This window comes from Camelus dromedarius, chromosome 16 (genome assembly GCF_036321535.1).
Source record: "Camelus dromedarius isolate mCamDro1 chromosome 16, mCamDro1.pat, whole genome shotgun sequence".
Classification (NCBI taxonomy): domain Eukaryota; kingdom Metazoa; phylum Chordata; class Mammalia; order Artiodactyla; family Camelidae; genus Camelus; species Camelus dromedarius.
In genome coordinates, this window is record NC_087451.1 from 26,342,311 (window position 1) to 26,464,206 (window position 121,896).

Genomic DNA, 121,896 nt, shown 5'->3' on the forward strand with positions numbered 1-121,896 from the left:
TTAGTAGATTTAAAAAATATATATATTGCTACAATTTACGTCAAAGAGTGTCCCCCCTGTTTTCTTCTACTAGTTTTATGATTTCTGGTCTTACAGTGGATCTTTAATCCCTTTTGAGTTTATTTCTGTACGTGGTATGAGAAAATGTTCTAATTTCATTCTTTTATATGTAGCTGTCCACTTTTCCCAGTACCTTGTCCCCATTTTTCAGTTTTACTAGGTAGAACTGTTAGTTTGACTGCACATATACAATGTCTTGCATGTAAACATATACACTGTATACTCCATGTATATTTTTAAATTTACATATATGCCCTGTTCATTGTTTCTAAGAACGTTTAGAGCTTTAGCTTTTTAAACTTACATAGTTATCAAAGGAATAAAGCCAACCACAAGACAAGAATTAATTCAAGAAGATGTGTACACCCTGTTAACAGCAACATTATTTATAACTGCCATGACGTGGAAGCTTCCTAAGTGCGCACCAATGGATGGATAAGGAAGATGCAGCATGTATGTGTAATAGAGCACAACTCACCCGTAAGAAAGAAGGGTATTTTGCCATTTGCGGCCCTTCATTCACTTTTCTCCCACTTCAAAACCCAGAATTTTATAACAGGCATAAACATTTCCATTGCATCAAAAACAACAGAATACCTAGAAATAAACTCAACCAAGGAGGTTGCCTGTACTCTGAAAACTGAAATGACACAAAGAAATGGAACGACAGCTTGTGCTCTCGGATTGGAAGAATCAACACTATCAAAATGGCCACACTGCCCAAAGCAGCCCACAGCGCCATCGCAGCCCCCGTCAAAATACTCACGACACTCCTCACAGAACTAGAACAAACAAGTCCAAAATTTACAAGGAACCACAAAAGACCCCGAGCAGCCAAAGCGATCTTTCGTAGGTCTTTCCCCCCTCCCCTCCTTTCTCCTCTTTTCTTACAGTTTGATGCCTAGAGAAGGTCCTGTAACATTTGTTGTAAAGCTGGCTTGGCGGTGCTGAAATCTTTTAGCTTTTGTTTATCTGTGAAGCTTTTGATTTCTCCATCAAGTCTGAGCGAGAGCCTTGCCGGACAGAGTGTTCTTGGCTGTAAGTCTTTTCCCCTTTATCACTTTAAGTATGTTGTGCTGCTCCCTTCTGGCCTGTAGAGTTTCTCCTGAAAAATCAGCCGATAGCCTTCTGGGAGCTCCCTTGTATGTTATTTGTTGCTTTTCTTCTGCTAGTTTTAATATTTCTCTTTATCCATAATGGCTGTCAGTTTGATGACTGTGTGCCTTGGTGTGCTCCCCTTTGGGCTGATTCTGTGTGGAACCCTGCACTTCCAGGACTTGGGTGACTGTTTCCTTTCCCACGTTGGGGAAGTGTTCGGTGATTCTCCAAAAATTTTCTCAGGTCCTCTCTCTCTCCTCTTTCTGGGACCCCTCTAATGCGAATATTAGAGCGCTTCATGTTGTCCCAAAGTGCTCGTAAACTATCCTCATTCCTTTTCATTCTTTTTTTTTCCGTTTTCTGTTCTGCAGTAGTGATTTCCACTAATCTGCCCTGTAGCTCACTGATCTATTCTTCTGCCTCATGTAGGCTATTCTTGGTTCCGTCTAGTGTGTTATTCATTTCAGTGATTTTATTCTTCAGCTCTGTTTGGGTGTTCTTTACATTTTCCAACTCTGCTAAAAACTTCTCTGTACTCCTCTTCACCATCATTACTTTAAACTCTTTCTCAGATAAACTGCCTGTCTCCTCGTCACTTCTCTCTTCTTCTGGGACTTTATCTTGTGCCTTGGCCTCATATTGCCTGTCTTTCTATTTGTACTTTTAGGTAGGTCAGTTACGTTTCTCGACCTTGGAGAGGTGGCCCTGTGTGGGAGACGTCCTGTGTGTCCCAGCAGTGCACTCCTCTCTTGTCACCCAAGGGCCAGGGTCCAGCAGGTCCTAATGTAGAGTCTGGCCTGCGTTTGTGGGTTGGTGTTTTCTTATTTCTGGTACCTGCCCCCTGGTGGGTGAGGCTGGACTAGAGGCTTATGCAGGTTTCCTGGCAGGAGGAGCCGGGGCCTGCCCACCCCTGGGTGAGGCTTGGCCCTGGACCTCTGGTGGGCAAGGCCGTGTCTAGAGGCCTTTGTGGCTCAGGAGGTCTGCTGACGGATGGGGCTGTGCTCCCACCCAGTATGTTTGGCCTGAAGCCTCCCTACAGGCTGATGGGTGGGGCTGGGTCTTGGTGCTGATGATCCAATCAATACGCCAGCCTCCAGGAAAGCTCATGAAGATGAACACCCCCAGAATGTCCACCACCAGCTTCTGTGTCCCCTGAGTGAGCCGCAGCCGTCCCCCAGTCCCCAGGAGACCCTCCAAATCCAGCAGGCAGGCCTGGCTCAGGTTCCTATGAAATCACTGCCTCTGCCCTTGGCCCTGGTGCACGCAAGAGTGTGTGTATGCTTCCCAAGTGAGTTAAGTTTCTGTCTCCTCCAGTCCTGTGGGGCTCCTGGAGCCAGGCCCCCCTGGCCTTCACAACCAGATGTCCTGGGGACTCCTCCTCCCCCCAGTGCCAGAACCCGGGCTGGGGAGCCTGACGTGGGGGGCCTCTGCGACTTAACTGTCTGTCAGCGTGTGGGTCGCCCACCCCGGGGGGTACGGGGCCCAACTACATCGCGAGCACGCCCCTCCTGCCGTCCTGCTGTGGTTCCCTTTGTGCTTCCGGTTGCAGAAGGTCGTCTTTGCTAGGTTCCAGTCTTTGTTCGGTGGTTGTCCAGCAGCCAGTTGTGGTTTTCTTGTGTCCGCGGGGAGGCGAGCTCGTGGGCCCACCGCTTGCCATCCTGACCCTCCCTCGGTGCCTGCCCGGCCGTAGTGCCGGCCAGCCTGCTGGGTGAGAGGTGCCACCTCGCTGCGGGCTTGTCTCGTGTCTTCCTGGTGACTAACGATACTGCCACTTTTTCACGTGCTCACTGGTTGTTTACATACTGTCTTTAGAGAAATGTCTGTTCTAACCTTTACCCGTCGTTTCGCTGGGTTGCCTTTTCACTGTTACGAGTGCTTTGTGTGTGTGGATGGAAGTTCCGTGTCAGAAACACGGTTTGCGAACATTTTCTCCAGTTCTCTGCGGAGTCTTCACTCTCTAGATGGTGCTGCTTGTAGCCTGTGTTACTAACTTCGATACAGTTCAGTTTACCTGCTTTCACTTCAGCTGTGTGAGCTTTGGTGTCTTAACTAGGCAACCTTTGTCCAGCCCAAGCTCACAAAGGCCTGCCCCAAAGTTTTTTCTAGGAGTCTTACATCCTTAGCTGTTGTGTTCAGGTCTGTGAGCCGTGTTAACTCTGGTACATGATGTAACGGCCCCCAGCCCTCACTTCATTCTTTTGTGCGTGGGTAGCTAGCGGTCCCAGCGCTGTTGAAGAGATTACTTTTCCCTGCCGACTGGCCCGACACCCTGGGCTCAGCACTGCCCCACTGCCCTCTGGGTCCCCAGCGGTGCCACAGTGGCTCGATGGCTGGAGCTCTGGTGTGTTCTGAAGCCCAGCAGCACGAGTCCTCTGTCTTTGCCTTTCTTTTCCAGCTTTGCTCTGGCTGCTCTGGGTTCCTGCACATTTCCATCTAAATCTTAGGATCAGCTGATGAACTTGTGCAAAAGCAGCTGGGATTTGGATAGAGACTATCTTGAATCTGTAGATCAAATTGGAAAATATTGCTGTTCTAACAGTGTTACATCTTCCAATCCGTAAATGGGCATTCCTTTCCATTTACTTAAATCTTCTTTCTTTAAATAATATTTGGTAGTTTTTCAGTGGGTGAGTCTTATTCTTTTAAAAAATGTATTTGTGTCAGATTGTTTGTTACTAGTGTAGAGGAGTTCAGTTACATGACTCTTGTACCCTGCAAGCCTGGCTTTAGCAGGTTTTAGGTAGTTGGCTGAGGTGGGTTCCTGGGTCTCCCGTGTGCCACAGCGTGCCTTCTGCACAAGAGGCGGTACTGCCTCTTCCCCCCGGGGGCCCCGCTCTTCCTCCCTAAGTCTCTGGTACAGTGTTGAATAGATTTGCTGAGATGTCCTTGTCGTGCTCCTGATCTTGGGGGCGGGGGGGAGCTTTCAGTCTCACACCGATGAGTGTGTTCACTGCGTTTGCTTTTAGATTCCACACACTGATTTCCAACAGGTAGAGTCAGTCAGACCTTAACTTCTTTGTGTTTATCGAAAAAGTTTGGACTCCCAGTCATTCTCACGGTATTTTATTCCAAAGGTTGTGACAACATTGAAAAAAAAAAATGCAGTTTATCATTTTACACTTACTCAGTGGGTCACAACCAGAACTTTAGAACAACGAATGGAGACATCAGAGTGTGTCCCAGTGAGCGTGCGCTGCTCTGGGAGAGCCTGGGTTGCGGCTGGAGCGTGTGCGCACCGGGTCGTGATGAAAGATGAATTGTCTTTTTAACAAACAGCAGAACTACTGTAAGTGTGTTAACAGAGGGGTAGGTCTGTGAGCATTATGACCCTCTTCTCCTGGGTGTTTCTTACTGTCACCTTGGCCTCTGAACGTCTCTGTAACTGAGCCAGTGTCCCTTGGTTAGACTCTGGATGTAGAAGTTTGTCTATTCTGTTGTGTGAACATGTGAAATCTCCTGATTTTAAAATGCTGACGACAAATCCAAAACTTAAAAAGCAGATTAGAAAAGTAAAAACAAACAAAAACCCAAGTATAAATCTCTAGGATCCCGACCAGTTTTCTGACTTTTGACCTAAATGCTTATTTTGCATGTCTTTCCATTAAACAGAACCTCATTCACAGCGAGTAGAGTGTGGTGCAAAAATAGTTTATTATGATGCTGCTTATGCGAAGTTAGGTAGTATTTACAAAACGGAAACAGTGAGCTACACCCGTGGGAATCCCGCGCGTCACACAGGGAATAAATATTTGACGAAGTAACACTTCACTTGTAGCAGACAGTCGATCAGAAGCTTTGTTGGAAAAAAATGCTTCAAACTAAACCACGGAAGTCGTGAACTGTCCAGAGCAGCCGCTGCCCAGGCTCTTCTTGGGGCCTCGCTGTGGCCTCGCCCCCAGGCAGCGGCGGCAGCGCCAGCTGGTGACAGACAGCTGCCTGTGCACCACCCTGCGCCCCTCAGCAGCTGGGCGTGGTCAGCTTTTGTCCTGACAGAGGAGTACACTTGTGAGAAGATCCACGAAGGAGTGTGACTGTGCAGGAGCCACTTAGAGACTTCACATTTTACAAACATCACTTAGGAAAACCACAGGAGTTAACTCGCATCACTTAACTGGTTTTGAATCCTAACAGTAAGTCAGGAGATAAGTTAATACTAAAGGTAAATCCTAAAATCCATTTTATTTGCTTTTGTGATATGAACATAACACGGTAAAGAATTTAGTGCCCTTTGTAGACTGTTCAGAGCTTTCTACAAAACGAAACAAGTAAGTGACAACTACTGTGTGGGGGTTCGGGGGGGCGGCGTGGAGACGCATGTCCGACGGCTGCTCGGTGTGAAGTCAGGGCCGGTGAGGCTGGACCTCCCTCCCCGGTCACCCACAGGACGGGCTGCTCAGGGCTCCAGTGTCTGAGCAGGCTGACAGACACATCGTAGAATCACAGCCTTACAAGTTCTGTGACCTCCGTGCCGTCACACAAAACAGCCCCACCGGCAAGTGCTCACCAGTGAGTGATTTAGACCCGATGCCCTGTCTCCCTGTGCGTCTTAAGTACTGAGCCAAGGGTCTGGGCAGGTGTCACTCCCACCTTCTCCTGACTCTCCTCCAGACTCTGCAAGGCTCTACCAGGAATGAGGCACAAGCACCACTAAGTTCTTTCGGGGAAAAACAAAACCACCTGTTCAATGACCAAAACTTTAAAATAAGATACAGCAGGCATTAAGAACATTTCCTCGTAACAGTGGGTGGCGCTCAGTGTTGTACCCAAAGCTGTTCTGTCTTAAAAAGAGAGGCTTTTGTAAGATTAAGAAGAAACACAACCATACAAACTGTCACAGAATCCCTGCAGTAACTTCCAAGGGACACTTGGGCCACCCACTCTGAGTGCCACGCGGCGGACTGTGGTGCTGAGGGGTCGGAGGGCGCGGGAGGGAAGAGACCGGAGCTGCAGCAGCTGGTTTCATGCACAGAGAAACTGTTCTCCAAGGAACAGAGTGGGGCCGGGACTCCACACAGGCTCCATCCTGTCTTCCCAGCAGCGAACCCCGAGCAAAGGGTTTCGTGAGCCCTCACTTCAAGCTGAGTCTCATTTGAGTTTTCAGCTCTGGAAAGTATGGCTTTGCCAAAAGTGTACATGTGTAAAAAGGTACAAAACTGCTCAGCGGTATGGCTGTGCCTCCTGAGAGCGAGTGGGCATCCCAGGCACCCTGCACTGGGCGATGGGAGAGGGGAAGGACTTAACCTTTGACCTGACCTCTGGCGAGTGAAGAGACCTTTCCTGGACGCCAGGGTCTGGCGCCTGCGCTCACGCCTTCACCTGCCGGGGATGGCTGGTCGGTGGGGTGGATGCCGGCTTCCCTGTTTTCTGAGTCTCAGTGTTTGCTGAGCTGCCCAGTGGTCCCCTCTCAGGGAGGGTGCAGAGAGAAGAAAGGTGGGACAGGTGGGGAACTGGTGCGCAAATAAATGCCTTAAGCCAGTTTCCGGCAGCAGTCTGCCAAGTCCCTTCCTGTAGGGCAGAGAAGCGCTCATCAGTCTCCATGGGTGGAGAAACCCGAGGGCAGCAGCTGGAATCCGCGTATGAAGCAGGTCCCAGCTCCGCTGTCCAGGGCTCCTTGGCGCAAGATGTCCTGAGTGGCTGAGGCTTCCAATCAGCCTGCCAAACTTTAGTACTTAATTCCTTTTAAGTATAATACGACACAGTTCCCTGTCCTTTGTATTTGGCAGTACTTAAATTTTCTCCCCTTTCTAGGTGATAAAGGGCTAGCGTCCTGTTTTTTGCTTTTTGAAGTTGCGTCTACAAAGGAAAGTTAACTCCCAAGCTTCCTCAGGACAATAAAGAGCCAACTCATGTTCAGGGAGTGGCATTCTTTTCACTCTGAGAACAGCTCTGAGCCCCAGCTAAGGGCTCAGACCTCATGCGTGAGCAGCAGGGAGAAATCTGGGGCGCGGTGAGCCGTGAAGACCACCCCCCCATGGCGCTGGGGAGGAGGGACCGCCCTGTGCGGATGTGGCCAGCGGGAGCTTAGGTGGGGGCGCCTGCCCACAGGGTTCCACTGGCCAGAGCTGGGGGGCCCCGCAGGGTGCGGCAGGTGGACAAGCCTAGAAGCCGGCCTGGACAGGGCCCTGCAGGCAGCAGGCCAGAAGGGGACTCACCTCCCTCTGACAGCACAAATGCGTTCAGTGGGCCCCTGTAAAGACACCTTACACCATCCACTGTGTCCCCTAGCCTCATCAGAGCCCCTTTCGGGCAGACCCTGAGGGTCACAGTTCTGCTTCTTTAAAAACCTCAATTCCCTTCTTCCCAAGCCTGGCGGTGTGAGGCCTCATGCCTAGCTACGGGGTCAGGGAGCCAGTGCTTGGGTCCCGACACCACGAGTGACAGATGCCACTGAACTGGCTGGAGGCAGGTCTGCCCGCAGTCTCCATTGCAACAGCTGGACTCGAGACAGGGAGCTGTGGGCCCTGACAGACCACCTGGTCCCCCAGCACAGCCCCCGCTTCACCCACAAAGTTTCACTCATCCTGCTGCCTCTGAGCACAAGCATCGACCTCCAGCAGCCAAGTCCCGTCTGCCACCTCTCTGCACGTCACCCCGCAGCTGGCACTGCCCAAGTGCCGGCTTCACACCTGCCCGGCGCCGGTGGCCACGTGCACAGTGAACCACGCAGGTGCTCACAAAGCTGTCAAATGACGTCACACTGTTCAGTTTTCCCATGGGCATGTGTGGCATGACTCACCTGCAGGTGCCAGCAGGTCACAAGGGCCATAGCAGACATTTACCACTGGGAAGAGCTGACCACATGAACACAGCCCTCCCTGGGGCACGCAGACCCTGCCCTTCTGGGAGGGCCCCCAGAGGCAGCCACAACAGAAACCTGGTGACGGGGCGCGTGCTCCAAAGGCGTGAGCCCCCCTCTGCCCCCGACCATCCTGGGGGCTGCGCTGACCCCAGGGGAACTCCCGTTCTGAGCAAGACACCAAAGGCCACAGTCCTCCCTCAACCGGAACGATGCCAGTCTCCAGCGCAGGCGCGGGCGTGTCTGACGAGAGCCGAGAGGCAGCGCCAACAGCCTCTTCCTTCTGAAAACATGGAAGAGCCGCAGAGGAGCCACGGCTGTGGTTTAAGACCCTTAAAAGCTCATGGACTGGAACGCTCAGTGCGAGCGGAGACGCAGGCTTCCCCAGAGGAAGGCGGTAGGAGGGGTCTTAACACATGCAGGGCCTCTGTCTTGCCCTCCAGGACTTTCCCCAAACGACCCTGTTCCTTAACTTAATCTAGAAACTGAGCAAATGATTTCTGCATGTTCACCCTCAAAGCATCCACGCACCAAGACCCTCGTGCTAACTCAGGCATTCATTCACCCAGAGTGAAGGCTCCCAGCAAAAACCAAGGAGCTGATCAGCAGGCGAGGCCAGAGTGACTTCCTCCGAGCGTCCCCCTGGCTTCAAAGCTGTAGATCAGGCCCCGCTTGGCCCGTGTGTTTAGACAACCCCCCCCCCAGACTAGCAGTTTTCGTGGGGTTATAACTGAAACCCCAGTTTAAGAGAGCTTCTCAAGAAGCACTTTGGGGTGTTAGGGGCAGTTAAAAAGGTGTTACTTGGACCATTAAGAAAGCAAGCCGACAGGCCTAGCCCCGGCTCTAAGCGCTGCAAGAGCCTCCAGAGCACAGGTGGACGGAGTCTGGGAGGACGAGTCACTGGCCAGTTTTCGTCTGCTTCTCGACATCCTCCAACCTTCTTGACCTAACGTGGGGTTTCCTGTCAACCTTCTCGGAAACAAATGGAGACCTCTTTTCAGAAAACTGAGGAGACAGACAGTCTTCCCCTTGGATGACTCTGGGGGACTCACCGCCACCTGTGATCACAGCCCGAAAGCCTGGCTGCAGGTCCACAGTCTCCAGCTGCGCCGAGACCGGGTCACAGGTGACCGAGACCGAAGCCAGTGTAGGAAGGCACGCGAGGGGCTGGGTTTTGTGCAAGATTTAATAAAAAACGAACAAAAGTAGGAATGGCTGCTTTCAACATTTTTCAGGTTGTGACGGGTTTACCACGATTATCTGGGGTGTGGTTCTAAGCTGCGTTAGTGGAACAAATACAAAATGCTGTCCTCCCGAGCCCAAAGGTGGTAAGTCCAGGCCATGAGCCATGGCTCTCGGCCAGCTCCCTCCTGCCCCTGCGGCCTAGTGAGCTCTCAGTGCCGGACCCGGCGGCTTGTCCTTGCCCCACGTGACCTGCCGGGCCCGGCCCCACGTGCACCCGGCGAGACAGAGCTAGCTTATCGACAGGCTGCTGGGCCTTAATACTGACAGTGAGGGCGGCGGCGGGGAGGGCGCTGACGGAGCGCGGGTAGCGGCGGACAGCCCAGCCAGTCTCTCTCTGCACCCGGACCCATGGTTCACGAGGACAACGACCACCACGAGGACGACAGTGAGCGAGACGGTGCAGGCGGGCAGCGGCCGGGTGCTGCCGCCGGCCAGGGTGGGTCAGGTCGAGTGGAATGGCTAGTCTTGCTCCAAGTCCCTGGACTCAAAGAGCTTCAGACGATCTTGCACCGTCAGGCCTTCTTTCAGACTCTGGTGGGGAAACAGACAGGCATTAGCCCGCAGCCCCGGTGGACAAGGGCGCTACTGGGGAGTCAGCGGGGCACGCTGAGAGGGGCGCCCTGAGAGGTGGCCATGTCATCCGGATGGGAAATAGGACGTGTGTGAGAAGCTGAGCTCTGAACGCAGGGCTCTCTAGACAAGCAGGGATCAGGCCGATTCAGCCAGGAGAGAAGACCCTGCCTGGGACAAGAAAACCGCCCCGTGTCCTTGTCCTCTGGTTCCGGGAGGCCCCAGCTCCCAGGATGTGGCGGACGGGACTGGTCTCCCTCCTGGCCTGGCTGTATCCTGGTTGGAAACTCTGCTGGGTGCACGGCAGCTGCAGTCTGGGGACACCCATGGAAACCAGCCCCTGTCTGCGTGGGGCCCAGCCAAGCTGAAGTCTGGGTGTCCTGAGGTGAACGGCACCTCCCTGACAGGGACACAGCACTTTCTGCTGCACTCCTGCGGGCTGTTTTGATGTCACCTCTGGCTGAGAAAAGGGGCATCAGCTCGGTGCACGGCCCCAGGGGCCCCACCACTCCCAGCTAAGAAGCGCAGTACAGCTAGACGAACGCAGGGCCCAGAGCGGCTCAGGCTTCCTTCCGTGCGGACGTCTGCGGCACCCGCATCCCCCGGTGCCCCTAGCCTCACCTGGAACAGCTCTGCCTGTGTTTTCTTAACGAGAGTCGCCACTGAGTGGGTTGGAGGATGGGGACAAATCTATGTCCCAGTCAGACCCCGAACTTTCATTAAGCACAGGGGGTGGGCCCATGTGCGGCTGTGGCCTGGAGGCCCTGCCACTTGTCACACCACTCTGCTCTAGCCGCAGTCTTCCCCTCATGATGGCAGCAAACCCAAAGCGCCACCCTGAGACCCAAGGGACAGAGGTCCTCCCACCGGCACCATCCTGCACCCTTGACGAGTCCCAGCTGTGCTCAGGCAGCCCTGGGCTGCACACCCCACACCCTGACCCACGCCCAGAGCAGGGCTCCCGGGAGCCACACTGCTTTCAGGCTGACCTGGTGGGGCTGAGCCCTCCGCCTTGTGAGGGTGGCGGCCCACCAGACACGACACACACGGAAGACAGAAACCACACACATCCGATCCCGTATCAAAAAGCACGGAAGGCTGTTTCTGAGCAGCTTCATTCCCGCCTCCCCATGAGGGAGAGGAGGGGGTTTCCAAATACGACCAGGAAAAAGGGTGGCAAAGACCCCTAGCGAGCGCTTACTGACAGCATGCTACAGGCCCGGCCAGCACTGTGGCCGTGGCCCTGGCGATGACCGTCCGGGCCCCACCTTTCTCCCCAGGCCAGCAGGGCTCACAGCCGAGACCCTCCTTACACTGGAAGCTTGCTAAGCCAAACGCAGGCTCAAACGCTGCTTTGTGAAGCCCTGCTCCTGGGCCTCGCCGAGAGCCCCTGGCGGACGTCTTCGGGGTGCCTGACGCTTTCACTGTCCATTTCCCGGCGACGTAAAAGGCCTTCCCAACCCCCCTCACTGCAAAAGTCCTCTCCCTGACTTTCTGGCCCTTTGTCCAGAGTCCAAAGGCCTTTCCTCTGATTCCCCTACACAGCTGTCCCCAGGGCGGGCGGGCTGGAGCAAGGCTTCCCTGCGAGGCCCCAGCAGAAGCGCTGGTGTCTCCCCTCTGCGGGCGCCGACAGCAGCCCAAGGCCCTCACAGGGCGCTTACAGCAGCTGCAGTTCAGCCCCAAACAGGAAGGAACTCTTCAGCAAGAAAACTGTAAGCCAGAGAACAGGTTTTCACTTTGCTAAACAGAACATTTTTCATGCTTAAAGAAAAAACCCAAACTAAGTTTTCAGCAAGCCTGAACCATGTTTGGTGATAAGTGACTCGGCAAAGTAAGAAAATAGGGCAATCAAGCTGTCCAAGTTAAAACTATCTGGGTTTTCTAGGCCATCCCTAAAGCAAGCCCTTCTGTGGGTGCGCACAGCCTGCCCCCGGTGCCCCTCCCGCTGCTCCGCCTGCTCTCTGGCGAGTTAGCGAGACCATGTGGGCCAAGCTGTGCACACACTCGAGGCAGTGACTGGGGCACCCAGAGCGTCCCGGTCCACCTTCACACAGGCTGGTGTCATGCAGCCAGCACTTGGGTCTCTGCCCCGTCAGTGGCACTGCCTTCAGCGGCCCCGGTGTCCCCGGGGCTGGTGAGGGCTCAGCCCTGTCACTCGCAGGCACTGGGCTCTGCTGAGCCTGGCCCCCAAGCCCTGTCCACAAGGGTGAGCTCCCTGAGTCCCTGGGCTCACCCTCCTTGGCCTGTTAACTGGGGGTGGGGTGGAGGGGGTTCCTTCAGTGGTGGGGGGGGCTCTGTCAAGTCCACCCCTCGATGGAGGGCAACGGTGTCCCTGAGAGCGTGAGCGCACCATTCGCCATGCAGGTGACGGGCTGAGAGCTGCTCACAGGCCACGCTCCCCCTGATGCCGGCTCCGTGGGCAGCCCACCAAGCTGGGAGGGGCGCTCCCCCCTGCAAGGGGTCAAGTCTGTTAAGAGGTTACAGTGCAGCTCACTCCCCAGAACGGGTTAAGGAACTTCACTTGGACTGTGATGTGCCGGCTGGAGCAGGAGGCATGAAGTAACCACATAACAGGGAGCTTGCTAGGAGGTGTGCGCTGTACATGCAGGTGGCTGCCCCCTTGAGGGCGGTGGGCGGGCGGGTGGGTGGTGAGAGGTGGTTTACCTACACGACAGGGGACCTGGCAGCGGGCGTTTCAGTTATCCCATGAGACCTGCTCAATAACGGACTGTCGGAGGAAAGGGCAGAAAAGAAGACACACACACATAAATGCTAAGTGCAACATGCTGGCCACCCCGCCCTCCGCCCATCCTTCCCTCGGAGGGCACGCGGGGTCACACGCTGTGGAGAGGACATGTGGTTGGGGGAGGGGTGCATGAGAAGCGGCACAGACAGCAGGGCGCCAGCCCCCACTGCCGCCAGGAGACGATCCCAGTGCGGCGCCAAGGACACACTCAACCTGATGCCACTGGAGCCAGCCCGGCAGCGTAAGCGCAGAGGGCCAGTTCTGGAACCCTGGGTCTCCCCACTGCAGCCCATGGTGGGCTCCACACATGCAGGGACCCCAGACTCACCTTGGACCTGATGCTTCTGAGTTGCCGGCTGACACAGGATCTGTCTTTCTTCAAGAAATCAGGGTTGCTTTTAGATTTCATTATATCTGAGGGAACAAGCAGACCCAGTGCTGTTCTATGTGCCCCGCGGAAGAGATTGGTATTTTTTCTGTGTGTGACGATGCCACAGACCAGACGACCCTCCCTGTGTCCTGTGCGAGGCACAGAATGTCACTGGGTGCGGGTTCTGCACACCGTCCGTTCAGAGGGAACCAGCAGGTCACAGAAAAGATGCCTCCCCCTGACCCCCAGGCTTCTCCTTGGAAGCAGCCCTGTTACCGTTCAGTTAACCTGACATTGAGTCTGCTCTGATTCTGACTCTTGCTGCTCGTCACCCAGCAGCTTCTGGGGAGACCTAACACGCCACCCTTTCTTTCTCCCCTCCGTCCATCAGGACTGCCATGACCAGGGATCCTTGCCAGTGGAGAGAGAGAAGCTGGGGTCTGTGGATACCTGTAACATCTTTTCAGTGGCAGCGGCCCCACTTCCCTGCTCCCACGGCCTTTTGCAGATTTGATGGTAAAACCCCAGGATCAAGCAACCAGTGAGAGCTGCTGCCAGAAAATGAGTGAGTTCTTCAAGAACTCGGGAAACATGCCTGGTGTCACCATGGACACACCATGGTGTGGCCTCCCCAGGCATCAGGGCCTGACCCGCCTCAGGTCTGGAAGGAGCAGGGGGAGGGGCCCCAAGCCGCCCTTGGTCGTCCCACAAGGTAGTGGGTGTGGACACACAGAAGGATCCCTCTGCTTGGCCCGACTGCCCGCAGCCCTCTGACCGGATGGGTGCAGGCCTGTGGACGCACCGTATCCCGACACGGGGGTGCTCTCCGGGGACCGGTCCCCTAGCGCTTCTGTGGCTGCTTTCAGCTGCTCCTTCAGCCTGCTGATGTCACAGTCGGCCTTCGCCCTCACAATGCTCAGCTCCGTGTAGATGTCTTTATACTTGTCGCTGGCGTACTTCTTGTCCTTGGGGAACAAGGACAGAGCAAAGCGCGGTTCCAGCCTGGCCTTGTGGCCCACTTCCTGGAGCCGGGGCGCTGCTGCGGGAAGACTGGGACCGCCTTAGAGCAGAGAAGGCAGGTCGGCCCTGAGCTTCCAGAGGTGAAACCGGACCCGAAGTAAAACAGGCAAAGCTGAGAGTCTCCGTCTGAACCAGGCACAGCAGGGCCCCGGCTGCCGGCCAGGCTGCGGCTGTCCTGACCCCCAAGCACCTCTCTGTGGCTTCAGCTGGGAAGACCTCTCTCTGTTCTGGGTCTCCCTAAGGCACCGAACGGCCTCCTGGGACTTCTCCCTGACTGTAAGAGCGCTTGCAGGAGACTGGCAGGCCTGACGGAATGTACTTCCCGGACAGCCTTCTTGGGTGTCACCGCCCCACCTTGGCACACGGGCCGCGAGGCAGTGGGCTCCTCATTCTCACTGCACCTGCCTGCAGGCTGGCGTCCTCTTAGAACTCGGTTTTGAAACCACCTTCTTGGGGAAAGCCCGCCAGCCCGCGCTAACAGGGACGCCGGGACCCACCCTCCAGCCCCCTACGGGGCTGTGCCGTTACCCGCAACGCCGTCTGCAGCTCATCCTTGAGGGAGCTGATCTCCTGTTTCAGGTACTGTATTTCTGACTCCTTGACCCGCAGTAATACCTAGAATGAGAGAAGCCAGGAACAGAGGGACTTCCAGAGCTGGGAGGCAAAGACAGGCACACAGAGAGCTCCCCTCCACGCCAGCGAGCTGGTAGCTTCCTTCCCAGCCTCACCAGCACACAGCCAGGAGGGCCGGCCACCCGACCGCCGCCGCCGCCCACAGTGCAGACCCCGCACAAAGAGGACAGGAGAGAAACCGCTGCGAGCCCTCCTGGACCCGAGACCCCGCCTCCTCAGGCTGGAGGTGTCTTGCTGAGGCCTCAGCTCAGCCTCTCCCACATCATTTAGGTGGGATGCGGTATTTTCATGACGGAATTTTAACTAAATGGGGAGAAATCTAAGTGCTTTTATAAAAGAACACTTTATGGACACAGAAAAACCAACCATCCTGACTTAAAACAGACCTCCCAGATCCTAAGTTAACAGGGCACCACGGGATTGCGAGCAGCTGCAGTGTTTGGATAGTTCCTGAATGTTTCATCTCAGGCAGTCAGTTTGTCGGCGGGGAGAAGTGGAAGAAAGGCAGGTGAGTAAGAACGGGGTTAAAGGGCCCCACACCGCTGTCCTGGTGTGATCTGGACTTTTCCGTTCCTCCCCTCCCACTGGCCGAGTCTTGTCCCTGCAGTGCTGTCCCCACGTGCGGTCTGAGTGGTACCTCTAACTCGTAGGCGTCCTTGCCCTGCGTGAGAGGCGAGCCAGCGGCCTCGCTACCGGCGTCCCCAGTCAGCAGCGTCCGTAACCGTGAGATCTCTGCAGCCAGACGGTTGTTCAGCTCCTGGGGGCAGCAACATAACCAAACAGGGATGGGGCCGGGGTTGTGCACCAGCACAGGAAGCACAGTGGCAGCTTGGATTTAAATGCCAGGCTGTGCGTCTTTGCAAAAGCCATTTACATAGGCTCCAAGTTTTTACAGACTTGTATATGTGGGCTTCCACGATCCTTAATACTTTCTTTGACCATAACGGTTGGTCTGTCCACTTTGAGCAGGACAGGGCCCTCCTGCCACAATCACCACTCACTTCTTGGACCTTCTTTCCAACTGACAGTGGTCAACTCAGGCCACTGCAGTGACCAAGGGGAGCCAGTCCTGCTGGAGGCCCCCACACGGGCAGCTGTGAGCCCAGAGGCCTGCAGCCAGGCCAGGCCAACACGCCTGGCTCCTTGAGGCCCGGGGAGGATGAGTGGGTGGGTTGTGTGGACAGTGGTCCCATCTTGTGCCCAAGGAGCAGCTTCTCTCAAACTGAACCTGCCTCTAGCTGTTCCATTCGCCAGGATTTAAAATGTTACCCCAGTTTTCTAAGGAGCAGGTAAATTTTAAGAGAATAATCGGATAAAAACTAATGTGAGCAGTGTATGCTCTAGACTGGGAAGTGTTTAAACACAGTCCCAGCCTGGAGACGGGAGATGGGCTGACCCCACCCAGCAGCAATGGAGGAGAAGTTCAGAGATGCGATGTAAGAGAAAGACTCCCAGGGTCTCCAGAAGGGCTGGAGCCAAGTGCCCCCAAAGGGCAGCAGCTGGCTCACGTAGGAACGGCCCCTGTCACAAGGGATGACATCAGACACTGGGGAGATGCCTGCAGACTAGGGGACCCTCCGCAGCCCGGGTTCCAGGGGTGACCTCGAAGGAGGCCTGGCTCCACCCCAGCTGGCCCGGCCACAGCCTCACCTGATTGTGAGCGTTGAGCTCCTGGTTCTCGCGCTGGCACTGCCGCAAGGCCTGCCGTTCGGCCTCCAGCGCCTGGGCCAGGTGGGCATTCTCCAGGCACTTCTGGGAGTACTGCTCGGAGAGGACCTCTAGCTCGCGCTGCACCGACTGCAGCTCCTCCCTGGGGAGAGGGCAGCGCTCACTCCCCTGCCCTCACCCAGGGCCCAGGCCTCTAAGAGGCTCAGCAGCCTAAGGTTTGTTGTCTTTGCGAGCGCATGCTCAGCTGAATAGGGGCCTCTCTCAAGAAGTTTAATCGTCCCACAGACAAAACCTTCCCCTGGGGTCAGGAGAGGCCTCACGCACACACGCGCCAAAGCAAGTGCTGTTTCAGGGAGAAGCTGGACTTGCAGTCTGTCCTCGGCACTAAGTGTGGGGCCTATGGGTCTGACAGCCCAGTACCAGACTCTGCCCCTGTTTGGAAAATCAAAACCTTACGTTGTTCTCGGCCACCCTGGACTCCTTGAGAAGGGCTGTTACTCCTACCGGGGAACCCAGAGTGAGTGCCTCAGGGCAAGTCGTCCAGGCCCTGCACACCTGTCACCCCTTCAGCCCTCCTGGGCCCTGACCACACCAAACAGGAGCTGGGAACGTGAGACCCTGATTCTGCGAGGCTGTGGACCCCCAGAGATGCTGGCTCAGCAGGGCCTGGCAGCAGCCAGTCCAAGGGCTCCCTGTGGCGCAGATTCCATGGAGGGAAAACCTCGAGGGTGGCCACGCTGGAACCTGCTCTCCACTCTCCTGGCTGCACGAGGGCCCTCAGTGCACGTGCTTTCTGAAAAACGGAGCAACTGCGGCCGCTACCGCCAGGCATGGCCCGGAGCCACAGCGCACACACGAGGCCCGTGCCCTCCTCATGAGCTGCAGCAGCTGATGGCGACATTCCAGGGGTGGCCGCTGACATCAGTCAAGAATGGACAGTACTTATAAAATTTCCTTTGCTGCCTCTTATTCTCTGGCTTTTAGTGGTTGGCCTCTGCCTGCCTGCATGAGCAGGAGAGTGCAGTGCTCGGGCCCGCTGTGGCGGGCCGCCAACTCACAGGTACTGCCGCCGCAGGGCCTCGACGTCCGAGCTGACGCTGCTGACCCGGGACCGCTGGCTCTTCTCCAGCTCCCGCTCCAGCTCCTCTCGGTGGGCATTCTTCATGGCTTCAATGGCTGTGGACGGGACACAGCTGTCAGCACCGGGGCTTGAGGGGAAGACTGACAGGAAGGTAGTGCGCAGTCCATCACTGTTTAGGCCGGGAGGATTCCCAGGGCACTCCCCGCAAAAGGGATGCAGGTGTTTTTTTTGGATGTGAAAAAACCAAACTGATGAAATTAAAGTCCATAAAATTCAAGTATGAGTTTATAAATAAACAAGCAGGCTTTCAGGTTGGCCTTTTTCCTTTCTTGGGACTAAACCCACAAGCCACTGTGGAGCAGCCCCGAGGGAGGGACGCAGGCTCCTCGCCAGGGAGAAGCCATGGGGGCCCTGCCATGCTGGGCGCTGTGGGCATGGGTGACAGGCGTCTGTCCAAGAGACGCCCACGGAGAGGCTGACAGGGCTGGGGACAGCCCCGCACAGGCACCGGGGTGTGCAGGTGGCCACAGGGAGCTATGCTGGCTCTGGGGTGGCCAGCTCTCGAAGGGCTCCTGAGACCACACTTTTCCCAAGAGGCCGTCCAAGAGCCCTCCTGGGCGACCAGGCTAACCCCTCACAGGAGGCCGTGCGGAGGCTGCTCCCCAATTGGAGCTGCACACTCAGCTCAGGAAGGGTCGAGTGGTTCACCTGCCGCCGGGCCCAGAGCCTACCTGAGATGGTGGCCGCGGTCTCCTCGGCCAGGAGGCGGTCCTTCTCTTCCCGCAGTTTCTCCAGTTCCCGCTGGTGCTGCCTCTGAAGGTCTTCAATCTTCTTCTGGTGTGTTTCTTCCATGGCTGCAAACCCTCGCTCACACGTGGCCTGCAAGGTGCACAGGGGGCTTTACCGATTTTTCCTCATCTCTGAGTTGGGCTTAATGTAATCAATTGTTTAATAAACAAACTGCAGCCCTGCCCCTCCAGGCTCCTGGCACAGAGAACACGCTCTCTAGAGCAGAGCACCATGCCAGCGGGGCCGCTGACGGCTGTCTGGGGACTCACTGGTGCCCCGTGCATTTTATTCTCAGCGCATTTACACCATGTATTCTGCCTGATTTCTGTGGTGGTTCGGAATCCCTTCTCTCTGTGGGAGGGGTGGGTACTGTGGGTAGGAAGAGGTTGCAGTGGAATTTAAAGCAGTCCATCCTGGGCCTTTAAGGAATTGCCGACAGGCAGGACCGGCAGGAGGGGCAGAGGGAGCGTTCAGGGGCTGGCCGCGGTGGTCTGCATGACACAGCCAGACACTCTCAGCACCATCACAGCTGGGGCACCGACAACAGTCTGTCAGTCACGGGGAGACAAGGCCATCTTGTGAATGATGGGTCACCCCGGGAGAGCTCGGCGGGGCGGCCCTGCCACTGGCCAGCTGCCACCTCACTGGTGTCCACAGGGAATTAGACACTGTGACTCCTTCAAAAGGAAAAGGAAGGAGTCACAAAGAGGGGCACTGATAAATCAGCACCTCCACTAACTGCACTGACACAACAGAAGAGTGGCCGGTCAAACTGTCTGTGCCTGCTACCACCTAGACTGCTTACTACCTAGACTTGAGTGTGGGGGAGGACACAGGCAGGCCCTAAGGGATCCGACCATCCCGCATGTCCCACTGGGCTGCCCAGGCCTGGCTCATCAGACTCGGTCTGATCAATGGGGCAGGTGAGCTGGCCACACAGCCATGGGGCGTGGCATGTGCAGCTGTTTTGTGCATGGAGGCGTACTTCCTGCCTAAAACCCTTGCAAGATCTGTTTCAGAACAGGGTCAGGCCTTTCAGGGACTTTTAAGCTCTGGAAGAATGTGGCCGTTTTAATTCCAAATGTACGTCCTCCCCACCCCAATTCCTATACTGTTTGGTCCATCATCTTGTACGTGAATTCAAGAAAGGATACCAAGAAATCCAATCCCCACGTGTAGGCCTCTTTGAGGCTTTTCTGAGACTCTCCAGGCAGTGTGTCAAACTCACGGTCAGAGCCTGGACCCTGCGCAGACCTGCTGCACTGGGGACAAGGTCTTAACGGCTGTCCTTCCCCTGGCGGCTCCGTGTGGAGGCTCGCCATCTCCCCCCACCGCCCTTCCAGCCAGGAGAGCTGGGTGGGCTCTGGAGCTGCCTCCTGCACGCTTTGCTTCAACACGGTTTCTTAGCTAACACACAGCCAAGAGGTCCTAAGAGTCCTAGTTTGATTTGAACGCTTTAGACTATTTACAGATTAAGATCAAAATTCTTGCTACAGAAACTCTAAGGTGTCTTTAAAGACTGGCTGCTTCCTTGGAGAGCGTATGTGTTTAAAAAAACAATTGCTCTATAAACAAATCTTAAATAATCCCAGGGACCAATAAAAGTTCCTCCATGATCACTGCCCAGAGTCGTAAGGGAAGGCCCCAGCCTGCAGCTATTAGCCGAGGGCCCTCTGGCCAAGACCCTGGTGCTCTTGACCTGGGCAAAACTCTGCACAAGTGACAGCTGTCACATAGGCCCACTAAGGGAGCTGTCTGGTTGTGATTTTTGCGTGTGTCTTGGGGGAGACAAGAACAAGCACGGGCCTGAGACGGAGGATGCACAGAACCGGCAGCATACAAGCCCCCAACCCGCATCGCCGCTGGGGCACAGCCTGCGCGCTGCGTTGGCACAGGGGGGTTCCCCCCCCACCCACCCCCCAGTGTGAGCTGCCCATCTGGGCCCTGACAGAGCTGCCTCCTGTGCAGACCTGCTGGGAAGTGGAAAGTTGCTGGGAGTTACTCTCAAAGGCAGCTGGCGCTCTGAAGGCTACGCTCAGGTGCTGCCTGCCGGAGGCACTGAGCTGCATTTTGGGAACAGCCCTTAAGCTTCCTCGTGATTCATGGCACTTTTCAAAAGGTTTGACTGGCTCAGGAAAAGAGCAGTGAAAGTGGCCTCAGGGACCAGCACAGGCCTGCGCTGGGGCATCCCAGGCCGCAGCAGCAGCTCGGGGGTGGCAGGAAAGGCACAGTGGCCCCCTGCACCCAGCGCTGGCTCTGCACGCCTGAGGCCTGACTTGAGGTGGAGGGTGCATGAGGCCCGGGAACGTCACCTGTGCAAGCCAGGGCCCGGGGGCCCTGCCTATAACGCAGGGGGATGTGAAACAGGAAAGGTCACGTCTCCAAACTCCCGAGAAAGTGAGGCTGTGCTCACTCGGAAGAAAAGCCACTGCCACACAGAGGAGCTCCCCCTCGACGCCAGTCCCCCAGAGCTGGGGTGGAGGAGTGATCCTCAACACTATCTTGCAAATACTCCTGTCCTCTGGGAACCCAGCTCTGCTGTCCTAGGACATTAGAGGGAGGGGCCCCCTCCTGAGGTCCAGCTCTGCACGGCCTGGAAAGGGGCGCGGAGTAGGGAGGCTACAGGCCCCGCATAGAGACCCCACTGCAGCCAGCCAGAGGCCAAGGGAGGAACAGAATGTCAACTCCTGTTCAGTGACTCAGAGCCCAGAACGATCTCTTAGCCCCGCCCGAGGGCCAGATGCACCAGACACCCCCCGCCCCTCAACCCTGACCACTCGCTTTGCTTCGAAACCTTGAGGCTCTCAAAGTCCCTCTGGTGCTCCTCCTGCAGCAAGGCTGCGCTGCCCGCCAGACCCCTGTGCTCCAGCTCCTCCCGCAGGACGTCCACCTGGGCCTCCAGCTCCTGGATGCGTGCTCTCAGTCCCATCACGGAGTCGGCCTCCCCCTCGGCGGGCCGGCTGCAGGAGGGGGCCTGGTGGGGGCTGCTCAGGGGGCCGGGAGCCGGCGGGGCTGCAGGGGGCTGTCCCTGGTAGTGGTGGAGGGTCTCTTGCAGGCACTGCAGGGTCTGTGAGTAGTGCTCCTGAAGGGCCCTCAGCTCCTCCTGGTGGATTGTCTGCAGCTCTTTGATCTTGAGCTGGAACCTGTCCTCCAGCGTCTGCATCTGCTCCACGTGGTGCCTCTCAAGGTCCTGCCTGTCTCTGACGGAGGCGTGCAGCTGGCTCAGGACACTGCTGTGCTCGGCCTCCTCCAGCACACACTGCATCTCCCCCTCGTGCCCCCTCTGCAGGGCAGACAGGTGCTTGCCCTCCACTTCCTCCAGGCACTTCTGCTGATGGTCCAGCTGGGTGACCTTGGACTTGAGCTCTGCGTTCTCCCTTTCTATGATGGCAATCGCATCCAGGTACTCGCTCTTCTGCTTCCGGAGAAGCTCCTCATACTCCTCCCTCAGGGCCCCGACAGCCAGCTCTTGCTCCTGGCAGGAGGCCCCCCCACCCGGCCAGGACTCCCTGCAGCCCCGGAGCTCCTTTTCATACTCCAGCCGGATCCTGCAGGCTGCATAGCACACCTGAGCCTGAACAATCGCATCTTGAACTAATAAGGATGAATACTGACTGAGGCCTCCCAAGCAGGCGTCGTGGGAGAGGTTCCGGGATGCCTGGAGGAGCTGCTGACAGTCCCTCAGTGGCTCCGGGGAAGGGAGCGAGGTTAAGGCAGCAGAGATCTCCCCTAGGAGGCTGGCCTTGTCTTTAAGCTGCAGGGCGAGCTCCTCCTGAACAGCAACGAGGGCCCCCGGGCTCTGGCTGGACAAGGGGAAGAGCTCCTGGGAGCCCCCCGCGTCCTGACAGCTCAGTACTTCTGCTGGGCTCAAGTCCCAGGATGCCTGTACCTCGTCTCCAGCGCCTGCTGGAAGCTCGAGGGCTTCCGAGACCTGCTGCATCACTCTCTCGAAGTCGGGGGTTTGGTAGGCTCCCAAGATGTCCCCCAGCAGACGCTTGTGCTGCTGCAGGGCTGCCTGGGTCCCCTGCAATGTCTCCTGGACGCTCTGCAACCTGCGTTGGAGGGCCTCCCTCACCGAGTGCACGGCGAAGCTGAGCTCTGCCCTGACCCACGTGGCATCGGCCAGGGTGGGTCCCAGGCCCGGCGGGGCGCTCTGCTGCCCGCCACCGGAGGTGCAGGCTGCCTCCCCACCCGGCGTCTCCAGGTGTTTGCGCAGGGACTCCACCTGGCTCCAGAACTCTCCGTCCACCAGCACCTTCTTGGCCCAGGCGTCTGCCGGGGCCCTGGGCCACCCTGCGCCACTTTCAGAGTCCAGCAGCACCTTCCTCGACTGAGAAACCTCAGAGAGGACGTGCGCGACATCCGAGGTCGTGCGCTTCACGGACTCCGCTATTTGGCCGATGAGTGCGGCTTCCAGAGCCATCTGGTCAGAAAGCAGCTTGAGCTGCTCCTGCTCGCTCAGCTCCGGCAGGCGGGGCGGCTGCGGTGCGGCTGCGGGCCCCTCCTCCTCCCGCTGTGTGTGCCCAAGGGCCTGGATGGCGCTGACGAGCAAGCTCTCGACGCTGGCCAGGGGCCCGGGCCCCGCCCCCGCTGCCCCGGCCTCCACCTCCGGGACGGCTCCCGGCAGAGACCGCAGCCGTTCCCGGCAGCTTTCCAGACAAGCCAGTGCCTGGCTGTTTTTCACCTGGAAGCCACCAAGCTCCCCGACGTGGTCTTCGACCACTCTGGCCCTGGCCTGTCTCTCCTGCTCCAGCTGGGAGGCCAGCGCCCCGACCTGAAGCAGGCTGGCGCGGAGCTGCTCGCGGAGCCCTGCCTCGGTGCCGGCCCACTGCTGGTGCAGCGCGAGCAGGGCCTCCTGGCTCTGGCCCTGCTGGCTCTCCAGCCTCACCGTCACATCCTTGAGCTTCTCCTCCGTGACGTAGAGCTTGGTCTCCAAGGAGTGGATTATGGACAGGTAGGTGTCTGCGTCGCTGGTCGCAGGGAGTGAGCCGGGGGTGGCCTCTGATGACATGCTTTCCTCCGAGGGTGACCGGTCCTGACTGGTGTCGGACGACGTGCTGCTGGTCCAGATCTTCTCGGACCCCTCGGGGTGGGTGTATTTTTGGCACTGGATGGTGGAGAACCGGATTCTTTGCCTCTTAATGCCGGGTGCACCCTGGCTGGGCTTTGAGGTGCTTTGCAGGGTCCCCTCCCTATCAGGCGCTCCCAACTTTGGGGGCTCCATGCCCTCTCCTCTCCGGGGGCTGCTGTCCCCCTGATCCTCCCCCAGGGCAGCCCCTGGGTCTTCCTCGAGCCTCGAGTGTGAGAAGCCCAGAGGGGCGCTGGCAGCCTGGGCCTGCGGGCGTGAGAGCGAGATGCCGGCCGCCTCTGCTTCCCCGACGGCACTCCGCGGCTCACCCGCCGCCTCTGGAGATGCCTTTGCCGATTTCCTGAAAACCTCTTCCCTTCCCTGGAGCTTCATCTCCGTTCCCTCTGAGCTGCTCCCCAAGGCCTCCTGCAGGCTCTCCTCCTTCTCCTGCAGCCCCTTCTCGTGCGCGGCCTTTATGTGCCTCAGCTCCTCCTCCTTCTCCTGCAGCCGAGCGTGCAGGCCCTGCAGCTGGCCGGCCGCCCGCCTGTAGGACAGCTCCAAGCGCTGGTAGTCGGCCTCCCTCCCCCGCAGCCTCTCCCGAAGCGCAGCCACGTCCCCGTCAGACAGGGTGACACGGTCCATCAGCTCTTGGAAGCGCTGCCGGACCAGGTCCCGCTCGTCCCGGAGGCCCTGGACACGTGCGGCCAGTTCCTGCAGGCTGGCCTCCTTCTCCTCCAGCTGCTCCTCCAGCCGCTGCACCGCCTCACTGCCCTCAGCCTTGGCGCTCAGCTTCTCCTGGTGGAGGACCTCCAGCTGCTGCTCGTGGCCCTGGAGCCGGTCCTCGAGGGCGCTGGCCCTGTCCTCCGCCTCCTTCAGGCTTCGCAGTAGCCCCCGCTTCTCCTCGGCACAGCTCCCCAGCAGCAGCTCATAGTTCCGCTGCAGCTGCTCCTCCATCAGCCTCTGGGCCTGCTCGCTGGTGCCGAGCTGCTGGCTGAGGTCGGCAATGCGCTCCTGCAGCCTCTGCACCTCCTTCTGCCGGTCCCGCTGCAGCGCCCGCTGCCTCTCCAGGTCCCGCAGCTCCTGTGTCCTCTCCAGCAGCAGGGCCTCCGCACGCTGCAGCTTCCGCTCGCTGGCCTGCAGCTGGGCGCCGAGCGCGGCCTCACTGTGCTGCCGCTCCTCCAGCTGCTCACGCACCCTGTCCTTCTCCAGCTTCAGCTCGCCCTTGAGCTTGGCCAGCGCCTGCTCCTTGACAGTGAGCTCGGCCGCAGTGTTGCTAAGCCTCGCCTGGAGGTTCCGGATCTCGGCCTCGTGGTGCCGGACCGCGTCCTTGGCCTCCCCATAGCTGCACTTCAGGGCCTGGATCTGCTGCGTGATCAGCTCCTGGCGCTGGCACTGGGCCTCCAGCTCGCTGTGGAGATCCTGGTTGACTCTGTGGAGCCTCTGCCAGGCGCCGGACGGGGAGGTGGCCACTTCAGTCTTAAAAAAACCGATTAAACACTGGTTAGTAACACTCCGGCCTCCCAGTTCTGAGTGTCACACCTCTGGCCAGGGTCAACCACAGAAAAGCTCCTTGGTGGGTCTGTCTTTTATCCTTTGCACAATTTTTGTTTTCATTAAAAAAATACAACAAATCATCTTAATTTTTTCGGCAAGTAGCTGCTTCCAGGTAAACAGAAAACATGGACATTAACATCTAAACAGCTCTAACCAAACAGCTTCTAGGAGAAATAAACCAAACAAAACCGAATAATGGAGCACACTGAGAAACAAGACGAAGACTGAGGGGCAAGAGGCCGGCAGGAAGGGCGGACGGGGAGCGGCAGTGCATCACATCGCGGCGTTTGTTTTGCAAAACAAAAGGCACACAGCTCAAGACCACGAACCCCGCAAGCGCAGGACCGGCGTGGGATGCCACTTCCTTCTAGGACAGGGAGAAGGAAGGGAGGCCACCGCTGGTGCATGTCAGCCAGGTGACACCCGAACACTTTCCTGGGGGAAGTGGGCCCGTCCTCTACAGTAACAGGAAGAACTAATCTCTACCTGCAAGAAGACAAAATGAGGGGGAAAATGGAAACCATGGAGTAAAATATGAGAATTAACAAAACAAACCTTTGTGAAACTCAAAATAAGAGAGTGAAGCGTGCAGAAAATAAAACAACACAACTGAAACAGAATTCCCCACACTAAAAGGCGTGCAGGACAGACAGAACCAGCTGACGCAGGAGAGAACAGGAACGTGAACGGAGTGGGAACAGCTCAGCCTAAGGACTGGCCTGCACGCGGCTCCCTCCACGTGTGCTGGCGGGGAGCCACAGATGTGACACTCAGTTCCGTAAGTCAGAGACGCCTCGCGCTCCGTGCCCACACGGCCAGCTCCCCCCCCCCCCGTCAGCCCAACACCCGTCCCCAGCCACCGGTCCTCCTGACCCTTAACCCTAAAGGCCCTTGCTCATTCAGACTCTGGATTACAATCATTTTCAAAGCACAAAAAGAGACCGAAAGGAACCCATGTTGGACCCAGCGGAAAGGTGTTAAGGTGTCAGCCGACTGGTGGGCTTCGGGCAGGCTTGTGCACCTATCCAGCTTAGGCCCGGGGAGGTGCTCAGGTTAGCAATGTGCAAAATCCGCGGCCAGGGTCTTCACCACCTGGTGTGAAATCAACGCATGTAGGATGGCAGCCCAACCAGAGATTTAAAAGATGCTTCCCAAACCTGGAGGGTCTGCACAAATGACTCAGAGAGTCCTGGAGGGAGGTGCAGGGAAGGGGGGTGCCCCGCCACCAGTTCTCAGTGCCTGAGAGTCTGGCCTGGGCACAGCAACAGCTGCGGCTAAAGGGCTAGGGCGGAGGTCCGGGGGACACGGAGCTCCTGGGGCAGGGCCAAGGCTGGGGGAGAGAGAGAGTCCGGGGGAATGTGCAACAAACACGGCACTGGAGGCAGGAAGGCGGACTCCGCCCAGAGGGTCGACTCGGACCAAGGAGGCCAGGGCACTGCAGTCTGAAGCGTTGGCGCAGCAACTCAGCCCAGAGACTCCGGGTCCCTGAAAGCCAGGAGGGCCCTCGGGCACGGGCTCTCGGTCTACGTGGGCAAGGAGACTAGTGCTCAGGGGAGGGGTACCGGCTCCTGCAGGTCAGCATGGGGCCCTGACTCGAGCATTGCGTCTGCAGCTTGGGCTGAGGCCCAAGCCCTCGGTTCCATCGCCCAGCTTGCTCCCCCACAGCCACCTCTCCCAGCAGCATATCCGCCGAAGAGGCGGGAGTGTGGCGTGTGCACCCCAGGACTAGACGGGGCCTGGACCGCTGCCCCATCCAGGCAGGCTGCCCCCGGGAGTCTGCCTGGCGGCCAGCACCCTGGCAGAGACCTCCAGTGAGGATGCAGGGCTCAGGCTCTTGGTTCAGGCCAGGCTGCAGCCCTCATCTCCCCTCCAGGCCACGGGGCAAATTGGCTCCAGGCTAGGTGGCCACGTTTCCCCTCACACTTTAGCCTGGGCGGAGAATCAGAGGTGGGCCACTAGTCTAGCAGTAGCAGCCCCAGACGGCCCTGCAGGCGGGGTACAGATGTGGGCAGGGACAGGGAACCAGCTCTAGAGCTCTAGCTCTGCCACTAACTCAGTCATAAGGAGACTGTTACTCCATTTTTCAGTCTGTAAAATGGGACTAATACTGCTATTGTCAAAAAAAATTAGAACTTACTCACAAATATGATTACTGTATACTGAGCCCTTTGACAGCCAGAGGAAGAGACAACCAAAATTACTCCACCAAAAAGCAAAGGAGAAACCCTTAGATACAAAAGTTGCAGGCATATTCCCCAAAACATCACACCAGAGGAGACCCCCATAGGCCCGTTGTCCAGAGCGCCCGCTCCTGGGGCAGGGAAGCCCGAGGCCTGGCGCTTGGTTTTGCACATTCCTAGCCCGCCTGGGTGCCACACACGCAGCCCGAGGGCACCTGGAGGGCCATGGCAGCCCCTCAGCCCTACCTGCAGCACGTAGCCCTCCCGGGCGCTCTGCTCCCGGCCCAGAGCCACCCTCAGCTGGTCCTGCAGCAGCCGGTTCTGCTCCAGGAGGTCCGAGGCCTCCTTCTGGCTCTGCTCCAACTGTTGGCAAACACACACACACATTTTAAAGCAAATTGACCGCAGGAGAAGCCCAGCACAGCCCAGGCCCTGGGGGCGTCCCGACTCCAGCTGGGCGGGGCTCCAGCTTCCCTCATAGCCTTCTGGGCACGGAGCTTCAGAGCAGAGGCGTGCTCGTCACCAAGACTCCAGCTGAGGCTGTACACCACCCGGGCAGCCTTGTTACCCTGGGCACCCACATAATCCCCGCACTGGCCCGAGGATCCAACCCACAGACCCCACCAGGGAATGAGGGCTTTGGGCCCGTGTCAGAGAAGACCTCCCCCTGGGTCCTTCGAGGTCCTTGGCATGGTCACCAGGCCCGTATGCTCCCAGCAGGCCTCACTCCAGGCTCTGCCTTGGCTTCTACGGGAAGAACCCTGACTGACCAGCTGTACTGGACTTCAAAGCAAGTTCCGTTTGTGTGGGGGCTCCTTGGGATGTGCCCAGTGAGCCACTGCCCAGCCCTCTCACTTCCACGGATTCTGACCCAGCCATCACGCATCTGCCCCTTTCCTGAGCGCTCCCCAAGTGCCCCACGGATGCCGCCCGCGGGGAGTGGGAGCAGGGCGTGCAGCAGTGACTGGGCTTGGACACCCCGCGTCTAAAACCAAAGCAGCGCCCAGCGTGTGGCCTGCTGACTGGCAGGCCCGGTTTCGCTGTTTAAGCAACGTGACTTTGAACGCTGTTTTACTGCATCCTGCCTTTACCATCATATTGACAGGCGTGGAAATAGAAAAAACCCAAGTGTTGATGCTTGTGAGAAACGTCGGCCTCACGAATTTAACAAAACACAACAAAGAGAGAAGTGAGGGAGGCCGGGGCGGCCTGTCTGTGGGGCCCTCAGCCACTGTGTGGAGCGCACGTTGGATTTGCATCACCAAGCGCCCCTAAGAGACGGTGTGACGCTGTACCCCCTTGGCCACGGCACCTCCATTCAGACATACAAATCCACAAAGTTCTGCAAATTGATTTCTGGGTACATTTTCACTAAGGAAAAACGTTATTACAAACGCAGGAACGGGCTCCCCTACCTCTGTGTCTGGAGGAGGCCCCACCGCCCCCGCCTCCTGCTGGCTGCCCCGCACGCTCCGGTCTCAGCGAGGGGCACGGGGTGCCACATGCAGATGGAGACCTAAGTCTGTGCCTGCCCCTCTTCTGCCCAGATCCTCTAACTCATGCCTGAGGCAGGGCAGGCGAGGCCCCGCTGGAGCACTGAAACTCCCCCAGCCTCATCTTCAGCAGCCCTGCCTCTGAAGGGCATGGCCCCAAACGCATGGCCAACTCCTCTGGTCTCTGGAAGGGCCAGGCCCCCCTCCCCCCACTGCCACCCTGTCACCCCCTGTGAGTCTCAGGCCTGCACTGCCCTCTGGGGACCTGACCTGCGTCTGCCTCCCTGAGGTGTCGGAAGCCCCTGGGGTGGGGGGAACTGTCCCAATGTTAGGCACAGTGGGTGCCGGGGGGGTTGCCGGTTGCTGCCCGGAGCTCATCCGCCCGTGACGGCCCTGGTCGTTACCTCCTTCTCCAGCAGGGAAGTTAGATCGTGAGTGGAGAGCCGGTCACTGCCGTCCTCGGAGGACAGGTGCAGGGGGGCAATGGGCACCTGCTTTTCTTCCCGGAGAGGGGTGGTCTCCACCTGATGCCACCGCTGCTCAATCTCCACGTGCACATTCTGTGTCCTGAGGTCAGTGGTCGCGGGCGGCCCTGGGCCCCGATCGACCTCCATGCGCAAGGCTGCTTCGTCGGTGCCTGGCCCATCGGCCGTGTCAAGGGCCCCAAAGCGCTTCCTGCGTTCCTCTCGCCGCCGTGCACGCTCCCGCTCCAGCTCACCCGGCTCTGCCTCGGGGCGGGGGTCGGCGGGCCCCAAGGCGCCAGCCCTCTCCTGGGCCAGGGCCTGCTGGATGGGGCGGAACTCGGCCCAGTCGAAGGTCTTGGAGCGCCCTTCCCGCCTCCGCTCCCGAGCCCGGCTCCTCTTCTGCTCGGGGTCTGGCTCTGTGAGCTCGCCCTCCTGTTCCTCCCGTGGCCTCGGGTGGGTCTCCACAGGGGGGCTGCTCCGGTGCTTCTCCTGTGGCAATGAGCTGGGCAGGGGCAGACAGCCTGTCAGTGGACAGGCGCCCGCTGGCAGAGGGCCCAGCTCCCTGCTTTCACCACATCCTTTCTACTCAGCTGGGAAGGGGAGGGACCCCACCTCTACCCATCAACACCCTTGGAGGGAGCCCAACAGCAGGGAAGAGCCACGGGTGGCCCACCTCTGAGGTGCCTCCCCTAATGGGAAAGACGCTGAGGGGAGTGTCACAAAGGCCTGTCACGGGGACGACGGAGCCCAGGTGCCCCCACCCCATTCAGGCATGGCCGCTGCCTGAAGGAGGGTGAGTGGGAGGTGGCCCTGCGGCTCCTGTGCACTAAGCAGTGGTGACAGAACAGACCAGGCCAGCCACCCCCCTCGGAAGGCTCAAGCAGGGAAATAACGTGGTCAGACCTATGTTTTAAGAAAACCACTCTGGTGGCTGTTGTGACGGATGGATCAGAGTGACAGGCCTGGGACTGCGTGCGGGCAGGTGAGCTGGATGGCCCAGGTTGCACCTGTGAGCCCAGCCCCAGGAACTTAGCAACCCATTCGGTGCAGGAGGCTTGTTGTGGGGATGCTGGAGGGCACCTCCACCTGCCCCAGAGCAGAGCTTCCTGGGCGGGTGGTGTGGGGTCCTGGCCGTGGCGGTCAGAGACAGACGTTTCTGGGCTCCAGGGACCAGACCCTGAGGTCCCACCCTAAGCAGAGTGGCCTCTGGTCCCGCCTAAGCACTCAGAACAGGCTCAGAAGCCCCCTGAGGTTGCAAGGGGCCGGGGCTGGGGGCTCCAGGGAACACTCATGGAAAGGGCAAAAGAGAAGGGAGCCTGTGAAGAGGCGCCCGAGGACGAGGGCGCCCACAGCCTCCACAGACGCAGGGCCTGCAGTTCAAAGCCATGCCTCTGGCCTGTGCACCTGTCTCCAGCGTGCACGGGAAAACCCATCTTCTCCCCCAACTGTGAAAAAAGCTCAGGGAACAAACTGGGTGAGGCAGGGACACCGACTTGGAGATGTGTGGATTTTGGGAGTCAGTTCTCGTCAGAAAGACGCCGCCAAGTCTGTCTCCTCACACACACGCGTGCACACAAATGCACACGGTGCTTGTCCCTGTGGGCTGCAGCCCCGACGTGGAAGGGAGGTGCTTCTCCTGAGCCGCGTGTGCCCAAGTGCGACCGTCTCGCACGCACGCACGCACGCACACACACATGCACGCCCTACGACCCCCGAGGCTGTTAGTGTTCCTTCTCCAGCAGGGCCCTGACCTGCCACACAGGGCGTCCCCCACGTGCTCAGAAAGACCCCTGGCCTCTGCACCTGCTGGCCCTGTCCCAGGAATGACCACGTCTCCTGCCCCTTCAGTAGATAAAGGAGTGAACAAAGGACGCCTGCAGACAGCACGGGATGGGGGACCAACGGGAAGAGCCACCTTCAGTCCCCTCCTGCCTTTCTGTTCAAAGAGCTGCAGCATCACCAGCAAGGACCTGACAAAGGTGTGACCCGGCTGCAGCTGCCCGGGCTGAGGACACCCAGTGGGCACCAGGGACACACCCTGGGTGCAGTCTTTAACACAGGACCTGCCCCTGAGAAGCACTCAAACCACAGGACAGAGACACCTAAATGACAGGCTCTCTGAACAGGCGGTACTGAAGCTGCGGGGTGAGGATGGCAGCCTCCTGGGCATCACACCCTGGGACGTCTCTTGCTATTAAATTGAACGCTGTACAGCCATCATGAGGTTCACCGACCACGGACGTTACCACGCGGGGCAAGGACAGTTTCCCAACGTGGCCTCCAGCACCAAGAGTTCCAAAGAGAAGCTATGCCCAGTTGCACGGAAATCCAACGAGACCAAACAAGGAAATGCCGTGGCAGCCTGGGAACGCACGTCCAGAGCCACCCTCACCCGACCCGAGTGCAGCTGCCAGAGGGTCCAGGCCAGGCCCGAGGGAGATACCGGCCGCCACACTCATGCTGACGGCTGACAGGCGCCCCTGCACCTGCCAGGCCTGGAGCGGGAAGGCTCACTTGAGGCAGGAAACCAGGAAGCCAAGCGGGGAGTGAGTGGGATGTGGAGGATGGGGCTCACCTGGTCACATCCGGGGCGGAGGTCGGGTGGACATGCTTCATGATGGTCTGGATCCAGTTCCGCCGGATTCCAGATGTCATAGCAGAGAGGGTGAAGGTGCCCTCCTTTGTCTGCACAAAAGACGGAGCGTTAGCAGTGCCATCACCGCTCCCCCCAAGAGGAAGTCCCGCAGGGAGGACTGCGGCCCAGTGGCTGCCCTGGGAGCGCTATGTGTGCCGCACGCAGGATAAGCAAGAGCTGGAGCAAAATCACAGATGCCTGTCTGCTGCCCTGGGTGTGGCATCTCCTTCTGCCAGACGCAGCTGGTGTTTGCTGGGAGCCTACAATGTCTGGCATCAAGATGCTCCCAGCTCTTTAAGGAGCGCCTGGACTGGGAGAAGGCGTGTGTGGGGGGAGTAGTGGGAAGGCAGCTACATGCATGAGGCGGAGCAGGCTTTGTAGGCTGAGGGGGCTGGCAGGTAGATGGGGAGAGGGTGCATGACCCAGGTTGGGGGGGGGGCACGCCATGTGGCCATACACCAGGCCTGTGGGGTGACCAGGGAGAGGACAGAGGCAGGCCTGAGGCTCAGCAGCAGCAGGGCCTGATGGGGGCCGTGTCCGTAGGGCTGAGAAGAGGCCGGGAGACCTCCTGGACCTGCTGGGCAGCTGTCCAGGTGATGAGAGCACAGAGGGTGGCTGAAGTGACAAGTGACTGGTCAAAGCGCACAATGCGCCACTGACGGGACCGGGAGGGGGGAGTCGTTTCTAGGACAGTCCCTAGACCACCCCCAACCTGGCTGAGCTGGCGGGACGGCATCTGAATGGCTGAGGGAGTGGAGCGCAGACAGGAGGGGGCGGCGTGGCCAGCGGGGACGAGTGGCCTGGGGACACAGTCCCTGTAGCCCTGAGCTGCTGCGCACAGCACCTCCAGAGTCGAGGCAGGATGGCAATGCAGTGGGGGTGGCACAGGGCTCGTCTTACAGAAGTGAGGGTGTCAGAACTGCTCTCAGGCTGCTCGGGCTCCTCATAAATGGACCCTCACCATGCCTGCAAACCAGCTGACAGGAAGATGGGATGGGCAAGATGGTGCGGGACGGGAAGACACAGGAGCGCCTCTGCCCGGGCCCCGCCGCACACCTGCAGGGCGGCCCCCAGCCCACATCTCTGCTCACCTGCGGGGTCCTTCTCAGAGGAGGCTGAGGCTTGGGGCACGGCCTCCAGGCTCTCGAAAGCACCCGCCCCTTGTGAGCACTCCCGAGTGCCCTGTTTCTGGAGTCTGACCTCAGCCGTCGTCTCTCCTGACCTCACCTCTCACCCCCAGAAGCTTTTTCCCAACCTGAGGTCCACACCTGTGGCAGCTATCTAACGTTCTGAGAACCATCTCGGCCTCACACACAGTGCTGCCAGGACCCCACAGGCTCCACGTCTGTGATGCTGCCTCTGCTGTCAGACTTGCACACGTGGCTCGCAGGGCTCTGGGGCTCAAGCCCTCCACCTGCCCCACACCTCCCGACCTTGTCCAGGGCAGGACCCGCGTGCTCTTCCTCCACAGCCTCCCAGCTGCTCCTGTCGGTCCTGGCCCCCGCCATCCGCCAGGCACCTGGTCTCCTGCCTCCACCTCTGCCTCCTTCCTGACCAACCTGCACGCCCTGCCAAACGCACCTCACTAACACACAGATGGCTCCACGCCCCACGCTTCCCACAACCTCAGGACAAGACCGACTCCTGACTCTGCGCCCAGGCCTCCCTGGTGGTGTCCCCACTGGCTTCTGCAGTAGCTCCCCGGTAGGTGCCACTAGGTCTGGTGGCGGGCCAGGGACAGTCCTGTCACTCAAGATCCTAAAGCTCCCTAGTGACGCAGCTGAGTCCCTCTCATGCTGAGCACGATCTCTACTTAGAACTCAGTCCACGGGGCTCATGGAAAAGTACCAGAACGTGGGATAAGCTCACTGCCCCCCATCCAAGGTAAAGTGGAGAGGAGTCAGGCTGATGGGTGAGATCAGTCAAGGGAGCACAGGTGACTCAGAAATGCCCGTCCCTCACCGGGAGAGCAGGCGAGTTCTCAGACAGCAAGCCGGCACCTGCATGGCCCAGGCCAGGGCCTCCTGGCGCAGAAAGTGACCCCAGCACAATTAAGTTGTGACCTGCTCGGGGGTGGGGCAAACTCATACCCCCAGGCCCTGCCCAGAGACCGCTGCTCTCCAAGATGGGGAGGTGGGGGTGAGCGAGGGGCACTCAGCAAGGGGTCCAAAAAGCCGGAACTGGCACTGTCCCCACTGCTGTCTGCAGAAAAAGCTGGGGCCTGGGTCACTGGGCACATGTGTCCACCCCTCCTCAGGGACAAGGGGCAGGAGGGCGTGGCAGCGGGCCGCAGGGGCCACCAAGATCGGTGCCGCCTCCAGCTCTGACCTGGTGCCCTACACAGATGCCAGCAGCCCAGAGGTCTAGGGGCCAGATTTCTCCTTTTAATAAACTCCCTGGACTTCGGGTCTGAGCTTGTCTCCTCTAAGTGTGATTGACACTGGTTATTCCCATGTGTTTGACCTACGCCGCGTCCAGATATACAACTGAGTCTTTGGGCCAAAAACCTGGAGACAAGGCTCTGGTAAAGGACACGCTGCTGGGTCCTACCACGCTGCTAAGGCTCTGATGAGGGAGGAATTAGCTTTCCCCAGAGAGAGGTCTGGCCTCTGTCCTAGCTCCTGGGAAGTAACCTCTGAACACTTGACATTCAGAGCTGGGGCTGGCCAGACCAGAAAGACCAGCCCTGGAGTGAGGGCGGGGCTCTGGCCACAGACAGTCAGCCGGCCTCCAGGGGAGGCCTGGAGACTGCGTTCCACCAGGGGGACGGAAACTCAATCAGCTATGAATTCTTGGTGAAAACTCTGGACACAGAGGCTTGGGCCCAGGCTGGAAGCTCTGTGTCACCACATGTCAGAGCCTAGAGGGACACACAAGTCCCTGAGGACAGGAAGCTTCACGTGTAGGGCCCCTCTTCAGTCCGATTCCGCATGCGCTGTGTCCTCTGGCTGTAGTAGAGATGCAGTGCAGAGTGCAGCATCTCTGTGTTCTGTGAGCCTTTCTGACTAATTATGGAACCTGAGGGTGGTTGGGGGCACCCCCCGCCGAACTTGCTGCTGGCGTCAGGGTGAGGACAGACACGGTCGGTGGCTAGGGGCCTGTGCCCTGACCTTAAGCCACCCGCTTTGATGAAATGGCCAGTGAGAACCGTCCCATCTGTCCAATCATTTTTTGAAGACAGGGCAATGCCTTACCCCTCTGAGTCCTTCACAAGATTGTCAGAAAAAAGATGTAGAGGTGGGTGGATGAATGAATGAATAAAGGAAAAGAGTGGATTGAAAACCTAGCATTGTGAGATGTAATGGACAGTTTTGCTCTTATTTCCCCCCATCCCATGTCCTTCCAACTGTCCCAAACTCCAGCATTTAAAAGAGAAAAAGAAAAGAACCTTCAGAAACAAAAGGCTTCCAGACAGTCTTGAAAAAAAAATGCTACTGTCTCATCTGTGTTCAGTTCACGCAGATGGGTGGGGGTCAGGAGCGCCACGACAGAGAGGGACAGAGCGCATCACCAGCACTGGAGCAAAGGCCTGCCCACAGGGTCCCTGGACCGGGACAGCATGTCCTTGGAGAAAGATGCCGGCCCGTTAGGCCTGCAGCCCCCTGCCCCCTGCCTGCCTCCAGGCCCCACCACAGCTCACATGGATCTGAAAGCCGTAGTTCCTCTGCACTGGATACTCAGTGACGTCGTAACACGTGGACAAGTCGATCTCCCCATCCAGGTCAGCCGCCTGCAGAGAGGGTGAGAGGATCTCAGAGATTCAGAAAGTAAGGGCCAGTGCCTTGTGAGTGTGCTGAGTGGGCATGGCTGCTCCCTGCCCTGCACCACCCAGGACCAGAGCTGCCATTCCCTGCACGTCCTCCCGAGACACCATGGTTCTCAGACCTCGTTTACGCTCCTAAAACCTGAGGCCCCCAAGGGGCTCGTTTAGGTGGCGGTTATCTGTTGATGATCTGCCTAACGAGAAATTAGCTGCAAAAATTGAAAAAAGGAAACATACTTATTTACTCATTTAAGAAACAAACCCGTTTCATTTTTTAATAAAAAATATTCTTAAAAAAACCAGCAAGAGATGTCTGCAACTCTCTCTAACACGCAGCTCCGGAGGACAGCTGCGTCCTCAGTTGCTGCTGCACCCGGTCTGTTGGCTGCGCTGCTCTGGCTGACGTGTAGGACCATCAGCCTCACACAGACCGGGCTGGAGGGGGGAGGTGCGCTTCATGTCTTTGCAGACAGCTGTGGCTGGGCAAGCGGCAGTTTCTTGAAGGTGAACTACAAAGTGGGGTCTGACCCTATTACAGCGGAGTCTGCTCTTTGCACGGGTCTTCTGCCCACAAGTGGCTCTGTGGCGCCCTGTCACCTGGAAGATACCGACTTGGGCGTGTCTCTCAGACGTGACACCTCACCGTACAGGGTCAAACACTGTGCTTGCTGTCGGCACCGCCTCCCGTCAGGAGAGCGGACACAAAGGAAGCTCTCAAGTTCATGATGGTGAACACGAGGTCTCCAAAGCCCCCGTTTTGCTTGAAAGCTCATCTGTACCGCTGATGACAAGCTGTCAGCCGCCTTCCTTGAAGGAGAGACGCACCTGGTTCATTTTCAGGAAATGTCTGCCAAGCCCCCGAACCGAGTGTGGTCTACCTGTCCGTTGTCTCTCAAGCAGAGACAGGCCTACTGCGTCTCAGGGAGAGGCCTCTGGCTCAGGTGGCGCAGGCGGTGGGCAAGCGCTTCCCCGCAAGATGGCCGGCACCCTGATGCGCAGCAAGTGTGCCTTTGGCCAACTTCCTATTTTAAATCACAGGATGTTACAAAGATGGGTATTCAAGGATTGAGACTTCATAAAATTAGTGCTTTCACTGTTCTGTCAGGGCCCTTTCTTCAGCATCGTGTGTGGCAGCAAAGGACACGTGGCGACCGGCCATCTGCTCCTATAGCCTGACCAGACTGAGGCACCAGCCGTGCACGCACACGCCCAGACAGCAGGAAGAGGAAATGGCACCGCAGGTTAATAACAATACTCCTGTTATAAGAAACCCTGGAAGGGCTTCCAGGGCCCCGGAGACCACGCTCTGAGAACAACCGGACACTTACACATGCTTGTGCAGTCCCGGATTTCAGGCACCACCGGGGTCCTGGCACCCACACTAGCCCGCGTCAACCTTGTATCAGTAACACCCTTCCATGGCAGTCGGGAAAGAACTTAGTTTTGGGGGCTCAGGGTATGCAGACACTCATAACCAGCACCCCAGTGCTAGACATCTAGGTTCTGCTGTTACAAAAGTCCAGGAACGACACAGGGACACAGGGACACAGAACTCCCTGCTGAAGGGGGTACTGCTGCAGGGCTCCTGGGGTGGAGTGAGGGGAAAGGGACAAAAACAGGCCAGCCAGACTGCTCAAAAGAGATGCGTTTTTCTTGTACGTAAAGACAAAAGAGCGCCTCTGGTTGGTCTTCGACTGTGGAATCAGGACTCTCCCCTGGGCCAGCTGAGCTCACCTGTCACACCCCCTTCCTTGTCCAGAAGACAAGGGACAAGATTTAGTTCAGTTCTTTGAAAGACTCAAATCAGCACAAAACTTCCTTGCAGGAAAAGCAAAACTGCTTATCCTGAGCTTTAAAATAAGACATCTTTCAGTGTTTTTCAAAGAAAAGCCACCAAGACTCCCTGCACCCAGGAAGGAGCCTAAGGCAGGGCCCAGAGAGCCCAGTGTTCCAGCAGGAACCTGTCCCAGGAACACCAGACCCGGACCGGGGAGCCCAGGACGGCCCAATGGACACCAGCTGGCAGACAGAAGGGGACTTGGGCCCAAGAGCGGCGGTGGCTCCCAGGGCCGTGGGGACCCGCAGCTGTCTCCACAAGAGGAGCACAGCTTAGACGCTCACCTCCTCAGCTACAGAATCCCTGTAGTGTCTCAGGCTGTGATCAGCAAGCACAAACCAGTGTTTCTTCCACTACAAGAGAAGGAAGATCAAGACTGGACTCTCACATTTCCTGCTCTGGGGCAACCACAGCCAGAGTCCTGGGGCACCTCCCTGAGCACAGGTAAAGCAGAGGGCGGGCACCCCACTGCAGGTGGCAGACATACATGGGACTCTGCTCAGGCCGTGGGCAGCCATGCACACATGACCTCTCCCCAGTGACAAGGCAGCATGGAGAGCCAGGGTGGGCTGCAGGCCGTGGGCTCTCCACCCCACGGAGCTGTGGCTGGTGAGCAGTGCTTTGGAGTCTCAGCCTCAACTCCGGAGGCTGCAGACAGGGGCGGGGGCCCCAGAGCTGAGAGATGGCCACCTGTGAGCCACAGCCACCCCCTGGCTAACCAGAAGGGCGCGCCCACCTGCGGCCAGCAGGAGCAAACCAACCAGCCAGACTCCCCAGTCTTCACTGTGAGTAGCAAGGAGGGGGCTTGAGTCTTCAGGCAAGGCCGAGGGGGTTGACACAGAGGAGAGTGAAGAGGGCATTTCAACACAGTCGCTCAGGAGGCAGGGAGGGGAGCTCGGGCACGTGGGGTCTGGGGCCTCTCAGTCGGACCCGGCCGGCTCCTCTTCGCGCCTCCATGGAGGCCTGGCCTCCCGGCCCCAAGTAGCTGCGAGGGGCTTGCTCTTCCTGCTCGAGTCTCCTGGCTCCTCTCAGGCCTGCGGCGGCCACGCAGCAATTAGGAGACCAGCAGGTGGGGAACCAGGCCCCGGCTGAGGCCCCCGCAGGGTGTGGAGAGCTGGCTGTCACACTGGCCGTGGGCAGGCCTGGTGGGTACTCCCAGCAGCCCCCACCCCCCCCACCATGCTCTGAGGAGATGGGGTCTCGGCCACAGGGGCTGAGCTGGAGGTGGGTGCCGAGCCAGTGCTCATGCACCCACTGGGGACAAGGCCAGCTGGCCCTCACACCTGCTTCCTGGCACCTCAGGGGCACAGCAGGCCCTGACACTCACCTGGCCATCCTCATACTGTTTGGTCAGCCAGCCTTTCTTGAAATTCAGCAGGTCGGGCTAAGAAAGGGAGGAAAAAGAGCAGTTCAGAGGAAAGTGCTGTGGTGTCCCAGCTGTGGGCGAAGGCTGACTGACGAGGCAGGCATTTCTCTCCAGACGAGGTGGCACCTGCAAAGGGGGCTTCTCCACCCGCCAGATATGCCCGCATGGCCTCAGCCCTGGCAGGCGCTCTCTGGGGGCCCTCCACTGCACGCATCTTTGAGGGAGATGCGGGCTCGGCAGATATAGGGGGCTGCCCCGTGAGCAGCACAGCTCTGAGAAGCCCCTGATCCATTTGCAGGGCCACCTGGGCGGCAGAGAAGAGCAGCCCAGACAGAGGCGCTCCGTGTTCACGCAGACGGGAAGATGTGTGACAATGGCTGAGAGCAGGGCTGAGCTGCTCTCGGAGAAGCCACAGGAAGACTGAGACCAGAAGACTGAGCAGAGACCGCACCTGGCGCGGAGAAAGACGCAGCAGTAAACCTGCCAAGACCCGCAGGCCACTGACCTGTCAGGACGCATCTGGGTCTCCATCTCCCTACAAGAAGCAGGACCAAGACAGCCGGCTCTGAACAGGGCACCGTCCCTGCCGGTCCCGCCAAGCCCTGCGCACCAGGGCCTGGGGAGCAGCCTGAGAGCCCCTTCAGGGCCCCCGTGGCCCACCTGAGCCTGGCTGTGCCACACACCTGGTGGCGGCAAGGCCAGTGTGTAAAGAGACGTGGGCCGCCCTTACCTTCAGCCCACGTGCCCTCCACTTTGCTATCGCCATCCTGACCAGAAACGGACTGGGACGTCTTCTCATGTCCCAAGGACTGGGAGGGAGTTCGCGAGGACAGGTGCCACATGTCAGGACCACGATCAGCCACACGTGTTCTGGGAGCCTATGCTCCCTGCCCTCAAGCGAAACCCAGACTCAACCAGGACAGAAATTGATCTGCTGCCCTGGCCTGGGGATGAGCAGCACCAGCTCCGGGCTCCTCAGAAGGCCAAGGACAAAGCGGAGGAGCCCGGGCGAGCAGCTGTCCTCACTCCCGGGGCTCTGACTCGCACACAGGGCTCCCCGAGGGAGGGACAGTCCCACTGGACTCATCTGACCATGGCTCCTGTGCCCTGGAGCAGAGGCCTCGCTCCCTCCGGTGACCCCACAAACAAGACAAGCGTTGAGCAAGAGGGGGCTCCTGCCTCCAAGATGTCCCCAAACCAACACTCCAATAAGAAGAACAGAAGGTCCCAGCTGTGGCTCTGGTCCCCTGGAGCCAGAATTCCGCTGCCCTGGCCAGGTGGCCTCCTCCCCTGGGTACCTCAGAGCTCAGGATGGCCACATAGCCCAGAGAGGGAGCAGAGTGGGGACAGCCAGCAGAGGCACGGGAGAAGCAGACAGAGAGCCCAGGTGACAGAAGCGGCGGGAGCAGCGCCTGCAGCCCTCGGAGCGCGGGTGCCTGGGCTCACCGTCAGGGAGGACTCCGTGGACCTCCTATCCAGGGACTTGGCTCTTCGGTGTGGAGACAGTGGGGAGGCCGAGGCTTCCGGGAGAGGAGCATCGCTGGGGAGGTCCTGTGGCAGAGAGCAGCCCCGGTCAGTACAGCCAGCCCCTCAGCAGCCAGGCTGCTGTCTGGGCTTCCTCGTCCCCTCTGCCAGAGTGCAGACAGGGCCCATGGTGGGCTTGGAGCCTCCCTGGGGATCAGAGCAGACTTCTCTTCAGAGGCACCAGCCGCATCACTCTCCCGGTCCCCACCTCCCCTGGCCTCGTAGGGTCACAGAGGGAAGACGCCGGGCCCTGTGCAGAAAGCAGCAGGGCACCTCCGAGCCCAGAGAGAAGCAGGGAGTAAGATGAAGGTCGGACCCGGCGGGCAGCCCAGGAGAGGAGGGCTTCAGAAGTGGAGTCCACCTGGCGGACTGAGCAGAGATGCGGGCTGTGGCCACTGCCCGGAAGAGAGGAGGAAGGTATTCAGCCTCGAGGCCGGAAGGCCCCAGAGAGGAAGAGAGAGGCTCTGACACCCTGGGATGGAGAGCTTGTTAGAGCGGCTCTCAGAGGAGACGGACAGAGTTCTGAGCAGAAGATGCACAAGACAGGCCTCGCCCTTAAGAAAGTCACTCATTGGAGATGAGACACGGAAGTAAGGAGAAACAGGGGCAGGAAGCCCGAGGAAGCACATCCAGGCGCACAAGGGACATGGGAGCCTGAACGCTCACCCGCTTCCTGGGGGGCACCCTCTTCTCGCTGCGGCCCTGGCGTGTGTCGCTGGATGGTGAGGATCCAGCCGACGAGTTGGTCTCCATGTGCTCTGCCTTCTCGATGTCCAGGGCCTCAAACTTCTCAATGACCTGGGACCTCCTGCAAAAGAGGGCATGAGGCTGCTCAGAGGGAGACAGGGTCCCCCGCAGCTAGGGGTGGGCGTGGTCGAGACACACATGGGCTCAGCCGACGCCCCACGCCTGGCCCACCCCAGCTTCTCGGGGCCACCCTCCTGCAGGGCATCGGCCGTGCATACCACCTGCTCGGACAGCTCACCGCTGACACCACCGTGGAGGGTGGGCTGCGCAGGGCTGGCAGCTGCCCATAGGCAAGGCCCTCCCTGCTGCCAGGCCTGTCCTTGCCCTCTGCCCTCGGCCCTACACTGTACCCACAGAGGAGGCCCCTGCATGGTCTGTTGTGCGGACACACTCGGCAATCACAGCTCGTCACCCGGCATCCTTGCCCGAGCCACAGACACGATGGAAAGGCAGCCACCACCTTGGAGGGCACGGCCTCCGTCCTCATGCTCCTCAGAGACCATGATGCAGCCCCCACCCAGGGCATCCAAAATTTAGCAAGAAAAAGGCCCATGAATTAACATTGTTTCTGCCAACAGTAAAAAGAATCAAATCCCAAATTAAAATAAAAACAAGCAAGTTGATTTCGTGTGAAAGGGCGGGCGGCATCGTCAGGCCATCTACGGCTGGAGACGGAGCTGAGATGGGAGCGAAGCAGGCGGAGGAGGGGCGAGTAACGTCACAGCGACACAGCAGGAGAAGGTGGAGAGGGGCAAGACCTGAAAGAAAATAAGGCTGGAAAATGAATACACAGGAAAGGACTGCTTCTAAAAATCAAATAATGGTAAATCAAAGTTATCTGGAGAATTAAAGAAACGAAAACCCAAGGTGATCACCAAGGAGTGAGACCATACTAGTCCCTGAGTCACGAGCAGTGTGGGTGCCCACATGTCACTGGGCCAGGGGTCTGTCCTCCTGGACACGCCAGGCAGGCGCCGAGGTCGCCTCGCAGGGAGGGTGCTCCCTGATTCTGGACAAGTGGCAGAGTCGAGAGGAGCAGGCAAGGGCTGGCCGCTGAGCGCAGAAGACTAAAATCTCCTCCCTGAGAAGAAGGGAGGACACGGCTCGCATCCTGAGACCCCAGAGGCCAGCTTTCCCTCGGGAGGGTGACCAGAAGTGGCTCTCTTAGGGATTCATCCTCAGGACGGCCCAAAACCCAGAGCAGAGCTCTCAGGCACCCGGATCCCGCTCTCCTGTGCTTCCCCAGGAGCCTGGAGTCTCCTCCAGGAGCAGAGCTGCCCCAGTCCGGCCCTGAGGCCAGTGGTGCAGGCGCGGCTGGGAGCGGCAGGAGAGGGTGGGCTGGGAGCATGGGAAGCTGGGTTGGCGGCAGGAGAGGCCAGGAAGCCCCGAAGCGCTCGCGGTGCTCAGGCTGGTCGGCAGCGGAGGCCCCCTCTGTGCCCGACCGTCCTGGTGGGTTTAGGCAAGATCCCAGCCCACTGCAGGCCTCCAGGCCGCCCCATGAGGAACAAGAGCTCTTCCACGGACCCCGAGGACTAAAAAACCCCAGGAAGGCCTTGAGGAGCAGCGCCCGGCCAAGTCCCACATGAATCGCAGGCTGCAGGATGGCCGGGGCCGCAAGAGGAGGCTGGTGAGAGGAGAGGACAGTGGCACCTGCGAGGGCTCTGGTGAGTCAGCCAGGGCTTACTGTGCAAAGTGGGACCTTTTAAACATGGGTCCCGGGAAGTGCTGCAGTGTGACAGCAATGGCCTCCCTGTCCCCAGGCTCCCAGCCGAGGGGCAGTGGGCCTGCGAGTGCTGGCCCTGGTGTCAGTCACCAGCAGTTCAACCAGGGTCACGGCCGCTCCACCATCCAAGAGTCATTCTAGCAGCCCTGTGGCCAGTCTGAGGATTGCCTCGGGGCCATGGCTTGGGAGGAAACCAACCCGAGGTCCCCCAATCAGGCTCCTGGGCAGCTGTGGCCGACGTCCTGCCAATCCGGGGTTCTACTCTACACCACCGGACGCGGGGATCAAACCAGCACTGGGTGGGCTACTCGGGACCAGAAAGCAGGCCTCGGAAAGTGACAGCAGCCAGTCAGACGATATCAGGGTCAGTAAGGAAGTGACATTAAGCATTAGGATGCAGAGCCGATGGGCCCCCAGAGAGCAGCACCAGGTGAAGAAAGCCCATCCCCAGGATGGCAAAGAGCAGGTGGAAAGCAAAGCCCGAGATGCTATGTACCCAGGCCCCAGCTGAGGGAGCTCCAAGCCAAGCAGGTGTGCTGAATGTTAATTCTTTGGTCACCGCCAAACCAGGGCATGGCCACCCGCTTGGGGGCCTCTAGGACACAGCAAGTAGCCCACCGCCCGGCCCACCAGCCTCCTACTACACTTATACGTCAGCGCGGTAAGGACAGCCTCGGCCCGTCCGGGATCCGGCCTGGGAGCAGGGCCTTCCCAGTCACTGGCCCGGCTGGGGGTCTGTGTCACGGCTCTGCTGAACTAGGCTGTTCTTGTGAGGAGGCCCCCTGCTTCTGAGCCTCCATCTCAGCCCCACATACAGGGAGGCCATGCACCTCCTGGGGTTACTAATGAAACGGGTGGGCAGACATGGCTTGGAGGGCTCCTCCCCAGCACAGTCAGCTTCCCTCCCTTCTCCCCAGGCCTTAGGTGTCTCCTGTTCTCTTCTGTTTCCACGTGCTTTCCTAACTCAGGAGAGGACACCCAGGGGAGCGGTGGGTAGTAAGAAGTAAGGGTGCAGGAGAGCAAAAGCAACCTGCTCCCAGCCGGCCCCTCGCAGGAGAGCCCAGGGCCACCCTGTCTGTCCCCATGGCGTGCCCCAACCTTGAGCTTGGCGGGGGAGGGGGTACAGAGGACACTGCAGACACTACTGGAACTTGGGTCTGAACTTCTTTCTTGGAAAGCAACTTTGAGAAGTTGGAAACTAATGAGAACTATGGATTTTCTTCTACCCCCAAAAGGTACGTGGACCCTCGAATCATTTCAAGAGGTTCACAACACGCTGGCAGCCTACTCACACACCTGGCCGAGAGCCCTGCCACAGGGCATGAGCTTGCGTTTACAGACTCAGGGGTGGAAGCTCCTACTGGAAGGGGCGCTCGGGCACTCTGGTCCAGGCCTGGGCGTGGAGGCCACAGAGACAGAACCCAGATCCTTCCCCAGCTCCCGGGAAAGTGCAGGGCCAGGGGAACAAGAAGAGGGAAGGGCCTCCTGCCCTCAGACCACCATCAAGTCCCAGACCCCTAGTCCCTGACTCTCCCAGGCACACGCATGTACGTGGGAAGGGAGGAGAGGAAACGTGTGTGTGTAAAGAACGTGATGGTGTCCGTGTGGGTACACGAGTAAGGAAACGTGAGGGTGAGGGGTGTGTGTGCACACGCGCCCGCGAGCCTTCGGCCTCGAGTACCCCCCTTACCTCCGCTCGTGGCCAAACAGACGGGCCACCTCTTCCCTGCCAGGGCTCCGGGCCCGAGCCCCGCGCTCCAGCCGCCTCCTCTCCACCTGGAAGGCTTCTCGGTGGCTGATCCTGACGGCCTTGGGGACGTCGGCCAGGGTGGCATACTGCCTGCTGGCTTTAAAGGCAGAGGCGGGCCCCAGTCTCTCCGCTCCCCGCCCCCCAGCGCTGCCGGAGTCCACGCGGGCTGGAAGCTGGCTGACCGCATCCAGGGAGCTGAAGGAGCTGCTGCAGACCCTCCGGCCAGGGGGCCGAGGACCTGGGGAAGTAAGGGGATGACCAAGCTCCTGGGAGGGGGGGCCAGGGCCACTGTACCTGCTGTTGGGGGTGCTGGGGCTGGGAGGGGAGAGCGGCGGGGGCAGCTGCTGCTCCTCGGCCTTCACGTCCTGCTTGGTCTTCTCCAGGGAGAAGTAGCCACTCTCCACCCGGACTTTGCGGCCACAGTCCATGCGGTCACCGCTTGGGGCGCTCTCCTCTGGAAGGGAGGGGACAGGAGACGCTCAGCCTGTGTCCACCTGTGGTTCTGAGGATCCTTCAAAAAGCCGCACAGTCCAGCAGAGGCTACTTCCTGACCTCCCACCTCCAAGGCTGATGTGGCCGCCCAAGGGCGGAGCCCCGGGAAAGCAACGAAACATCTTCCCACTCGGGTGCCCCTGCAACAGCGCTGCCTCTCTGCCAGATGGTCGGGGGTCCCTGAGCTTCAAGTCTGAGGGCTCAGCTGGGAGAGCAGTACTCCCCCCAGATAGAGAGGTCCCGCCCACTGAACACCAGGGAGAAATCCAGAGGCCAACTTGCCGTTCACCTTTTGGCCCATTTTCGGAGAGGGAGGGACAGAGGACCTTCGTGGGGACGAGAGGAGTGAGTGGACTCTGGATGTGGATGGGTGTGTGCCTGCGGGACCTTCTGCCCAGGGCTGGTATGAAACACATTTTGCCTGAAGGAGCTGGGTCAATTCAACTGTCCACTTATCTCGAGTGATTTGGACACACACGGGGAAGCCAGCCTGTGTCCTGCAGAGCCCTCTAGGGCCTGGACGAGGGAGGCCAGACTGCCGCCCTACCTCTGCTCAGGCAGCTCCAAAGTGCCAGGTGGAGAAGCAGGGTGCTGCCGGCCGCGTGCTCCCCCGTACCTCCCTCCCTCCCTCACCTGGGCCTGGGCAGGACAGCCTCCCCGCTGCTGCTCTCAGACACAGTGGGCTTCCAGGGGAACACGAAGCAGCCACAGTGGACAGGAACAGAGGCCCCTTGTCACAGAGCATCTGGATTCTCGGGACGCCTGGGGCTCACAAAGCACGTGCTGTCTTCCTCCTTTACAGGGGGCACTGAGGAGCTTGAGGGGCAGGGGCAGGGGCAGGGGCCAGGCCAAAGCCTGGGTATCCTGGTCCCACACCAGGCCAGTCCCTGCCCAGGGCTGATGGACACAGAAGGTGAGGGAGCCTGGGGCTCGGGGCTCATGACCAGGCCCTGCAGGCCCCCAGTCCTAGGGCCAGCTCTGTCAGGAGGCCTGCTCCAGCGCTGAGAGGTGGGGCACCAGAACAGATGGGCACCACTTACCGTCTCTACTCTCCAGCCCAGGCTCCCTCAGGGTGTTGGCAGCAGGGGGCTGGCTCTGGCTAGGACTCTCAGCTGGACTCAGGCCGCTCCCATCTGTCTGGTCCTTGGCCCTCATTTCTTCCTGCCAGAGTGTAGACTTGGTGGTGGGGACTTTCTCAGCACTGGGGATGCTGCTGCTGCTGCTGGTGACAGCCATCTTGGCTGGCCCTGGCTCCTGCGGGGGAGAGCGGTGTCTGCGGGTGTGGAGCACGCAGCCCAGGCCGGCGCCCAGCTCACCGGCTACAAGGGACACCAAGGTCAACTACAGTGGCAGAGGCCTGGAGTTCCCGGAGGCTCAGAACAGAGATGTCCAGGCCAGGCTGGAAGCTTTTTCTCCTCTGCAGCCCCAGCCAGCACCCAAAGTATCTGTGCAAGCTGGATGGGAGCCTGGAGCCCCGGTGGGAACCCACGCCAGAGCTGGTGCTGCTCCGGCAGAGACGCATTTGTGCAGGAGGTAATTTGCCAGACACAGGGAGTACAAAGCCAGAGCACACAGAGCAGTAACTCCACGCTGTGAGCCTAGAGCCCAGACAGAGGCAGGGCTCGGATCCCTGCCATCCTGCCCCTGCTCATACCCTGGGCCCAAGCCCCTGCCGACTCAGGGTCCTGAGGTGCCTGACAATGAGGGGCTGCCAGCAAGATGGCTTTGGGTGCCCACAGAAGTGAGGCACACCTCAGCTGTCTTCCCAAAAATGGAGGGACAATGTAAAAATGCTCCCCCCCACTCCCATCCTGGTGGCCAGGCCTCATTTTCAGAAATGTCCCCTAAACCATCTCTGAATGGGCCCTTGGTGAGGGTGACAGATCCCCTCACCGGTGTGTGCATCAAAGAGCCCCGTAACCGCTCAGTTACTTGTTCAGTCACGTCACATCGACCGTGGGCCGCCTCTGGCTCGCACTGCACCCGTCAGCGCTCACTCATCATTTCACAGGTGAGGCCGCCTGGGCTGGCGGGGAGCAGCCCATGCTCGCACGACCAGGAGGCAGATTAGGGCTCTGAGCGTTTTCCATCACCAGTGCCTCTGGGAGTAGGAGGAAGGCCCGGGAGGGGCTTCACCTTGCACGGCACCCGTGAGGACCCACCAGGGGGCCAAGTACCACACGTCGCAAAGACGACGGGCATTTCCCAGGGCCCAAAGTCTCCCTTAGCTTTTAAGGATCTCAGGCCTCCTGGGACGGGACAGAGCCAGGATGGCTCTTCCCACAGACCCAGGACACGCCCAACCGCCCATTTGGTCAGAACTGTTCATAGACCTGACTCTGTGGCTGGAGATTCCCGAGCTCTGGCCCACCATGGAGGAAGGGGACTTCTCAAAGAACATGGCAACGGCTTCAGACCACTTCCTGAGGGTTCCAACCGCACCGGCTCCAGGGGCCCAAGCAAGCCCAGCCCCGGGGCCCCTGTTCCTCACTCAGCACACCACCCTTGCCCACACACGGCGGCAGTGCTCCCCGTCAGAGGCGCCTCTAGGTCTCCTTGTTGTGCCCCCTCCCAACTACCTGGGGCCTCTGCTCGGAGGCCAGAGGCTGGACACGGCTCTGCTGGGCTTCCTTCTGCAGAGCCGAGTGAGGGTGACCTGAAGACCATACTCAGTGAATCCATCCCCTCTGTGGAGAGGAGGCTGGACTGAGGGAGAGAAGCTACCGAGAAGGGCCAAGGAGGAAGGGGCAGATGCTGTGCCCGTGATGACAGTGGCCCTTTCTGTTGGCACCCTCAGCCCCACGCTGCCGGTGAAGGGCCCTGGCACACGCACACCCCTCTCTGATGCTCAGAGTGACCTCAGCACTGGGTAGGGGCTGGGGCGGCCGGGATCCCCAAGAGGCAGAGGAAATTCCAGGCCTGAGATGCAAGGCGCTGTGATGGGAGCTTGGGGAACACATGTGTTTCCCAGCACCAGGAGGCCACAGACCTGCCTCCTGGGCCTGGGCCCCCAACCTGTGCCAGGCTGGCTGTACCACAGATCCCTCCCAGGCGCCCATTTCTGGGGACTCATCCCAGAGAACAAGGGCCCTGGATGGCAGCCAAGGTCCACAAAGAGTTCTTTTTCTTTCCTTTGGTAGCCCTGCCTTCTCTCACCTCTATGCCAAGCCTCATCAAGTCAGTGGGGACAGAGGGACAACCCAGCAGCAGAAACAAAGCCATGCTGGCCTCCAGGAGAGGGCGGGGTGGGGGCCCTAGTTTCTGGGCAAAGTTGCTTCTCTTCTCCAGAGCAGATGGGTGGAGAGCAGATCTCACACAGACCAGGCCTGGGCTGCCTGGCACCACCTCCACACTGCACACTGTCACCACTGCAAGAGGCGTGCCACGACCCACACTGACACAGACCCCAGGTGCCTGTGCAAGAGGAGTGGAAGCCTAGGGTCCTGTGGACTCATCTCTGTGGCTGGGATGGCTGCAGACTCAGAGCCATCAGTGCCACAACAGAGTCTGCGCTTTTCACGTGGCTGTTCAGAAAGGGTCTGCAAAGCAGGGCAGGAAGGCAGGCCCCAGTGGAGGCTCCTGTCTAGAAGGGTCACAGAAAGCCTTCCTTTGCACCTCCGGGGCATGAGCACTGAGCCAGGGCCCAGCGAGAAGCAGGGTTCTGACCCTGAGTGGGTGCAGCAGGCACCCAGTGGAGACGGGCCGGGGGTGGGAGATGAGGGGAGCCACCACCTGAACCCCGGCCTGCGGCCTCGCCCAAGCCCCAGGCTGGGGTCCGGGGGAGGGCAGCAGGGTCGCCGTCACTCCGGCCCTGGTCAGGCCCCGGGTGGACTGCTGCTTTTCTGTAGGCATCTCAGCACCAGGCAGTCTCTCCCCTGGGCGCCGGTGCCTCTCAGACTCCAGGCTTTGGAGGCTCTGTCTCCTCTCCCTGCCCAGGGTCTGCTGGGACTCCCACCCCGGTGCTTGCTCCTCATCTGCCCTCCACCTGGCGTGGGGTGCATGCGCCTGCCACGGTCCCAGTTCTCAAATGCCTGAACACCCTTCTTGAAGTGGGACCCTGGGCTCTCCTGCTTGACAGAGCCCTTGGAGGGCAGGGTGCAGCAAGGGACACCTCCAGCCCCCATTGGTCTAAACTGAAACTCTTGGGCCACAAGAAAGAGGCTCAGTCTGGAGTCTTGGGTTTGTCTCTGTAGGGCCCCCTAAGGCATTAGCCTTTCCCCACAGCGCCCTCCCAGGCTGCAGAGGGAGGCCTGCCTGAGGCCCCCAGCCCTCCTCTGGAGAGGCCCCACTTCACTCCACGAGACTGACTCCCAGGGGAACTGTCCCTGATGAAGGCTCACAGCCTCCAGAAATCAGCTGTCTCTAATGTGATGCTCGGGGAGTAAGAGGCAACAGGAAGAGAGCTCCCGCCCAGAGGCTGAGCGGAGGAGGCTGGGACCCCAGGTGCTCCAGGTTCTAAGAGGCCCTCAGGGAAGTGGGTGATCTCCCCACCCTGCGATCACAGGGTTCCTGCTACCAACCCAAAATGTGAAAGTGTTTGGGGGGAAAGGATGTAACAGGAAGGGACAGCTGGGAAGCAGGGACACAACCAAATTCCCTGGTCTGGGCCAAAAGTGTGTTCGCACATGTCCTTGCCTTATTTGGAGGCAGGAGCTCAGCTCAGAGGCATCACTATGGAAACAAAATGTAACCCTTAACACCGAGTTTCTGCCTGGGACATTTCTCTCCAACCAGGCAGCTTTGGGGGTTTGCCTGTGTGTCTGCTGCTCCCCAGCAGGAAGCTCCACTTCCATTTTCCAGAAATGACCCTGATTGCATGTTGCCAACTTCTTGCCAGGGACACTACCTTCCAGGGGGAGGTTGGCCTGGGGCTCCTTAGCCCAGGGGGCAGACAATGACCACTGGCTGCACCCCATCAGCAGGAGGGCCTGTGCAGCAGCCCAGGGGGGCCTGAGGGGGTGTGGAGGAGGAGGGGGACCCAGCACACACCTCCCTGTCCTGCCCAGACCCCTGCCACTCAGTGAGGCAAAGAGGAGCCAGCAGGGACTGCTCTTTGTCAGGCTCTGGGGTTTGTGAGACGCCCATGGGACCCCAATTTCCATCCTGTTCACTCTCAGGGTTGCTGTGAGGCTCAGTCAGGCAAGGCAAGAGCATGGAGTGATCGTGGAGCTTGAAGCAGAGAGGAAAGAGTAACGTTTACAGTTGACCCTTAAACGAGCAGGGGTTGGGGTGCGAGCAGTCGAAACTCCAGCAGAACCTGCAGTAGTCGGTCCCTGCATCTGCAGTTCTTCCGCATTCACAGCGCCATGTCCACGGACTCCACCAACTGTGGGCCGTGTAGTATTGCAGTACCCACCACTGAAAAAGCCTGCGTGTAAGTGGACCCACACAGCTCAAACCTGGCTGTTCGAGGTGACGGTACTGAGCACCCATGCAGGGCCCACTACTTCCTTCCACGCTCAGTGACTCTAGAGCCAGGTTTCAACGCGTCCATTTTGCAAATCAGTTCTTTAAGGCTCAGAATCCCTTCCAATGCCCTGAGCCCCGCTGACTGGCCTGGGCAGGGAAGAGAGAGAGCAGCCTTCGGGGAAGGACCAGACCTGGAGGGGCCGCTCGGGCTGCCTCTCACTCTGGCCTCAGGGGAACTGGGGCAGAGGCACAGAAATCGAGGCCAGCAGCAGCTTCTCCGTTTACGGTCAGCCTGGAATGGGAGCAGGTAAAGTGAAGCCCAGGGGAGCTGAGCCACTTCCTGGGAGTGATGCATAAGGGGTCTGTGTGGCCAGCAGCCCTGGCACGCTCTTGGCTCCGCAGCAGCTGGCAGGACAGTCAAGGGAGGGACACACACTGTGCCATCTCTGCATACCCCCTGCCTGCTGGCTGGACACCTCCAGGGCAGCCCCACAGCAGGCCACTCTGTCCCTGGAGGGGGTCCTGTGGCTCAGAGCAGAGTGTGCAGACGACAGCCCACAGATCATCACACGGGGCCAATGACAACCTCAGCCCTGACATGACCCTCCCCTCACCCTCAAATTTAGGCTGGGTCCTGAAGCCCTTTAACCTCCCGAGGCTCCCTCACCCCGTCCCATGTCACCCAGCAGCCCCACCCTCACCTGTGGGGTAGGAGGCTCCACCTTCCGCTTCTTCTTCTGGTTTTGCTTGTTGGTCCTGGGATAGACCGTGAGCATCTCCAACCACCTGGGAGAGAAGAGCGGAGAGCACCAGTCAGACCCTGCTGTCAGGCACCAGCACTCCACGTTGCTGGCTGGTCCAGGGACCAGGCCCGACGCTTCCTGCCTGCAGGCCCGCCCAGCCTCCTGGCACCCAGGCACTACTCAGAACAGAGCTGCCGCTGCCGGGGCAGGAGGCACCAGCAGTGCAGCCCAGACAAGCACGGGCTGTGCCGGGACCAAGCCCAGGCGCTGACCCTGTGGTGACCACAGGGCGGGCGGGGAGGGCCTGTGCTAGCCTGGGGATGAGGTCAGCTCCACCCCGGTGAAGCAGCAGGCTTGACCACAGGCCTCGGGTGAGGGCATAGCACAGTTTCTGTTACTGACCTTCCTCTGGTGCTTAGGCTCTGCTCTAAAATTGCCCTCCCAGAGCGGATCCGGCCAGTGCCTAGGCAGACTACAACTGGGAGCCACTCACGACCATCGAGGCAGGAATGCAGGAATCTGCCACCAAACCTCCCTGTGGTGGGTCACCTCGGGGGGCCGAGCAGCTGACCCCACAGACCCAACCACTCCACTCTGGGCCCCCTCATAGTGAGGGCACCAGGCCACGCAGCTTTGGAGAAGGCCCAGCAGAGCTGCCCAGGGGCCCTGTCTGGGGCCCACCTGCCGGAAGGTCCACTTTGGATCAGGGCAGACAGCACCAGGGGAGCATGGGAAGAGCAGGGGCTGGAGACAGGAGGCCTGCGCTCACATCTGGCTCTGCTACCCTCAAATCACAGCCCTGGGCAGCTCCTAGCCCCCAGGGCTTGTCTCCTCCTCTCTGAAACCAGGGACTGGATGAGGCCACGAAACGACGACTGCTTGCCTTGGTGGAGCTTTGCTGTGCCTGGGAGGATGGAGGAAGGGTGCTGGGAGGAGGGGAGGGCAGGAGGGGGCTTGGTGGTGCATGGGGCCCTAGGGCTGTCTCCATAGGTTAAGGTACTGCAGGAGGCTCTGGGCCACTTCTTCCCAGAACACAAGGGTCCCTGGCGGGCCGGCTGCCTGCCTGTGCAGGGGACTGGTGGTGATGGCTGGGCTGCACGTCGGCACCCTGGCTGGAGGCTACAGCAACGACTGACACCCCTAGCCTGGGGCAGGGAGAAGAGCTTGTGTTCCGAGCACTCGGAGGTGCTTCCTTGATTTGGGAGGGGGGACGGGGGGAGGCTGATGGAAGTCAGTGGCCTTCTGGGATAGCCCCGGGGTTGTGCTGCTAGCAGCTGACAGCTGGGGAAGCAAGCTTGGATGTGGGGAATCACAACAGCCAAGCCGAGCGGCCACCCCAGCCAGCCCAGCCGAGAGCAGGGGATTCTCGATGTGCAGAGAGAATCAACAATCCCTGTGCGTAGAGTCCTGGGGCACATATCCTGTGTCTGGGGTCCCCAAAGCCAGAAAAGGGGCCATGACTGTATCTGCAAGGCAGCAGATGAGCAGACTCTCCCAGGGCCTCACTCACATAGCCTGAGGAGTTCACATGCTTATGGGTTGAAAGACCTGCTATCCAGCCTGCCACAGGACCTAAGTTTCCTTTGGAAAATCCACTCCAAGGAATCATGCCTGCAGAGAGCCCCTCTCAAAACTTTCCCTGGGAGGGGAAAAGAGACTGCTCAGCAAAGTCACCTCATCCTCCTGGGCCTTGGAGCAGGGGTGTGGCAGGCAGGTGCAGACCTTCTGGGGCGCCCCAAGTCCCTACTTGCTGGCCCAGTCACTACCAACTGGCATTACTAATGAACTGGCACATCCACGAGCCTGGCAGGACAGGGCCTTGAAGGAAGACGAGAGGAGATCTGCCCTGTGGCTGCACCACTGACTGGACAACCTCTTGAAGCCCCCGTGCTGGCCTGAGCAAGGCCGGAGACTCAGGGAGGGAGCGCAGGGCCCCACGCTGTGGTGCTGCGGCTGGAGGCTGAGATGTCCAGGCACAGATGGCAGAGCATGTCCCTGCACTCGGATTCCTTGCGGACGCCCAGGAGGAAGTGTCTGATGGTGTCCAGATGTGTTATGGACGTCCGGGGAAGGGAGGCGACGGGTGAACAAAGCTGCCAAATCCTCCTCTGAAGAGCCGTGAGAAGCACAGGGGGCCTGGGGCAGGGAACTGCCCCCTATCAGCTCTGGGCCGGGGGGCCACCTCTGGCCACTCGGGGCGTTCGGGGGTCTCCCTTCAGAGAAGATCCCGGAAGGAAGGCTGGAGGGACTGTCCTCTACTCCTCCTGCTCAAAGTCAGCCTGGAGGGAGTGTCTGTGCCTCTTTAGGGACCTGAGTGCTAAGACCCATGTAGGGGCCCCAGAGCCCACAGATGAGGTCACCCAGCAAGGAGCCCCACCAGGCGGTGACACCCAGGCAGCCACAAAGGAAGCCAAGGCCAGGGCAGAGGAAGGAGGGCAGCTGGAGACAGAAGTCTGTCTCCAGGGCTCACTGCCAGCACTGACTAAGGAGGCCGTGTCCCATCAGGTGGGAAAGGTGAGGAAGCTGCTGCCCCAGCTGCAGAGAGAACCCCCTCCTGGGTAGGAACCAGCGAGGCCTGGACTCAGGACAAGGGGAGGGAAGAGAGTCAGGTGACTCCAGCTCTGGGTCACTACAAGCTTCAGGACGGCTGGCTGACACCTGGGACCCTGAGGGCAAGCACACCCAGGATCTCGGCCTGCTAGGGACCTTGTCTAGCCAGGCTGCACGGGAACAGCAGGCCCTGTACGTGCCGATAAGAGTGACCATGGGAAAGGGGCTCAGGACAGAGCCGAGGACCCCTGCCAAGCACCTAACACCACGTGGCCTGCAACTGCATCACAGACCTGGTCCCCAGCTCACACTCCCCAGCTTGCTTGGGGACCTTGTACACCCCTTTCCATCCCACCTTTCATCCAGACACCTTCTGGGACACAGCTCTGAGGGGAGGCCTAGATCTCCTGAGGGACTCAGCTGGGCAGTGGAACCTCAATCAGGCTCCCTCATTCCTAGGGCCTCTGCCCCTCAACTGTAGAATGAGGGCTCAGTAAAACCCTCAACACTCTTAAACCACGTGCTCCTGGGATGAAGATTAGGGTAAGCGGTGAAAGTAGTCCTCTTGTTTGCCCAGGAGTCAGAAATGCAAACCTGCTGCTCCAGGAGTGGAGGGCCAGGGTGAGCGGGCACCCCTAGCAGAGGGCACCGGAGCCCCCCCCCCCCCCGCTCTGGCCTCTGACCACCCCACCCCGCGTGCTCTTGCTTTCTCACGCAGCAGCCTTGGCCAGGGCAGCAGCTGAGCCATGGAAGCCCAGGCAGTGCTCACAGAGTCCTCCTGGCCACTGGAACCCAAGTGCTCTGCATTCTACTTCCTTCTCCTCTGCGCTGTAACCACCAGCCCGGTCCCCCAGCCTTGGTTTTCTCTCACCCAAAACTCTCTCAGCTTCATCGGTCTCCTTCTCACCTTAAAGAGCAACAGGACTCTCCATGGCCCAGGCCTGGGCGCCCAGCACTCACCTGCCAGTGCCCAAGGAGCAGGGCTCCCGGAAGGCAAGCGCTGCGTGGGCTCAGGGCACGGAGCTCAACCCCCTGGACTGTCGGTTACCTGAAAATCTGGGCCCCTCCACCTCCCAGGGCCCTACCAATCTTCTGCCCAGGGTGTGTACGGAGGAGTGGGGTGACCCAGAACTTTCTATTCTTCCCGCTCAAACAAGGAAGGCAGTGCATGCAGTCACCCAGCAGGGCCTCCTGTGTGCAGGCACTGGGAATGCCGAGGGAGACACGGCCTCCACACTTGAAGGCCCACCACTGCCCGAGGAGGCCAGATGTGCACACGGACAAGCCTCATCTTTTATAAGCACTGGCTGATGGAGCTGCAAGACTCACAGGGGAGGGTGTCCAGAGGATGGAGGGGCTGCTCCAGGCTGAGGGCAGAGCGGGAGGGGAGGCACAGGGTGAGACGCAGCAGGGATGACAGGCAGCTCAGGGCTGAAGGACACAGGGCGGTGGTGGTGAAGCCGGGGGGCTGGGAAGGGGCCCCGGGCCAGCTAAGGTGACCCTCGGGTGACGGGACTTGAGGCAGGAAGGAGGCTGCATTTTGGAGGCTGAGCCCCTCAAGGCTGAGCAATGGAAGGCTGGGCTGCAGTGAGAATGGAGGGGGAGACATGGGGGAGGCCTGAGGAGGACGTGGCAGTGCCAGGAGAGGAGGCCCTGGGGGGCGAGTAGGGATGAAGAAAGGTGGAGGGTGAGGCCGGCGTGAGTGGAGAAAGGGACTCAGACAAGGAGACACACAAGGCAGAAAGTGAGGGCAATGATGCCCAACTTGTGTCCAAGAGACCTAGTCCATGGACCCACGCCTCCTCCCAAGACTTGCGGAGCAAACTCACCCGCTGATGATCTCCTTGGTCTCCGCTCGGATGAAATGCTCCTTCTCGGGGGTCAGAATGCACAGGGAGAACTTCTGGCCTGTTCGGCCCTCCCCGTCCACCACGTCCGTGCACTGGTTCATGTTGATGGTGCCCTGAGGGAGGGTCGTGGGCTGCAGGGGGAAGACAGGGCAGGGAGTCATTCAGGGGCCAGCTCTCAGGGCCCGAGGAAGGCAGCAGACTGTCCCTGCATCCCGAGGTCCTTTCTGACCCTCCTTGCTTCTCAACAGGCACCTGAATCTCTCACAGCTGTATGGGCCCCCTGTTACAGCAGAGGACAGTGTGTGCACTGCCCCACCCACTTCAAGGCCTACTTCCTCCTGAGCCATCCCTGGGGGAAGAGGTGACAGGCCTGCTCTTCTCAGGAGACATCCAGCTGGACATCCCTTCCCCTTGGAGAGCCATCCTAGCTCTCCCTATGGGGGGGCAGGCAGGGGGCGCTCGAGGACAGCTGGGGTGACCTGACCGAGGTGGCCAGGAGCCTGTCTCAGGGCAGCTGTGCCGAAGGAGCAGTGGGGAAGGTTCCAGAGGACGTGGTTTCACAAGAGCGAGGTTATTTTTAGAGGAAGGGGCCAGAGAGAAACACACACCCTTGAAGGCAGGCCGTCTGTGAGCAGGGCCACCAGGCTGCCTGGCTGCGGTTGGGACGAATGATAACCCTTTTTTCCTTTTCTAACAGCAAACACTATTGGACACTGATGTTAGTGATAGAAAACCAAAAACAAGAAAAGATGGCTTAAAGAAGTTCCTACTGAGGTGAAGAGTGAGGATCCTCCTAACTCACTTCCCCAAACATGAGGACGCCTCTAGGAAGGAGGCAGGTGGCCACGGCTGCCACCACCCCACGTGCAAAGATCCTGGCTGAGGGCTCTCAGGGGCAGGGAACTCAGCTCCAGCTCCCACCCGGCCTCGCCTCACCTCTAGGGCAGCTGCTACGTTTGTTAAGCAGATAGCAGGTGACACGCGGGGCAGAGGCCTCCCCTGTCACGGGGCAGGAGGTGGAGGAGCTGGCTGGAAGGAGACATAGGGCCCAGAGACGGAGCCTTGTCTCCAGGTGCCCGGGGCCCTGCGTGGCGGCCACCACCCTGGGACCAGGACTGTAGCAACCAGCAGATGAGAGTTGAAAGGCAAGAGGTGGGGGTGGTGGCGCTGCAGGGGATTTCAGCTACGCCACACATCCAGAGCAGGTAGACAGAGACAGAAGGCAGAGCGATGGCTATTGGAGGCGGCAGGGGGGTGGGGGATGGGAGAGGAGGTGACAGCTAAGGAGGGCAGAGCTGCTTTGTTCCGAAACTAGACCGTGGTGATGACTATATACCAGCCTGTGAATACGCTAAAGGGCAGTGACTTATACACTTAAAAATAAAACGAAATATCACACAAATATGGAAAATAACAAGGTGGGTGTAGGGGCCGGCAGCCCAGCCCCCGGGGAGGAGCACCCACTGCCCAAAGCCTCCACCTCAGACCCAGAAGCTGCCCGACATCCCTCCCTGTCCTGAGGCCCAGAGCGGCAGGTGGATGGGAACCCAGTCGGCCGACTCCTAACCGGCCCCCACACACTGCCTGTGCTGCAGAAGGAGCCAGGGACCAGGGCGGCTTGGGCCGGCACCCCAAGGATGAACTCCCATCCTGACAAGATGTGCGGGCAGAAGGGGGTCCTGCCAGAGAAGACCCTGCTGCACAGGCCCCCCAACCTGTCCCCAGGAGGCCCCCTTTCAAAACCTGGCCCCTGCCCCATCTGGGGCGGCATGGGCGTCCATGGACCCAGCACAGAGGGCCCCACAAGACACGGGATGGACCCACATGAGGCAACAGCCTTGGAGCCACGGGGAGAAGAGGGACAGGGAGCCCAACGCCACACGAGTGCTCAGGGGATGGGGGAGCGCTCCAGGCTTTGTCAACCAGCAAACTCCTTGCCTTCATGGGGCATTGGTAGAGTTGGCAAAACTTATTTTTTAAGGAAGAAGAAAACACAAGCACCCCTTCCACTTGCTGCCAAGGCCGGAAAGTTCCTTCTCACACCTGCAGGGCAGGACTGGCCCGCTGGCTCAGGCTCTGGCTGGGCAGCAAGCCATCAGCATCCTGCCAAGGGCCCCCCCACTCCTCGGATGGGGTGGGTGCAGGGAAGAACCGCCCATCCCACCCAGCCAGCAGGACCACACCAGAGCCCAGCGCCCACCCTACCATACACGAGGCCAAACCACACTGGATCAAAGAGCTAAGGGCAAAAGCAAAAACTGCAAACCTCTCAGAGGAAGACCCAGGGCAACAGCTCTGTAACACTGGATTTCACAGATATGACACCAAAAGCACAAACAAAAGAAAAAAATAAACTAGACTTCATTAAAACTATAAACTTTTGTGTATCCAAGGACACTATCCAGAGGGTAAAAAAAAGCAACCCACAGAATGGAAGAAAATATTTGCAAATCACATGTCTGATACAGGATTAATATACAGAATACATAAAGAACTCTTACAACTCAAACAGCAAAAAACAATTAATAAGTGGACTAAAGACCTGAATGGGCATTTCTCCTAAAAAGATATGCAAATGGCTAGTAAGCACATGAAAAGATGCTCAACGTCACTAGTTATTTGGAAAACGCAAATTAAAACCACCAGATACGGCTATACACCTACCAGGATGGTCAAGTACTGACGAGATGTGGGAAAATGGGAACCCTCGCGCACTGCTTGTGTCAGAGAACACGGTGCTGACACCGCAGAAAGCAGTCTGGGCAGGAGCAGCCCCCACACGCCTGGGCCCCCTCTCCTACAGGCTGCCGACACCCTACACCCAGGTGTGCTGACCTCGGGCACAAACTTCGTACCAAAGAGCACCCAGCACAGGCGAGCCCTCTGACAGCACATGGCCGGCCCGCTCCAGGGCCAAGCAGCCTTACTTCCTCAGCTCCAGCCATTGAAGTAAACCCACCTCCTTCCCCATCACTGAAATCTGCCTTCAGAGTTTTGCCTTTCCTGGTTCCCACCCAGCACCCTTGCCCCTTCCCCTCCAGGCTCCTCTGCGTGCAGGCATGGTCTCCCTTGTATTGGCCTCTGCTCCTGGTGACTCTGGCAGTCTCTGGGAGCCAACCCGAAAGACTTCTAGAGGAAGTATGTCATCACCTGCTTGACTCACACCCAGTCCCGTGGGCCTGCAGCCTCTGCCTAAACCCTAACTAGATCCACTTTACATGTATAATCACGTCTCCTGACACGTCAGTGACAGAGAAGAAGGCTTCAAGGCTTCCTGAAAGACCACGAAGTCACCTTGGAAGGCACCAGGCAAAAGTCTGAGTACAGGCAACAGACATTTACTGAGCACCCGCTTCGTGCCAGGGTCAGAGGTAAGAAGAGGACAGAGGGCCACCCTCACGAAGCTCATTTTATTCTTATGGTGATAGAGGGAAATAAAAAGAAAACAAAGAATGACCCCATTTCAGGCAGCGGTACCTGAGAGGAAAACAAGGAAAGCGGGTACGGGGCTGGGAGGGCCGGGGCAGGTGAACACGCACCGCGGCCCAGCAGAGGCCAAGAGGAAGAGGAAGAGGAAGTGAGCGCTGAGGCCACTGGACAGAGAAGGGCAGGGCCTGGCCTGGGGCAGGCCTGCTGGTAGGACTGGAAGGAAGGGGCCCGAGGTGGCCTGGAGGACAGGAAGGCCGAGGTGCACCCATGGAAGGAGCAGCCTGACCCCAGCCCACAGGAGCACCCTGACCCCCAACAAGGCACTAACTAAAGAACTAGATTTTTTTTCCCTGTACTTGGCGCATATGCTGGCTTTCTCTGGCTCATTTCTATCCCTGCCTTCACAGAAAACAGACCCTTTTAGGCTAATGGTATATGTGACGCGACTCAGACGGGCAGGAGCAGTAGAGGCAGAGACAGGACGGAGGCCAGCAGCCATGTGGAAGGCAAGACCACTGGCTGCTTCAGGAGGAAAGCCAGCTGCCACCCTAAGCCTTTGCCACAGCCACCTCTGGGGCACAATTCCGTTGGTACCCAAAGATCATGGCAGCTGGAGAGACACAACCCGAGGGCCATCCGAGTGTGAGAGCTGGAGAGGCGCTGGAGACAGCGCAGCCTCTCTGGGGCAGGGGTGCGGCAGGAAAGGGGCGCAGGAGGACGGACATCCAGAAGGGATGTGAACTCAGCTCTTTCTCAGACGCAAAGGAGACGGAGCCAGTGTCTGTGTCCACGGCCTTCACCTCTCAACAGAAAGTTTCCTTCTGGCAAAGACTTATGTCCACCAGAGTGGGAGGGCCCGAGACAGCAGGTCTGCAGTGGGCAAGGAGGCAGAGCCCGAGGGCACACAGCAGCTGGGTGGCACCTGAGGTGCTCCGGGGGGCTTCCCGGAGCCAAGGGAGGAAGGGCCCGGCAAGGTGGGGGCAGGAAGGCTGGTGCTGGCACCACCGCCAGGAGTGCCCCGGTCCCCCTGGGTGGGGCGGGCAGGACGCCGCAGCTGGCACACGCCAGCAGGCTCTGTCCTTCCCTCCCCCTTAGCTGCTCAGAAACGCTGCACCGAGCAGCCTGGCCGCAGCCCGAGGCGGCCATCTTCCTCCAGTAGAGGGTGATCTGGGACTGGGGCTCATCCAAATCAGGTCTCAGTTCACAGGAGCGACAAGCAGTGGGTACAAGGGTCCCAGGTGAGTCCCATGGGTACCCACTGAAGGAACCTGGGCTGCTAATCACAGGCTCAGAGGATGAGAGCTGACTGAGGAGGGGCTGGAGTCAGCACACACACCCTGAACGCCAGGCCCTGGGGACACAGCACCCACCACGGTGAGATCAGCGCTGACATAAACGGGTGGACGCAGCCTGTGGAGAGCCTGGAGCAAGGCGACAGGAACGGAGAAGTCAAGTCTTAAAGGCTTCTCGTGGCACTGGGGGTCAGGCTTGTCTGGCCAGGTCCTCATGGGAGGAGCCAGGCTCAGAGGGCAGAGCTGCAGAGACAGAGTACAGCTGGCGATGAAGAAGCACAGGTACCGAGGGTCTTTCGATAAACCAACATTTTGTCCCCACAAATCTGAGGCGTGCGGCACCACCTCCACCGGAGATACAAGAAAATCACTCACGAAAGCAAAGCACCGCTCCCGACAGCAGCCACCCGTCTAGCAGACACCCAAGCACGGAATAAAGCTGACAAACACCTCCGACCTCACAACGCTGACCGTGCAGCCTAGAGCTGGACCAGAACAGCACACGAGGTCTGCAACATGGATGGGAGGACCCTGGTGATGAGCACAGCAGGGAGGTCAGAGGAGAGCAGGTGGCGGGAAGGTGCCAGTCCTCCAACCGCCGATGGACGAGTGACCGTCAATCCTGTTTTGGTCCTGCTGCCTTGGTTTAATCAAAGAGTCTGAAGAGAATCTTGTAAGTAAAGGTCGACTGGTCCCGAGAAGGATGCTTGTTTAAGCCTCAGCAGTCACTTGCCAGCACAACCTCTGACCTGCAGCCACCACCAGACCTCCCACCTCCCCCCGCAGAGGCAGAAAATAAGGCCCCCAGACACCAGGTCACAGTGGGGGTCTCCCCAGGGCTGCAGGGAGGGAAGCAAAGCCCCTGGTGAGGTTCCGACTGTGACCTGAACCCACTCGCCTTCTGGCTTCGCTCCCGGGATCCCAGCCCCCCATCCATGCTGGAAGCCGGCCCGGGGCTTCCTGGTCCAAAGTCGGGGTCCTCCCTTACTGCAAGGACAACTCCAGCAGCGCCTCGTCTCCCAGCCCTTCCCGGCTGCCTGGCCTGGAGAACTTCCTCTTTCTCCTACTTTCTTTGGTGCAACTTCTTCCTATTTTTAAAATAAACATTTAATTTCAGGATACACCTGGATTTGAAGAAGGCTGTGAAGACAGCAGGGGGTCCCCCCGTGCCCCGGACTCCACTTCCCCTGCTGGTGACACCTTACATCGGGGAGGGGGCGCGCTGACTACCGTCGAGAAACCAAACTGATCTGTGATGATTCACTGAAGTCCATCCTGTGTCCAGATTCCCTGGCTTCCCTCACGTCCCTTTTGTGTCCCGGGATCCCACGTCACCTCAGGTCCTCTCCGCTGTGACAGTTTCTCAGACACGCCTTACTCTCACACACTGCGTAGAACACTTGGGCGTGTCTGGTGTTTCTCTCCTGGTTACACTGGGCTCCGGGTTTTGGGAGGAAGTGCCGTCTCCACACGTTTCCAGTTACGCTGATCTTGAGCGCCTGGCTGAGGCGGTGTTCGTCAGGCCTCTGCCTCTCAAGTCACTGCTGTCCCCTGCGCACACCGTCCTCTTTGGAGGAGGTCGCTTGTGGGGCCCACACACGAGGAGTGGGAGTCAGCGCCGCCCCCGTGAGGGCGGAGTCGCCACCCAGATTCCTCGGAGCCCTCTGCACCGGGGATTTTGTGTCTTCTCCCTTCTTGTTTGTGTCTTTAGTCCCCGTTTCCTTACGTCAGCATGGACTCACACGGACAGGGGCTGATTTCACAGTCTGAGTTACCACCCGTACAACACTGTATTCTGTTCCGGCTGTGACCACTGAGGGCACGCTCACAGCCCACGGCTCCTGAACACACCCCACCGGGTGTGCACCTGCGCATCCTCAGAGCACTTCCTCTCAACCGGCACCACGAGGCACCCCAGGCTCAGCCTGTAACTCCTGCCCTGGTCCTACAATCAGCCATTTCTCCAAGGAGCCCACGTCCCTTTCACTGGAGAAGAGAATTAGAACTCAGCACCTAGGTGCTAGGTATGCCCGCTGCTAGTGGGGCATTGCTGCATCTGGGCGCTCTCAGTGGACAGAACAAGGAGCATACACATCCCATTACCTTCCTACCTATCCATCTTACCTCTCTCCCTCCTTGTGTGTCTCCATTAAACACGCTGGTACTCTCAACTCTAACCCAGTACCACAAAGATCATTCTAGTCTCTCTCCTCGCTCGCCTGTAACCTCCCACCCCAACAGTGGCCTCGCCACCCACCACCCGTTTGCTGTGCTGTCTGATCCCAGGACACATGCACAGGGTCCAGAACTGTCCATCAGCGCCTCATGGGACAGAACTTCAGCAACCAGTGCACAGTGCCTCCACACCGCCCCTTCTGCCTTTGGTTGTGCAGACCGCACTCACTTCCAAGGGTTCACACGTCCTTCCAAGCCACTGCCTGGGCTCTCTACAGCGAACTCCCAGAGAAGAGCCTGTCGCAGCTCCCTGCAAACCCAAGAGCCCAGTGGGTAGACATTAGTTCAACATTTGGTACCTTCAGCATGAGTTTCCCGCCCCTCTCTTCCAGGGAATGCGGGATAAGGAGGAAAATGGAGGGAAGAGAGGACACAGAGAAGGGGAAGACAAGGGTCCGGAGGCACCTCCTGGCAGAAGCTGCTCTTCCAGCCTTGGTGGAGCCATCTCTCTGGAGACCAGGGCGGTAGGGGGGAGCTGCTCTGAGGAGGCGGAGGCTGGAGGCTGGCGTGCAGGAGCAGGCACGCTGGAGTGACAGCGGCCTTATATGGAGATTCCCACAGCCGGCTGCCGGTCTTCAGCCTGCCACCCCTGAGCCTGGGCCGAGCTTGGGCCGGCAGGAGGGAGTGCTGTTGTCCCAGACGGTTTAACTGCTTTCTGCCCAAAGGCCACCAGGTGGGTCGAGAGAAAACAAGCTGCTGTTTGCTACAGCCAGACGGAAAGCAACGCGGCTCTTGGGGCTGTAACACTGAGCAAGCCCCACCCTGCAGCCCTCCTGCTCACCCCCACACTGGGCCCAAAGCAGCAGGGCCAGACCCCGCCAGAAAGGCTACAAAGAAGGCGAGGGATCTTTAACCACAAGGTTCCAGAGCTTAAAGCAAATGTTCTCAACTGCTGAATAAAAGGGTCACCTGGAAAGGTTTCTGAATAGAGGCTCCATGCGGGAGATGGAGACATGCATGTCCTGGGCTGGGCTGGGGCCGAACCAGAATTGTTCAGAAGTCCCCTCTAATGTCCAGCCAGGCTGCAGAATGACCGCTGAGAAGGGAGGTCCAGCCCTGCCAGCTATCTGTCTGTCCCAGGCTGCCTTCCAGCTGCACTAAGTCACTGGCAGCTCCCGGCTGGGCCGCAGGGGACCTGATGAAAGCAGCGATTGAGGGCAGAGCAGACGGAACACAGCTGTTCAGAACTTGCTGGCAGCAGGGGGATGGGGGTGCGAGGGAGTGCCCAGGGAGTGGGCACTGCTGGAGGTGTGATGTGGTAAGACGCCCCGACACACAGGGCTGGGATCAGCACCCACAAAAGGCCCTGCCAGCCACGTTCAGAAAGAAAGTGAAACCTTGGGCAGCCTGAGGGGAAAGAGGGGAGAGGCGGCGGGCCTGTCTGCTCCAGTGACACTGTGAGACCCCTGGGAGACAGGAAAGGTGAGCACCACGCCAGGCAACCATACCACCTACGTGAGCCACTGCCACACTTGCACGAGACAGAGGGAAGCCCCTGCCCCAGGCAACGCCCTGAGCAACCAGAGCTCAGGGAGAGACTCCTGCCTTCACAGCCCCTGCCCTGAGTCGGGTGGCTCCTTCGGTTCCTGCTCAGTGGGAGCATCTGGCTGGAACATGGGAAGCCATCACAGCCAGCACAGTGACGCTGAACCACAGAGCACACAGGTGGCATGCACACACTCCTGTCAGCCATGTGGCTGAGCCCTGAAGCCTATCACAGCGCTTGGCTTAGCAGGACCCACACAAGCTGAAAGCCCAAAGGACTTCAAATAGGAGAAACTCTCAGATTCACTGCAAGAATCCAAACAATCCAGAGAGAAAGAAACTCGAACCTGGGCTCATGACTAATCAGGACTCACTGGACTCCCCAGCTGTCCAGGTTTTGGAACACAGGGAGAGCAGGGGGTAATGACCCTGTGCACCGAGCCCATCTGGATAAAGGCCACAGCCCTCCAGCCCTGCCCTTGGCCCACAGGGACACCAGATTCCAGAGAAACTCGGGTGCTCAGGCTCAAGGACAGAGGAAGCCTGCACTGTGGTCAGACCCGGGTGTCCACCTGCAACAACAGTGCCAGGCCCGGGGGCACCTGCTGGGCCCCGAGCTCCTGCCGTGCATTCCCAGAGGGAAACTGGCCTGGGAGACCCCGAAACCACTCTTGGGGCGGCCTCATGCTCAAATGCCACTGAGTCAGGAGCCACCTGAACAGGGCCCAGCCTGTCTGGGCTCCTCCCCACTCCTGCCCAGGCCCCTGTCCTAGGCAGGCTTCTAGGCTCCTTCCTGAGGACCCTCGAGGTTTGTCTCTGGAAGGAGCTGGAGCCTCCTAGTACAAGGCCAGGACCCTGCTCTTCTCAGACCCAAGTGCTTCTCCTTGGATTCACAGAGAAACCCCCAAGCACCAGCACCCTCCCTCTCGGGGTAGAGCGCCTGCAGAAGGTCAAATCTGACCCCCCTGTTTAAACTTCCAAACAGCAGGGGCAGGAGGGGGGCAGAACCAAACGCCTGGAAGACATGAAGCCTCCCGAGTGGAGGGACTTCACGTCACGGCTCTCTTCAGCTCCCTCCCTGCTTCCAGAGGCTCCCCACCCCAGGAGTAGGGCTTGTGAGGACTGGGACCCTCTGCAAGCATCCTTGGCAGGCCCGCATCTGGGAGGCTCTCCCTTGTCTCTTTCCTACTGCAAATTCCCAACTGACTTCTCAGAAATCCGCACCTCCTGGGGACCGACACGGGAGTTTTAAGGTCCACCTTTATAAAGTGCCACTCCCCACACATTCTCCTGAGGTTGAGAAAGCAGACAGACTACTCAGCCGTGGAGACCCCGCAGCAGTTTTTGCGCACATCTGGGGTCCTCTCTTCCTGATGCTCCTTGACCCCAGTGAAGATCCAGCCTCTGAGAGAAACAGGGCCTGACCCTCACCCCGTATCTCCATGACTGGCCGGAGCACTGAGGCGCAGGGGAGGGGCGGCTGCAGACCAGCACCAGTCCTGGGTGGGCCTGGCTGGGCCCCTAGCACAGAGCTCAGCAGGGGTGGGTAGGGGCAACACTGGGGAGAGTGGTCTCCTGAGTGTTTCTGGCACCACCCTCAGGAAGCCGCATCTCAGCTCTCCCTAGGGCACAGGCTTTCTCACTGCCACAGCCCCATCCAGTCCTCGGGGCGAGGATGCCCCTGCAAGCTGACCACAAAGGGACCCCAAACAAGCACAAGTCACTGGGAAAGAGCCTCAGTGGGGAAGTCAGGTTCCTCTGGCTCCTCTGGCTGCTGAGCGGACAGTCCCGAGCGCTGGAAGGGCTGGAGGAGACAGACGTCGGGAGGTGCTGCGCCTCCCGACCCAGGTGCCGGCTCTGCGGGTACGCGCAACTGCATCAAGTTGTGGTGGGTGCGCTTTTCTGTCATGTATGGTTTACTCCAATAATTAAAAGCCCCCTTTGGGGCGGAAGATGCCCTACACAAGGCTGGACTTATCCTTCTAGAGGTAAAAAACTGAAGTGTGTTGGAGATGCCTGCCCAGGTCACAGAGCATTCCCTTCCACTGCCGCGTGGCTCCCAGAAGAATGGACCCTAGGCTGAAAGCATCTCCCCTGATAGGACTTCAGACGGTCAGAAACAGCCTCTCCTGTGCCAAGGCCTCCAATGAACCATCACCTCCAATTAACAGACGGGCGGTCTGCCTAAGCCCATGCTGGGTGGGCCTTTTCTCTGCACCTCATTCCCAGAGGGCCAGAGCCGTCCTGACCCAGTAAGGGCAGCACGGGGGAGGGGTGTCTCCACTCAGTTTCAGACAGAGACGCAGGAGGCGGCTGGCCAGGAAGGGGCGAGAGGGCATCACCCAGCATCATCCAGGGCAGTTAACCCTGCACGGTGGACGGAGGTGGCTCTCCCTACCACCAGCAGGAAACAGAGCCCACCTCGTGGTGCTGAGTGAGCTCAGTGACCACTAGAGGATGAGCAGCAAGTCTGTTTCTAGGCTTCTGCAGAAGGCTTACATAACCCTCAAGTGGGAAACCATGACAGGAGAGCAAATACAGGAGGAAGCACCAGAACCCACAGCAGGAACTCAGGACTGCGCCACAGATGTGCTCAACAGCAGCAAGGCCCCTCTCAGCTCCACCATATGTCAACCACTCCCCAAAACAGTAAGAGCCCCCACAGAGCAAGCTTCTCAGGGAAGAAAGCCTTACTGAGTGGCCCAGAGTGGTGCCCCAGGGTGTCTCAGGGCAATCACAGAGCAGAGCGTCAGAACAGGGCTGGGGGAAGGTGGGAGGTGAGCTCAGAGGGCCGGCGCTTCCTGGAGTGAGTTGGCTAGCCCCGCACCTGCCTGCCCACCACGCCCCATGGGTGATCCCAGGAGAGAGACTTGGGAAGACGCGGCTGCAGGAAAACAATTGGGTCTCTGTCCCTGTGATCAAGGATGGGTACTTCACCAGCACCCAGGGGAGGGAGGTGACGGGGACAAAGGAAGGACAGAGAAACGGCTCCCACCCAGGCCTGCCTACAGCCTTGGGCTGTTTAGCCGGAAGGAAGGACAGAAGCACGGCCGCCCAGTGATGGGGACAGCTTGTGTGTCTTTCATGGTATATCCCGTCCACCCGGACTCGGCCGCCAGTCTCTAACAGGAAGAGAAACAAATTCTGGTAACCCACGTGGCTAAAGGCTCAGAGCTCGGACCCGCAGCTACATGCCAAGCAGGCAGGCGGCACGTCCATCACATGACCTGGGGATCAAGGGCCCGTGTCAGTCATTCCCACAGCCACGGGGCAGCCAGGCCTTGGGCAAGTGACCTAAGCGTCCAAGCCTCAGGTTTTCCCATCTGCAAAACGGCTTCATAAATGAGCCTCACTTAAGAGCAGCGTCCAGCACACAGCGGGTGCTGTAAAGGTATTTAGTAAACAAATAACACGTTCTTCATTATCATCCTAGCTTTGCTCATGAGAACCCACATTCAGACCAAAATCCCGGGGAGAGACCACCTCACAGCCGTAAGGACGAGCACAGTGAGGAAGGTGGACACAGGCATGTTGGGAGGACGTGGACAAGTCGGAAACTTCACGCACGATGGTCAGAATGTGAGATGGGGCTGTCACCGTGCAAAACAGTGTGAAGGGTCCTCAACAGGTCAGATGCAGCAACTCCACTCCCAGATGCACACCCAAGAAAACGGCGACACAGATGTCCACACAGACAGCCATCCGTGGGTGTCCACAGCCGCTCTGCTCACAACAGCCAACACGGACCCGGCCCGGGCGGCCCTAGCAGATGGACGGGCAACACAGTGCTGTCCTTCCAAATGACATCAGGGTCTTCAGCTTTAAGAAGGAACGAAATTCTGACACACGCCACACTACAAGGGTGAACCCTGAAGCCCTGATGCTGACCGAGAGAAGCAGACACAAAGGCCACAGATAGTCTGATTCCATTTACACAAAATACCCAGAAAAGCCAACCCACAGAGCAGAAAGTTGCCTGGGGCTGGGGGGCGTTGGAGGGAAATGGGGAATGACTGCCACAGGAATGGGGTTTCTCTCTGGGGAGCTGAAAATGTTCTCAAGTGACTGTGTTGATGGCTGCACAACTCTGTCAATATACTAAGAACCATTGAATTGTTCACATTAAAGCGTGAATTCTATGGTATGAGTTACATCTCAATAAAACTGTTACCAAAAAAAAATTTTTTTTTGAAATTACACAACCAGGAAGTTTCTGGGCCTCACAGGTCTCATCCCTGGTTTTCTGGGCACAAAGGCCTCTTCTCCGATAACTGCGTGTGTGAGAACTTACAAGGACTCACGCAGGCCGTGCCAAAGAGAAAGTCAAAGGATTTTAGGTTTGCCACAGGGAGACTTTATATTAACAACCAAACCTGCCACCCTGATCTTAACTCTCCCATCCAACCTCACTGCTGTTCCCGGAGGCTTCAGCACACCACGCCCGGAGCAGGGCCCTGGACCGAGGTCCTCTCTGCAGGAGAGTAACCAGGGTCTCAGCCAAGACACGGCGGCTGGGAGGTGGGAGGGGTGGGACTCACACAGGCCCTCACACACTCCCCACCAGCTAAACCCACGTGGATGGGACGGCATCTCCTCCCACTTTCCCCACACAGACCACGTGACCCTGAGGCTCCTCCAGGCCCAAGTCACACCCTACCTGGGAGCCCCACCTGGCACCTGTGAGGGCTGCAGCATTTCCCTCCTCAGGTGTTCGTGTGTCTGCCCCCAGCAAAGCCTCGGGCTCTCTGAGAGCGAAGGGCAGGCCCCCAATTCCGAGCTCAACAGCAGACACAGGGCATCTCAGAGGTCACTGCAGGGACAACGGGTGAGCACACAGCAAGGACCTCCTTACCACAGCCATGCAGGCGGGTGGCTCAGCGGGTGTGTGTACTACGGAGAACTGGCCAGAGCAGCCTCCAAACACAAGGCACCAAACAGAGCATCACCTTCCAGAAGATGCCCTTGGAGCTGAGGCCCAGGCCTGGTGCTAGGTGTAACTGTCACAGACGTCAACTGGCACTGACTTCGCTCCCTCCACCTGACGCTCACTCTAGCACCAGCAGGGACAGGTCCTGGCCACGCGCCCCAGGGAGGAGGCTGCACCGGGTCCCAGCACTTTCCAAACACACTCCTCACGAAGCCAGGCAATGGAGGCGTGAGGAGGCCCCGACTGAGGGGCTGGGAGGGCCGAGCAGGAGAGAGAGCTGCAGACCAAGGCCTAGGGCCCTGGTCTCACTTGAAGACACCGCCCACAGAGGGCCAGCTGCCCACGAGCCTCTGGGACAGGCTGCGCCCCCAGGAACATCCAGGGGTGGGTCTCCCTTCCCGCCTTCCGACAACCCCCAGCCTGCATGTCAGGACCGCCCCCCCCCCCAGCACGACACACACGTTCTACCCACCTCCGCTCTGAAGTGAATTAACTCCTGGGGCTAGTTCTAGTCCCAGGACCTCTGTACGCGGGGTGAGCCGAGAGGCCCAGGAACCTACTGCGTGACCCGGACTGTCTCTGCAACGCCAGCCCTCAGCCAGGGTTGGCGCCAGGGGTCCCAGGATGAGACCCCTCGCTCAAGTGTGAATGTATACCACATGCTAGCCCCACAGCTACTAGAGTCGTAAAACGTTCTTCCCCTTTACGGAAGCATCAAATGATAGTTGTTTGCAGAAACACCCCGCCTCACGTCCTACGAGACGTCCTGTTGCTAAAGAGGACAAAGAGCTTTGCTCCCAGATTTGATTATTGTAGCGTGGAACACAACAGGGGCATCAGATGCTGGGGGACTGTGCGCACAGGGCCGCTGTCTGAGGCAGGGTGTGAGGAAACTCATGCTGTTTTCCTGCAGACAACTAGGCTTCCACCTTTTTCGATAGTCTTTTCACTCCCGTGCTTCCTGAGGCAGCAGGTAAGAGGAGGGCACCGCGGGGGACCTTCTCAGGAAGGGATCAGCACCAGCGCTCGCAGCCTTGGGAAATCACCTGCGAGATGGAGCCGCGGCCACGGGGGACAGGGCTCCAACAGCCAGAGCCCTGCTCTTCAGCAAAGACAGACCTATTAGGTTGGGGCATGAACCTCAACTCTCCCCACGTGACGAGAGAAGGCCAGACAGAGGGATCAAAGCACAAGATGAGCCGGTGAAGCTCCCTGGGCCTCCAGTTAGGCCACTTACTAAACACAGAGGCCAGGACTTCGGGAACAGCAGAGCCACTGGATACCGCAGGCGCCTGGCTTCCCCGAGTCCAAGGAACGTATGGCCTGAGCGTCCCGGCAGCCGCGTGGCCGGCTGGACAGGGCAGGGTCACAGTGACAGGATCTTGTGAATGGGGAGCTGCTTGGACCACAGAAGGAGCGAGTGAGGCCTCCTTAGCTCTACGCTTGGCTAATACTTTTACTCTCGACTTCCACGAAAGCGCATCTGACCCCAGCCACGAAGTGGAAGTGACTTGGTCCACAGCTGCCTAGCGTACCAGGCCTTCTGACTCTCAGTCCATATTCACTCCACTCCACCGCCCTGCCTCAGGGAGGTAAGAACTCCAGGCTGGAGGGGCAGATGGAACACCCGTGGGTAGAAGAGGTGCGCGACGGCCTCATGGAAAGAACAGGGTACTGCAGGCTGGCCGCACCGGGGGTTGGGCATGTGTGGGTCTTCTACCCTGCAGGTGTCCTGCCAGGCATGTGTCATGGACACGGGCTGCTTAAAGTATGAACTTTAGGGGCAGGCACAGTGCAGACACAGTGGTTCCAAAGGGGAAACAAACGAGGGTGAGCCATGGGAGGGCCCCAGGCTGACTGGTCAGCGCAGGAAGGGGAATGGAGTCCAACTCTTCTTCCAGTGGTGAGCCCAGAGCAGGGCCACGGGACAGCATCTCCATGCTGCCCAGCAGGTCCAAGCCTTAGTGAAGCCTCTCATGGAGGCCCAAAGCCAGAGCTCTCTGGGGCAGGTGCCTGTTAGCTGGGCTGGGAACGCAGAGGACTGGGCAGGAGATGCGGCACCAGCAGGCACCACCCCAGCCACGGAGGTGCGCACGCCTAGCACACTGGGTGCTCAGCCCCGTCTCTTCGACGCCTCAGGACCCTGAGGAGGACACTGTCCCCACTGCAGAAAAGAATTCCAAAAATGAGGAAAATACACACACGATTGGATCACTGTTGTCAATGCTACTGTCAAAATAATTCTGAAGTTTCTCTTCTTTTGGAAAATACCTATTTTTAAAAATCTGGATGTATTATTACAAAGCGTTCAACTCTGTTCTTAACCTGGACCTGACAGGGAGGGGCTCCTTCAGGGAAGCTCAACTCGGCAGGAGGTCTCCCTCCCCTCCCCCCAGGGCCTGAGATGAGCTCCCCAGTGGAGCAGGAAGGTAGCAGGGAAGACAGGAAACACAGCTCCACTGAGTTCTTGTGTGAAGTCATCCCAAAAGGTGCCACTACTTTCCCCATTCCACAGATAAGAAAACTCAGATTTAGCAAAGTTGCAGAAAGTGGTCACAGTTGGATGGTAGAGCTGGAATTCAAACCCACACACACCAATCCACGTACTTTTTCACAAACTGCTTGAGGACAGACCAATTCAGTTTAGTTTTACTTCGGCTGGTTCCACAGGGGAAAAAGCCCAGGTTGGAACAACCTGTGAGCCGGGCCTGCTGGGTTGGCACACTGTGCTCTCCAGGGCCAGACACACCGAGGCATTCCAAGGGATGGTGACGTGCTCCTGCAACCTGGATCTCAAGGTAGAGACACTCTCGACTGGAGCATCTGGGCTGGAGGGCAGCAAGTGTCCAGGTTAACTTGCTGTCAGCCCACCCCTGGGTCCATCTGGGCAGCTCTGGGGCCAGAGCGACTGCAGTGCAGAGGTGGGGCCCGGCTGGAGTCACAAAGGGCCACGTCATGGCCAGAATGTTTGCGTCCCCCTTGAAAGTCCTGCTTTGAAACCCCACTGAAGTGGGGTGACAGGAGGAGGTGGGGGCGTGGGAGGTGACCATGACTCAGCAAGGCCACGAGGGTGGGGGACTTTTGAGTGGGATTAGTGGTCTTCTAGAGGTCACAGGGAACCTGAGTAATCGCTGCTCTCCACGGTGAGGACACACGAAGGAATCAGCCTGCACCAGAGCCTGACCCCTCAGCCACCCTGGCCTGGGACCTCTGGCCTCCAGAACGCTGAGAAATACACCGCACTGTTTGTGGCCACTCAGCCTCTGGTACCTGTGAGAGCAGTCTGGATGGAGCCGGTCAGCCTCCAAGAGTCGGCCCAGCCCAGCACCCCAAGAGGGATGCCCAGAAGGGGACACGTTCACTCCACCCTCTCCCACTGCGCACGCGGCAGGCAGGCAGCAGAGATGTGATGCCTGGAAGGACTTCTCCTGTGGGAACAGCTCTGAGCAAGTAACCCAAAAAGGGCCTCTCATCATTTAAACCCCAAAAAGTTCACATCAGAAAGTTTTTCTGAATAGTCAGTTTATCTTTTCATCTTTGTGCTTTCCTGTTTTTACAAAATGTGTGCAACAAGTAGGCTGCTTTTTACATTTATAGTAGCGAACAGTTTCGGAGCATTTGCTCTCTTGTATGTGGCCACTCCCCTTGGTTTCAAGATCCAATCCAGTCCTTACATCTACATTTTTAGTACACATTTGCTTCACTTTAAGAAATCAGAAAAGGAAAATTCAAAGTTACAAGAAAAGGAAATGCAGGAAGAACTTTGGATGCTTAGACAGGACTCGCTGCTCTCAGGACTCCTCTGCAGCAACCAGTGAAGGCGCCATACTGGGCAGGGGCTCGGACAGAGGGGACTCAGAGGAAGAGGGGGAAGGGGGGGGACGTGGGGGGAAGGGGGGAAAGTGGGGGAAAAGGAGGGAAGTGGGGGAAGAGGGCAGGGGCTGAGAAGCAAATGGCTTTCAGCTGGCTCCAAGTTTGCAAGGCTTGTGCCTTTGACACGGCGGCTATTTTTGGGTTTCCGAGTAGGGGGAAGGAATTCTTCTCACCGCCTCCTTGCCTGGCAGCCCCTTTGCCCTAGCTCCCCCCTCCCCTCCCGGCTCCACAGCCCCTAGGATGAAGGAAGCCCCCCCTTGAGTCTTTCCTCCCCCTGCCCCCACTTACCACCCCCCATGCTCTTAAGCCCACTGGGAGGCCTCACCCATTTGCTTGTCTTTTTATACGGAGCTGGGAAAATGTGGAAATAAATGAAGTCTCAATTAGGCCAGCATCCAAGGTTTGGGGGTGGGGCGGGGGAGGGGTCTGAGGCTTCATCCCAGTCCAGGAATGCCTGAGAAAGCTCCAGGATCCTCAGGCAGCCTCCAAGGGTGGAGGCTTCCCACAGACTCCTTTTCGGTCTGCACTGACCAGGCAGCCAGGGGCCTAGGGGCCTGGGAGCCCGGTTCATTCCCACACCAAGACTCACTGCAGGCAGCCCACTGCAGGAGGGCTGCCTCCCTTCCACCCCGCGCACAGGAGAGGGGGGCTCCTCGCCCTGGTCCCCCTCTCTCCTCCTCCCTGGTGCCCTTCCCAGAGCAGGGGCAGGACCCTCAGACCCAGGCGCGGTGGCAGCCCTCCAGACCCAACAAAGGCACTGTTCCCTCTAACTGTGGAAACAGCACTTCTTATTTATTCCGTTCTGAGTCCGGAAAGAGTGTCGAGAAGCAGGTTTTATTTCTTCCCCGAGTGGAGGGTGGGGGAGAGGCGGACTCTGTCGGGAGGAGACTGGGCGGGAAGAAGCTCACAGATATTTTTAGAGACATGGGAATTCGACAAGCAGGGACCTTCTGGGGCCAGAAACATGTTCTGTTTCAATCCCAATTCTGAAAGGCCGGTGGGTGGCAGAGTCAGGGGCTGGAGCAGAGCGCGGCGGGAGCAGCATCAGACTCCAGGGAAAAGAAGAAACTGAGCTGAGAGCTGGGACCTCTGAGGCCACTTCTCACTGCTGCCGTCTCGGCCATCTCTGCATTCACGGAAGCTGGCAAATGTCACGACTGCACAGCAGCTCCCAGGGGCCCGGTGTGATGGTGCTGACCCCCAGCAGGGCCACCTCAGCTCTCAGCAGTGTGGGAGGTGGTGAGGGCACAGAGGTGAGACGCCAGTCGCCCCTCCCTCTGCTGCTGGTTCTGGCTTGACTGGGGAAGAATGAGGTGGGCTCTTCAGTTCTCTCTGGGCTTCCAATGACTCAGGCCACCTCAGTTCTTTGAGACCACAAGTACGACCCTGAAAATCACTCCTTTAGCCCCATCTCCCACCACCGTCTCTGGGCTTTGACCAGTCCCATCCCTCCACCTTGGATTACTCCTAATTTGCTCTCTCCCCGGGAGTCCCAGGGTTGCCAGGCTGGCCCCTGCGGCAAGCAGGGTGTGTGCAGCTCTCTGCACTGCACCCCGGCCGGCTGACCCTACTCTTCCTAACTAGAGACTAGGAAGTCCTGGAGGGCAGGATCCTTGCTCACCTTTTCTTCCAGCCCGCACAGGACACGCAGCAAGCGAGCAATGAGTGAGTGAATGAAATCAACCTCTCCTGCCTTCCAAAGGTTCCAAGGAGAGTCATCAGGAAAACACATGGTATGGGGAGAAGGGAACCACGACGGTGCGCGTGGCACTGGGATAAGGCCAGGCCTGGGCCCCAGGTCTCCCGGATGGTCTTTCTCAAGGCAGCCAGAGAGTCGGTTACAGAACCTGACCGGTCTGTGACAACAAGGGTCTTATTGTTGGTGCAAGCAGGTGACTGGGCCCCTTATTCACCAGAGGGAGATTAGACAGACTGTTTCCCTCTACTCTTCTGGAACAGCAGTCATCATTAACCCCTGAGTTTCCAACCAGAGAATTTGGGATTTCAACTATCTATGAAAGTCTCTCTTCCTCATAAAAGGTGCAGAAGCAAATTACAGATGGAGGAGAACACCTCCCCCTCAGCAGGCAGGCATATGTCCACTCCAGACATGCCACACACACCCCGCCAGGCGCACACAAAGAGCTACACAGACCCAGGGCAACAACGTGGCCCACATAGGACAAAGCAAGGAGAGAACAGCAGCCTAGAAATAGAGGAGTGGGGAAGGCAGGAGGGATGTGCCCACAGTGAAACCTGCACACACTCTGCAAATCGAGTCCTGAACTGCCCGGGGGGGGGGGGGGGGGCGTGGGCCTACAGTCACACATGGCCAAAATCACACAGCAGCATGTTCAAGTTGCTGATAAAACCCTAATAAAAATGAGAATTTTTTTCAACAGTATAAACTCCCAAAGACAGAAAAAAAAAAAAAAAAAAGCTGGAGAGGAGATGTAGGATTAAAACCAGCAGCAGATGTGGGATATTAAACAAATTTTGGAACATAGGAAGTGGCTGTGCATGCACGGAGACTGACCAAGTAAAGCAGAGAGGGCTTCCAGAGGGAAACCAGGAGGAGCTGACACGGTCCCGGAACACCAGCAAGCTCAGGGCCTACAGGCCCCAGGCATCTCTGACTAAGGAGGCAAGGCCCGGAACAGGAGGACTGGTCAGCAACCTGCTCAAGGATCAGTCAGCCCCTGGGGGCCAGGCCCCCGCCAGCAGCGACCAGCAGGCGATCTCTGAAAAGGTCTGGATTCAGGGCAGGGGGCAGTGCATGGCGTGGAAAACTCCATGGAAGTCTGCATCCTTGACGCTGAGGTCTCCCCGGTGCCAAGTCCTGCTGCTGCCTCCCGAGACTGGAGCTGAGAGGACCGGACCTGGGGAAGGCAGCCAGCCCCAGAGGAAGACCTTCTGAAGTGGGCGTTCTCCACAGGCTGAGGTGAGCAGCCCTCCGTCTGGGGGCTCGCCAGGTCCCCGCCTGACTGTCCTTCTGAGGGGAGGCCGACCAGTCGCCCCCACACAAACCCTGCACACACAGTCTTTCTCTTACATACAACATACAGCCCAGAGTCACCACTCGTCTGAGAAAGCCCAAGACCAAAACAGGCAGAAAGGAAACTGAGAGCAAAGCAGGTCAGGCCAGACAGAGAACAGACTTTCAAAGTAACTGAAATTAGGAGAGAGCACATTGCATCCAAGAAACATGAATAAGGTGTTATGAAAAAGGGGTACAGAGGAAATAAAAATTGAGCCCTAAGAAACTAAAAATACGATGGCTGACATAAGAACCAGAATAAAAACAAGAAAACAGAATAGCTGGAATCAGAAACAGAGGGGTTTAAGGCAAGGTTAACTAAATCTCAGGCATGACACAGCAATGTAAAAAGACAACAAAATTTGAGAGTGTCTGAAAGAACCAATAGGAACTCTAAACATGCAGACCAGGGGAAATGGGGCAAAGGAAACCACCAGATTTAAAACCACAACAACACTTTCTGGACCAGAAGGACAGAGCTTTCCTCACTGGGAGGCCACAGGCTTTGGGCTCAGTGAAAGGTGAAAGGTCCACACCAGCCAACACGTATCTTGGTGAAACTTTAGAACTCAAGGGACAATGAGAAGCTCCTAAAAAGTTTTCAGAGAGAAAACCCCATTTATTTCCAAAGGATCAGGAACCGGACCCCCTGCACATGAACCTCTCCACAGCAAAAGAAGAAGTTAAAGACAAAGAACAGCACCTTCAAAATTCCAAGTGCAAATGACTTCCAGCCTGACCTACAGCCAGTCCTGCCACCAACAGAGAGTGAACAGGAAAGGCGCTTTCAGACACGCGAGGTCTCAAGACCTTTTTCTGCCTTGAGCCTTTCTCCAGAGGCTTCACCAAATGGAGAATAAGCCAAATAAGAAGAGCTCGACCTAAGGAACTCAGAAGCAGGAGGAGGAGCTCCCCGACGGAGAGCTAAGCAGCAGGCCTGGAGAGGGGCCAGTCCAAGTGGGAACAAGAGGACAGACGTCTCCACGAGGGACGTTACCGTGAAAAGAAAGAATCACTGACCTGGGGACCTGCCCACACTCGGAGGAGCTTTACAGTTCTGTCAGGAAGCTTAGAGTTCAGGAAGGTTAGTTAAACATGAATCAAACAAGTGAAGGGCGAGGGCAATTATTAACTGCAAGAGAAACAACGTGAGAGGAGACGGAATCACGGCGTGCCCCACGGCTTGAGTGTGTACATTTTTCACAGGGTCGTAATAATTCAAACCCGGCTGACGTCAGCCTCACACTTACCGGTGCTGGCAGGACGGAGGGGGCTGAGGGGGTGGGAGAGCACAGGCGCCTGCACACATACGAGGTGGGGGGGACACACAAAATCAACAGATAACACCTTCCCAAACCTCAGGAAACAGCTGTATAAACGCGCTGTTTACAAACACAGAGGTGAGTACCAAAATCCTCCAGCTACAAGAACAGTAAACGGCCTCCTGTGGAAACAGATGGCAGGGTCAGGAGGACCGGGAGGCTGGTGCGCTCTAGCGTACTACAAGTGTCGTGCTTACATTTTTAACTTTTTAAACTACATACATGTATTATATATATGCCTTTAAAATGGTTTCATGTACATCAGGGCAGAGAGATCCCAGGGGAAATATGAGCTACAAGAAAGAAGGATGAAGGACCCTTCAAAACACTGCCCACTGTCACTGACAAGCCTAGACAGACCTCCCACCGTCCCAGAGACTGACCCCCAGGGTCTTCAGAGGGAAGTCGAGAGCGGTCTGTGAAGGAACAGGCACACAGGCTGGCCAGCCCTTCAGAAGAAGCCAGCATGTGGCACAGGGAGGTGGCCTTCCTTCAGACCCGCCACCCGCTGTCTCTGAGGTCCCACCAGTACAGTCATGCCCTGGCTTCAAGAAGCCCTCCCCCTAGAAAGGGCAGCCCCTCCCTTCCCTGCCGAAGACACAGTCTTCTGAAAAGTGCTGTGGGGGCGGGCGGGCAGGAGAGGCAAAGGCACTAACATACATGAACGCCCTCAGCGGACTGACGCATGGATGCTTAGTGCTGCCCACGTCCCTGTGAAGTCCAAAGTAAAGGCTAGGCCAGGCAGGGAGTGCTGGGCGTGCGACGGGGGTCCTGAGTGGGCGGAGCGAGGACCCCGAGAAGACAGTGCCCTACGGACTCTGCAGCCTGGCGTCCGGCGGCCTGGCCCCGCGGGGGCGCGTGTGCGAGCAGTGCGGGCGCACTTGTGACACACTAGTCCCAGGCACTGGGCTTTGTTTCTTCAGCCCCAAATGCTGTCTGTCGCTAACTCACATAAAATGACTCTTTTTTGACAGTTCTCTCCCTGCTGTCACTTAATTAGATTCCTAACCAATCATTCCAAGCTGCTCACTTTCCTAACCCCCCAGTCACTCCTCTCTCTGCAGGACAGCCAGAGCCCCAGGCCACGATCCCAGACCTCAGCCTACAGGCCATTGTCACGGCTGCCCAGAGAAGTCGGCCCACAGCTCAGGAGGCCTCCCGCAAGGGTGCCGGTCACAGCCCATCCCCAGCCACTCTCCTAGCACAGAGTGAGGGCCACCGACTCAACAGAACTGCCGCTCCCACCACCCCGTCACTGAGAGCTGTGCACGCGCAGAGCAGAACGGCACCCAGGTGGATGGCAGGATGAAAAACCATCTTCGGGGGCGTCCATGAGTCTCCCTGCTCAGCAGCTGCAGGCACAGCAGGGACACAGAGAAGAGCGTGGCTTCTCAGGGGCTCCCGGGCCCTCAACACAGGTGGGCCTCGCTGCCGAGACTCAGCACACACATAACTGGGAAGGAAGAGAAGCACGCTGGGCGACCCAGGGTCCCCAGATCCTCTCAGTCTGGTCTGAAAGTCAAAGAGCGACGGTCCTCAGGGGGAGGCCTTCTTAAAATGTTTCCCACTGAGACTCAAGTGCCAGAGTAAGGAGGACGCAGACCAGCTCCCGCTGCATCAGCCAACACCTGCCGAGCCTCTCCCACACCTGGGTACATTACTTAAGGCCCCATCTATGCAGGCAAATACCAGGCTCTGGCCCACTGCCCTGCAGAGGTAGACCCATGTGGAAATGCGTCCTGGGGGCGAAGGACCGAGGAAGGCAGTCATGTCCAACTTGGACCCCTCAGAGGGGGCTGTGTCTGCTCTTGTGACTGGGTCAGGATTACCTCAGTGCCACCCCCCCCCCCCAGCAGGTATGTGCTCCCTTCTACCTGACCCACTCAGTCCTGCGTGTCCTTCTCCAGCTCCTCTCCCCCACAAGGCCTGGGCCGCCAGGCGACAGTCTAACCCTGACAGCACAGAACACCTGCACCGCCCCAGACTCAGGCTCCACGTGGAAACAGCTAGCCCTTCCCTCGTCTCCCCGCCCCCAACTCCCCAAAGGCCACCACAGGCCGCAGATCAGGACCAGACCACCAAGAACCGGACTGCCTGCCCACACCTACTGGTGCAGCCCCTCCTTCACTGGCCTCCCCACCCGTAAATGGACATCTGGGCCAGGTCACCTCTGGAAACCCCTCTGCCATGACCCCAGGGCCCGCTCGCTGCTTCTTCCCACACAGCCTGATGATCAGCTTCTGGTATCTTCCATCCCCCCAGCTGCTGCATAGTGAGAAATGTCACCTGGGCCAGCATGCAGAGTTGTAAATGACAACAAAAAGCAACCAGAGGCAGATGCTGCATTTTCCACTAGATACTAGGCCCGAATGTCTTAACAAGCCTGTATCCCGAAGCTCCTCCTCAACTTAAGTTAAAAGGCAGGGCAGCGGGGTGGGGGGATGACTTGAGGTTCAGCCACCAGTCTCCAGGGAACATCAGTACTGAAGGTCCCAGAGAGACACAGGGGTGCTTCATTCTAATGGCAAAGCCTCCTGCATCACAGTGAGAGATCGAGTTACACTTGTGAGCTTCACCACTGACCCCGGACCTCCAGACAACAGGGCACTGCTGTCAGCTGGGAGGAGTTCCTGGTCCCACCTGGGTTCATCTCTTCCCTTCCTGATCACTCACTGTGACATTTCCACGTAACGTGAAGTTGACCAAAGATGCCATGGCAAACCAGCCTGCAGGAAGCCCAGAGGTGGAGCACCGGGCCCTCTGCGCCCACCCTCACACTGTCACCCACTCCCGCCCCAAGAAACTGCACACTGCGGAAGCCCTCGCGTCCAGCAAGCATACTTACAGGACGCCTTTTACCTTCACACACTTAAGAGTCACTAAGGAACTAACGGTTACAGCATCCCTCCCGGCAAGGTGAGCCTGACTTGCAGCCGTCATGACGAGGTAAGACAGCAAGAGGGATTCGTCTAAGGCCCCCAAGCCCAGGTGGGGGTGAAACACGGCGACACTCTGGAATCACCTTCTGAACAGCCTGGCTGGCGCAGGACTCCTAAACGCTCCCAGCTGGGCCACCTGACGCCCAGCGGCCCTTCCTGCCTCCCAGCTGCATTCCACCCTTCTTCACAAACATCAGCCCCTGCAAAGGCCTGAGTTTATCCAGAAAATGGATGTTCATGCGTCAGCCATCTTTGGCAAAGCACTTAACACTTCCACAGATGTGGTTTGTTTTTTGAAAAATAAGTAGTGGGTGGTTTGGGGACTCAGAGAAGTCTTCTGGGAGGAAAGAGGGGGCCTGGGTCCCCATCCTGCTTGTCGGGGGCTGGGAGCCATGAGCTCGGCTCGGCACTCTGTGTGCCCTTCAGCCTGGCCGATGCCTGCCGTGCCCATTTCAGAGAAGAGGAAACTGGGGCCTGGAGGGATGGTGACACCATTCCACTTGTGAGTGACAAAACTGGGCTGTGTGGACCACCCCAACCCTGAAGAGCTTGCACACAGTGGTCTGGCGTCGGTATTTAACCTTCACGTGTTCACGTGGATCCCAACAGGCTGTGAGCTCCACCGCGAGGGGGGCCCCTCTCTCAGCCACTTGTCCTTTTCTGAGTGTCGCTACAGACACAACGGCCACCGTGTTACCAACAAACAACACACAAGCAAAGAGGGGAAAGCCAGAGCTTAAAGCAGGGGTTCTCAAGTGTTTGTGTTTCTTAAAATCACAGGGGGTGGTTATTTAAAGCATGGATACCTGAACCTGGCCCTCTGGCAGCCGTTCTGCCAGGGTGTGACAGGGAACAGAGGAGAGGGCTCGGCCTCGGAGGAACCAGAGCACCTCAGAGACAGCAGGGCCCAGCCGAGTCCCCCCGGGCCCCGGGCTCCCCTGCAGCCCAAATTCACTGAGAATGCAGTGCGCAAAGATCCTGGGCTCAAAGCAACCTCCAGAACTGTCCTTCTGGAAGGAAACTGTAAAGGAGCCAGAACCCTAACTGTTAACACTCGGCATCCTCTGAAGGGCTGTACACGAGAGCAGACACCAGGGTAACTTCTCGTCCTATGAGAATGACAAAGCCACAGCTCCTCTCCAACATGGCACTGCTCTAGAGCTGGGAGTGTCCCCCCATTACGTGCAGGGGTGTGAACCGCACTGGAGTCCCTCCGGGGCAGACTGGCCCCAGGAAAGGCAAGGAGCTCTGGCCTGTCCCGACTTTCAAGGGCTCTCAGGGCAGAGGAGGAGAGAAGCCCCACATACCTGCTGTGGCTTCCATAAAGGAGAAACCCAGGGTCAGTCTGTTTCAGGGGAGACAGAGTTCAACAGCAGTAGATCCTTTAGAACTTTTTAAAAAAGGAGATTCTGACACGTGCTCCAACTTGGATGAACCTTGAGGACACTGTGCTAAGGGAAATAATTCAAACACAGAAGGGCAAACACCATATGACCCCACATGTATGAGGTCCCTCGAATGGTCAAATCCAGAGATGGCAAGTAAAAGGGTGGGCACTGGGGCTGGGGCACGGGAAGATACAGGGAGGGAGTGTCTCATGGGGACAGAGTCTCAGTTTGGGAAGATGAAACAGTTCTGGAGACAGATGGTGATGACCGTTGCACAGTGTGAAAGTGCTTAATGCCACTGAGCTGTACTCTTAAACTGGTTAAAATGGTAAATTTTGTTGCATAAAATTTTACCAGAATTTAAAATCAAACAAACAAAAACATCCTTAGACCATGTTTCTGCCTGGCTTCCAGGAGGAAAAAGGAAGACAACATGAAGGCACGAGACATGGCTGTCCACAGCCCGGTGGGCACAGTCCCCCAGGCCCTGAGCCTCACAGCCCAGCAGACTCCACCCGACACCCAAGGGCCTGCCTCCCCTCGGGACAGGGCGCTCCTCCGGGAAAGCCTTCTAGTGACCCTCAGACTCTGATGACACCAGCACCCTAGCTTGACATCAGTCCCCAAAAGCTCGAGGAGAAGTGGCAGCATCTGGTATAAGAACAGGCAGAGCACAGAGGGGGAGAAGTAAAAGCAGAAGGAAGAGGCAGCAGGTAGGGTTCCTAGACTCCTCACTGCGTCCACTCCTGAAAAACTAGCAGCCCAGCCACATGGCTCAGGCTCCCACTTGTCTGTGAGGCTGCCCTGAGCCCACTCACCTCGGCCTGCATTTGTAAATTTTTTTTTCCTTTTTTGGGCAATTTGCCTCTCCTCCTCAGCCACCAGTTACAGGGTATGTGGGTGTATCGAGAAAGAAATTTCCCAAAAAAGGAAAACGATTCCCAAAGGTTAGTCCCAACTCAGAGCTGCCTGGAAGAGAGGCAACAACAGTCAGCCGCTGGAGCCAGACCGGCCGAGGCCCCAGATCGACCAGAAGTCCCCAAGGAGAAGGGCCTCCCTGGGATGGCAGCCCTCCCCTCCTCTTCCCCTCTTGCCTGCCACCATGCCCTCCTGGTCCCTACTCTGCTCCCCGGATCCCTCCGGGGGGCATTCTCCCTTATGCTGAGGAACCACTCAGAGCCATGAAACACACCCAACCCTCTCCCAGGAGCACCCAGGCCCTATCTCCTCCTCAAGCTGAAACAGAATTCCTGCAGCCATGCTTTACAAAGTTGATTATTTCAACTCAACAAATATTTACCAGGTCTGTGCCACCCAAACCTCAGGTCAGGCAATGCAGAGGTATGGAGAATTACCAGGGGGACCAACAATGAGAAAAAGGTCACAGCTTAGTTGGTAAGATAACATTTAAACAAATGAAAACAAATAGTAATATTGTATAAAAGTCCAAGTAACAATTTAAAACAGGTTGTGACTAAGTGTTAAGGCCCCCCCCAACCATAAAATGTTACAATTTATTACATGTGGAGATTAGCTGGGGAGGGAAGCAGTATGCGGGGGAGGAGAGGGTGGCAGGAGTGGAGGGTCAGCAGAGGCTACAGGGCCGCTCAGACTGCTGCTCTTGGAGACCAGCTCCGAGACAGGCCTTCATACAGGCTGGTAGCCTGAGCAAGCCGCACCCCATAGTCCTGCCAGCCCTGTGTCTGCCTGATGTCCACGGACAGCCCATCGAAACCCCTCCCCACCAGGAACAAGTCCATGGCACCACCATGCCAGCCAGCAGGCTAACCCTGCCCCATCACCCTCTTCACTCCCGGGAAATCTGACGGGTGGGTCCTTCCAAACCTTTCAGGAACCAGGACGACAGCAAGTCGAACACGTTTTAATGTTTTTAAAAAGTATAAATAAGCCACTGGCCAGGGTTTCTGAGGCTCAGCACCGGGGACACTTGAGGCTGGGTCACGCTCTGGTGTGGGGGCCACCCTCTGCCTCACACCACGTTGAGCAGCAGCCCTAGCCTCTACCCACTCGGGGCCAACGGCACCCCTGCAGCCCCTGCACGGCCATGAGAGTCAAAGATGACTCCAGACGCTGCCAGGCAGCCCTGGGGCACAAGGTCCCCAGGTGAGGACCAAAGCTCTACTTCTAGGTACTCAAGGAGAAAACTTTCAGCATGGTTGGAACCCAGTTCACACACAAGCCTGCACTAACAGTCTCTGCTCCAGGTGTGAGGACCCTGCTGGCCAGGTAGGGGTGGGAGTTTGGGTTTCAGGAAAGCTGCCTCCGGGCTGGAGGCTCCAGGACCATGCTCAGTGGGGGCACTTACAGCCTAGTCACGTATCAGCCGTAAAAACCTGAAAATCCAAGTTTCCTAACAGTCTACAAGGTCCTCTGCTCACACGTCCAGAACCCCGCTCTCACCCCTGCAGCAAGGCAATGCACTCTGAAAGGGGTGGGGGTTACCCTATTTTGCATGGTGTGATTAGCTGTGCTAGGACAGTCCTGATTTAAAATGCTGCCCACACACGCACTCACACACTCCAGTGGAACAATAAAAAGTGCTCAAATCTTCCACCTTCAACCCTTTATGAAGCTTGGAATTCGGTCATACTTTAGTTAGGAGAGACCAATCTCCTTTAGAGAAAAAGTCAGGAGACAAAACGGGCAGAAAAAGAAAAGCCAGAGCCAGTACATTCCACCTGGTTGGTAAACACTCATCCAGCCCAAGAAGCAAAGCAGGTGGGTGGCAGGACAGGAAGGAGCCTTTACACCCTGGCTGAGCAACCAGGAGAACACCACCCCTCGGCCAGCAGGCCTCCAAGCACCGAGCAGAGAGGGGCCCTGGGCGCAGGTGCGGACCAGCATTAGCTCCGCCGGCCTCCACCTGTCCAGGGCTCCCCCAACCCCCACAGGCCCACAGCCACCCCCACTTCTGTCCAGCCGGGGTGCTCCGGCTGAGCCCGACTCCCATCCCCCTTGAACAGAAGTGGCTTCCTCCCTCACCACAGACTCTCACCCACAACCGATGAAGGTGCCTCTGGGTATAAGGGCATTGCAACCAGCTGCCACCCTTTCTCCGAAACTTTGAGCAGGAGCACATGGGCTGCCTCTGCCATGGGAAGGGGCCTGGCAGAGGCTGGAGCTGGGGCAGGACACTCACCATCTCATCCAGCGCGTAGCGCAGGAGGCCATGCTCGTAGAGGATGAAGAACCGGCGCTGCCATTTCTGCAAGGGAACACAGAGGGGTTGGGAGTCCAGTCGTCTCCCTAGGCCGCCCCCTCTGACTGCCTGCACCTGGGGGACGCTGGCCGCAGCAACCATTCCTGAGTGGATAGCAGGAAAAGCAGGCCCCGGGGTGGGAGAACAGTGACTCGTTAGCCAGGACTGGGACAGAGGAAGGCCCAAACCACCCAGTGTTTCCAATTATTGAGAGTTAAGACACCTGGTCTATTTTAATTTGCAAGCTCCTCAGGGGCAAAGACAACGTCCTGGTCACCCTTCTGTACCCTCCACGTCCCCAGCACCGAGCTTACTGTGTGAGACGTGTCAATACTTTGGTGAATTACCTGACCTGACATGGGACAACCTGAGAGTGCCAGGCAAGGACGCCCCACTCCTGACACAATCTGGAGAGATGCTATAAAAGTGCAGTGCCGATGGTCCGGAGGGAGCATGAGGAAGGGGAAAGCCCGCGGCCCTGGGACTTACTCAGGAGCAAACCACTAAAAACCAAAACTGAGGAGAAGCATGACCGATGGGAACGACTTGGAGTCCGGGGAGAGCTGACCAACTCTACCCTCCACCCAAAGGCCAGGCCACTGGAGGTCAATGGTGGCAATGGTACTGACAGTGGGATAAAAAGGACCTTCCGCTTTGTGGGGGGTTAGACGTGTCGAGGACGTGAGACTGCTGGTCCCTGAATCCCAAAGATCATCGCGAAGACCTATTTTCATGCATTTCAAAATGCCCAAAGACATTCATACTTTTACTGGCAATAAGGCCACAAGAACAAACTGAAATATTGTATCTCTTCGCTCTGGGCCAGAACTGTACCGTTTCTAATAATGATTTTTCTCAGAAGCTGGAAATGGCAATTCTGTGTGACCTAAATATAAAACAGGAACAAGGGCTGCTCCCTGGTCACTGCAGGCTCTGGAGCACAGCTGCCCCGGCTGCCCTCATGCCTGGACAGCAGGGACAGCAGGGACAGGACACTCACACGGCCTCACAGAGAGGACCTGCAGAAGCCTGGTTCCGCACTGGGTGTCCAGGGAGAGGCCACCTGGACTCTTCCTGAGAAATATTTCCAAGGCTCCTATTTGTTGTTTTTAAAATCAAAACCCATTCCAGAAGGAAGCCCAAAACCCCCAAACACAAAGCAAGTTCCATGGGGTACCACAGGCTCCACCCCAAAGTGTAGCATTCAGGCTGGGGGCAGCAGAGGCCAAGAGGCAGGGCAGAGGCTCTTGGGGAGCAGGGGTGGGAGGGAGCAGAGCAGGAGCAGTTTACAGGGTACAGGCAGCATCATGTGGAGGAGAGAATGTGGAAAAAGAAAGAGTATTTTAACTGGAACCAAATCCAAAGGGGCTCTCTGGTAGGAGAACAAGCCGCTGATGCAGGACGATGCTGGTCTGACCATCTCACTGCTCTGGCTAAGACCTGGCTGAGCAGCAGTCTGTGTCCAGCAGGACCCGCCCAGGGTTGGGTGCCCAGGAGAGACGGGGCAGAGGTGGCATCGGCCATCCAGGCCCGCCTCCCTTAACTGGTGCTCATCTTCCGGGGTGCCCCAGGCTGGGGGCGGGGGGGTGGGGGCTGCAGGAAGCAGGGCCTCGGCACTGGAGGACCTGAGAGCCTAATCAGCACGGGGCAAACGTGTGCTGAACTGCCACCTTTTGGCCTTCTCCATTTCACCGTCCCACAGAACAGGTGGCACCCTGTGGGCACCCCACTTTGAAGGGAGAGCCAGGCCTGTCTCACTGAGGTTTTTCCCAGGGGACCTATGAGTTCACCAAGTAGGGGCTCCCAGAATTCACTGTTCACTCCCCTTCTCCCACCTCCACTCTGTCACCTGCCCTAAGGTGGGCCCTCTCTGGGCCGCCCTACCCCCAGAATGCACTCTGAAGCCCTTACCCGGGATCGATGCACTGGGTTGTCGAAGTCGGTCCCATCAGGAGCCAGGAGCAGCCAACCGCCATAGATGGGTTTCGCCTGGAGGAGAAAAAGGAGGGCAGGTTATCAGTGGCCTTGGAGCAGAGACAGAACAGGTTCCACGGTCAAGTTAATGACAAGCTCACAAGCGCTTGCAGGAGACAGAAGTCACCCCTGCTGAGCACACACCACGCGTCTCATTCCCCAGCCCCAGCCCCAGCCACGCCTCCAAGGACGCTTGGGAGCAAGAGGCTCATGCAGGTCTGCAGCATCTGGTGTAGAAAGGGGAACGCAAAGCCCAGCGGGAGTCTGGAAACTGGAGAATACAGGAACTCCTAAGAAGCAGATGCCTCCCTCCCTCAAGGTCCTGATCAGGCTACCAAGCCTGGGAAAAGACGGCATTTTCTTCAGTAACCATGAGAGGGCCGTCACATGCAGGTACGAGCTGTATCCCGAGAACAACACAGTCAAAGGCCCTCATCCCGAGGGGACAGGACGGGCCTGGGAGCAGAGACGCTGCCCCGGGGACCACAACTAGCACCAGCCGGAGAATCACCAACTTGCTGGCTGTACAGCCCTGGGCCGAAAACCCTTCGGTTTCCGTCTTCCATTTGAAAGGTGAGAGAGACGACAACTGTGTCCACACCTCGCAAAACTCACGTGAGGACTGACAAGATGTGTACAAGTAAAACAAACATAGCACAGGAATATGAAACGGTGCAGTCACTGGGGAAAACAGTCTAGTTCCTTAAAAGGCTAAACCCAGAACTCCACTCCTTGGTATGTACAAACCCAAGAAAACCGAGAGCTGGTGTTCGGGTAAAAACTGGGCCATGAACATTCATGGCAGCACTATTCACAGTCACCAAAAGTGCAAATAACTCTAATGTCCACCAGCAGATGAATGGACAAATAAAGTGGGCTATCCATACAACACAATATGACCCAGTACAAAGGCACCAAGCACTGACTCGCCACAACCCCAGAGACTTGACACTCCGGGAGAGAAGACGGATGCAAAGACCACACGCTGCATGACTCCACGCACACGGAAGGTCCGGAGTAAGGAAATCTCTGGAAACAGAACACAGGTGAGTGGTTGCAGGGTGTGGAGGGAGCAGCAAAGAGAGGCGACTGCTAACAGGTACAGGGCTTCTTTTGGGGGTGATGAAAATGTTCTGGAATCAGACAGTGGAGTTGGTTGCATGAACCTGTGACTATGCTGAAAACTACTAAACTGTACACTTTAAAAGGGTGAACTTTATGACACTTGAATTATCTCAGGAAAATTGTATAAGGAAAAAAAACCCTGAGCACAGTGTCTGGCCTCTGAGTGCTTAATAAATGTGAGCTGCTATCATACTTTTTACATCCAAAGAGTAACCCCTGCCCCTGCCCTGGTCCCCCAAGCCCCTAGGGGTGGGAGTTTGACGGGAGTTAAAAGGTCTAGACAGACACCCAGCTCTTGAGAAAGGGGTGGAAAAGGCACAGTCAGGCTGATGAGTCCACCACCCTCTGGAGGCAGTAACACGAAGTAAAACCTAAACCCCCCACTTGCTGTTTACACACGCAGACTGTCTCTGGGTAATCCTTAGGGGTCCTCTTAACATGTCTTTTGTTCCACATTTCCAAATTGGGAGGCCCTGCCACACCATCTCATTTTGAAAAATGGTGGAATCTGTGACTCAGAGAGGGAAGGTCACTTGCCAGAGGTCAAAGAGCATGCAGAATGAGCCTCTCTTCTTGGCTTCTTCAGGGTCCTCCGGCCCCCACGGGAAGCACTGGCTTTTCCCTGTGAACAGAAGGAAGGACTTCGGGCAAGGGGCATGTTGTAGGCTGAAGGAAGTAGGTGAGAGACTGGCTTCCATGAAACGCGAGAGAGGGTGTGGGCAGGGAACCAGGACCTAGAGGGACGTAACCCAGAGAACCATGGGGTACGTGGAGTGAAATGCTGCCAGGAAAGCAGAAGCAAAGAGAACAGAGGTCTGCTTTCTCAGCAAACGCCAGCGGCCCCCAGCCGACCCCCAGCCGGCCCCCAGCCGGCCCCCAGGCAGACGAGCACCCTCGGCCTCTCTCGGCACCACTCAAAGATGCGCACACAGAGCAGAGCCCACCACAGCCTGTCCTGTGGGGAGGGAGGAGGTGGGGCAACCCCCATGTCCCCTAGGCCAGTGACTTCTCTACTTCGCTGCTTGGCCTGCAGTTCCCTGACCTGTGAAACCGGTGGTTAGACCGCAAGGCCGCGTCTCCTATACATCAGCCTCCTCGTCCCTGGCTGCAGGGCTCTGGGGCAACTTCACATTACCAGCTACACCTGCCTGTCCTTTCCTCAGAAGGGGCCGTGGGAGGCCTGGCACTGGCACAAGTCCCTCAGAACCTGGCCCGCAATCAGCATCGTTACTCACTCGACAAACACCCACTCAAGGAGCTTGCCAGCACCTACCTCGCTTGCTCTTGACTTCCATGTACAGATCACCTTAAAGGGGACCCCTTTAAGGTGGGCAGGTCCTGAAAAGGTGGGCAGGCTGGGCCAGCGGAGAGCACAGGGCAAGAAACAAGGGCTCTGGGAGGACAAGCAGGCTGGGAAGTGGGGAACCTTCCACCAAGAGCACTTACCAAGGCAAATCTAGAAACAGACGGCAGATGGGGGTTGCCATGCCTGGCGGCATGGGAGGACAGTGGGGGCATGACAGCTAAAGGGTGCAGGATTTCTTTACGGGATGATGAAAGTGTTCTAAAACTGACTGTGGTAATAGTTGCACATCTCTGGGACTGTCCTAGAAATCATTAAATTTTACATTTTAAATAGGTCAATTCAATTGTCTATGGTACGTGAATTATATCTCAATACAGTTTTTGCTTTTTAAATCATTTACCAAGACCTATGTCAGGCAGTGAGATAAGTAAGAAACTGCCCCTACCTTCATGGGTTCACAGTCCAAAGGAAATGTAAAGTGAGAGACCTCTCAAACCTCAGAAAGTCAAGTCTGGGGAAGGCTGGGGGTGACTATGCAAGTTTTCAAATGACTCTGTGCTCTGTGCTCCCTAGCCAGATTTGGGAAACTTCAGTCAAAGAGACACAGACAAAAGTTTCAGAGGAAATGATCTGGCCCCTTGGCTTGTAGGATGAGAGTTGAAGGTGCCAGCCAGAGGCAGAGGGGAGCAAGACGCAGCGGCTGAGGTCTGATGCGGTGGCGGGGGAGCAAAGGGCTGCAGGGGCTGGCCTGGTGTCTACCACTGGGTGACAAAGAGGACCCCCAGAGGTCCGCAGAGCAAGTCCAGGATCATCAGGAGCCAGGAAGGCACCTGCCCCCCTGGCACTGCCATCCAAGTGAGCAAATGGGACCAACGACCTGTGGGAAGAAGGGCACCCAGGGTGGAGGGGCCGTGCTGGGTGTGGGCATGGCTGAAGCAGATACAGGCAGGACTGCACCTAACCGTGCGAGCAGCCCAGGCCGACGTCTTCCTCAACACTTGTCAGCACCTCGTCCTGAACACAACCCAACTCCATGACCCATCCCCGAGCCCGGGCCACCCAACTCACTGAGCTACGCCTCCTCGCACGCAGCAGCCCTCACCCGCCCCTCCATCCTTGGCTCATGGGACTGGGAAAGGCGCTCTGGGGGTGCTGCCGCTCCTCCCGCTCTCTCTGCCTAACAGTGACGGCAGCAAACCCGGCCCTGTCAGGAGGTCCCGGGTGCCCGCCACAGCCTTTGTCTCCTCCCTCTCCACCTCCCTCTCCTGGGCAGCCCGAGGACCCGGATTTTGACACAGGTACCCCAAAAGGAAGCTGGCACAGGAAAGATGTTCTAGAAACTCTCAGTGGCCGGGAGGCTTTTCCTCTAGGGAGAAGCGGGTTCATGACCCAGGATGGGACTGAGCTGTTTCAAGCAGGCCATCTGAAGGAAGCACACGGGTCCAGACCCCCTGTAAGTCACACCTGAGGGCACCCCTGGAGCCTCTTCCCTTCCAGGTAAACTCAGTCTTCCTTCCCACACCCAACAGAGGCTACACTTCCGGCTGGTCTCTGGGAAGAGGCTGCTGGTGGCCGGGACATACTCCTCAGTCCCAAGCCTTTTTGAAAATGGTCATTTGAAACTTCTGCTTCCTGGAAGATGGGGTAGATGCAAGGTTCCCTATTCCTGCCACTAAGTACAAATAAACCCCTGGATACTGTACATAAGACAAATCTAAGAAGACTCAAAAAGGTGGAGAAGATGGCAGAGGGGCTCGAGCCTCGGGACCTGAGGAATGATATGGAGGTGCACACCCTGGGCTGTCTTTTTGTGTCACTGTCCCAGTCCAGGGGCTGGAGGAACAGGCACCTGTGCCAACAGGCACAGACAAAAAAATAAAATAAAAAAAACAAAAACAAAAAACAAACTGCCCCAATAAAAGCTTCTACATAGCAGAAGAACCAGGGAAGGAACAACTTGGTAAGACAGAGAAAACTCTTAGACAATAACCGTCCTATTCCAGACACGGCCACACCCCCACCCACACCAGCAGAGGCTAGACTGCCACCTGGCCAGCCAAGAGGCACCCCAGAACCCCTCCCAGGGAGGTGCAGGGGGCTGGGACTTTCATCCCCACCCACCAGTAATAGGTCGCCTCCCTTTCCCTGCTGGAGCAACGGCAGAGGACACCCGGGGAGCTGAACCCCACCCCTGCAGCAATAACCAGGAACCTCCTGCCTCAGGAGTCAATGGAGCTCCACCAAAAAGTAAAAAGCGGCAGCCCCACTTCTCCTGCTGGAGCTGTATCAGAAAAAGCCAACTGAGAGAGAAGGGTCAAACACAACCTGGAGTCACCTAACATGACACAAAAATATCCAGATTTCAACTGAAAAGTCACCATCATACTAAGAACCAGGAAGGTCACAAACTGAGTGAGCAAAGACAGTTGACAGACGCCAACACCAAGGTGACAGGCATGTCAGAATGATCTGACGAAGATTAAAGCAGCCATGCTATATGACTCCACAAGAAATTATGAACATGCTCGGAATAAATGAAATCACAGATAGCCTCAACAAAGAAACAGAAGGCAAGAGCCAGGTGGAAATTCTGAAACTGAAAAACACAGTAACTGAAATAAAAGGCTCAATGGATGGGCCCAACAGCAGAATGACGGGAACCGTGCAGCGAATGAGTGAACTGGAAGACAAAACAGAAGTTTCCCACCAGACAGCAGAGAAAACAGGTGAGACGAATAGTCTTAGGGACCTGTGCGACTGCGACAAAGAGCTAGCATCTGTGTCATCAGAGTCCTGGCAGGAGAGGAGGAGGGCAGGGCGGAGAAAACTGGAAGAAAGAATGACTGAAAACTTCCCAAATTCATCAAGAATGGAGACCTGTAGGTTCAAGAAAATGAGTGAACTACAAGGGATAAATCTGAAGAAACCCACACCAAGATACATCAGAATTAAATTTCTGAAAATTAAAGACAAAGGAAGAAATCTGGAAGGCAGCCAGAGAAAAACAACAGCTTATAGACAGGAGAAAACCCAGACAGAACAGCCGGACTTAACCGTGCAGGCCAGGCGGAAGCAGCACAACACTTTCAGGTGCTGAAGGAAAACAACTGTCTACCCGGAATCCTGCACCAGTGAGAGTGTCCTGCAGGAACAAAAGGGACATCAAGACATTCTCAGACGAGGGACAACTAAGAGAAACTGTCAGCACACCTACACTTAAAAAATGGCTACAAGGAGTTCTCTAAACAGGAAGGAAATGACAAAAGGAGGAAACCTGGATCAGAAGAAAGGAAGTAAGAACAGAGTAAGCAAAAATACCTGTAATCAGGCATTCCTTGAGTTTTCTAGATAATGTTTGATGACTGAAGCAAAAATTCTGACACTGTCTATTGTGGTTCTGAATCATGTAGAGGAAATACTGAAGACAGTTACATGGTGACGGGTGAAGGAAGGTCCTCCCTTTACTTGACCTGGCAAAATGACACCACCAATAGACTGATAAGTTATATATACAACACAGTCAAATTCCTAGAATAGCCACCAGAAAATCTATACCGAAAAAAATCTCTATATATAAATCATGAAGCTTATCATAAAAAAAAGTTCTTTAAAAAAAAAGTTCAAGCAGGCAGAGAAATAATAATCAAAAGAGAACAGGAAACAAAAAAAAAAGTATGGCCCCAACACATCAATAATTATATTAAACATAAATAATCTAAATACATCAGTTAAAAGACAGACTGGCAAACTGCATTTTAAAAATAACCCAACTATACAATCTCTACAAGAAACTCATTGCAAAGACAGCGATAGAGGCAGGCTGAAAGCAAAAGAATGGAAAAAATAGATCTTGCAAATATTAATCAAAGGAGAGCAGAGCTGCTATATTAATGTCAGATAAAGCAGACGTCAAAACAAAGGAAATGACCAGAGACAGAAAGGAATAGAATATAATGATAAAAGGGTTGATTCACCAAGAAGAAGACACAGCAATCCTAAATATATATGTACTAAACAATGTGCTGCAAAGTAATGTGAAGCAAAAACTGATAGAACTGAAAGGAGAAATAAATAAATCCATCGTTATAGTTGGAGACCTCTTGTACCACAATGGATCATATCCTCAGCTAGGAAACAAACCTCAATGGAATCAAATATTTGAAATCCCTAGAGTATGTTCTCTGACCACAATGAAACCAAACTAGAGATCAGTAAGAGAAAGGTAATAGGAAAATCTCCAAACTTTTGGAAACAAAACAATACATTTCCATATAACCCATGGGTCAAAGAGGAAACCTCAAAGAAAAGTTTTAAAACATACCAAAATCTGTGGGACACAACTAAAGTAATGCTGAGAGGTAACACCACAGCACTACGATACATTAGAAAAGAGGAAAGACTTCCAATCAATAAGCTTCCACCTCAAGAACCTAGAAGAAGGAGCAGTACAGAACATACCCGAGGCAAGAAGGAAATAACAGTAAGAGCAGCAATCAATCAAACTGAAATAGAGAAACAGTAAAACCTGTGAAACAAGAGCTGGCTTTTTGAAAAGATCAACAAAATCAACAAACTTCTAGCAAGACTGACAAAGGAAAGAGAGAAGACACGAATTAAAATCAGCGATGAGACCGGAGAGATCACCACAGAGCCTGCAGACATCCAAAAGGATCACAGGGAATATTACAAACAATTCTACAAACTTTAGCCTGACAACTTAGATGAAATGGACCAACTTCTCAAAAAACACAGAAATTTGAATGATCCTGTAACCATTAAGGAAACTGAATACATAATTTCCAAAAAAAGAAATCTCCAGGCTGGGATGGTTTCACTGGAGAAGTCTACTAAACATTTAAAGAAGAATTGACACCAATTCTACACAGTCTTTCCCAGCAAACAGAAGGGTACAAAACACTTTCCAATTCTTTTTATGAAGACAATATTAACCAGATACCACAATCAGACACAGTACCAAAAAATGGGAAGAAAAAGAATTACTATGGACCAACGTTCCTCATGAATATAGATGCAAAAAAAAAAAAAATCAACAAAATATTAGCAAACAGGAGTCCACAATACATTTAAAGAATTATATACCATGACCAAGTGGGGTTTATACCAGAGATGTAAAGCTTGTTCACTGTTTAAAAAAAAAAAAAAATCAAAGTTATCCACCATATTTACAAACTAAAGAAGCAAAACTCTGTGATCACATCAATTAACGTAGAAAAAGCATTTGACAAAATTCAACACCAATTCATGATTTTAAAAACGACAGCAACAAAACCTCTCAGAAAAGTAGAAATAGAAAGAAACTTCCTCAACTGACAAAGAGCATTTACAAAAACCTAGAGCTGGCATTATGCATAACAGAGAAAGACTAAATGCTCTTCCTTTAAAATCAAAAACTAGGCAACCAACGTCCATTCCCAGAACTCTTACTCAACAAAGTGCCAGAATATCTAGCCAGTGCGATAAGGCAAGGAAAGGAAATAAAGGGCATACCGATTGGAAAGAAGAAATATTTAAGATGACGTAACTGTCTATGTGGAAAAATAACAAGGAATCTATTTTTTAAAAAAAACTACAGTAAGTGAGTTTAAAAAGGTTGTAGTATGTAAGACTGCTATTGGAAAATCAACTGTATTTCTATGCATTAGCAATGAATATGTGGTCACCAAAATTAAAGATAAAATACCATTTGCAATCGTTAAAAAAATAAAATACTTAGGTGTAAATCTAACTAAGCATGTAGAGGACTTGCATGCTGAAAACTACACAATGCTGATGAAAAATCAAAGATCTAAATAAACAGATATACTGTGTTCATAGACTGGAAGATCCTAAGATGCCAATTCTCCCCAAATTGATACATAAGCTTAATGCAATTACTAACAAAAGCTCACTAAGACTTTTTTGTAGATATCGACAAGATTACTCTAAAACTTATATGGAAAAGGCAAAGGGACTAGAATTTTTTTTAATAAAAAAAGAAGAAAGAGGGAAGAACCCATCCACCTGACTACAAGATTCATTATGTATCTGCAGTAATCAAGACCATGTAGTATTAGTAGAAGGCGAGACACAAATCAATGGGACAGAATAGAGAACCCAAAAACAGACCCACACAAATATGCCCCTTAACTTTTAACAAAGGTGCCAAAACTCCAGTGGAAAAGTGACAGTTTTCCAGTAAATGGTGCTGGAACAACTGGACATTCACAGGCAAAAAATAAAGCTCAACCTTACAGAAAAATTACTCAAAATGGAACACAAACCCTAACTGGCAAATTGGACCACATTAAAATTAAAAATATTTGCTCTGCAAAAGGCCCCAATAGGAGGGTGAAAAGATAAGCCACAGAGTGGGATTAAAATACTTGTAAACACATACCTAACAAAGGACTAGTATCCAGCACATATAAAGACCTCTCAAAACTTTACAGTAAAAAAAAAAAAAAAAAAAAAGAAAAAAAAAAGCACAATTAGAACATGGGCAAAAGACATGAAAAAATATTTCACAGAAGATATACAAATGGCAAATAAGTACATGAAAAAACGTTCAACATCATTAGCTATTTGGGAAATGCAAATTAAAACCACATAATATGTTACTATACATCTATCAGATAGGCCAAAATTAAAAATAGTGACAACACCAAATGCTGGCAAGGATGTGAAAAAAGCCTATCACTCATACATTGCCAGAGAAAATATAAAATGATACAGCCACTCTGAAGAACAGTTCAGCAGCTTCTTAAAAAACTAAACATGCAACTACAGTATGATCCAGGAACCACATTTCTGGGCATTTATTCCAGAGAAATAAAAGCTTCCATCTACACAGACGCTGTCATGAATGGTTACTGCAGCTTCATCTGCAAAGGCCGAAAAACCCGGAAGCACTGCAGACATCCTTCAGCGGCTGAGTGGCTACACCAGGTCCACCGTGGAACACTAGTAAGCAATGAAAAGGAACCAACGCGTGATGCATGCAACCTGGGTGACTCTCCAGAGGATGATGACGAGTGAGAAGAGCCAATCCTGAAAGGTAACGTGTTGTATGATCCCGCTGACGTCACACTCTTGACATGTGGACTTTGTAGAAATGGAGAACACATGTGTGCCGGCCAGAGGTGAAGGAGGCAGCAGTGGTGGGAGGGCGGGGGGTGGCTGTGAGGGACCCTGCAGTGAAGGAGATGCCCCGCACCCTGACCGCACCATGTCAATGCCCCGACTGTGATGTTGTGCTATAGTCTGACAAGAGGTTCCCACCGGGGGAACCTGGGTAGAGAGCACACAGGGTGTCTCTGGATTACATCCTCCAACTGCATGCCAAACTGCAGTTATCTCAAAATTAAGAGTTAAAAAAAAAAACAAACTATTACTTCCTGAATACTCCAACCACCCACACACAAGCTTTTAACACTGGAAGGAGACCCACCACCGCCCCAGAGCACAGAGGCTCCAGCCATAAAGCCTCCACAGTCCACAGGGGACTTCCTCAGAGAAGGTCAGCCCTCCATGGTCCCTGGCTGTGCTGCCTGAGCTCCACGGGCCTTTCCAACAGCTTCTTCTGGAGGCCGTATGCACACCTGCGTACACCTTCTATCGGGCCTGTCAACTTGACCACAGTGAGGTTCCTCTGCCCCCTTCCCCTCACCACCCTCCTTGGGCAGATCTGGGCTGCATCAGGGAGAGACAGGGGTCCGCAGGCAGGGGAGGGAGCAAGGATCCCGCTCGCTGGACACAGTCACCTGCTCACAGCTGGCTCCGTGGTGTCCAGATGGTACCCGCTCGGCCTCAGCTCCACACGGCTTGTTCAAGGCTCAAAGAGTGGAGGAGTCAGTGACAGAATTCCGACAGGTGGGCAAGCTTGCTCCTCTGTCCCCACAGAGTCACATCGCACAATGTGGCAAAGAGGGAGCATCCAAAACGACTGGTGCGGAAACATGGGCTCCACCCGTCCCACTCCCTGCTAACATCCTGCCATCTGAAAGGCCGTCTGCAATCTGGGGCCCTCATCTCCCAAAGCTCAGCTCCCAGACACACACCTCTACTCCCGGCAGTACACAATTCACTGTCCCCTGCACAGGTCCCCTTGACACCCCAAGACCCTTCGAGTACAGTAACCAACCCAGAGAAGCTGTCTCCTGAGAACTTCCTGGGGCTGCCATGAGTCCAGGACACTCGCCTCCCTCCTGGAGCTGCTCCCAGCCCTGCCCTCCCCAGGGACAGAAACTGCTTCAGGCCTCTGGGCTCGCACAAGCAGCTCTCTGCAAGGAGGGCTCTTCAGTCCGTCCTGCCGGCAACTCCGGCTCACCCTCCCAGGCCTGCCCTGAGTCTGAGCCCAGCCACCCAAGCGCGCTGCGGGCAGCAATCTCACCCTCGTCCAGCAGGGTGCCCAGGACCCAGCAGGGCTGTGTGGCTGAGGAAACAAATACACAAAGGAATCAGGGGACGCACTGGGGAGTCACCACCACACAGCTGAGCACCAAGGTGCTCCCGGCTTGTTCTCCAGGCGTGGTTGGCAAGGCCTCCCAGCAAGACCGTCCAGGCCACACCCAGAGCCCTGCGTCACTAGGAGGGACTGGTCAGCACCCAACACTGAGGAGCAACCAGCACACTGAGGGGCGAGCAGACAGGCTGAATTTCAACGGTACTTCTCCCCTCCCTGAGTCCGACCTCAACCACGCCACCGTGGGCGCCTGCCAACAAAAACAGAACTGAGAAACGCTGCGGGAAACCTGGCATCTCAGAGACCACTGACGTGGCCACATGTGGCAAGAACCACGGTATTTCCGTGCTCCTGCCCCAGGAACCCCACGGCCAGAAATTAAGGCGAAAGAAATAACAGAGAGAGCAGCAAAAAGTTCCACCCATGATCTAGGAGGAACTCAACGTGCAACAAGAAAATGGTTAAATGAATACTGACCTATCAACTCACTAAAATACCACACAGCCATAAATCATAATTATAAATAACTAGGAGAAATTCAAGAAACCTCTAGCGCATACAACCATCAAGCCAGTGCTTCGCACAGTCAGGTCTCCCGGTGACCAGTACCCTCTGGAAGTGTTCAGGAGAATTTCCCCACAAGCTGCTTTGAAGCTAGAAGCACTCGAGGTATCGGAGATAAAAATCATAAAGCACATACAGTCCCTCCCCCAACAGGTCCTCAGTCTGGTGAAGGAGACCAGGAGCGTGAACAAGCAGCCAAGGTAGGAAATAAAACTGCGGTCTCTGATCAAAAAATGCAGAAGGATGGGGTCAGACTGAGAGTCAACAAGGAAACAGCTTTGTGTTCACTGTTAGGATCATGAGCAAGTCTCGGCGTTTTTGTTTGTTCGTTTTTTACCATTTTTTCTAAAGTAATTCTACTATATAGCACTTACCCGAAACCACTTGTTAAAGAGAAGGAAAGATGTCTGCCTGAGCATGTGTGCGTACCTTCTGACACAGTACTCGCAAAGTGTCTTTCCAAAAGGGGGACCCTGATCCTTCCTGGCAGAACAAGACTCCTATACTCCACTCCCCACCAACATGACCTAACAGCTCTGTGGAGACCCTGGCCTGAGAACCAGGAGGCTCAAGTTCACATCCTGGTTCGATGACTTACGTCGTCATGTGGCCCAGAACAAGGCATTATGCCTGTGAATCTGAGTTTCATCATCTACAGTAAAAGGAAAATACATATATATCCTTTCCATACCTTTTTTTTTTTTTTAACTATATCAAATACAAACACACACTGAGTCACTGAACAATCAATGCCTGAGTGTCAGCGACATAAATTCCAGCACCTACATAGGCCCAACCACACACCCGGGGCTCAAACCGACCTGGGGGTGGGGCTTAGGGGCCAGCAAGGCTCAGGGGAGCGAGACCCACAGTGGATGTGGCAAGAAGGGGCCCAGAACAGAGTGACAGGCAGGACTATAGAGTACTCCAGACCAGTCGGGAGGGACCTCAGGGCTCCTGACTCTCAGGGTGGGGGCCAAGCATGCAAAGCCCACACAGGATCCCTCATGCAAGGCTGGACATGCGAATTCCAAGCACAGTGACCAGCCTGTCCACTTGGAAGTTCTCTGAGAACAGTCCCACACAGCCCTGAAGAAGGGTCCAGACCTGTAGGGGCCAGTAAAGCTGACTCAAGCATGAGGTGGGGGCAAACAGCCCTTCTGTGGAGGAGTCACTTGAAAATCCATGTGCAGAATGGGCATAAGCTGCAGCTAATGTATCTTCTTTGGTTTTGAGGGTGGTCCCTTGCCCCTTTCACCCCCAGAAGAGTTTCTGCGGAAATATTTCCACTGTCTCAGCAAACAGGCTGTTCAATATTTTCTGCATTTCAATTCCAAAAGGAGAAATGATGCCTGGGTAGCAGCCGTCTGGCCGTCTTCATGAGCTTGTAAATCATGGGAGATTTCAAGGTCGCCTGCCTTTTCTGGGACATGAAGATTTAAGTCAGTAAAGGGAAATGTGAGCACATGTCCAAGTCAGCCGGGGCCTCAGCTTCGCCAAGACCTCGCTGTGTCCTGGCCCTCCCGACGGCACTGCATCCAAGCAGCCGCAGAGGGAGGCTCGTCAGCAGAGTGCCGTGCCCACTCCTGACCCACGCTGGCATTAGCACACGCCTCCACACGCCGGGGGGCCAAGGAACACGGAGCCCCTCTTCTAGAACAAACCTGCCAGGGCCAAGAAGCCCCGGCCCTCACTGAAGACCCCTCAAGAGGCCACACACAAGCCTGTCCTCACAATGCCACGTGGACCAAACTGCTGGGGCTCATCTCTAAGACTCGTGTCTCAGGCCCTGGAGAATACTGCCCTGCTGTTTTACAGTCATCCAGTTCTGAACTCAAAACGGCATCTTCCACATGGACACACTTGTCAGCAAGAGCTTCCAGGGCCTGTCATCTGCCTCCAAAGTCAGTGGAGGACCATCAGCCACTGTGAAGACACACACATCGTGGGACAGCCACTGCACACAGTTCAACACCATAAGCACTCAGGGCCGTGTGACCAGGGCGAAAGCCCGGCTTCTGGGTGACAAAGGCTGCGGCTCCCCAGTGATCAGGAAAGCATCAGGTCTGTGGCCCTGAGGACACACACTCCACCGAGTGAGCACCCCAGCAGGTCTGCTTAACATGCCCGTCAGTTTCCTCTTAGTCACAGCTGTCCTACTGCCACTGTCACCACAGCCAACACCCACAGCGTACGAGGCAGGTCACCGTTCCAGGCACTTCCCGTCAGGTACTCTGTGCCATGACTCCCTCCACCTCACATACAAGGAAACTGCTGGGTCTAAGCAGGGTAGGAGCCAAGGCCATCTGGCCTGTATCTCGCCTTTAACCACTGGACACCGCCTGCCAGTGAGCCACTCCCAGAAGTAAAGGGGGTGTCGTCCCAGCAGGATGCCCGTCTCCAGGTGGGGTGCTCTCTTTGGGAGTCCAGTGCTGACCAGCCCTAGACATCCCTGCAGCTGAGACTTGGGCCTGTGTGTGGCTCCAATGCCTGGCACCTGTAAAGAGTTCACTCCAGGATGAATCACCTTTCCATGGAGCTGCCCACCCAGCTTGGCCAGGCACCAGGGGCTGTTGAGGCGTTCGAGGGGAGGACAGAGATCGTGCAGCTCTTCTCCCGAAGGAGGGGTCTCTCCTACCTGTGCAAAGACGAAGTGTAAGCCCAGGTTTCCACCTCGGCCCCACCCCAGAGAAAGCAGAGCCTTCTAAGTAGGGCAGCCCTGTAAACTTATCATCCAGACTGGGAGACTTTAGGGAGCCAATTAATCACACGAGGATACGCAGAAATAAATCCACGAGAGATGCATTTTACCCAACTTTGCCGCCAAAGGTCAAGAAGCAAAGAAAGAAGCCACTGAGAACACCCACGACGAGACAAAGACACAGAAAGCAGAGCTAAGCATAAGGAACTTGCACCTGGGAGCAGAGAGGAGGGGTTGGGAGAGACTTCGTGAGGCAGGAGCCAAGGGACATGAGCCGGGGAGGCTAGCACCGCAGAGTCAGTGCAGGGCCGGCTGGCCTGGGCGCAGGCTCCCCCTTCCCTCCAGAGGCCGCCGGGCAGCATGTTGTGGATGGGGGTTCCAAGGAGAGAGGGCCTGTCTCCAAAATGCCATGAGGCCCGGCGTCTTCAGGGACCCCTCCTCCAGAGCCCTAAACCTCAAGACAGTCTGCTGACAGTCCCACACTTCAGCAGAATCAGAAGCAGCACAGGGTGGAGGCAAAGACGATAAATAGTTGGTGAAACAATGACTTGAACTCCAAATAATGTTATCTGATGGCCGGTTGCTTTCAGCACAGAATACATCCACGCTACCACCACACACTCCATGGCTGAGCCCCAAGCCACGCAAACGCGGACATGCACTCGGGGGAGTGAGAGGGCGAGGCCACCACCACACCTGTATGGCGCGTTCCTGGGATGTGGGGTAACCGGGATGGAGCACAGGACAGAGGTGGAATCTGTGCTGTTTGCTACAAGTGGGTGGAACCAAAAATGACAGAAGACAGGAAACAAAGATGTCAAATAATGCTTTGGCAAAATGTGAATTACAAGCAGAAACCAAAAACAAGGTGAGGGAGTAACTATTTGGGGGTAATCTTGCAGTAACTTACTTCTTTGAGGTTGAATTCATATACCGTACAACCCACCTATCTAAGAGTGTACAATTCAATGGTTCATAGTGCATCCATCACTATAATCAATTTTAAATCATTCTCATCACCCCCTAAACCCCAGTACATTCCAGTTATCACTCCCCACACCCTCTGCCCCTTCCACCCCACCTCAGCCCCCAGCAACCACTAATCTGCTTTATGTCCTACAGATTTGCCTAATCTGGACCTTTCACCAGAATGGAATCAGATAACATGTGGTCTTTTGTGTCTGGCTTCTCCCATCTGTAGCAGGTGCTGTACCTCATTCCTCTTCCTGGCCAGGTAATATTTCATTGTGTGGAGGGACCACATTGTTTATCCGTTCATCGGCTGACGGCACTGGGTTATTCCCCACTTTGGGCATCTGCGAACATTCATGTCCGAGTTTGGTGACGGTTATTAAACCTCCTTTAGGAGAGACCAAAGAAGTAAACACCACCTCTCAGGGTGAAGTCTCAACCATTGGCTCCTCAAAAGCCACAAAGGGAAGAGGGTTGAAGGGGGTGCTAGAAGAGGGTCCAGAGAGGCTCCCTAAAAGTAGACTCTGCGGTGGCATCCCTGGCTGCTCAGACCAAGCTGAAAACCTCTAAAGGGAAACCTCCACATACAGGCCTTTCCACACGCACGGGCTGGAAAGGGAGGGGCAGTGAGCGAAGAAGCGGCAAGAAAACACTTTCTTTAACAGACGCCCTAAAATAGAGTCACAGCAAAAACTGGTGTAACTAAGAGATCCAAGCCGGGGCCACAACTTCCCACTTACACCGAAGACATCGAAATTCCTGACCAGCCACCAGATCCAAGGGGCAGGAGCTGGTTGAGGAGCACTTTAATACCAAAAAGAAAAGATAATTTTCCTCTTCCGAGGAAAATCCTTCTGAAGGCTGATCCAAGCTTCTTCCCCCAAAAATAGAATACACAACCCCTACTGTGCCCACTGAGACCTCTGGGGGCCTCCAAGATTCCCCCGAATCCCCCTCGCACCCCCATGCTTGGAGGACGCGAGGAACCTCCCTCTCCACCCGGGTGTCCCCCCTCGGCCCCACCCCTGTGCCTCCAGTTCCTGGAATGAATCAAGCAGCACTCAGTGAACAGGTGAGAAGGCCAAGGTCATCCTGCCTTCTGGCTGCGGGGCCCTGAGGAGTCCTGGCTGCCTCTTCTATCGGCTCCACCCCCACGAGCCACAGAGCAGGTTGGACCCGGAAAGCAAGGCGACTTCTCCGAGCCTCAGACTCCTGCCCAAGCCATCCAGAGAATAAACCTTCCCTGCAGGTTCACCTCGAGTCCCCACCACATGCCCTGGGCCTCACTCGCACTTCACTTGTTCCTCAGAGAGGCCCGGCAGCAGGAACAAAGAAGGGGTGACCAGTCCAGAGCAGACTGCGCCGGCTGCCAGGGAGCAGGCCCCTCCATCCTCTGCCTGCACTGCACTCCGACGGTTGCCTCAGGCTGCGCTCTGACATGACAGGGGTCCCTGCCACTCCCATCAGGGCCTTTGGGGCCTTCAATCAAATGGCCCAGCTGGAGCCACACCAGGGGCTGTCTAAGTGTGGCCAATTTAAGGGGTCCACGAGCTAAAATTATTTTTATAAAGATACTAAGTCACTTTTGCCCTTTGCACACTCATTGTTTCATTAGTGTATAGACTTTTCCAAGAGCTACCTGACATGATACCACAACAGACCATGTGCAGAGGACAGGAGGATCCAGCTGTCTTGCATTAAGACAGATGTTACAGAGATCTGCAATTAAAACAACGTGGCTCTTCTAAGTAAATTTTTTTTGTTTTGGAGAAGCTATTTTTCGGAATACACCTGTTATTTATGTGAACATGTTAACAGGTTTATTTTTAAATGCATTAATAAAACTTTTTAAAATATCTGTTTGAATTTCTAACCCAGTAAATACCATGGATATAACCCACGTAAACAAAAGACCTTTGAGGGCCTCGGTACTCAAGAGCACAAAGGGGCCCCAAGAACAGAAGGTCTGAAAACTACTGGCCTAGCCAACCACCCCCAAAACCCCAGCACGGCCTCAGGTCAGTAACTGGTGAGTACCTGGCCCTCCTGACCCCACAACTCCCCGACTTTTCTGCGGCCAGATCACACTCCTCTGGCTCTGTCAGCCCAAACACAAAGGCCTTCAGGCCCATCTCCAGGTTGCTACTCAGAGACCTTTCTGCGCAGCAGCACTGCCTTCAAAGGCCAGGCCTCACACCAGACTTACCCCCAGCGGCTGTGTTAGCATCCACCCGGAAATAAAAGCCTCCTGCACAAGCTGGACAGGGAGACCTTCCTCCTGAGAGGAGCCCTGGAGAGGGGCTGAGCTCAACTACGAGGCAATACCTGCTTGTGGGTCCCTCCCCTGCATCCCAGCAGCTGAGAGGCTGAAACACTGGAAACGCCATGTACCTTGAGCGTCCTGCAGGGATGCTGTACTGGTCTGTACACATTTTGCCACTTAAGCTCGTGAGTACACATCAAATATTTCATTCTATTAAAAAACATTAACAAGTGTTAGAGTAAGTGAGTGGTTTTCAAACAGCTTTGGGGCCACTGTGGAGTGTTGGGCAGGGCAGGTGGCTGGGGTGGGAGCCATCTCACAGGCGCCATTCCTCCCCTGGCCGTCAAACGTGAGTTCCACTAAAGAAAGTCTGAAAACTGGTCACGGAATCGCGAGCAGGCCAGATAAGGTCTTCCTCTAACTGACCCTGCAACCCTCCGGAGGCTGGATCTCAGCAGCGCCCCGCGCACCTCACCACCACGGGTGCACTGCGTATCCCTATGTTGTCTAGCCTTCAACTCTTGGGCCCTCAGCCCCTCCCCAACAACACTGCCACGCGGCTGAGCTCCTTCTGGGCAGCTGGGCTGGTCTTCAGGAGAAAACAGTGCTCCACGTGGCTCAGCCGCCCCATGCGTGGACACGGCCCCTCCACCACCACCTCGGAGGCGCACACAGACCCCAGGCCTCCATCCTGCACTCCTCCACCCGACCAGCACCACCTAAACTGTCCTCCTACCCCACGGTCTGCAGTGATGTCTGGCCTGATACGCCAATTCCAAACTCAGCTCACCAACAGCTTCCCACAGGACCCAGCAGCTCCCCTGAGGTCTCTACCAGGAGAACCAAAAGGAGGTGTTTACGCACAAAAATGTGTACACGAACGTTCACAGCAGCACCAGTCACAACAGCCAGGGGTGGACCAGCCCAAACGTCCACCTACAGGTGAAGAGACAAAACGCGCTACGTACCCACCTCACCGAGCATTAGTCGGCCAAAAACAAGCAAGGAGCTGATTCATGCCACTGTGTGAACTCCGAAAACACGCTCAGTGCAAAAAGCCAGAAAAAAGGTCACAATTTCTATGATTCCATTTTGATGAAATTTCCAGAAGAGGCAGATCCACAGGGACAGAAAGCAGACCAGTGGCTGCGGAGGACAGGAGTGGGGCATAACTGCTGCACAGTTACGGGGTCTTCTACTGGGTGATGAAATGTTTCACATTACAAAGTGGTGGTGAATGCAGCCCGCTGTAAATGTGCTCTAAATACAACTGAACTGTGTACTTTAAAATGATTAACTTTACATTCTAAGTTTTACCTTAAAAAAAAAAAAAAAAACCCCACCACCACCACCACCACCACCACCACCACCACCACAACACAAAAAAACCCCACAAAGAGCTCACAGGATCCAGGCACAGGGAAGGGGGAGCACGCGGCCGGTGGCTTGCTCCCCATCCCCCGGCACAGTTCCCCGGCCGGCTCACCCCGTCTGCCCACACATGCCCCACAGGCCCAGCCTATGCTCAGGGATCCTGCCTGGACTACAGCAGCTGGAGGAAGAGGAGAAAGGGACACTGAAAGAAGCCCCTTCTCTGTCTGGGCTTGACAAGGAGCCCATGGCCGCAGGATTTTTGGAACATGACGCCATTCGTGGCAAAGGGAGGAATGCTAGAGAATGCATGGGGACAAGTACCTGAGGCAAAAGCTTTGCAAGAAAGAGTCACACCCTGTCCCTCAAAAAGCAGGGCTTCCCATGGAGTGAAGGTCGAACAGGAAGTGCAGTGGAAGGAAAGTAAAAAGCAGACAGGAAATCTAACAAGTCTCCCCTCCACCCCCTCTTCCCAGCACACACACACCCACCAGCAGAGCAGCCCCTGGCTCCTGGACATGAGGGGCCAAGGGCCATGCATGGCCAGAGATCTCATGTCCAGAAGGCCCACCTGACCCACACAGGCCAGCATGGGAAACTGTGGAAGGCACAGCCCGGGTCAGACTGTCTGGGTTGGCACCCCAGCTCCACTACTGGCTGCACCCTACCCGGCAAGCTGCAGGATCTCTTTCCATCTCAGTTTTCTTCTCTCGCTACTTCTAAGGTTGCCGTGACTGTAAGTGAGTAACAGGGCCTGGCACACAGCAATCACTGTTAACATAAACCCCACCACTGCCACAATACCTAATTCCAGAGAACCTGCTCCTTCAATGTGAGTGCTGGCCCAGCTGCCGGGAAGACCCCTGGGCTCACAGGGTTTCCAGCTGGGAGGGAGGGGGTGAGAGTCAGCGGGCCGTGTGCTGACATGGCACCTGCCCTTTAGAGGTGCTTGCTCCCAGGTTCTCACAAGGAGCCACTTCTGCTTGTTTCAACCCCACGGAAGGGTCCCCTAGGCCAAAGGCTCCACTCTCTGAAGTGTCTCATCTGTGATGGATGGGGGGTAGTGGGGAGGAGGCCGGAAGGACCCGCCTGCCAGCTGCAGTGAGTTAAACAACCCAGGCGACCAAAGGGCCTGGCCAGACCTCCTGCCCACTGCCCAGGGTGCAGGACTAGGCCCAGGCTGCTCTCTGCCTTCCTCTGGTCATTTCACCCAGGCCCAGGGGCATGAGGACTTCCATTCCCAGACAGCTGCTCCCAGGAACACGGGCAGGATAAGCAGCTTCTCTCAGTCCTCTCCCAACTTGCTGATGGCAACTCACACTTCCACGCACAGCAACTTACGAAATCGCGATCTGCCACCGCCATGGGACTTAACACTGTGTGCTTCTCGGGGCTCAGCGGTGGCTGCTGGGCTGGCTGCCGCCCTCTGGAGCAGCCCATACCCTCTGTAGTAAGTCTCTGCAGTAAGTCTCAGGCTCATGCTACCTGGCCTCTAGACCTCCTGTACTTCAAAACTTCTTAAAAACCAGTTCAATCTTTAGACTTAGACATGTTCTGAAAACCAAACCCACACCAGCTAACCAGCCACGGCCCTTCCAATCCCCAGAGGCTAATGTGAGGAAGCCGCTGGGGTGATGCTGGCAGCTCAGCAGGAGAGGAGGAGGCCTGGCTTGTGATCTGCGGGCATGCGGGGGACAGAGCTGAGTCTGAGGGCCAGCTGTCCCGCAGAACCACATCACGGAGTGGGTCCCTACCCTGGGTCAGTGCTTACAAAACGAGCCCCAGGTACTGAGCGCCCACTGCACACTCAAGCATTTACAAATGCAGCACTCGCTATTTATTGCATCTTCCCCCATCCTCACAGGCTCCAAAGGCATGTATTATTTGAGCCCCCAGTTTTCCAAGGAGGGACACAGACACTTAAAATTTTGAGTAACTTGCTCAATCAGCATAAAACACAAATCCAAGCTGAAAGCCCCCGCCCCCACCACTCCATTCCCTTACCTGAGCACGTGTAAATGGAAAGTGGGACTGTGTCAGATTTCTAGGTCAGAGTGGGTCCCAAGTGGAAGACAAATGAACAGCCCGACCCCACTGAGCCCTAGGCTCCCCACATTCCAGGCCGCCCGCCAGCCCAGGGTACAGAGGCTCTGAGTGCAGCACCCGGGAGACCTGGACTCTTTTCCTGGTTCCACTGGGACTCCCAGCAGCTGCTCCCCCTTCCCAGCCCCTTTAGCCACTGGTCGAGACTACCAGGAGGTAGGAGACAGTGTCTAAAGGTGCGCCATGGAGTCTCCCCCGTCCGCCTGTTAAAACCAGTGCTTTAGGACCTACAGAGATCGAGGACAAAACTATTTCCTGATTCTGAATTCCTCAGGGGGAAGCAGTGCTTCCTGTTCAGGGCTGTGCCAAAGGTGTGGTCACTGCGACAGGCCAGCAGCCTGTCTAGGGAATGGGGGACATCCCAAGGCTGACAAGATGTTAAGACCTGCGTGATGACCTATGAAATGTTCTCCCCCTCCCCCCATGCCCCTCCCCAGCAACTAAGGAGTCCAAGTCAGGGAAAGGCCCTATTTCTGACAACAAAGGTTAATGCCTGTTACCGGACAAAGGGAGGCCAAACAGAACTTTGAAAAAACCCACATTGGCCTTCCTGTGACCTAGGCTGAACCTCTCTGGGTCTCAGTGGCTCCATCTGCTCACAGGGACAATCCCTTACCTGCTGGACAGTGGGGGGATCACCCAGCCCCTTGGACCCCTCCTCCCAGGGCTGGGAATTAGAACTCCATTAGACAGCTTTAATTTAGTTTGCCCCAGCTTCCTACTGAAACAGTACCCAGTTGAACGAGTCAAACTGGCCTGCCCGGAGGGAAGGAGGACAGTTCCTGGCCGCCCAAAGGCTGGTGTGGGACCCATGTAGAACACAGTCTCATCTCCAGCAGCTCAGTGACCTCAGGCGGGCACCCAACCTCTGAAACAAAACGTCCCTACCCTACAGGGGCCGTACTGCCACCTCCCCAGCTGGGGACAGCAGAAGGGGCCGGGGGACACACAACACCTGAGCAGGTGGAATGCAGGCTCTGGAGGATTTACTCTCACTGCCAGCCGCCCCCCGACCCGAGTGTGTGCATACTCAAGCTGAGCGAGGGGCCAAAGGAGCCTGAAGGGTTACAGACTCCAGGCAAAAACCAGGCTGTGGCTCCATGTGAACTAGGATGACCCTGACTGAGAAAACCAGCAAGTGGTTTGGAAGCCAGCTCCAGTCTCTAGAGACAAAATGCCAGCAAGTCAACCCGCTGGCTCCCTCGCCCCCAAAAGAAGTGACAGCACAACAGGAGTGGCGAGGCTGGCACTCAGGGTCCCATCCCAGGGCAGCGTGAAACAGCCACAGACAGTTTCACAGAACCCTCACCTGCTGAAACCAAAGGGACCACAGAATTTAGGGCAGAGTTTTCAAACCTGCCCCTCATTGCGCGCAGAAATGACTGGCGGTCCTATGGGTGGGAAACGGAGACGGCTGAGGGGCCGAGCCCCAGGCTGCAACCCTGTGTCACCCAGAACCATGTCACTTGTTCTCTTTCATACACGACATTTCCGTATGCGATGCCTCTGAGTAAAAGGCTCTGGGACTTAATGACAGTTTGAAAACCACTGATTTGGCCCAACTATGTCCTTTAAGATGGGAAAGTGAGGCCTGGAGAGTTTCTGAGGATAAAAGAAAAGGCTGTTTTCTGAGATTAAATGCTGCAAAATTAGCACCCAGCGCGCATTACACGTCCCTCTGTGCCTCCCTCCCCCGACAGTACCAGGACGTGGGCAGCAGGACGCTACGTCCCTCTTGTCTCTTCCCTGGTTACAGTGTTCTCTCCTCTTTCAAAGTCTAGCTGGCAGCTTCGGAACAATTTAAAGGTAAACAAGTCGAATTTCTTTATTTCTGCTAAACAGCAGGAGGGTCCTAGGGATCAGGAGAGAGCCCAAACAAAGGCTATTCCCCGTGAAAGGCCTTCAACGTGCTTCTTGAAATATTAATTACCACAAAGAGGGTTCAGGAACCTCCACAGGCTTGGTCGGCCCCTCCAACCATTCCCTTAACAGACCACTCCCTGCAAACAGAACGTGGACACCTACTTTACAGGTGGGAAACCGAGGCTGGGAGAACCTAAGTAGTTTTCAGGGTCACCCTGCCAAGTAAGTGCCAAGAATAGAACACGGGTCTTCGACTGCAGTCCTTCTGTGTGGCAAGGGAACAAGAATTGGGAGAGAAAGGTCGAGGAGCAGACTAGAATTCAGGGAAGACCACAGCTGGGCAGCAGCTGCAGAACATCGGCCAGCACCTGGGGCTGTGCAGACGCAACCGCCCTGGCCAGCCAGGGGCCGGAAGGGACAGGAAGGCCGGCCCTCCCACAGCCCCGCACCTCCCTCGCCCCCAACAGGGTTAGTCCGCTAGGCCCCGACCTGCAAGCACCCTCCTCCCTTCTGCCCCTGCAGGGGTAGCAGGAATCCAAGCCCCAGAGCTCTCAAACACAGTAAAAGGAGTCACCAAGTAAGAAGTGGCATTCAAAGAACCCCAAAAGTTGACAAAAAGACACCAAGAAGTGGATACAAACAGCAGTGACAGGGCGAGAGAACCAGCATTCCAGGAACCCCCAGAGCGCAGGCTGTCTGCATGATGCCCCCCCCCCAGAGGAGAAAAGCCCCACAAGCACAGCCTTCCCGCCCTGGACTTCCCTGCAGGGTGGCAAGGATCCAGCTGTGGGCCAGGCCACCACAGCCAGAGCTGCCGCCTCCAACCCCGGGGGCCCAAGTGACGCGGGCCTCCTAAGCACTTAGAAAGTGGCCAGTCTGGACTGTGAGGTGCTATAAAGACAAGCGTGCATGTAACAGCTTCTTTACATGCTGAAATGATAATATTTTGGATACATTAGGTTAAATAAAATATAATTAAAATGAATTTCACCTGTTTCTTTTTACTTTTTAATGTGGCAACTAAAATTTTTTAATTACCTATGTGGCTCGAGTTATAGTTCTATTGGACAGGGCTGGTCTAACTCAGAGGGGCTGGCAAGCTATGCTCCTCAGGCAAAATCTAGCCCACCGGCTATTTATTTTAAGGTCCAAAACCCAAGAATGGCTTTTACATTTCCAAATGGTCATATAAGTACCTGCGTAAACTCCTCAGTTTTGCCTGTTGGCCTACAAGCGTACAAACCTAAAATATTTACTACTTGGTCCTTTAAGAAAAAAGTTGCCAATCCCTCATCTAAACTGGAGAAACAATCAGACGTTTACTCCAATGACACAAGGAGCAGAGAGGTCTGGGATTTGTGTGCGTGAGAGCGATTCTTGCACGTTTGATTTTTTTATTGAGATAACATTCACATAAGCATAAAATTAACCACTTTTAAGTGAAGAAATCAGTGGCATTTAGTACATTCACAATGTTCTGCAACCAGCATCCCTACCTACCTAATTCTAAAACATCTCGTCACCCAAAATAGAACCCCAATCCCACTAGCAGGCACTCCTCCTCCCCTAACCAGAACCCTGGCAACCACGGATCTGCTTTCTGTTTCTCTGGGTTCACCCATTCCGGAAATTTCATATAAACAGGATCATGCAGTATGTGACCTTTTTGTATGTGTCTGGCTCCTTCACGTAACATCATGGTTCTGAGGGTCAGTCATGTCACAGCCTGTCCCAGTATTTCATTCCTTTTTATATCTGAACATTTCATTCTGTGAACATACCACGATTTGTTTATCCATTCATCCAGTGATGAATGTTCGGGTTGTTGCTACTTTTTAGCTAGTGTGAACAGTGCTGTTATGAACATATGCACAAAACCACTTGTTTGAATACCTGTTTTCAAACCTCTGGGGTATATGCTACGAATGGAATCACTGAGTCATCGGATAATTCTTTTAAGGATCTGCCAAACTGTTTTCCACAGTAGCTATACCATTTTTCATTCCTATGAGCAATGCATAATGGCTCCAATTTCTCCACATCCTCACCACACTTAATACTGTCCCTTTTTCTATTACAACTACTCCAGTGGGTGTGAAGTGGTATCTCACTATGGTTTCAATTTGCATTTTCCTAACGACTAATGATGCTGACTCTCTTTTCGTGTGCTTGTTGGCCATGCTTAAAGTCTAGGGCTTTTGACATACCCCTTGCCAAACTATCTACCAATGTGTAAATAATTACAAATCTTCTAAAAAGGGCGGGCATGAAATCTCCCTATTGTTTCTGAGATAAATGTTAAGTCAAATAAAGAAACTCCATACCCTAGAACTTCTAAGAAAGTCACAGGAACACAGGGAAACTGGATGAAGTGATTCACAGAGACCAAGTCCTGGCCCACCCACCTCTGTGTCTGAGATTTCTACCCCAAGGCCCCAACAGCCCTGGCAGAAGAGTCAGCAGGCAGGGGGCAGAACTGGACCAGGAGGGCTGAGAGGAGATGCAGGAGGACTGGAAGAGCTGGGGAAGATCAGCCCAACCTCCTCATTCTTCAGGAGGAAACAATCCAGCCGAGGTGCCACAACAAAACAATGGTAGACCAGGGACTAGAACCTAAGTTTGGTGACTCCTTCCACAAAAAGCCAACTCCTAATGTTGCACAAATCGGCAGGAGAATGAGACATCGCATCAGGTCAGTACCCACCAGGAACCCCAGAAACCCAGGCAAGGACGAGGACTTGGAAGCCAAGAAGCCTCCGTTCCAGACCTGCTGCTCCCACTAACCTCCAACCCCTCTGCTTCCCTGTTCCCAGGTCACTCGCACAGCCTCCTGAGTGACTGCATTTACTACCACGACTTCAGAATTCCTACCGGGCCCCACCCTGCTCCAGATATAACTGCCTGCTGCCTGAGTGGGTGATTCCACCTAAGGACGACTGAGATTGGACCTCCACCTCCATGAAGTCAAACTTAACCGCATTATTTTTCACTCCCTCCCACCTCCCCACCCCCATTCTACTCCAAACCTACTATTCTCAATTGCTGTTTTACCCACCCTGGTTTCCTCAATCTCCACCTCTGATCAACTGCCAATAACCTGTCCCTAACGTCTGCCGACTCCTTCCCTCCTAGCCAGCACTGACCTGGAGAAGAACTTCACTGAAATTTACCTGGACTTCTTTGAAAGCATCTATTAGAGCTTCCGCCTTTCGCCAGAACTATTTCCCTAAAACACAAATCCAATGGATTAAAAAGCTAATAAACATAGAAATAATTATAAAAGAACTAAGAAAATATTAGAAACTATTTTATAACATTGGAAAGAAAACCTTCATAAGCATAAAATTAAAACTACAAACTACAGAGGAAAACATGGAAACTAAACTGCATTCATATTTAAAACTACCACGTGAAAAAGAGAAATGACTACACATACAATTAAAGACAATATATGACAGGTGCCAGGTTAACATCTAGAGTAGGACTTGGCAAACCATGGCTCACAGGTCAATCCTGCCAGCTGCCTGTTTTTGTAAATAAAGTTTTACTGGAAACAATCATACCCCTTAGTTTATGTCCTGTTGACAGCAGCTCTACGCAGCAGCTTTTGTGCTACAATGGCAAAATTGCAAGGTAGCCACAAAGATCTTATGGCCCACAAGGCTGAAATATTTCCTATCTGACTTTTTACAGAAAAAGTGAAAAAGTTTGTGAACCTCTGACCTAGGATATATTCAGAAAGCTCCTACAAATCAACTTGGGGGGGGGCGGGTGGAGGAGGGACTAATCAAACAGAAAAATGGGAAAATATGAAAATCCACAAAAGAAACAAAACATATTCAATAAATATTATTACAGGAGGCTTCATCTCACTGGTAATTAGGGAAATTATTAAAGAATTTAATCAACTGATAATATCCAATCCTCGCAACCAGATGGTATGATACAGCCTTTTTTGGAAAACAATTTGGTGATTATCTGTTAAAAAAAAAAAAAGTACACACTCAATGTCAACCCAGCCACTCTATTTTCAGGTATCTGCCCCCAGAGAAATACTTGCATATGTGTATGCACACGTGCAAGTGCACACACACACACCCAAAAGCATTCAGAAAGCTGTTCGCTGAAGCATTCACTGATTATAAAGCAAAACGGGGAAGTAACTTTGCTGTCCATCAATAAGGGAATGGTTAAACTATGGTACATCCGTAATGGTACCACATGCAAAACAATTTTGGTATATTTATATGTACTACCATGAAAACAGCTGCAAGATGTCACTGAACAGAAATAACATACTTCACAGCAAAAACGCAGTGCATTTTTAAATGGTTTTTTAGCTGTACTTGAGTGTATGTCTGTAGAGAAATGCACTGGAGGAGGACTAAAGGGTAAACGCCTTAAAGAGGTGGCCTCAGTGATCGCTGATCTATCTTCCAGCCTTGAGATCTAAAATAAGCTCAGGGTGGGAGGGGCAACAGGAAGTGGGGACTTGGGGGAGACTCATGGGAACCGACTGGCTGAGGCTTCCTAATAGAGCCATGAGGGTGGGAGTAAGAGGCAGGGGGAGGGCCGGATGCAGGGAGCAGCAGCAAAGGCTGTTGGCAGCAGCCCGGAGTCTCCCTCCTTCTCTTTTCAAGAGCAGTTTCTTCCTGAAAGATCCCAGGAGGTAGAAGGCTGGACTAATCTCTCCCAGCACAAATGACCACATTCATTATTTCGGAAACTACCATTCCAGTTGTGCCCCGGAGGGCCCAGGCCTGTTTCAAAACCCACAATTCAACTGTGAATACGCTGAAAAGAGTAAGGTACTTTAAATTTGCAACACCTCCCCCCTTGAATCCAATTAATAACCAACAGATTTTTTTTCAACAGATTCAATTCCAATATGCAGATTCCATTCTACTATCTAACTTTAACAATCGGAAACAAGCTCTACAGGGCGTATACACCCAATTTAGAGAGCTGCCTGGAATAACCCTTGCCAAGCCCAGAAACTTCCTCAGTCCAAGTTTACTATTCTGGAGGTGATTTTTGTTTGTTTTTTAAACTCTAAGAGAAAAAAGTTTAATAAGGTATTACGCCTTGCTTTTCACAACAGCCTGGTGAGGGAGGAGAGCCAGGGATCCCTGCTCCCACTTTATGGAAAAGGAAACGAAACTACACAGAGGCAAAGCGACTTGTTCAAGGTCACGCAGCTGAAAGCAACAGCCGAGACTGGAAGCTCGGTCTCCTGACTCCCGGTCCAGGACCCTCATCACCCCATAAACTGCCTCCCAGAAAAAGGGCGTCCAGCGGAGAAGAGGGAACCTCCCCCCGAGCCCAGGCCACCCCAGGAAGAGCCCGGCCCCGGCCCTCCGTCCTAACACCCTGCGACTCTGCAGCCGCGGGTGCGGGCTACGCTCTGGGTTTTACACGCCAGGAGTCTCTCCCGGCTGACTGCCGGGACCTGACCCCGGAGGAAGCAGCGGGCCCAGGCCATCGCCCGCGCCCGGCCGGCCGCGTAAACAAGCCAAATCTGTGGGCACTTCGGGGGCACAAGAAACCGCCGGCCGGCCCACTTGAAAGCCGCGTGTCCACGAAGGAGCGGCCAAACGAGGTCAGCTGGGCTGGAATGTGGAGGAGGCTCCCGGGCAAAGCTCGGGAGGGGCTGGAGGGGGGCGAGGGGGGCGGCAGCCCGGCCGGGACACCGGGGAGCCCCAGCCCGGGACCTCCGCGCCGGCTCCTCGGCCGTCGAACCGCGCGAAGCCCCCGGGGCCGGGGCCGGGGCCGGGGCCGGGGCCGGGGCCGGGAGCGGGACCCCGGGCCCGGGACGCCGACCGCCGCCCCGGTGGTGGACGCGGGGCCGGGCCGTCCAGGCGGCCCGCGCTTTGTTCCCGCGCGCTCGGCCGGCGCTTCGAGTCACCGAAACGCATGAGTCACCGGGCTGCGGGCGCCCCTCGGTCCGCGGGCGCCGCTTTGTCCGCCGCCGCCGCCGCCGCCGCCGCCGCCGCCGCCGCCGCCGCCGCGCTCACCTGCGTCAGGTCCTCGTCGTTGAGCAGATGCGACTCGCGGGGCTTGAAGCAGTTCTGACACTTGCTCTTGTTGAAGATGTTGGCCTGGAATTTCCTGCACGGGTTCTCCTTGGCCGCCGACATGGCCGGGCGCGGGCTCAGGTCGGGCGCCGCCGCATCCCCGGCCGCCGCCTCCAGCCGCGCACGCAGGCCGGCGCCTCACAGAGCGCGCGGTCCCCGCCGCCCGCCCGCGCCGCCGCCCGCCGGCCCCGGGCCCATGGACGCGGCCTTGCGCGCCCGCTCCCGCCGCCTGTGCGGCGCCGCTCCCCTCACCGGTCCCCGCGCTCGGTCCCCGCGCCGCCCTCGGCCGCAGCGAAGGGGAGTAGAGCGCCGGGCGCACTCCGGAGCGGCGGGCGCGCGCGAGGGAGCGACCGGCCAGCGCGCGGGGCGGGGCTGTGCGCGGGGCGGGGCCACGCCCTGGCTCGATCGGCGGCCTAGCTGGCCAATGGCAGCGGCGCGGTCCGGCTAACAAAGAAAGCCCGGAGCCAATGGGAGTCGGGGGCGGGACAGAAGGAGGCCGGCGCGACGTAACTTGAGTGGGCGGAGGAAGGCGGGGCGCTCTGGGGCATTCAGGCTTGGTGGACCGGCGCGCGGCCGCCGGTCCTGACAGCTGCGGGGGCGGGGCCGGCGGCGGGGCGGGGCCGGCGGGGCGGGGCCGGCGGGCGGGCTCCACAAACCGCGCTCCCGGCCGGCCTCGCCCTCCCGCGCCCACGCGCGGCGGATTAGTTCCACACCCACCGTGCGCTGGCCCGCGTGGCGGTCCCCGCGAGGCTGCCTACTGGTCGTAGGGCTGGACATGCACTAGCTCAGCCGAGGCGCGGGCGGACACAGGCGCAGAGGAGCGAAGGAGAGGCACGAGGCTTTCAGCCGATGGCTAAGAGACGTCAGCCTGGAAGCGCTGTCAGTTCTATTACGGGAGATCAGGGAGGCTGACGCGCGGCCGGGGACTCAGCCAGCATTCCTTCCCCCATTACGCTTGAGGGAATTAAGGCTCTGACGACGCCCGGAGGAATCTGCGGGGTCGCTCTCTGGGCGGGCGAACTGTCACTCCAGCCTCCACTGTCAGCCTCCCGGCCAAAGACCACTCGGGGAGGCTGCGAAGGAGGCACAGGCAGAGGGCTCCGCAGCCTGAGTGGGGCTCCTTGGGGAGACTAGGGGCGGCTTCAAGGACGGGCAAAGGCAGGCAGCCTGGGCGAGGGTGAGAGGGGCTGGGGCAGAGGCGGAGAAGGACGGATGGGCTAGGGGATCCTCGAGGGCAGGTCACCCGGGGCCTCGGGTTCCAAGCTCAGGCTGGTAAAGGTCACCCTGCTGGCAGTCAGGAGTCCTCGACAGGAGTTTTCAAACAGGGGTTGGTGCCAACTCAGCCCTCACAGCGGAGGTGTCACTGAAGCCTTGTGTTACTCAGTGGCGACAGCAGCTGCTGCTTAGAGAGTGGGCAGGTTTCAGGAGAAGCAGCAAACGCTTCCAGAGCTGTGTACTTTTCCACTGAGCATGCGGGGACCATCCCGGGAGGTGGATTTCAACTTACTGTAAGAATATACTTTCCTCCAACGGGAGCCGACGGAAGGTGGCTGCCCAAGGGGAGCCCAGCTGCCCCCAACCCCCCCAGCTCCTGGCCGCGGGCAGGTGCTCCCCCCTCCACCGCCTGCTGCCTCAGTTACCTCCTCTACAAAACTGGCAGGATGCTGTGCTTGCTGCGAGCACTACGTGATATAATGCTTATAAAATGCTTAGCATACTGTGCCAAAATGTTAACTGGTGAATCTAGGTAAAGGATGTTTATTGTCCTATTCTTGCAACTTTTCTGTTGGTTTAAATTTTTGCAAAATAAAAAGTGGGGGGGGGGGGCGGGTGGAGACAGACAATTCTTGCCTGCATGTAACACTCAGAAACTGATACCAGTGGTAGCCTCTCGGGAGGGAACTGGGTGGTTGAGAGCTGACCTACTTTTAATTTTCACTGTGAGCCCTTTTGGTTTTTTGGATTTGGTACTGTGTGCATGTATAACTTGTTTTAGGAATAACTTTTTAAAGTCCTACCCATGCCTCAAGGGCCACTTCCCTTAAGAAAGTGCTTGGGGTGTTCTGCTCATGTCAGCAGACACACCCAGCACCCACCTTGAACGGGAGGGTCTGCAGCTGGGGGCATAAGGAGGCATTTAACTCTGGCCTCCCTGGAAGGAGCTCACACTTGAGCATGTGGAGACAAACAAGAACGGAAGGCAGACAGACACACTCGACCCAGGGTGTTGTGGGGGTCCAGATGAGGGCATCCAGCTCTGTATGCAGCTGCAGGGAGGGCTTCTTGAAGGAGGCAGTGCTGGGGCTGGCACCTGAGCAGAATAAGCTCCAACCAGGAGACAGCAAAGGGAAGTCTTTCCAGACAGAAGCAGTGCAGAGACTCGGGCATGTGGAGGTGTAGTCCTCGCTGAATGAACACCCAGCCTCCCCCCGGGAGACAGGTGATGTTGGTGTCCATTATTATGATTGTTTCTCATCGTTATTATTATTGTTTTAGCTCCATTTTACAGAAAACACGCCTGAGGCTCAGGGCAGTTAAAGAATGTGGTCACCACACAGACCATCTACATGAGGACTCAAGCCCGCACAGGCAGCCGCAGAGCTGCCCAGGCAGTGAAGAACCATAGCTGAGTGTTTCAGGTTGAGCACCCAGATAAGGCTGTTGGCCTGGAAAATGAATCGGAGGTGAGGACCGGAGGCAGGATTGATCGCGAAACCACCTCCATAGCCCAGAGAGCTGAGAGGGTGGGGGCCTGACCCCCCTAGTCCAGCATCAGCAGGAGAAGGTCGCGTGAATTCGGGAATCATTCAGGAGGTAGAACGGGTGGATTTAACCCTCCAGAGTGCCGCTCTCCAGAGCGTGACAGCTCGGCGCCGCGCACTCCAGGAGGCAGGGCTGGGTCTGGGCCACTGCTGCGCTCCTCCGGCCTCCTTCCCCACCCAGCACGGGGTCAGTGCCCACACAGTAGACCCTGAGAGAACGGATGAAAGCTGGCCCCTGTCCTGTCACGCAGCATCTCCCACACCAGAGCAGGAAACCCAGGCCAGCGGGGTCTGGGGCTTGGGGCCCTGGTGTCCATTTCTGGAATTCTAGAACAGCACAAAGTCAAGTGCTCAGCATGACGTACGAACATTCATCGGGCTGAACACTTCGGATTCGTCCACCTCGTTGCAGACACCTTGGTGTACAAGGAATGTCTCAAGAAAGCCATTAAGAGGCCAGCGAGCAACAATAAGGGGATCCACCTGGGGAGCGTGGCGCTCCCACAGCGCACAGGGCCTGCCCCCCGGAGACTCCGCACCAGGGGATCTGGGCTGTCAGTAGCGCGCCGAGCAAGGCTTACCTTTAGGAAAGTATCAGAAACAGTGATGGAGCTGCAGTTCTCAAATCTCAGGGGATTTAAAAAAAAAATACCCACCCTGGGCCCCCATTCCCAGATATTCTGATTTAATCAGCACCTGGGAACTCTCCTGGAGGAACGTAAGGTCCATGCAGGGGTGCGGAGCAGTGGTTCCGGGGAGCGGAGAGGAAGAGGCGGAGAGGCGGACCTACCTGGGCTGGTCCCCAGAGAGGTCACGTGGCTGCACAAGAGCACGTACCCCGACCGGACTCGTGACTCCACCGCCACTTTATTGCCTCTCCGGTTCGGTGACCTGACCGGGCTCCGGGCGCAGTTCTGCTGGTCGTGCCTGGGGGTCTCTCATGTGAGTGCAGTCAGACGCCGGCTGGGCCAGGTCCTCCGGAGGCTCCAGGGAGAACCGGGCCATCTGGCCCCTCCCTTCCTCCCAGACTCATGGCCTCTGCTTTCCCAAGGCCTCTCCCCACGTCTCTCACGTGGCATCCTGGGCTCCCCAAAGTGCTCTGAGAGGGAGGAAGCAGAAGACACCAGCCTTCCTCAAGTGCAGGCTGGCACGGGTGCACTGCCCCCTGCCTTCCACCCGGGCCATCTTCAGGACTGGCTGACACAAGTAGTGTCCACTTTACAGGGTTACTGCGAGGACTGAATACGTTAATACACATGACGTGCTGCAGATGGCACCTGAAACACCAAGTGCTCAGAACCTTTCAGCATTTATTCTTGGGCCTCTGACCCCCGGGCTGATGTGGGCAAACCTTCTCCGTAAAGAGTCAGAGAGGAAATTCTTCAGGCTTTGCAGGCCACACAGTCTCTGCTGCAAACACTCAACTCGGAAGCACTTACAGACACTACGGAAGTGAATGGGCAGGGCTGTGTTCCAATAAAACTTTACCTACAGTAACAAGCCGCGGGCCAGACGGGCCGTCTCTCCTGGGTCTCCCCTCTCCCTGTCGCTTGGGCCTCCGTGTCCTGGCCAGTCTCTCAGAAAGGTCGGGCTCCCTGTCCTGGTACAGCTCCTGTCAGCCCTTGAGGTGTCCTGGCTGTGGGACACTGCCAGTGGGAGCTCTGGGCTGGTACTGGATTCTGCCACACAGAATCTCACTAAACCAACCAACTCCACTTGAAGTCAGTTCTGGCGGTGCCAAGTGGTGCCTGATGGGGTCCTTAGCAGGTTCTCCCATCCCCCAGCCGACTCCCTGGAGCCGCCCCAAATGGACAGATCCTTTAAAACGGTACAAACGCAGCTTATTAGCCCCTCCCTGATTGCCACAGGGGATTAGAATTACTCCCAGTTTACAGAGGCGGAAACTGAGGAATGGGAGGTCAAGTACCTGATTCAAGTTCACGCAGCCAGTAAATGGTGGACCTGAATTCAGACGTGGGCGGGGTGTTCATAACCACTGCGCTACACAGCCCCAGCCAAGGGTGCTGCTGAGGCCCCGCCCTCCCCTGGGGCGCGGGGCTGACCCCCAGGTGCCTTTCTACTGCCGGCACCGAATGACAACAGCCCTCAGATACGCACTGGGGAGGACGTCCGGCACTGGAAGTACAGAGTTCCCCAGGAGGCGACGTACCCATTCCACTGAGGTTTTAAGTATGCACGCCGTCTGACCTAGTGACTCCACTCTAGAAAGACGGGCTGTAGAATTGCTCACCGGGATGCAGAGGTGTGTTATGCACAAGGATGTTTACTGTCTCGTGGTTCTTGAGAGAAGACATCTGGAGATGCGCCAGCTGTCTGCCGGGGGAGGATCAGATAAATAAATTATGGTTCTCTGATACCGGGCAGTGCCACGAAGCTATTACAGAATGAGAGTGGTGAAGCAGCCAGCCGTCTGCAACATATGAAAACTGGTGTGTGCGTTGGTAGCTCATCCCTGGTTTAAGTGTGTACATATATATGTGCAATATACATAGTGCTTGCACAGAAAACGTCTAGACACGAGCACACTGAACTGTTGTAATTAGCCCTGGGGGTACAAGAATGGGGACTCTCACCTAAGCTGCAGACTTAAATCATATATCAAATTTCCTTAAATAAACCTGGTTTTTACTAACATAGAGGGAGTCACATGATGAAGGGCAGTGTCCCCATCGCCCGGCTTCAGCCATCCCCCACTTGGGACAAGCCTGATTTCAGGCACCCTCCCCCTTCCCCCTCCCATATGGTAGCAAAGCAGATCCCCAACTCACACCATTTCTGTGTAAATGCTTCAACGTGTGTCTCTAAAAGATAAGGACTTTTTTCTAAGCAGCCACAATACCATTATCACACCTAAAGAAATAATAATTCTTTAATGCCATCTCATGTCCAGGAAGTAACTTCCAGTTAGCTCGTAAAAACAAGAATTGTTTTCGTAATAATAAAAAGGTTGAAAAAGAAAAGAAAGCCAATCCGACGGCCGACTGGTACAACTCGCCCGGAGGTTTGTTTAGTGACGCTTATCAAAAGCCTTAAAAATGAGCTTATCTGTGACCCAGCAGTCCCAACCCCCAAACTTATGCTAAGAAAACAAGATGAAAGAGAGACAGACACTGTTTGCCGGGTGTGCAGTGGCCGCCACAGAGAAGATGCCTGGAAAATATTTGTTGAATCTGAGGTCAGGCTACAGCATTGCTCTTTGCTGTTTTGCTGGTAAAAGGAAGAACAGGAAGCAGCAGGGGTGTCAGACGGTAGGGTTCCAGCTAAATCAGTGACGGCAGATCCAAAACATGGAAGGCTGTCCCGTCACTGAAAATCAGGGTCACACGTGGATGCTCCCCTCCGAGACGTGGAGCTTAACCCCCCTGGTGTGTGGCCTGACCCCATGACTGGCATCCAAAGAATGGAGTGGGAAAGGGGGAAATGGTACTTTTGCGGTGGAGACCCGCAGACGGTCCGGTGCCCCACACCAGCGACGTCAGTCCCGTGGACATCCGGCACCACGATCGGACGCGGTGAGGGGCACGCCCCACCCCTGAGGTCTTCATCCCCCAGAACCACTACCCTAGTCTCCGGAGAAAGACACCAGACAAACCCGCACAGACCGCCTAGCAGCACTCTCCGGAGCCCTCAAGGTCACAATGAACCCGGAGAGGAAAAGGCTTGGCCTGAACGCCACACGGGGTCCTGGGTAGGGTCCTGGAACAGGAAAAGGGCAGTCGTGGAAGAACTGGAAAAATCCTAACAAAGGCCCTAGTTTAGTAAAGAGCCTTTACTAGTGTCAATGTTTTAGTGGCTCTGTAGGGCGTCACCGTGGGGGCGCTGAGTGAGGCGTGTCAGGGAGTGCTTGGTGCCCTCTTTGCTGTAAATCTAAGTCATTGAAAAAGGCAGTATTATTTTAAAGAGACAAAAAGTAGACATTGATTAGCTAGAGATGTGCACATGCTATGTTACGGGCGAAACGTGTG

General features: G+C 56.4%; 1 protein-coding gene across 6 annotated transcripts; it reads right to left on the minus strand.

Moving 5' to 3' along the window:
- Window positions 1–4,790: 4,790 nt before the first annotated feature.
- On the minus strand, window positions 4,791–115,490 carry MPRIP (myosin phosphatase Rho interacting protein). Of its 6 annotated transcripts, none has more exons than XM_064494804.1 (25): window positions 115,089–115,461; window positions 86,283–86,360; window positions 84,312–84,377; window positions 55,204–55,355; window positions 50,783–50,867; window positions 45,713–45,926; window positions 44,121–44,634; window positions 40,627–40,768; window positions 39,883–39,987; window positions 38,398–38,454; window positions 37,355–37,423; window positions 35,111–35,200; window positions 31,411–31,520; window positions 28,776–29,337; window positions 27,125–27,241; window positions 20,871–24,620; window positions 18,019–18,166; window positions 17,265–17,382; window positions 16,189–16,348; window positions 15,176–15,295; window positions 14,434–14,520; window positions 13,688–13,850; window positions 12,844–12,929; window positions 12,438–12,497; window positions 4,791–9,730 (listed from the first exon to the last, which is right to left on the minus strand). In XM_064494804.1, the coding sequence occupies exons 1-24, from the start codon at window positions 115,209–115,211 to the stop codon at window positions 12,465–12,467; spliced, it is 7,149 nt and encodes a 2,382-aa protein (XP_064350874.1). In that variant the 5' UTR covers window positions 115,212–115,461; the 3' UTR covers window positions 4,791–9,730; window positions 12,438–12,464. The 6 variants fall into 6 exon arrangements, with proteins under 6 accessions (XP_064350874.1, XP_064350872.1, XP_064350877.1 ...); XM_064494802.1 differs by having other exon boundaries at window positions 12,434–12,497; XM_064494807.1 differs by lacking the exon at window positions 20,871–24,620 and having other exon boundaries at window positions 12,434–12,497; window positions 44,475–44,634; window positions 115,089–115,490.
- Between the last annotated feature and the right edge of the window lie 6,406 nt (window positions 115,491–121,896).

Coding starts and splice junctions, on each gene's coding strand:
- MPRIP (XM_064494801.1), bottom strand. CDS start 115,211: ATGTCGGCGGCCAAGGAGAACCCGTGCAGGAAATTCCAGGCCAACATC. Junction 55,356..84,311: donor GCTACGCGCTGGATGAGATG/GTGAGTGTCCTG, acceptor TTCCCCCTGCAG/CCCACGACCCTCCCTCAGGG. Junction 38,455..39,882: donor CCACGGAGTCCTCCCTGACG/GTGAGCCCAGGC, acceptor TCCCTTTCTTAG/CCCGACCTGCTGAATTTCAA.